Raw genomic sequence first — 142,301 nt, 5'->3', positions numbered from 1 at the left:
TCTTTTACAATTACTAACAAAAAAATAAATAAATCTTCAGTTTACTTTTTATTTTACAGCAAACTGATATGTACCACAACTTGAAGGTGGCTTTATTTTTAAAGAATTATAGTAAAAGACCTTGTACTTGTTAATATATATATATATATATATATATATATATATATATATATATATATATATATATATATATATATATCAGATGACACCAGATGAAAGACCATGCTGAATATTTAGAGGCCTTAAAAATATCATACGTGTTTCCCTCAGCCTGTACTCCATCATATACTGGCTTTACACAGACAACAGCTTTCTCAGGAGGGTCTGTGCTGCTGCCCGGCACCTGTACCGACCCACAGGACAAGCTTCACATAAGCTCATATTTACATATATTCATGTAGACATATAGTTATCAACAAAGGCACATACAAAAATAAATACATAGACACATTCACACGTGTAAACATAACCCTTAAACCCTATTCATTTGTTCTGACTTGTAAACAATCTTTCCATATTGTATATTTCTGTCACAGTCTGTTCCCACTCTTTTTGCTGAAGCAATAGGTGATGGCTTTTTTCACTGCTATTAGTAGAATCCTCAGTAAATATTTAATACTGTTAATCACTAGATCCTATACATCCAAGATATTGAACATAACCTGTATCCTCTATCTCAGTCTCTAAAATCTTCTGTATGTTTGTTTCTTTCCTCTCTTTTTCCCCCTTCATTAGAAAGAAGTGCAAGTACAACATTTTCTAAGCCGAGTCTCAGTGCAGTGATCTCTGTGTTGTTTCCAAAAATAACAGCAGGAGCTGCAGTCATTTACTGCATACACAAAGGTCAGCACACACACATTACATCAGTCCAAAAAATACATTGCCATTAGCATGTTTTAATTGGAAATTAGTGTTTCTTAAGCTCACAGAAAAGCAAGCACAGAGACTGGAGAGATAAATATGGAAAATATTTTTGTAAGTTTCAATTCACATTTAACAAATTAATGTTTTTGGCCAGTTTTTAAGAATCTTTTATAAACTGTCTCTTCACAGGATGATCCCAATTCAACATATTGTACTCTGCAGAAAAAAATATGATGCTGAGAACATGTATGGAATTATTGGGAACATAACAAAGGAACAGTAGAATGTCAGGTGTGTTGTGAAATTTACATTACAAGACCCTGTTTGCCACTCAACATTAAATGACAAATTCACTGTTAAAAAGCATCTTGTAACAAGGAGTCGGAGGCGTTCGGATCCATATGCAGCATTTATTCCACAGAATGGTAATACAGGCAGAGATCAGGAATGGCGTCAGGTGTGTCAGGGATAACCAGAATCGTAACCAAAAACAAGCAGAGATCGGGACAGGCAGCAGAGAATCAGAGTCGGAATACACAGTCCAAAGGTCAAAACACAGGAATAACAAACACAGGGAAAAACGCTCGGAAATGTCAGACTGGCTAAACAAGACTTCGCATTGAGTGAGAGTGAGTGTGCTGCTTTTATGTGTGTGTGTAAATGAGGTTCAGGTGTGGCAAGGAAATTGGCTGATGAATGAGGTGCAGGTGTGGCAGGGTGATTGTGATGCAGTGACTCATGGGTAATGTAGTTCAGGTGTGGTGCAACAGTATGAGAGGTGCTAGTGTCTAAGTGACATCTGGTGGTTGATGGGTGGAATGGTCCTGAGTGGAGTGCCCTCTAATGAAGTTCATGGGCACTCCATCTAATAATCGTGACATAGCCCACCCCCAAAGGAGGGGCTTCCAGACGCTCAAAACAATCTAGGAGGGCGGTGGAGCGGAGGCGGAACAGGGGGAGGGATGGAGGGCCAGGTCCATGAGGAAGTGCGGTGGACTGGGGCAGAGCAGGTGGAACTGGAGCCCTTCCTGGGCTTAACTCAGGAAAACAGGAGCCCCTCCTGGGCCTGGCATAGGAAACAGGGGCCCGCCATGGGCTTAACTCGGGAACGGGAGCCCGCCATGGGCCTAACTCTGGAACAAGGGTCCACCAAGGCAGAGCAGGTGGCGTGGCAGCCCACCAGAGTGGAGCAGGTGGAGCTGGAGCCCACCAGGGAGGAGTAGAGGACCACCACAGCTGAGAAGATGGGACAGAAGCCCACCAGGGCGGAGCAGAGGACCACCACAGTTGAGAAGACGGGACAGAAGCCCACCAGGGCGGTGCAGAGGACCACCACAGCCGAGCAGACGGGACAGAAGCCCACCAGGGCGGTGCAGAGGACCACCACAGCCGAGCAGACGGGACAGAAGCCCACCAGGGCAAAGCAGAGGACCACCACAGTGGAGTCGATGGCACCGGACCGCAAGTCTGCTCAGGTGGGACTGAAACAGAGAACATTGACAGGTTAATAGCGGCCTCCGTGGCCGTGATGAGATGGTAGCTGGCCTCCTTGGCCATTACAGGGCAGGCGGTTAGTTCATGGAGGACCTCCGTGGCCATCACAGGACAGACAGAGAGTTGGTGGATGGTCTCCGTAGCCCAGACCGGAATGAATGAGAGCTCATTGACTGCCTCCCTGGCCGTGACAGGATAGGACGAGAGCTCTGAGATGTGACGAGGCTCTGGGAGTTCGGCTGAGATGTGACGAGGCTCTGGTAGATCTGTGGTGATTTGATTGGGTTCATGAAGATCAGCTGTGACTTGACTGTGCCCATGAAGATCGTTGGTGACTTGACTTGGTTCCTGAGGATCAACTGTGACTTGACTTAGTTCACGGAGGTTAATGGTGACTTGACTTTGCTCATGAAGATCGTTGATGACTTGACTTTGCTCATGAAGATCGTTGATGACTTGACTTTGCTCATGAAGATCGTTGATGACTTGACTTTGCTCATGAAGATCGTTGATGACTTGACTTTGCTCATGAAGATCGTTGATGACTTGACTTTGCTCATGAAGATCGTTGGTGACTTGACTTGGTTCCTGAGGATCAACTGTGACTTGACTTTGCTCATGAAGATCGTTGGTGACTTGACTTTGCTCATGAAGATCGTTGGTGACTTGACTTTGCTCATGAAGATCGTTGGTGACTAGACTTTGCTCATGAAGATCGTCGGTGACTAGACTTTGCTCATGAAGATCGTCGGTGACTTGACTTGGTTCCTGAGGATCAACTGTGATTTGAGTTAGTTCATGGAGGTTAATGGTGACTTGACTTTGCTCATGAAGATCAACGGTGACTTGACTTTGCTCATGAAGATCAACGGTGACTTGACTTGGTTCCTGAGGATCAACTGTGATTTGAGTTAGTTCATGGAGGTTAACGGTGACTTGACTTTGCTCATGAGGATCAACGGTGACTTGACTTGGTTCCTGAGGATCAACTGTGATTTGAGTTAGTTCATGGAGGTTAACGGTGACTTGACTTTGCTCATGAGGATCAACGGTGACTTGACTTGGTTCCTGAGGATCAACGGTGACTTGAGTTAGTTCATGGAGGTTAACGGTGACTTGACTTTGCTCATGAAGATCAACGGTGACTTGACTTGGTTCCTGAGGATCAACAGTGACTTGAGTTAGTTCATGGAGGTTAATGGTGACTTGACTTTGCTCATGAGGATCAACGGTGACTTGACTTTGCTCATGAGGATCAACGGTGACTTGACTTTGCTCATGAGGATCAACGGTGACTTGACTCGGTCCTTGAAGATCAACGGTGACTTGACTCGGTCCTTGAAGATCACCGGTGACTTGACTCGGTCCTTGAAGATCACCGGTGACTTGACTCGGTCCTTGAAGATCAGCGGTGACTTGACTCGGTCCTTGAAGATCAGCGGTGACTTGACTCGGTCCTTGAAGATCAGCGGTGACTTGACTCGGTCCTTGAAGATCAGCGGTGACTTGACTCGGTCCTTGAAGATCAGCGGTGACTTGACTCGGTCCTTGAAGATCAGCGGTGACTTGACTCGGTCCTTGAAGATCAGCGGTGACTTGACTCGGTCCTTGAAGATCAGCGGTGACTTGACTCGGTCCTTGAAGATCAGCGGTGACTTGACTCGGTCCTTGAAGATCAGCGGTGACTTGACTCGGTCCTTGAAGATCAGCGGTGACTTGACTCGGTCCTTGAAGATCAGCGGTGACTTGACTCGGTCCTTGAAGATCAGCGGTGACTTGACTCGGTCCTTGAAGATCAGCGGTGACTTGACTCGGTCCTTGAAGATCAGCGGTGACTTGACTCGGTCCTTGAAGATCACCGGTGACTTGACTCGGTCCTTGAAGATCACCGGTGACTTGACTCGGTCCTTGAAGATCACCGGTGACTTGACTCGGTCCTTGAAGATCACCGGTGACTTGACTCGGTCCTTGAAGATCACCGGTGACTTGACTCGGTCCTTGAAGATCACCGGTGACTTGACTCGGTCCTTGAAGATCACCGGTGACTTGACTCGGTCCTTGAAGATCACCGGTGACTTGACTCGGTCCTTGAAGATCAACGGTGACTTGACTCGGTCCTTGAAGATCACCGGTGACTTGACTCGGTCCTTGAAGATCACCGGTGACTTGACTCGGTCCTTGAAGATCACCGGTGACTTGACTCGGTCCTTGAAGATCAGCGGTGACTTGACTCGGTCCTTGAAGATCAGCGGTGACTTGACTCGGTCCTTGAAGATCAGCGGTGACTTGACTCGGTCCTTGAAGATCAGCGGTGACTTGACTCGGTCCTTGAAGATCAGCGGTGACTTGACTCGGTCCTTGAAGATCAGCGGTGACTTGACTCGGTCCTTGAAGATCAGCGGTGACTTGACTCGGTCCTTGAAGATCAGCGGTGACTTGACTCGGTCCTTGAAGATCAGCGGTGACTTGACTCGGTCCTTGAAGATCAGCGGTGACTTGACTCGGTCCTTGAAGATCAGCGGTGACTTGACTCGGTCCTTGAAGATCAGCGGTGACTTGACTCGGTCCTTGAAGATCAGCGGTGACTTGACTCGGTCCTTGAAGATCAGCGGTGACTTGACTCGGTCCTTGAAGATCAGCGGTGACTTGACTCGGTCCTTGAAGATCAGCGGTGACTTGACTCGGTCCTTGAAGATCAGCGGTGACTTGACTCGGTCCTTGAAGATCAGCGGTGACTTGACTCGGTCCTTGAAGATCAGCGGTGACTTGACTCGGTCCTTGAAGATCACCGGTGACTTGACTCGGTCCTTGAAGATCACCAGTGACTTGACTCGGTCCTTGAAAGTCAACGGTGACTAGCCCTGACTCTGGAGAGTTCACTGGAACCTGACTCGACTCTGGAGAGTTCACTGGAACCTGACTCGACTCTGGAGAGTTCACTGGAACCTGACTCGACTCTGGAGAGTTCACTGGAACCTGACTCGACTCTGGAGAGTTCACTGGAACCTGACTCGACTCTGGAGAGTTCACTGGAACCTGACTCGACTCTGGAGAGTTCACTGGAACCTGACTCGACTCTGAAAATTCAACGGTCAACTGACTCGACTCTGGAAGGCCAACAGGAACTAACCCTGACTCTGGAAGGTCAGCGAAGACTTGACCTGACTCTGGATGGTCAACAGTGACCTGATTAGACTCTGGAAAATCAACAGAGACCGGACTTGACTCATAAGGTTTAACTGTTGTTTCACTTGACTCTTGGGTGTTAATGGTGACCTGACCTTGTTCTGGACGGTCAGTGGAGACTTGACCAGACTCTGGAAAGTCGACGGGGACCTGACTTGACTCTGGAAATTCAACTGAGGCTGCCATCTTGTGCAGCGGCGTTGGGCTGGCGGCCATCTTGTGCAGCGGCGCTGGGCTGGCGGCCATCTTGTGCAGCGGTTTTGGGGCTTTAAAGTCCTCTGCCTCTCCCACCGTGAAATGAGAACCACATAACAAGAGTGCATAGTCCATTGTGTCCCTTAAGCTGCAATTAAACTCCCCTCTAGGCAACCATGATTTTACTGGTTCATTGAGTCCAAAACGGAATAAATCCTTAAACCAGACTTCATCGTCTAGAGGAACTCGATAAACCAATTCACAGAACTGTTGAACATAGTCCTCAATAGATCGATCTCCTTGCTTAAGATCTAACAGCAGGTCAACTGGATCTGTGGTTAGGCTGGATTGGTGATATGCTGACATTGAAACAGGAACCGATACCTCAGTGACAAGGGGATACCGGGCTGCTGGATCCTGGTATGGCGAAGTCTTCTGTAACAAGGAGTCGGAGGCGTTCGAATCCATATGCAGCATTTATTCCACAGAATGGTAATACAGGCAGAGATCAGGAATGGCGTCAGGTGTGTCAGGGATAACCAGAATCGTAACCAAAAACAAGCAGAGATCGGGACAGGCAGCAGAGAATCAGAGTCGGAATACACAGTCCAAAGGTCAAAACACAGGAACAACAAACACAGGGAAAAACGCTCGGAAATGTCAGACTGGCTAAACAAGACTTCGCATTGAGTGAGAGTGAGTGTGCTGCTTTTATGTGTGTGTGTAAATGAGGTGCAGGTGTGGCAAGGAAATTGGCTGATGAATGAGGTGCAGGTGTGGCAGGGTGATTGTGATGCAGTGACTCATGGGTAATGTAGTTCGGGTGTGGTGCAACAGTATGAGAGGTGCTAGTGTTCAAGTGACATCTGGTGGTTGATGGGTGGAATGGTCCTGAGTGGAGTGCCCTCTAATGAAGTTCATGGGCACTCCATCTAATAATCGTGACACATCTACTAAATGAATACAAGTGAATGTAAATCATAGGCATTGTAATTCATATGATATTGTCTTTTTTACATTTATGCATTTATACAATAACAGAACAAAAAGTCAAATGAAAATGTATGTGTTTTTTTAAACCCTCTCTTGGCCTTATTTTAGGCATTACGATATTATCATCTACTAAAACAAAGAAACATTCTTTTTATCACATTCTTCAAGTTCTAGAGTTCACTGAAATATTAATTTTATTTATCTGTTTTAATACTTAATACAAACCAAACAATATGATTAGCCATAATCTCATTTACCTCAGATTGGTCTCTGCAGGCGTGGCAAAACGAAAGAAAGATTTCATGAATGTGTAGACCATTGCTTCCTCTTTTCACAGTGACTAACAGCATCATAACTTGCTTAAAAGTCACAAAATGGCAGAGGCAACTAGACATGTAAAGAGGCAAATCTTGACAACATACTGTATATCTCACATATCAATAACAACCTTATAGCGATCTTGTTATTTGATCTATAATAATGAATTTCAACTCGGTTCTAAATATTTGTTGTAAAAACACTCTGCACTCAGAAATTGCAAGTCAATTTCACCATCATTCCGAAAAATACAGCAAGAAATTAAACATTCCATTCTGAAGTAGAAAAACTGAAATAGTATTTGTAAACAAACAAATAATCTGTTATATTTCAACTTAAAAAACTTATTTACAGTGTAGTCATAAAAGGACAGTGGATGCAAAGACTAGGACAAGTCAAATGAAATAACTTTTAAATGCATATTATAGCTTAATATTTTGCTCGTTTCTCTGTTTTGACATGATTAGTGTTTTGTAATCTTAATCGTTTTTAAATCATTTCTTAATTGTAATTACATGATACATTTTTAATCAAGAATAATTGAAAATTATTATTTTATTTAGCTTTACTTTTTTTCTACTTGTATAAGCTGCTTAAAATTTACTTTTACTTATATTTATGATATAGGGCTGTACGATTATGACAAAAACATAATTTTTTATTATTCCCTTGAAATTGTAATTGTGATTATTAATTACAATTATCACAATTTACATTGAATGATGTTTATACCATTATTTGATGCAACTGAATTTTATATTTTTATATGAAAATTTTATATGAAAATAAACCAGCTGAAAACATTTAATATAAAACATAAAAATATCAATGATATTATAATGTTATACTAAACCTATAATTAAAATAATAGTAAAACCCCTTAAGATAACGTAGATAGAAAATAAAAACATATCTTAAGCACACAGAATAGCATAAGTGGACTTTGAATGATTAATTGTTATAATTGTATTCACTATTAGAAATTCGGTTAATTGTGCAGCCCTAATTTATGATTTAAAATGTAATTGTGTAAGGCTGGTCTACCCAAATAATATGCTCATGTTGATGACTGCTTCCACAAACACTAACTCACTATGTTTCAAGCTCTGTAAAACACACACACACAGTAATATATACACTTACTGTATTCCTAAATAATATACTGAACATCCATATAAACATTTGGAAATTACTTATTTTGCTCTGTCATCACAACATCAAGCAATTTCAATTGAGAGAAGAACACAAAATTGCATAATGTATTATAAAATGACAGTCCACTGGCCAAATAGAAACTGAAAAAACAGAGAGAAAAAAAGTGTACATCAGAGGCAACCTTTGACAAAGCAGCAAGATTAGTGTTTTTGTTTCTCTCGTTCTGAAATAAGTTGACCACATCCTGGGGTATTAAATTATAAATTTACATATGTGATATAAATTATATTAATAGATCTATGAGGTTTGTATAGTCATATATCATATATCATTACAAAGCACTGTGTTTGGTACTTTTCCAGAGGTGCAGAAACCACTCACATGAACAACGGATTTACTCATAAACTCACACTCACATTCACACACACACACACACACACACTCACACACACACACACACACACATACACACACACACACACACACACACACACACACACACACACACACACACACACACACACACACACACACACACCTTATGACTTTCCTTCCTCATCTCCTCCACAGCCTGACTGAGGTGATTAAAGATTCCTTTCCTGCCTCGCTGTCTTCCCGGAGACTAGTCAAAAAAAATTACAAAAGTAAGATCATTGACAAGGCAAGGATTTCATCACATTTCCCCCAAAACAGATTATGTAAGGTGGTGATGAATTAAAATTAACAAACAATATAAAGAGAAGGCTTTTCTAGCAAAGTTTGTCTCCATGCTGGAGAGTCCAGTTAAAATCTTCATACACCATCACACTTCCATACTTTATTTACCACTATTATTACTGCATATTAGTACCTTTTGAAAGAGTTCCATCCCAGTGACAGCTTTTTTTCCTGAACATATACAGTACAAAACAAACTGGTCACAAACACTGCTGAAATACAAATCAGCTCATACCAGCTTAAGGTGCATGTTCAAACTTCTTTTTGGGATATAGTAGCTATATTTTGATATTTGTTGCTGGTCCAAGATTGGCAACCATGTTAGCCAGGTCTCCATCTGCCATCTCATAAACCAGTTGGTCAACCACCTAAACAACCTCAGCTCATGCAATGACCAGCTAGAAACCGGCTACCATCTGCTACCTTCAGTTGACTTTTAGCTGAATTTTCTAACAGGTTAGCCTGGTTAGTTGCATTAGTTTGACCTGAATGTATTTACTGCTCTTGTATTTTATTAAGAGTAATCATACTAAAGGTGATTCACTTTCCAATGACCTTTTATTGTTAAGGTATGATCTGTTATACAAAAGCACAAACATATTTGTTATTGGTAGTTTAGTGTGTGTGTGTGTGTGTGTGTGTGTGTGTGTGTTTTTGTGAGTTCAAAATAAACCTCAGAGTTAATAAGAAAGCTGTTGCACTTGCAGAGAGTTGGGTGTGCTGCCACCTGCTGGAGATAAAACTCCAGTGCCTTTCAATAACTCTACCAATCCTGCCCTAGAGCCAGGAACCCTAAACACATATAAAGAAATTGGATAATGCATAAGAAACAAAATTTCAAACCAAGTGGTGTACTAAAATTATGCAGATATATCTTGTCTAAATTGCATTTGCATATACAAATAATAAATACATTTAATATAAAGTTGTTTGAGTGCTTTGGTCTGTGTGCTTGACTCTGATGGAAGTGCTTTAGATGGAAAAGGTGGAAACTGTGGGAAAATCTCATTTAAATGTCTCCCTCATTCATAGATCTGATACATTTGAAAATTAATAAGCAATGATGTTTAGTTGTTAGTTTAGAGAGTTCACTCACTATACTTTCCTTGAAGTCCAGGAAGATCCTTATATGTTCGAAAAACACAAACCCCAGCACTGCTGTTCAACTGAGAGAAAAATGGAATGATATTTTAACAATTTTAAAAAAAAAATTTAAAACATGCATTTATTAGGCATCTTACTGTCTGGGATGCGATGGCAAATGTCAGAACGTCTCCATCCTGAGTCACGTCAGTGATCCTGATGCTACTCACACTTACACTTATTGCTGCTTCTGCACTTAAACCTTTCTTAAAACACTCACACAGACACATTCATTTACCCACTATGAACGAATTATGTCAAAAATGCTTTCATTTATAAATGCTCAATGGGTTATATATATATATATATATATATATATATATATATATATATATATATATATATATATATATATATATATATTACAATATACATTAGTAATTACATTAGTATATTAGTAATATACAATATATATATATATATTTTTTTTTACAGTTCTTATTTATCTACAGTCTTAGTTATTTACTTACATAAGGCATTATGAAAAAATATTAACAATGAACAGTATATTTGTAAATGATCATATTTAACAAGGTGCATATATTAATGTAATACATAATTATATATAATCAGTGTTGGGGAGTAACTAGTTACATGTAACGGCGTTACGTAATTTAATTACAAAATTATTGTAACTATAATTAGTTACAGTTACTAAGAAAAAATGAGTAATTCAATTACAGTTACTTATGAAATTTTTTACGATTACAAAGGGGATTACATTTGAATATTTACACACATCCACATACAGATTTAACTGATTTCTTTCCCAAATTGCACTGACTATTCTGAGACATACCGCCCTAATAATTTCCGGGATGCGGAAACACAGTCTGGTTCGTAGAATCCAGTCATAAAAACGAAATGCCAAACGCGGACGGAATATGCCACATTTTGGATGACTAAATCAAAAGTAGGTCAGTACACTTGAATCAAAACATGACATCGACTAGTGTCTGTGAATATAAAGCCCCAAAAATGCAATAGATGACTTGCACATTCTGCGTGTCTGTGGAAATCAGGCGCGGACTGGACACCGGGAGAACCGGGACAATTCCCGGTGGCCTGGCAGCCGATTTTGCCCCACTATTTAAAATCATTATTGTATAATTGCCTGCCGAATGTACTAAAGCCATCATTTGTGAATCCGCCATTTGATAATTAAATCTCTAATAAGTCATGAAGTGTTAGTCAAACGGTTTGGATCACACTCAGAGTAATCAATGCGAGAGAGAGAGAGAGAGAGAGAGAGAGAGAGACAGAGAGAGAATAGAGTGGACAGCTGGAGCAGAGAAGCAGAACTACTGTTCAGGGTTTCAGGTCAGTTTCATCTGTAAAGATGCTTTTTTTGTCTTTGTTTTTTTTTATTTAATTAATCAAGCAGCAGCACGTTGCTCATCAGTCATCAGTCAAAATACTATATATAAAAGGGCATCATTATTATCTGTTGTGATGTTACAGTAGTAATTTAGCTAAAAAAAAAATCAGATTTTTTTTATAGGTTTAGGGGGAGCTAGACAACAACACAATCCTTACGAAAATTAACATTTTAATATTTAACTATAAATCCAGAGAAAATGTTTACTATTGTTTAACTGTGATAACCAAAAATGTAAAATTATTTTACAAATGTATTTATTTAAAAATAAATACAAATCCATTTGCAAAAAAAAACAAAACGAGAGAGAGAGATGGATAACAGGGCAAAATAAAGAGACTGAAGAGAAAAATGGAAGTGAAGGTGCAGTTCAGGAGAGAAATTTTAATTATTTTGCATGTCCCCAAATTAAAGATTAAAAAAAAATTTATGTCAGGTCCATACAAAAAATTGTTTTGTCCATGAATTTGTTTGTATGAGTTTTAATTTTCCAGTCTGATTTTTTTCCCAGTCCGCCCCTCCTGTAAATTAATGGCAAAGACATGGTTTCATTTACTACACATAGGCCTACTGAAGCTCGCAGTGTTTTCAACCTCTGCCGCCTCAATATAGGAGTACACAAGCACATAAACATAATTTCTAGAACTGCTCTGTGTCACTTCATGTGCATTTTACTTATTTTAAGAAAACTATCATCATATACAGAGACAGCAGTTTCAAAAAAACACCAATGTTTCAGGAGTTTATTACACAGAATACGTCACATGCTTATTAGATAACTGTATTTAAGTTGATGTATATGCTTTTATTTGTTATTCTTTAATTTTCACAAATTTAGAAAGTAATCAAAAAGTACTCAAAAGTAATTAGTTACATTACTTTAATAAAGTAATTGAAAAGTTACACTACTATTACATTTTAAACAGGGTAACTTGTAATCTGTAACCTATTACGTTTCCAAAGTAACCTTCCCAACACTGTATATAATGCTGTAATACTATATTTCATGATAAAGCATACATTTATATTAACAAATGTAACATTGACTACAAACAGCAGATGGTTGAACAGCATGTTTCTACATGATCATGTGATAATCACATCCAGAAATAGTTGCCTACCATCTTCCTCGCATTCAACTGGTTTCCTACTTTGGTTTAATCTTTCAGAAGAAAAACAAAAAGTCGTGGCCTAATGGTTAGAGAGTCGGACTCCCAATCGAAAGGTTGTGAGTTCGAGTCCCGGGCCGGCAGGAATTGTGGGTGGGGGGAGTGCATGTACAGTTCTCTCTCCACCTTCAATACCATGACTTAGGTGCCCTTGAGCAAGGCATCGAACCCCCAACTGCTCCCCGGGCGCCGCAGCATAAATGGCTGCTCACTGCTCCGGGTGTGTGCTCTCAGTGTGTGTGTGTGTTCACTGCTCTGTGTGTGTGTGCACTTTGGATGGGTTAAATGCAGAGCACAAATTCTGAGTATGGGTCACCATACTTGGCTGAATGTCACGTCACTTTCACTTTTTGTCACTTTCAAAAAACAAAAACAGAAATATGAGAAAACTAAAAGTACAACGGTCTCTCAATCTTCCATATGAAAACTATTTTTATGTCCCCTCTCTTCTTTAGCACAATTTTCTTCTCTATATCCCTTTTTCCTTGCTATCTGGTTGATACAAAGTGCTCATACATACATTCCTGCAGAGATAGGATATCCTTCAGATCAAGGGTCACTCTGGTCCTGTGATTTGGATGTATGCAAAATTGTAACCAATAGTTATTTAATGTCTAGTTTTAAATGACATATGTTATACACATGCACATATTGCATGTGAACTAAGTAACTTGTAAAGCAACTCATTATAGGCTACTGGGTAACTTAGCAGAGTTACACTGCAGTCAGGTGCTACTCACAAACTTTGCCCAGTGTTCATAACATGAATAAACACATTTAAGTTGCCTGCATTTCAAATAATTTGACAAAAAACACAAACCACTTCATTAGAATAGGAAAACTAATGAAGAGAACATTTCAAGTGTCAGCTTTGGTTAAATCATCTATCATGTTCGACTGACATAATTATATAAACAACAGTAACTTCTGTTGTTTACAACCTATTGAAAAAACTGATAGCACAATAAATTAATTAATTATGGTTAAGAAAGCTGTTGACTTTGGAACAATAGATAGTGATGGAATAAAAGATGCACAAAAATCTAACAAAAATCAGGTCATTCTTTATTCTGACTTTGCAATTCAGTTACATTTTGATACAAAATTTTACAGTCCCTGCTGATTAAAAGTGACATGCATCCAGACTAACTGATGCAGTTTTCCACATCCCTTAACTTTCATGTGGAGTGTTTGTAGAATGATAACAGGTCGTCCAGACTCTGTGTTTGAGCAGGTTGTGCATATGTATGTCAGAAGCTGGTCTAGAGGTAGATAGGTTTTCTGTGTCTCCGTTTGTGGATTTTTGGGATTCGGACCACTTGAAGGCAAGGTTTCCTTTGCTCTGCCCTTTGTCTATGGCTCTGTTGTGATTGGTATTTCTGTCATCTGGGTAATAAGTAGGAGGAGGAGCAAACTCAGAGTCCCGCTCCTCTCTACGACGACGGTCCACTGACCCCAGAAAAACTCTGGGAAAGGAGGTAAAGGCTTAAGTTGTGTATCTTCAAAAAGCAAATGTGAACACTAGAGCAAATGGGAAAAAAAGAAATGACATCCATTTATGTGTACAGTCATGTACCTTTGCCTCTGTCCCACTCTCTTACGTGGGGAACGCCAGGTTTGGTGTCTTTTCTCTCTTGAATCTCCACTTCCACTTTCCACACTGTTGCAGGAACTGGAGGTCCAACCAAACCTTCATCATCATCTTCATCATTCTCAGCATTATCAGCAGCAGCTACAACAGAACATTAGACATGATCCAAAAACCACCACATATGCCTTAGAATTCATCACCAAGACACCGATACACATTAAGACCTATTAACTAAATAACTAATGTTCAGCAACACACCATCTTCTTCATCCCCTGACTCCAGCTTGCTTTTCTTCACCCTCCTCATCCTCACTTTAGCAAGTCGAGCTTCAAGCAGAGCTCTTCACTTCTTCTTCAGTTGCTCACGTTTGTGGCGCTGCTCTGTGGTCTGCAGATAGAAAAAGAGAATTGTAAAAACGGTAATTTACACTTTAGTCAGTTGCAGACAAGCTCTAGTGAGCTCACTAATTGTGTATGCAAAATGATCAAACAAATAAATAAAAAAAATACAAATATGTATCAAATAATTGAAATAACTTTAATTATTATTTAATTAATTAATTAAATAAATAATAAATACTCTTTTTTGTGTGTGGGGGGGGGGTATTGAATGCAAAAACAATAATTGACAACATCACTCTGAATTTCTTCAAAGAGCTTTTCAGAAACTGGGAAGCACAAAATATTGGTACAATGTTGGTTATTTTTTATTTCAATTTAGATGGTTATTAACTGATATGGACATGTATTGGATACTGGATAAGCTTTTGGAAAGTTCTTTGCTTTTACAATGCCTTGAAATGCTGTCTATTTAGGTAGCTCATGCTGCTTTGGAAAAGAGTTTGTGACTCTTCATTTAATTCAGTTGTTCTGACCTGGTCTCTCAGCATGTCTAGAGTTTCTCTCTGTTTTCTTCGTTGGTCCTCATCCTGGGCAAAAGCAAAATACCCAACACCTAGCTCTCTGGCCTCTGAAACAGACACAAAAGAATGCATGTGAGAGACTATGAAGATGTAATTCAACATTCTCATAGAAGTACTAATTAGAGACACTTTCTACACTAAAGTTTCAGTGTGTTTAGAGATCAGTTCTCTCAATCACCTTGCTCTTTGATATTTACATAGTGAATGGGTCCAACAGGTTTCTTCATCTGCTCCTCTTCCTCTCTCTCCCACTGCTCTCTCTGCATTTCTCTCCTCATGTCCTCAGACAACAGCGTCCTGTCAACACCAGTTACCCTGAACACAATAAAATATACATAGACTGAGCAGGAAAAATACCCACTTGTTACATAAAATAAAATAAAAAAACATAAGGGTAAGAACAATAAATGTACCTGTTGTTCTTGGTCCATTTTCTGAAAATCTGGCAGGTCTTTCCTCAGACATCTTCGAGAGTGTCCTAATGCATCAACATAGTCCACCCTGCAAAACAGAGAGCAAGAAACCCACAGCTGAGTTTAAATCATACTGCCTCTTCATCATGTGTTTAAAACACATGGTTCCATTCTTCATTTGCATTCTGTGGAGGTGGAACAGGGATGTTCACATCAGAGTCCTCTCTATCACGGTCCCCTGCTACACTTGCAGTGCGTGTCTGTGGTTCATTTCTCTGGTTGATGATCTTCTCAGTGAAGTCCACCAGGAAAAGACTTTCCGTCTATTCATCTAAAGATAAAAAATAAATGCGGTACACTACAATATCTGTTCATTTTTTGTTACACTAAAAACACCCAAAGCAGAATAAAAATGTATCCAAGAAGTGAAATATTTTAATCGGGCAATGTCAGCAAGCATATACCTGGGAAATCTCCTTTTGTCATCTGTTCATAAAGACGTGCCTTTTCATCCAAATTTTGCCTGCATAAGACAAAAATGCATCAGGAAAATATTATTATTATTATATTTTACAGATTGAAGGTGTTTTATAGTATGCTTAGACATATCTTAATCATGTCTTCTTTTTTAACATTATTATATTATTTGGTGTATATTAAATATATCCCAAATAATGTTTTACTAAAAACAATATTTTAATAATATTTGTCAATGTATCACTATATTATTATATTATATTATATTATATTATATTATATTATATTATATTATATTATATTATATTATATTATATTATATTATATAGTCAATACAATATATCAGCACTTGAAACAGTAGGTTGTACAGTATAGTCTCCCATTATTATATAATATTAATAAAAAAAGTGGCCAACATGTATTTAGATGCACATAAAAAAGTGTATTATTATTATTATTATTATTATATAAATCCTCATTAATACAATTTATTTTTCTAATAAGTGAATGTCACTCTGCAGCAAATAAACCAACTCATGAAATATTACTTAAGATAACAGTCTGTTATAAAAAAAACATGCATCATATACAAGTCCTCAAAATATTTGGACACTTAAGCCATGTTTATATGTTAAATTTGTGGTATTACATTATCAAAACTGACAAAGTGTCCTCTGCAAACATGCTAGAACTATCACAGAATATACATTTTAGGGATCATTTAGATTTATGTTTAAATTATCTTGGATTGTATACAGTACAACAACATTCACACATTTTACTTTTTGGTCCAATACATGTCCAGTGAACAAGACAAAAAAAATGAATTGATGAAGAGAATATAAAGCTTGAGGATGATGTAGTACCCGATGAAAGTTCATTCACCTGGATTTATCTAGTGTGTTTTCTTCCTCTGCAGTTTGCTGAACGTCTCTCTGTGCTCGTGCACTGACTCCTTCATGCTGTTTACTCCAGACACTGGGCTTCTGTGAGCACATACACACACATTCAACACACAACAGGCGTATTTATATAAGAATTAAATGATCATATCTAGCTGTCATTAACTGTCCGTGTCTTACTTTGATATTTATCTTAGGCTTCTGTGCGGCTCCTGCATCTTGGCCAAATCGGTCGTGCTTAAATTGTTCCTGTTTCCTATGTAATTCCGCTTTCAAATCAACCAGCTGCAATGCAAATGAAGTAGATGTTAGTCAAGAGATTTAAAAAGATCGGGGCCATCATTTCTCAGTTTCAAAACAGGCACACAATGCAAGTTTGTTGTCAGCTGTCATATAAGCTAACTATAACACACAAACAAAACTAAAATGCTCCTTCTAAACCTCTTATTTAAAAGAGCATTTCAGATGATACTCACCGATGACGCTGTAACATTGTATGGTTTCTTCTTTTTATCCATATTAACTATATAACGTTAGCTGTTTAGGTACTCCAGAGTAACGGGGCAGGGCATTCTGCGAGCAAAACAGTATCTCTGAAAAGGAGTATTGTAGTATTGTATTGTCAAACTTTTTCCAATATGTTATAATTGTCTAAAAATATGATATTACGCTGGTATTGTGTCATAAAATAAACCATGGTAATACTGTGGTACATTTTTTGTTAGTGTAAAATATGAAAACCAAAGGTTTATGCTTCAAACTAACAAGCTCTAAACATGTAACTATGATATTCTGTACAAAATGGCACTTTATGTTACATTATTATTATGGAAAATTAATCAAATGCAAAACAGAACCAATCAAGTGTCAAATAAGTTTTGCACATGGATATTGTTGAACATGCTGCCGACCACGTACAAAAGTAAGTCCTCTTAAAAGTGTGTCCACACCAAATAGGCCCTATGTGTTCCCGTAACAGAGGAATTAGCAGGTCAGTCAAATAAACCTGGCATGGCAATACCTCAGTGGTCTAGTAACACTACTAGAAATTGACTGGCCATATGACTTTGTTATCATCTGTTATCTTCGTATTCACATCACCATAAGGAAAATCACTTTTTTGCACACACACCATAAAAATTAGGGAGTTTTAGTTCTGTTTGTCTTCACAGTTACTGATGCTAATTGTTAACCAAAGGCTATTATAAAAGTGAGAAGCAGATCTCAGAGTGCAGACCGACAGAAGCAGTTTGATCATTACAGAAGGTGGGGTTGACTTATTTTTTTACTATTTCTGTGAACTCTGCATATAGCAGATTAAATACTTTTAAAGTGCAGCCATTAAGAGTGTTGTCATAAAACAGAACTAAAACAAGGTAACCTTCCAGGATGCCACTGCGTTGTTGTGCTAGCCACGTTTCTGCTTTTATGTGCTCTTTCCTTGTGTGTCGAGTCTGTGAGAGGCGGCACCAGCTTCCTCAGTCCTGCTCAGAAACCACAGGTGAGGGTCTGTCTGGTGGATGTGTTAGAGATATGTTTTGGAAATGCATGCATTTTAAGACATGAATGTAAAAAAAATAAAGCATGTCAAGATTACATAAATTAATGCTAGAAGATTGCCATCAAATATGTACATTTTTTTAAGGGTCGAAGGCCATCATGGGTGGGCAGAAGAGATGCTGCAGAGCCAGAGATCCCAATGATTAGAGAGGATGATCAGTTTAAGGTAAAAACTCAGTGCAAGTGCACATTTAACTAGGATTTCACAGAATTATTACTTCTTTCATACTTTGTTCTTGCTATTTATTTAGGTGAGTGCTCCATTTGATCTGTCCGTGTCTCTGAGTAAAGCGGAGAACGAGAAATACGGCCCTGAGCTGCAGAAGGTTCTGGTGAATCTTCTTAGCGATTTCCCACTTGGTGAGTTAAACTCTTATTTTAAGAACAGATCAATACAAGTAACTATGAAAATCAAATGGCAAATGCAATAAAGCATCTATGATTTTTTTTAAAACAAACAAAATTTAGTATTGAAAATGGTTCCTTTTCCAAGTGTCTGAAATTCTTAAACATTAAAACTTAAAAAGTGCTTTCTGGCAGATAATTCCTCGAGATACGGTTTGCTGGTGTCTTTGAATAATTTTAGTGTTCTACAAAATTACTAATATACTAAATGTGTTCTTTTTTAAGAATTCTGATGAGCTTCCAGTTCTACAAGATTAAATTCCTTAAACCAATAAAAAAAAGTTTGTAAATTAAAAATTACAAAATTTTCCAACACCAAGTTTTGACAAAATAAAGGATGACAAAATAAATTTTCTTCCTCTGGTTTCTCTTTTCCTTGCTCAATCACACTTGTTTCACATTTAATGAGGTCTCAAATGGAAAAACAGCCTTCTCAAAAAATTGCATAAACCCACTCATGTTGCATATAAAAGATAATTTATTTAATTTTCCAGTTTAGACAAAAGTTACATTTATATAAAACCAACAACTTGGTAAAAGCTATTTGTTGAGGTTTTTCACAATCGTTTTTAGCATAATTTTTCATGTCATGGTGCATGTCTCACAAGCATACATAACATGTAAGAATGTATGCAGACACATGAAAAATGTATCCTGAGGGCAAAGAACCATTTTAAAACAAGACTGAAGAGATATTAAAATTAATCATTGCTAACTTTTTTTAACATGTGAAAGTACCTACAACAATTACAAAACTTAAGTATCAATGCTAATACACTTATTAGCACATACTACAGTACATGGAAATATACATTTTAACTTTTTTGCAGACATTTTTTTCACACAATGAAAGGGTCAAAGAAATCAAATTCAAGACAAAAAATGCCAAAAATGCAAGACTAAGCTAATAGCAGCTGGACTAAGATCGCAAGGACTTCAGCTGCATTCAGTAAGAAGGAGTTTCCAATCACAGACCGTATATATGTCTAGTGTTCTGCCGGACTGTTTGCAGTACTGTGGTTAGACTCTCTCCCTTCAGCAGACTAATCTCATGCAGTGTGTGTATGCCCATACCAGGGTGAGCAAACCTGCATGTGGACTTAGGCACCTATAGAGAGAGGAAGAGCAGTGTGTGTGTGTGTGAATATTATAGAATGACAAATTAAATAAGGCATGCACATATATGTAAGCGGAATCAAAAAATGTGTGCTAAGACACTGATACCTGTCTAGGTAGGAAATATGGTGCATCTGTCTCCAGTAAGATTCTGTCGAGTGGGATTTTCTTCACGGCTTCTCGAGCCTCCACAGCCTGATGATACGTCACAAGTCCAGTGAAACCCACACACAGGTTAGTGAATTCACTTAGGAACGGCTCAATCACAGAGTAGCTGTTGGTAAAACAGTGTCTTACACACAATGACACATGTTAGTAGTGAAGTTAATACATTATATAAAATCCATAGGTTTTTTCATACATTAATTCATATTTTTTATATATATATATATATATATGAACAGTTTTTGCTGCTGATTATTTCTCTGAAACTTTTGGATGGTAGTTTAAGTAGAATTTAATAAAAGTTAAATAAAAAATAAAAATTGTGCTTTTATTCAGCAAAAGTGACAGGCACTTTTAGTTTTACAAATATATCTCAAATAAATGTTTTTCTTTTGAATTTTTTATTCATCAAAGAATTCTGAAAAAAATATCACTATTTTTTTGTATATATTTTTATTTCAACGCTGAAAATAGCAGAAACCATTATTAATAATTAAGCACCAAATCAACCTACAACAATGAATTCTGAAGTATCATCTGACGCTGAAAATTGAGTAATGGCTGCTGATAGCGTTGCCATCACAAGAATAAATTCCATTTTAAGGTAAATTAAAATAGAAAACGGTTCATGGCCCGAGAGTTTGTTTTATGAGAACTGACCTGTGTATTTTGTAATCTTGTGGGACACACTTCTTCATAATTTTCAGGACATCATCATCAGCATCACGACAATGTATGACAAGAGGCTTCCCGAGAGAGACGGCCAACTGCAACTGACGTTCAAACACCTTGACACACAAAGACAGAAAAGTTGCAAAAAAGAATATATTCTAGCATAATATAAAAATATTTGGAAAGTAATCATCCTGTCTTCCACACCTCTTTCTGCTTCCTTGAGTCTGTAGAATTCTTATAGGAGTAATCCAAACCAATCTCTCCAAATGCAATGGTCTTAGGGTGACGCATAGCACCCATGATGCTTTGCTCATGACCATGGTTATACTCCTTGGCAAAATGCGGGTGGCAACCAAAGGCTCCCCACACTTTCTCCTCTCCCAGTAGACCTTCCCAGATGGCCTCTCTTTCAGTGATTCGTGGGTTGCAGAAATCTGCAATGCAGCCCATAAACTCCATTGGGAAACTACTTGCATACTTGCTCTGAAACTTTTTGAAACTACCCCGGAAACCCAACTTCCCATAAAGCATGTCAAGATGACAGTGCGTGTCAATAAATCCTGCAGAATCTGCTTTTGAGTAGTTCAAATCTGACAGCCAAAGAGGCTCAGAGCCAACAGACATCCCGCGAGTGGCACTATCCGCAGCATGGAGCATATGTGAGGATGCGTAAATATTTGATTCTGAAGTCCTGCGTGTAGTAAGAGGCGAGTAATCAAACGTTCTGAGCCTGGGGATAGACTGTTGTAATTTGAGTGACCGCCGAACTGTCCTACAATGCGAGTAGTTCTTGGGTGGCTCGAGGTCAAAGGCAGTGTTCTGAGGCGGAAGCTCTGACAAGAGCTCCATATCCCTGGCTGGGATTGTTGGAGAAGTGTCACAACAACCTTGTGACTTCAGTTCCCACAGGGCTTGTGGGAATATTGAAGACTTTAAAGCTGGTGATGAAGAGTAAGTCTTGCTTTCCAAAGGTGGAGGAGTGTTACTGAAGTCCACAAGCTTACAATCCCTTTTAAGCTCAGTTGTTTGTCGCCCCTCGGAGTCTTCATCATCGGACCAATCCAGCGATTCTGGATGCTTCAGAATCACACTCTGTGCACAGAGACAAGTCAGTATCAATTATCTTAAAGGAAATTAATATAGTTCAGAATAGCCATGGTTTACATTGACTTCATTTATTACATTTCAAACAGGTCAAGTTTTTGAGTGGTATGATTTTTTTTTCATATTTTGAAAGTCTCTTAAGCTAATTAAGGCTGCATTTATTTGATTATAGTAAAAACAGAAATATATATATATATATATATATATAGTGAAATATGGAAAATACAGAAATTTACATAATGGTTTTAATACATTTTAAAATGCAATTTATTTATGTGATGGCAAAGCTGAATTTCAAACGGCCATTACTCCAATATTCAGTGTCCCATGATCCTTCAGAAATAATTATAATATTCTGAACTATTTCTTATTGTCAGTTGAAAATTGAAAAATTTATTTTTCTGCAAATTATCTTTGTCCATTCAAAATATGTCAGTTTTGATCAATTTAACACATTCTTGCTGAACAAATTTAATTTAAATTAAAAAAATGTTATCCATTACCCTGGTGTCCAGCTTTATTTCTGTCCCATCATCTTGTGTATCTATGAACTCCAGAGAGGGAGGCCTATCCTCTGTATTCGTGATCAGTTGGTCATTCTTCTCTTTGAATGAGCAGCAGTCCAGCTCAGAGGTACTTTCCTCCTCAATTGCCTTTATAAGCTTGTCTGGGGTTTTCTTTGCAGATAGACTTTTAGGCCCACCAACTGATGATTTTTTGTTTGCATACCCCATTGCATCATTCAGTGCTTTGAGGAGAATTACTTTCTGCCCTTCTCCTGGATTTCTGCAATTCTTTCCAGCAGAAGGAGGTGGAGGTCCAACAGAGGATTGTCCTGAAACAGTGTCCTATACGTCACACACAAAACACAAATCCAGTCAAACATATGCAAATTTTGAAATACAGATATTTCTACAATCAAAATAAACAAATATATAATTCTTATTGTTACCTCACCAGGACTCTTTTTTCTTGACACTGCTCTGTGGTGTCTAGTCAGTTTTAACCGTGTTTTGGGTGAACTGCATGGAGTGCTGAGACACATGTTCTCCATGTGGCCCAGTCCAGCTGACCCAGTAGATGTGTTGAGTCCAGGAGAGCTAACCTCACTCATACCACCATCCTGACCATCTCCATCCCCGCATGTTGACTGTACTACACCCACACGGTTCTTCCTGAGCTTTCTTGGGGATTCCACATTCAGCCATGTACTCTTCACCTTTTCCCTTTTGCGGTTCATCGTACTAGGAACTTGAGAAAGAAAGGAAATTTATACAGAAAAATACATAATTAAAAATGAGAAACACAAACCGGTGCAGCCATTTCTAAACTCTATCTGAGTAGGATTCACTTGCAGGTTCCTTTGAGAAAACAGAAAACAAGGCCAAACTCAGATGGACTTCAACAACAAGATAAGCTTATAAAGAACTATGAGACTCACTTAAGTTAAATATGGAGTAATATTCATTCAATATTTGCATGTTTAAAAACTCAATGGTCGGGGATTTACTGTAGGTTAGCTAACATTTAGAAGGACATTGACGTCTCCTTTATTTTTTAAAATAAAGAAAAGGCCTAAACCTGCATGCGACGTAAAACACATTAGCATTTTCATTTCAAGAGCTTTTGTTTAATTACAGATGCTAATAATTAGCAAAACCTTATGTCTGACCTAAACCTGTGACTCCACGCTTCAGAGAACACAACGACGATCACAAGAACGATAAACAGTCTGAAAGTGCGTAATAGTGGTGATTAAACCTGTTTTAAGTTCAAGCAACGACAAGTATTACAAACCTTAAGACCTGCACGGATGAAGAACGTTCAGTTGGATCACGTGCGAATGTAATTAGCGATGCGTTCTCTCTATGAAATTTAACGGTGGCGAACGCTTAGTTTGAGAAGTACGTAACTAAGTATGGCGTGTGAATATATTTAGCACGTATTTGAGAGGATGAACGTTTATAATGTTTTTAGCTGCTGTATATATCAGCGGTTGTACATATCATGTCCCTCCCCCCAAACGTCAATTTCTGTATAGGCCCAGTCAAGACTTAAAAAAAAATAAGTCTACTAAAGGCTCCTCAGGAAACAAAGTTTAACTTTTATATCAACGTGCCCCAATACTAGGTTACATTATCACAATGAAGAATGTAGAGTTCAGAAATTGTAAGCCACAAAATGAATCATAAATACACAGAAACAGCAAACCACTTGCAAACCAACAAATATAGTAATTAATAATGTTTAAATCTTAAAGTTTTTTAAAAAAAATATTGGCCTTAGTACACAGTTTACCATTTTGGTTTAAATCTAATGGTGTTAAAAATAATTCACCCTTACCTGAATGTAGGAGCTTATAGTGTTCACTTGTTTACCCCACAACTATAACAAAAAAATAAAATAAAATAGGGGTTAAGTTTTTAGTTATTCTAATTATTGTCTTGAAGTAGATGTTTGAAACCAAGCAAAACCACTTTTAGATAAAACTACTTATATATACACATACATATAGAATTACATTAATATGCACATTTGAACTACTAAAAAATGCTTGATGCAAAAGTTATTTGTCTTATATATAATTATACACATAGACATAAAAAAAACTTTTTTAATTAGAAAGATATTTCCAAATATGAAGCTGATAAAAGAGTAGAAGTATACAGAGATCTGTAACCTAAAATATTGCAAGGCCTACAACACAAAATCTGCATTTTCTAAAGTTCTTTCTGTGGACTCAGTGCCTGTCACTAAAACTTAAAAATACCTATGTTTAAAGCATTCATTTGCTTAAGAAATATTCCTCCTGATCTGAGGTTTATTAACAACGTGTATTTTATAGTGCCAGACTATATTATTATCCATTTATGGAGCTGGTGCAAGGGTCTGCTCAGTAAATATGCCCTCATTCACAATCACATTAATGTTCATATTTTCATCTGTTTTGCTGTTCTCTGTTCTCCAGTAACTTCTGTTCCACTCGCTGGTTAATGCGTCGTAGATCGGCATGAATGCTGGGTCTCTGAGCAAGGTCATCTTGTAGGCAGCGGCCGACCTCCAGCTGAAAGATATGTTCTCTGCGAACCAACCGCCTCACAACTTGCAGACAGCGATCTCGCAAGGTCAACACTAGTAAACACAAATATAAAGTGGAAAGTACATTTTAGATAAAAAAAAAAAAAATTAAGATTCTGTTTAATGATCCTAATATTGACATGTGATCTGACCAATCATAACGCAGAATCTGCCATTTTTGTCTGACAAACAAACCAGCACGTATTTTGTGCTATAACTAGTAAAGAGGAAGAGATGATTGGTTCACTTGCCACTTAAATCTTTCACGAGACTGTAATTATTGTTTGAATTTCTTTAAAAAAAAATGACAAAATTTGAATGCTGAACCTTTGTTTCATACCTAAAGCATATCCTTACCTAACCTGCTCTTTTTCACTGGGTGAGAACATGATCTCTAGCGTAAAAACGCCATGGATTGTCGGACATAACAACAGTAGTGAAGGGTGGTGGGTCTTTGCGAAGGATCAATTGTGTGTGTGTGTGTGGGCAAGGGGGTGTTCAAAGAAAATGTAATATGCAATGCCTAGAAATACAATTATCACAGCAATCTCAATAGTAGTGTAAGAATTCTAATTTATAAAATGAATGGTCAATTGGTTATCGGTCAATTAAAAAAGTATACCAGGCAATGTGATGTTGGCAACTGAGACTTGTCCATTTTCAAGGTGGGGTGGCAAATACATGTCTTTATTATTGACTACCATTGGATCATCAGTTTCTGCATCCCGAAACATCCATGGATGTCCTGGCAGAAACAGAATCAGCAATCAGTATCAGTTTTGTTCAAATAGATCATTGCACTACTTAACCCATATTCAGTTACATAGACAATATATTTCAGATGGTTCTTTTTGTCTTTTTTTTTTTTAACTAAAACATGAAACTAAGATGTAAATGGATTTAAATCACTGGTTAATTTTTAAGTGACTAAAAAATTCTTTTTTTGGGAACTTTTGGGAAACCACTTCAGCTGTACTCTTTGTTAGTTCATGTTATCAACCCAAACACGCTGGTGTTCTGAACAGTTTGTTTTGCCCATAGACTGTAAAAAAGGGTTGAGCCATTTTGTGCATTGACTGGCATGAAACATGGATCAAATGTAGTAGCAGGCTGAAAGTAGTAGCCCTAAACAAGTCAAACGTATTAGACAGTAACTTTCCCAATTTATTTAGACCATAATGCAACAATAATCGTACGAACCCACATAGGTTTCCATTCTTTTTCCGGTGTACGGCTGAATATCTACGTATGGCTGCGGCTCCCCGCGGAAGTTTATCCAGACGGGCTTTACGACTCGCGGACTGCGGTTACAGAACACCACATGGGCCGGTATCCGACTAACCAGAGATCGGACCAGCGGCAGCGGTTGCTGCCCCTCCGGAGATTCCTGAGGCATCGACAAAGACTGGACAAGACCAATTCAAAGATACGAACACTAGCTACGCTGCATATAAATAAATACACAAAACTAACATTAGAAAAGTTAAAGTTCGCTTCTACAAAGCATGAACTCATAAGCCATAGCCCAAAGCATCAGGGAATTGAGAGAACAGAGTGTGTACGTGACTGTCAATATCTGTCTGTACAGCTTGCAGACAGTCATTTGTTGTGATTGCGTAATCATGTGAGAGCCAGTGAAGAAGACAGCGCAACTGAGCAACACCTCCCTCTGGTGGTTTTTTTCGGGAATTACAACATTGCCCATAAAATGTTTGTGCTAGAAATCAATCATTAAATTATTACAGTATATACTGTTCACTTTACAAAAAAATGGCATTTGAAAAAGTAGAAATTATGCAAAACAGGCGTTTCAAATTGTAGTATTGTGATCAAACTATGGCTATGTTTGGATTAGTAGACTATATTTTTATATAGTCTACTTTATATAGTATTATATACAACACACACACACACACACACACACACATATATATATATATATATATATATATATATACACACACACACACACATATAGTTTATCCATAGGCTTACATTAGCTAACAATGAGCAATACACTTGTAACAGCTTAGTTTTTGTTAAAATTAGTTAATAAAATACTGTTCATTGTTAGTTGATGTCTGCTCAGGTCCAGTAAATATTAACAGATAATTTTATTTTAATAATGTATTAGTAAATGCAGAAATCAACATTAACGAATATGTATAAATTGTTAGTTCATGTTAACTAATGTTAATAAATTGTCCTAGAAATTTCCTTGGAGAACAGATTATACACGCTGTGACTTTTCGAAGCGGTTTATTGATGAGAATTTATCAGTACTGAACAGTATTTAAACTCTTAAACATTACAGATATGCAAGTCAGCATGTATCACGTGTGTGTGAGTTTTCTTATTACATCTATGTAACTGACTGGTGAACAATCAACATGTTCGTGTGCTGATTTTCTGAGTAAAGTGTGTATTTTGCACTCCATTTAATTAACATGTGAATAGAATCATTCTGTTTTAGGAAGTTTCTCAATGCAGACTGTAGATTCTCGGCATGCCACTTTTGTTCTGGATACACGTTTTTGGCTCTCAACTCAACATAGACATCATATCATCATTCAAGTAAATGGTATCCAAATAAAACAATAATAAAGAATGAAGCAAAACAGAGGAACTGAGAAACACAAAATACCTTTTGAGAGTTGTTCTTGATATTGAGTCTAAATGACATACTGGGTAACTCCCTAACATTTTCTTTATTATTGACCGGCTGACAATTTTGGCCAGGAGTTGTGTGCCATATGTACCCAACACAAGCACATGGGACAAGGCATGATGGGAATGATTTAATTCAAGCAGTTTAGATCTTGTCTTGTAGAAGCTTAGACATCCAAGAGCATTTAACTGGTTGAGGTATTCTACATGACTGTTGATTATGTTGCTAAAAGTAGGCATGAAAAGACTTTTTGTCAGACTAATTGAGATGATCACACTTTGGTGTTAGAAATGTGTCCCTATTTTAGCACAATACTCACAAACATCCAAACAAGATGGCATCTTGCTTAACTCTTATCTAGGCAGCAATAATGAAGCAAAGAGTGCTAGATATTAAATTAAGTGCATTACAAAAGACGTGGTATCTTAAATATAACACAATATTATCTGCTATGATATTGCACATATCAGGCTGTTATTTACACAGCAGAAGGTGTGTGAAGGCAACAACTTGCATTCTGTTGTTCTTTCTACTCCTGTATCTTATGCTTCCTGTCCCCTTTTTCTTTCCTCTACCTGTTCATGCACACATCTACACATATAAACTCACAAACACACTTTCTCTCTCTTTCTGGGTGAGGTTTTGGGGTCTCGTGTTTTTGGGGTGATAGAGGAGACCCACAGGGGAGCATATGCTTGTGGGTTAAAGGGGTTAAAGGTCACTAGTAATCCTCAGATCACATTACAGGCACAGCAAGCGTGACCCCTCGACACCCTCCTCGCCCTGTGGGATTGTCGGTAACAGGGCAGAACGAGTCAAACCCCAGAACCGAGGTGGACTCAGATCTTTTTTTACTGCTGAGAACTTCCAGCCCATATGAGAGCCACAGGTCCTGCACTGAGCAATTGTCCACGCATACCTAGGCAAAGAAATACATCAAATAAATGTAATTATACATGAAAATGGCTAATTATTTGGATGGATTCTAAGACATTGTGATCAATAAAATTTCAAATTATCAAATACACGTACAAAAGCATTGAATCTCACCCTGGAAACCAACTATGCAGTGTGGAAGGTCGTCCAATCAGGTTGAGGTTGTTGGCCTTGTAGACTGTAAGCGTCTCGTGAACATAACCATGTGGATTCACATATGCTGCCATTGGCCCATACAGAGATAGACTAAAAACAGGAGTGCTGAATGAATAACTGTTTTCATTTCTGTCTTAAAAGGAAAGCTTTTATATGGTTTCAGAAGACTTGGAATATTAAATATGCGATACAATGGAAGTAACAGCAGAGTATTTGAGTAAAACTGATTATTAAAGAAGAAAAAGTGTAGAGTTAGGACTTGGTTCTGTCATTCTGTCATTATCTACTCACCCTCAACAGTTATTTTTTTCCTGCTGAACACAAAAAAAGATAAGAAAAGACTTCTTTAGTAATTTTTTTTTCCATTCTATGGAAATCAATGAGGACCAACAACTGTTTTGTTACCCACAATCTTTACAACATCTTATTTTGTGTTCAGCAGAAGATAAAAACTCAACTTGAGTTGAGTAAATAATGACAGAATTAGCATTTCTGGGTGAGCTATATTTTAAGCATGACTAAATTGTGACTTAATTCTCAGTGTTTTTTAAAAAAGGTCACTGTCTGACCTGAAGATCTCATTCTTGCTGGTTATCTCTGTATCCTGGCACTGTTTACAGCAGAGAGAGGTGCACTGTAAGGAAACATGAAGTGCATAAATATTTTTTTTAGCATTTTTACCCCCCATATTACAATGCATAAACAATCTCCTGGACAAAAATATACTTAAAGGCAACCTTACACATACACACCCTGTCCATGATGTCCAACTCACAGCGCAGTCTCTGGATGGCACTGCCAATCTTCAGTAGTTGCAGTCGCAGAGCATCATCTATTGGTAGACATGCGGCCACCCTGTATGAGAAATCTGCAGGGAGAGAGACACTCTCTTAATTACTGTAGACAGTGTGTGTGAGCCTAAAGAGCATCTGCGTGCCTGTACCCTCTGTGTACCTGTGGGATTTGTAGGCAGGGACTCATCTTTGAGGTTTTCATCCCATTCATGGAGTTGTTTCTTTACTCTGCTCATGAGAGTTTTCTGGTGAGAAACATACACAACCCTCAGTGCTAAAATGCGGTCACTGATATTATGAAAATATTGATGATTGTACATTTGTTGATGGTTGTACATTTTCAAAAATATTTGTCAAGAGTAATATTCATTTGTAAAAGGGTAAAATTGTGAGAGAAAAAAATCACCCCTTTAATGCTTTCTATGCAAAATAAACATTTGTAAAGTTTATAATGTAAAATGTATAATAACATTTTTAATACAAGATCAAACTCACAGAGTCATATAAGGCATACACCCAGGGAGGCCACGAGGTCATACTAGCACAATGGATCTTCTTCTGTGAAAGAAAGTAAGAGGAACATTACATATTAAGAAATATTTATGTTACCTACGCTTATAAGGATGACTTACCATTTAAAAAGTTAATATGTTTTACAATGCCAAAACAATGATGAAGCAGAATAACCTGTCTAATTCAGTCTAATTAAATCTAAAAAAGTGATTCTCAAACTTTGACTCAAATACCACCACTGTCCAATCCAATATTCAAGGTTATAGTTTTATAACCATTAAATATTGTTAAGAAATACTAGTGTCAATATAGCTACATTAATCACAATTAAGTAAGTCATCCTGCAGCCCCCTTTGAAGTTTGCTAAGGCCTCCTAATAGGCCCCCTGGTTGAGAAATACTGATCTCAAGAAATGTGTGCTTACATCAGTCACCTGTCTATAAATCTGGCTGCACCGATCCTGTGGTGGTGTTGCTTGTGACTGTTTGATCTGTGGTGTGTATATATGCAAGCGGGGCAGGAATTGCAGTGCACATAAAGGGTCTGGAAGAATCCTCTCAGGTAATATCTGTACTTTTGCCTGACGAATCCTAAAAAAATAAAAAAATTAATTTAAAAAAATTGTGCACAGCAGTGTTATCATTTACATTACATTCCTGAATTTATTGAAAAATAGCATTGTGGCTTATTACTACAGTACATTTTGTAGTGAAAGCATGTGTATACCCCTACCCATCTGCTTGTGTGCGTATTTCATGCACTCTGAAGCGCTGCCGTCCAACAGCTTTGATCTTTACTGTCTCTATGCCGTATTCCTGTTCCTCACGAAAGGCATAGATTTCTGCAGTCGTCCCAATTTCTGCCTTTATCTCCGCACCACTCACATCAGGACTGGGAGGGATAGAAACACGTCAAACAACAAAGTACATGTACAAATGTAAGAAATATCAATACACCTGCAAACCCTTCACTGCAATCTGCTTGGATAATGTTCTCGAAGAAAAATCAAAGGTATGTGATCATTAATGTGGAGTAGCTATTATTCTGCACCTTGTGTCTGTTGATACCTGTGTGCAAGCACTGCAAACGTGCGGTCTTGGCTTATGAGGTTGCGGAACATGCTGACCTCCTGTGGTCGGAAAAGCTGCAAGGGTAGCGTCTGACCTGGGATCAGAATGAGAGCAATGTGGGGAAGGACCGGCAGATTCTGCACACTGTCCTCGTCATGCAGGGTACGGCCATGAAACTCCTCCATGTCTGAGCCCAGATACTTTACAACGTACACACAAATGCAGACAAATATGCAAAAAAAAAAATTTTAATAATTATTTTGAGAGATTGAGATTTCACATATAGCAAAACTCTGACCATAAACTATTCGCATATTATGTGCATGCTAATGAATTCAAAATGACTTAAGTTATTATGTTATCTTAAAATGTTTTTAAACTTATTCGCTTCAGTTCAAGTCATATGAGTGGTGTTTAAATGCACTGTTGACAGAGGACACTCACTGCATGTGAAGTTGGTAGACTTGTGTCAAAGTTTATAATACTTGGCTTTTCTGCATCCTCACCGTCTCGATCCTCCGTCTCCATATCATCCTCTTCTTCCTCTTCATTTTCTGTAAAAAAAAAAAAAAACAGAAAGATCGAGATTAGACATAGAATGTAATTTTACTCATCCCAATCAACATCACACCATGTTTATTCATTTAGGCCAGAAGAGAACTGGTTCCCCAAACTGAGCCTCCCATGTTTTTTCCCCACCATTTCTGTCACCTTGTGGATTTTGGGTTCCTTTCAATGCTTAATTGTGGTCTAGTACGACACTTAATATTCAGTAATATTACAGATATGATTCGACAGCACTGACAAAATTTCTACTGAATTGAGCTGAATAATGTTAGTATTGTCTTCGGTGTTATAGTTTAGATTAATTTGTTAATAATTAATGAATTTTACAACATCAACACTGGCATTAACTGTTTAATACTTTTAAGCTGCTGTATAAAACGCTATAAAAATAAAGATGACTTGACTTATTATCTACTGTATTTTGTTTTATTATTTACTTACACTTTCACTTACTTGACTTATTATCTACTGTGTTTTGTGCTATTATTTACTTAGACTTTTACTTTGTCAACAACATCTACATTTACAACCTATTTCAACCTACTTTCGGTTTCAATCATACAGAGGACAACGGGCATGCATAAAGCTACATTCATAACGCAATAAATATAATAACAACAGTCTGCTGACAACACAATAATACAACAGAATGCGTGCACACTTGACTCAAGAATGTTGTTGCAGCGATCTAGGCTACAGCTCCATAAAGTGTCGCAAAATATCTTTACTCAAGTGTTTTAAATAACAAGAGCTCACCATGCTCGTCAGCTGTCATGCACGGCGACAGCTGCGGACCTGGATCTGTCTGTATAAAGATCTTCCTGCATGTTCTGAGGAGGACATTAAGCTGGCACGCTTTTGACACTGCTATAGCTCCGTGTTAATTAGGAAACTAACAGGCATACATACCTGGCTGAAGTTGTAGTTGGTTCCCCATTTGGTCGTTAGCGTTGTTGTCGCCTCCGCCCCTCTCAGCAGCCATAGCCGTGTGTTTACAATCCGCTCTCAACAAACGCAGCACACAGCGCCATCACGCGAGTGGATGTTTAGTGGGATAGTAATTTTTACTCATACAAGTGAATCGAATCTTTTGAATCAGTTCACTAGAAATAGCCATTTTTAGTGTCTCGCAACAGATTAAACAATTACGCCAATAGGTGGCAACATGTTGTGTGTTTGTGTGTGTGTGTGTGTGTGTTAGGTGATAGAATAATTTCAATCAACTAATGCATCACACTGAGTTATGTAAATCAAGGTAATCTTGTAATGCTTTATTACATTTTTGCGTTTTCATAAAATGTATGAAGATCTAGAAAAGGAGTTTCCCCCACAAAGTCAGCTTCTGAACACAAGAATGAAAAGAGATGTTTTATTTCGTTCACGAACGAAATGAACGAGAACGATTCATTCACGTAAAAGACTTAAAAAAGCTCTTAAAAACTTAAAAGCTCGGGGAAAAAAAAGATTTGTTCACTAAACAAACAAGTGAAAGACTCAGTTGAACCGTACACGGAAAAAATGATTCATTGAATTAACTAAAAAGATTTATGGTAAGTGGTTGTAATCAATTTATTTGAGCTATATTTAAATAAACTAATTTAGTTGATTAACTTTCAGCAAAATGTATTTAAATGTAGCTAAAATAAATTGATTGCAACCACTTACCATAATTTTTTTTTGTAAATTCAATGAATCATTTTTTTCAGTGTACCAAGACGTGGGGTCAGCGTAATTATTTGCTTATTTTAATCTCAATAAGGTAAACTTGTTTATTTTGGGAAGTTGATGATGGGTGTATTAGTATCATAACTAGGTATGTCTGCTTATATTTATGAATTTCTTTATGTATTACCTTGTAAAGCCCCAAAGTGCCAAACTTTGCCTTTGAATTGAAATTAAATTTAAACCAAGCATCATTAATATTTTTTTTTATAAAACACACTACAATACTAGCAAAACTACAATAAGTAATAAGTTGTACTTTTTTCTATTTATTAATTACATAAATTCAGATTGTTTTTAAAATGCTGCACATTTATCTTACTGCTGTGTTTGTTGTTTCAAATTAAACAAACAAAAAAAATCTCTGAATTATTGTCATTATTCTGTAGAGAACTGCCCTTTGAGAGCTGACAAATAAAAAGGTTATTTTAACTTTGAATTTTATTTTATATGAAATAATTCTAAGAATTTTCATTTCCAAAAATAGCACCCTTCAGGGATTCACCAGTATGAGACTTAGGTTAAACATTACATTTCATAGATCTTGATGTGTTGGCTTTTAACACAATTAAGCTTTACCTATACTACACATTACTTGTTGCAAATAACTATATGCTAAGACACTAATTTGTTTTCTGAAATTATGAACCATAAAATATTAAAAAGCATAAAATGTTTGTTTACAGGTGATATTTCCTTGTGTCAGTTTCTCAACTTTTCTTAATGATTGGAGTATTTAGAAACATCTCTTAATATTGACAGGTGTGTTGCTTCATTGCTGCTATAAAACAGAATTCTCCAGTCATAGCTGGTGCATTAACTAAGATACAATATTTATAGTAATATCCTGCTTCAACATATATCAATATTGACTGGTAAACGTTCACGTTTGCAGTTAAAATTGAACACACATACTGAAGTATGCTCAAAAGGACTGACGCTCAGATAACACACAATCCTGGATAAACGTTCAACCTACTTTATCTTGCTCAGCATTTCCTGCTTGAACTGGAAAGGGTGGAGTGTTCAGGGTGTTTTTTCCCTTCTTTGTTCAAATGATGAACAGTGATTTTGTGTCAGTGTGTCTGCCTCCACCATTAGTGTGTCTTTGTGTGTACAGTATGTGTATGTGTCCGTACTTAACATTTGTCTACAGCAGGTTTGCTAACTACTCACTTTAACCTGATGACTACAAACCTTGGTGAGTCAGACACTGCAGATTCTCTGTGTGCCAGTGAGATATCACCTGCCATTTATTTATTTTTTTTTGGACTGTGAATGAAGGTACCAGAATTACACATTCAGGTTATGACTGACACTTTCAGAGTGCTGAGCCTATGTGCGGTAATGTGAATCAAGGGTAAAAAAAAAAAAAATGTTGTTATTTTTTTCCGCCTTTGTTAAGTAGCCATTGCATATCCAAAAGTAGTGTCCTGGAGATCGCAATATTATATTTTAGAAGAAATAAAGGTATAAAAAATTGGATGTATAAAGAAGACACCATGCATGACGTGATCCAGTGTATTATGTACACTTTCCTTTTTTTTTTCTTGTTCATCACAAGTTTGTGGCATAGTGATTTGCCAAAATCTGGAAGAAAGAAAGCACTAAAAAGAAACCACTTCTGAATCCCACTCATGCTGCAATAAAGATGCAAATAGGTAAATAATAAAATACAGAAGCTCATCTCACAAAATTCCCATATAAATACACTTTTCAGTGCTCAATACCCAGGATATTACCAAAAAAAATGTCATCTTAGAAATAAGATGGACAACTGTATACAATCTATAGCAAATAACATTACAGTAAATAAAATAATCATTAAGCTAAAGTTAGGTATAAGTCCTAGGTTTGAAGTAGGTTGTTTAACTCTTTCATTGTACTCTTCTCCTGGAAAACTGAATGTTCATTCTAACCCAGACTAAACTCAGGCTAAAGAAATTTGAGGAAGGAAGCACATTTCTGTAGAGTTCTGTAAAAAATGTAAGAATATGTTTAAATGTATTGAAAACACTGTAATTGTAATTTTATAATTGTAAACGCATTGATTTGTGGATTATTTTATATATATGTATGTATGTATGTTTTTTTTTTTGTTTTTTTTTACTTGAACATTGAACACCTGAACACATTTTGACACATTCTGAGTACATTTTAACACCATGCTGGATTTTCAAATAAACTCTTTCAGTGTTTTTATGTCCTCTGTAAGTAATGTACATATTTCACACTTTTGACAGTGGTATTTTAACTCTAAAACGGAGGGAGTCATATATACATTTCAAGAGTGTTAAATTTGACTAAAATTGAGTTCAATGTACACTGGCGTTTTTGCTGTGCTGGGTGCCTCATTTTTCCATCAGACAAGATGAGTCGGCTTGGCGTGAACAAGTTTCTTTGGCAATGAATGTTTGGGGCTTACCCTCGTTGTGAAGGGTGTCAATGATTGTCTTCTGGACAACTGTCAGATCAGCAGTCAACCCCATGATTGTGCACAACCCTTCTTTTTATCTTAGCCTCATTATGTGACCTGCACCCAACTGAAGTTTGGTACCAAAAAAGTATTGATTGCAAGTTTGAGATGATTGTTTATGTATAGCTTGTATTGGGTTAACATTGGTTTTAATAATAAAAAAAAAGTTTTGTACTCAAATTTGTCTGTTTTTATAATTAAGTTAAAACAAGACATTCTTTTAGATCATCTTAACTCGATACCCTCATTCAAAGACATTACTTAATTGAAATTACTAAGTTGAACCCACTAATGGGGATAAGTTAACAGAATGCTCTTTACTGAGTTCACTTTATTTTCAACTTGCATAGCTAAGTTGAAACAACAATAATTGTATAGTCATGTTGACTCACAGAAGGCAATTCACAGCTTAACAAGACTCAAAATAATGAGTTAAAACAATTCATTAATCCATTTTGTTTTTAATTGAAATTTTGAGGCAGCTGCTTAACTTATGATTTTAAGTAGAACCAGGTAGATCTTTTTTACAGTGTAGAGGCTTCCTACTATAAATCATAAATGTAAAAATAACAGTTGCAGATTTTACTCCTGGATTAACTCTTTGGTCACTTCACATGTAAGTGAAGTTAATATCAACAAACTAATGATGCAAGACCTTTCCTCAGTGCTAGCTTCGCTTTACTTAGCCATTTTTGCATTTACAAACAGACAGTGACGTGAACTATATGGTTTTCGGTATATGGTTACTTGACATAAGTATGAGAGATTTTACATGAATTGTTATTCTGTAGTCCTGATGCTGTCTGCATTCACTTCGCTGATCTAATCTGAATGTCAAACTAAAAGCTTTTGTGATTGTGTGTGTGTGTGTACAGGTTTTTCTACAATAGTTTGGACTTGTGTGTGTGCCTTTTTTGGTGCATTATGAATGCTTTGTATTACTGTTTTTTTACAATTCTCGCTAGGGACATGTTCACAGAAAATCGAATATTAGAACACAGAATTTTCTCCATGCCTGCTCTTTGGATGTCTGTTGTTAAGGAAGGTTATGCAGGATAAGAGATTCCCTGTAATGCAAACCTCTGAAGGCCATACTGCCCTGAAATAGCTTTGACCAAAGTCCAGTTTCTGTTTAATAATTATTTTAAATATCTATTATATTCATATTGTGTGATAGATATAGAGTCAATATTTTTTTCTCTCTCTCTCAGTCTCCCTTAGATCAGCGTGCTCTTGAACTAGGAGGCCAAATTAATACACACTCTCTCTCTCTATATATATATACATCGATAAAAAAAAACAAAAAAAAAACTTCGCCTTGATTTAAAAACTCATGTTTTTATTTTGTGTCCTGACGCCCTTTCCTCAGGAAGTCAAGGCGAAGTCTCGTCCGTGAGTGCGTGTGCGTGTGCGCGCGCTCGTGCTCGTGCTGAGCGCCTGATGTCCTGTAGTGCTGTTATATCGCAAGTAAGAGAAGTAGTTGATATACTGTATAATCTCATGTTATAATCTTGTGTAATTCCTGGATTACGACATCGTGTTCAAATGAATTTGGCCCGTCATCGCTTTACGTCTCAAATACTAGATGATCGACAATTTGCGCAGGTGAGCTTTTAACGTGGTAACGTTACTAGTGTAACGACCTAATAGTTAACCTATTTTCAAACACCTTATAATTTGTTTATACAATTGTGAGTTTAGAATTATGTGATGTCCAATGTCCAGTTTTTATTGTAAATTTCATTTTGTTTGTTTGTTTTTTTATATAGGTCTACTATAGGCTACCTATTTTGCGCATAGAAAATCTTAAACGCATAAACCACTCTAAAAAAATGTTCATTCAGAATTTGCTAGTTAATTTCTTGTAAAACAATTACAAAGAAACGGTAAGCAACACTTTGAATAAAACACGTTGAAGTGTGATGACATAAGTAGTTTTTTCAAAGAATCAAAGAAATACTTATTTATTACAGTGCAGATGGAACTATTTTTATGCCCTCAGTTGTTACAATGTTTACAATGCTACTCTCCAGCAAAATCTATTTTTGTAATTACTAATATTTTCTTACTGTGTTTTAGGAGCATGCCCTGGACACCAGATGACACTTCCAGGCTGAGCCTCTTGTAAAGAGGAAACGTAAACCATCTTTTCCTGAATAATTCTATGAAAAGAACCCAAATCAAAAACTGTGTCCAAACCAAGAAAATAACTCCAGCATCATCTCTTTTCAAACATGTATTTCAGAATGCTTCACACTAACAAAAGCCTAAGGCCTCCAAACTCAAGAGAGCATATGACGGAAATGCATAGATATAAAGTACAGGAACAGAAGGGGTCACGAGAGAGGAAGACAGAGAAAACATTACATATGGAAAAGACAATGCAAGTAGAAGAGAGAGAACCAGGTGTTAATGTGGAACAGCGAGATGAGTTAGGATGCGGGGATGAGTTAGCACAGGGAATTGATTTAGATTTTGTGCAGGGTTTGGAAGAAGGTGAGACATTTAAGATATTTAAGGCTGAGGAAGAGTCAATAGACCTTCTCTATGATTCATGCAGTAAGAGAGATGTGGACGATAATATAGAGACCGAGCAGATTGAAGTAGAGGACACTGGAACGATAGCATGGAGACTGACTAAAAACGGTGTATCAACATCACATAAAAGGTCTAATGATGTTCAGTTGGCTTCTAATGCAGTTTATGGATGCACTGCATGCACAGACAGATTCCTGTATGATGAAATTTGCATAAATAAAACTTTCATTGCAGCATTTTTCCCAAATGGTACATTTCCAGGCAGAATGTTTTCAAGTGAAGAAGACATAGATGGGATGTTCCCTGATATCTGTGATGCTGGTGAGGCATTAGCCGACAAAGATGGACTTTCCGAGTGTGACCTTTTTGAACAAACAGAACCTTTCCAAATAACAGAAACAGAGGACAGCGTCAATGGAGATGTTATGATGCTTACTTTGGAGGAGGGATTGAACGGCTCTTATTTGTCTTCAACTTCCACTGAAGAAGAGGATGATGAAATACAGTTAGAAAAAGAGCAAATGGATGATAAAGGAAACCATTATTTATCAGATGACAGTGCATCTCAGGATCCTTCAGCTACTATTAACTCTCCAGACTGTCCTTCATGTAAGAGTGGAAGTGAAACTCTCCTTGAGTCCGATCTGACTTCTTTTTCAAATTCTTCTTCTTCCTCTCAGCCATTTGGCTCTGAAATGGTCTCAGAAGATGATGTAGCAGATGCAAATCACAACTACTGTAGCAAATATGTGGTTAAGCATGATGAAGCCATACCTTCCACCTTAAATATTGCCATCAATGCCCTTTCACTCATTCAGCAGCAACCTGAAAGCCAAGGCCGAAGTTTACAAAAAAATCAAGAAGAAGAGAGTGTTGGGGAAGAACAAGAAGAAGAAGAAGGAGTTGCAAGTGACCACTTGAGTAGATCTGAGGGAAGAGAACTCACAGTAGATCATGTGTATGAAGAAGAGCCAAAAATCCAAGCTAAAGACTTCCTTCAGAACAGGAAGTACTTGATGACTCGCTCTATATCTGTGGAAAGGAAGAGAGTTGACCTAATGAGTAGCCCTGAAACAGGAAATAGGCGGCTTCTGCTACACCCAGGCTCCTTCTATATAGATCAGTGTTTCATTGGAGATAGTAGACCTGCACTGACAGGCTCATTAGGATGTCTTTCACAAGGCACCTCAAAATTAGCTAATGTCACTCGAGTCGATATACCACCCCCTTTTGAACTTGCATCCATCACAAAACGACCAATCAGAAAAAGCTCTCCATCCCTCCCGAACGAAGTCTCCGCTTCTTGCAAGAAGCCTGATTTTGGGTTCAAGCGATACCTTCTGCCATTACGATTCCTTAGGAAATCAGATCGTAAAAGCGTGATGGATAATCGCTCAATCTCCTCCAGGTCCTCGTCTGAGTCAAGTCCGCAAGGGTCCTGCAAACGCTTGGACTTCATCAGGCATAACATTGGCAACCCTGATTTGCAGAGCACTCTAGATTGCAATCCATCTATGTCCCCTTCTTCCTTTGTATTTCAAAAGAATAGACAAAAACAGGGACTAAACTTCACCCTTAATAATGATTTGGCTTCAAGCACCATTTCTATGGAACTAGGCTCCCTCTTTGAGCCCCATCCCCTTTCCAAACCTCGATCTTTTTCCTCTCCTAATACAGACTCTTCAGATTATGAGAATGTTCAAAATGCCGTTTCTCACTATGAGAATGTGCAAATTCGCCTCCTGAATCCAGTCATTCAGAGTCAACGAAATCAGAGTTCTACGAGTGATACTGATGGTTATGTGGATATGAGCAGTCTGCCAGGCTTCCAGGGCAAAAGTCAGCCATCTGAGCAAGAAACCGATAGGTACAATTGTTTATAAATTGATATATTGTTTAATTATATTTATATTATTAATTTGAAGCTCAGAATTAGACCAAATCTAGTTTAGAGAAACTAGACACTATAAACTGCGTAAAAAGGCATAAGCAGATGTGTTATTTAACATATCAAAAGCTTGAAGGGCAATTCTTAGGTAAATCTCAGTCATATGAATGCATTATAGATCTATTTTATTAATCTAATAATATAATGTTCAAACAAACTTAATTAGTTCAAGTGATTTTTAATTAAAAGGTGTTTTGACATTTTACAACCTGAACTTTAGAAAAATTAATTTACATAGACTAATGATAAAATGCAATCCTTGCATTACTTAGATGTGCACATTACTTAGATTAGCCCTTAAAAGCTCAACGTGTTACATTCCTGATAACTAAAGGTCTGTGTAATTTATTTAATTATTTTTTGAATGTCTCATGATTGTACTTCCTCTGTTATTTAGCCTCTACACTTTCTGTTCTCCTAATGTGAGACAAGATGGAACAGTAGGTGTGTCTGTGGGTGTGGCTTGTACACAAGAGAAAAAGACCAAGGCATCTGACAAACTGGTAAGCTTATTATGAGTGTTTCTTTGTGTCTTGCAAAGATTTGTTTTCATTTATTATTCAACTCAGTTGCCATTTTATTTCAGACTGTCAACTGTTCCAGGGCTTTCTATAGTGCCAAAGAGCTTCTGGATAGTGAGGCCCAGTAAGTCATGAAAACAATAGCTATCTATGCTCATCTATGAGCAGATTGGCAGAATTTTATTTCCTCATTGACAAAACAATTATTATTTATTGGGTGCAAGTTTGTGTTTGAAAAATGACTGAATTGAATTTAATAGAAATAGCTATATTATTAAGTCCATGCTTTTTTCCCCTTCATTTTAAGGCATGTTAAGACTTTACAACTTCTCTGTGAGGTGGGTCATTTATATTATTTCTCATTGACATTGTGTGTGGATTTCAGTAGAAAAATAGTGATGAAGTTATTTTCCCTCACTTTCACACAATAGTCAGTTGAAGAGGATGAGAGGATAATGACAGTGTGGACAGAGCTACCTGATATTTATACTCTCCACCAAAGCATCCACACATTACTGGAGACTCGCCTTAAAGAATGGTAAGAGTCTCTCTCCCACAAACATGCATTTGCACATGCTACCTTCAATTGTTTATCATCCACAAATAATGTCCACCTGTCATCATTTCATCTGTTTTCTCCATTTCACTCCACACATCAGGGTTCAGAATGAAAGCATTGCTGAAATCATCCTGGCAAAGAAGAAAGAGTTTTCCATTTTCTCTTCTTACATCAGTCATTATGATGAAAAATTGAATTATCTGGAACACATACAAAGCACAGTAAGGGATTATGATGTTTGTGTTTTCACTGATTGACAACTTTAACTGAACCAAATCTATTCTTATTATTAGGCATATCCATCAACCTGCCGCTATCATTTATTACATGTGCACTAACTGTTCTATGTGATTTGAGTGTGTGTGTGTTTTGTATTGTACGATTACAAGTCACATGTGTGTTTTGTATTGTACGATAACATGTTAATGTGTTTTAGTTGTGTGTTCAGTTACTCAGATGGCATGTATTTAAATATGTATCTATGTTATACACGTAACGTAATGTAGCATGTGTTTTGTATCTCAGCTACCAGATGCAGTGACCCTAAGAAAGCAGTTGCTGCAGGTCATTGTGCGTATCCTGCAGTACCGTATGCTGCTAACAGGTGACTTCTAAATACGTTTTAAAAGACTCATATGATGCTTTTTTAAAGATCATTATTTTGTGTATTTGGTGTAATACAATGTGTTGACATGCTTTAATGTTCAAAAAACAGATTTTTTTTCAAAAATGGTACATTATTGTAGGTCCTCTATGCCCCGCCTCTATCAAAACATACTTACAGTAGCTGATTCACAAGCACCAGATTGTCATAGCAAAGTCAGAATGACCTCTCCTAGGTTCACGAAACAGTTGTCCATAAAATGCGTTGCTATTCTGTTGTAAGTGATCTTAAAGATTCCTAAATGCACCTACTTTCGGAAGGCCAAATAAATTGCTTTTGCTTTCACCTAGATACACACAGCATCTCCCCGACATGGCTGCTTCAACACTAACTGCGGTTACTGAAACCAGACATTCTTTCTTTGCATGAACATTTGGGCGACATTACGCAAATATTTCCACATAGTGACCTAGACATGTGGGGGTGAATTTTAAATGAGCTGTTTTAGGGGGGGCATGGCAGAGTCTTAACTTTGATAAAGAATATCTCTTTCGATTTGAGACTTTAGTCTTTGCAAGTTTACAGATCTTCTTTATGCACTAAGAGCTTGTAACACTCCAAAGAGAAAAGAAAAAATGAAATCGCATCATATGACCTCTTTAACTAATAAGTTGATATCCTTATTAATTATAATACATTTTTATATATTTTTTTTAAATGTAGCTGTTTTTGTTAAAAAAAAAAAGTATCTTGAATTCTTATACCAAGACCTGTAGTATTGCTTAATATTGCTTTATTTTTTGTTGTGCTTTTTTTCTAACAGATTACCTGAACAACCTCTCACCAGACTCCAGAGAGTTTGAAAAAACACAAGGTAAACTGCAGCATTGCTCACAGATGAACTCAACTGAGCTGGATGATGACATAATTGAATTCAATGATGAACTGCCTTTCTGTTTTATTGACACACTATTTTCCTATTTAATGCTGTTCAGTTGCTTTTTTACAATCTATATTGTAAAAAGAGCTATATAAATAAAGGTGACTTGACTTGACAGATAAAAGTATCGTAAAGCTTACACTTTTTTTCTTATCTTGTTTTTAATTTTTCTCTGTCTCTTGGATTTCAGTAAAGGAGGAAGCCATTTTATATCCTAAATTAGTTTTCATCAATTTAAGAAACTGATGTTAGATTCTTATCTTGACATGTTTGCAATTACAAACAAAACCTTTGGTCTTATCTCTCGGTGTGTATAATTGATTTGCTTAGGCAACAGCATATCTCTGATGGTTTCATAAAAGGCAAATGACCTTTGACCCCATCATGGATTTTCAGTCATCTTTTTAAACAAGCCTTTCTGCATCATTTATCTATGAGGATAATTTATTTATGAGGTGCTGCTGTAAGAGAGCATCTGTTTGTAAGAGAGGATGTTCTGGGAAGTTCTGCACTGGGACCTAATATTAATTTATTTGAAACGTTTTTCTAATGATTATGTAATTATAATATCTGAAGTTTTTAATGTTTAATGTTTAATATATGATGTTTTTTATGGAATATTTAATATATTAAATATTTATGTGTGAAAATGTACATGTATTAAATATTACATCTGTCTTCCCCTCAGATGCTTTGGTTGTGGTCTCAGATATTGCGCATCATGTTAATGACAGCCTTAAGGATGGAGTGAGTATGTGTTTGTTGGCCTAATGTGCTTACAGACAGTCTATGCGTATGGAACCAAGGCAGTATGTGTTAATGACACTGCTGTGCCATGTATGGCAATTTTTGCATTCCTTTTCTCACTCTGTCAGGCGGATCTCCTGCGTTTGGTCCTTATTGAACACAGTGTTCTGGGTCTGACAGATCTCCTACAGCCTGGAAGAGTGAGGAATTCAATGGCTTACTGATCACATGCCCTTCACAACTTTCTGAATTTTTCTAAATTATTGGGGTTTTCAAAGCATTAATGATGAGTAAGGTTGTCTGTCTGTGACTGTGCCCTAGGTGTTTGTGAAAGAGGGCACCTTGATGAAAGTCAGCAGAAAGTGCAAGCAGCCACGTCACCTTTTCTTGGTATGTGATTGTATTTTATTAACATACATTTTTCAACTTAATTATCAAACTTTTTAGTTGAGCAGGCAAGAGGCAGAGTTGCTTTCTTTCTATATTGTCTCTAGTGTCTCTCTTTTGTGTTTGTGGGCTATTTTACTTGTTTTTAGAGTTTCCTGACAGGATGTTGGTCAGTGTGTGTTTATGACTACATCTGCTATTGTTCTTGCTATGCTGTTCTCACCCCAGAATAAGTCTGTGGGAACAGGGCAAAGCAGTGTGTTAAGATAACAGAACAGGGAGTGAAAGGATGGACGTTAGATGGGTTGTCATAAATACAGTATACTGTAGACTTTTCAGCCAGACGGACAGTTGTGCGCTGAGACGGGCACGTGGCCGCAAGAGTGCTGAACTCGGATTTCCCTCCTATTTTATTGCTTGAGTCTTTGGCATTTCTTATGCACCATTGATTAACATTTCAGAAGACAAAATATGCTGCCTTATCAGGCAGTGTCTGACAGTAGGAAGGCATGTCTGAATCCAGTGCACAACGTCCTGTCTACAAAGATTCATCTTGGTTGTGTTTAGCTCTATAGATTTATTCTTCACTGAATTTTTGTTGTTTGAACAAATAAACAAATACTGACTGAGCAACTGATGACTATTGATTCAATTTCACAGAGAAATAAGCATCTTAGTCAATTCATATTCTCTTTGTTAAATCACAGCTTAAATGCGCTTTTGAGTTTGTTCTAAATCACTATGTTATCAAACCTTGTTTAAACAACCTGCATTAATACAAACATTGCCTGTGGTCACTGACTGATAGAGTAGTGATGCAGAAAAGCAACTTCTGGTCAAAACCAAAGTGATTGCACCCCCTTGTGGTGAACATTTGTGGCGGTGACCCCCATATGTGTTCGCAAATATAAAAACTGTCAAAGTAATTAATTATGCTTGTATGTTGTCAATGTTATGTATTTCTTTAACTTTTTACATTTTCAGATGAATGACATAATGCTGTACACATATCCTCAGCAAGATGGCAAATACAGACTCATCAACAGATTACCTTTGGCAGGGATGGAGGTAAAGCTGACAGCATTCATGGACACTTCTACTGTTTATTCATTCACAATGGTTATTGGAAACTGTCTTTTCACTAATGCACCATATTTAGTGTTCAAGACACTAATTTAAAGTAATGTGGTTATTTTTAACTAAAACTATTAAAAAACAGTTTTCATGAATTAAAAAATTTGAAATGTTGCTCTGGCAACTAAATGAAATAAAATAAGTTTATGTTGAAGTATTAAAATTTCTACAATAAAACGGAATGGAAAAATAAATTAAAACTAATAAAAACAATATGATGAATGACTAAAGTTACTAAAACTTAAACTGTAATTAAAATGAAAACTGAAAATATAAAAATAAAAGCTTATCCAAAATATTGGGAAATATTATAATAGTATATAAGTAATTCTTAAATAACACAAGTATGCACGTAAAGCATTATTTATTTAGTACATTTTGAAACAGTGTTTACAAAGTGTTTTATAGAACACACATAAATGTCATATATATAGTAAAAACTAAAGTTAACAGTATAAGAAAATAAAATGCATAAAATAAAATGATAAAAAGAACAAAAATAATGAGAAAGGAAAAATGTGAAATACAATAGAAATAAAATAACAAGAAAATAAAATATGGCAGATCATTCTCCACATCTTATTCTAGTTTGCATTTATTATATGTTTGAAAATGTTCAGAAATGTATATTTTATTTGTCTATTACTCATTTTTAAATTCTTCTTTAATTTTCGCCTCTCCTCTTGTAAGTGCAAATTCTTTTGAGCTCATTTCATTATCTGAACCCTAGACGGAGTGAATTATAATTACTAAATCTTTTTCACTTTTTTTGTCTTTCAGGTCAGCAAGCCACCTATAGAGAATGGTCAGACTGCACTGAAGATAGACGTTAAAGATATAAGCATCACTTTGTCTGCCAAGCAAGTGACACACAAACTCAAACACTCACTCATACATATGTAGTGTATTTGTGCAATTTGACTGATGCATGTGTTTCTGTGTGCAGCTCGTGCATCGAACGAGATGGCTGGTTTGTTACACTGAATCGGACATTAGTGAATCTTGGCCCCGTATCAGGAGACCCAGTGGACTGTTTTGGGGTGAGGAAACTTTAAATACATACCTGAAAGAGTTGACATTTTGTTTCCTGTTCTGAAATTATACATTTGTGTACTTGTGTTTTAGTTAGTGGGTGGTCCAGAGATGTGTCTCGGCGAGAACGCTCCTCCTCTGCTGTCTGTTTCCCAGGTGACAGTTTGCATGAACTGTCACTCGCATTTCAGTCTTACAAACAGACGCCATCACTGCCATGCCTGCGGCAAGGTACAAACACACTTAAAGGAATACTTCACCTAAAAATTTTAATTTGCTGAAAATTTACTCACTCTCAGGCTATCCATATTGTATATAAATTTGTCTTCGTCAGAACAGATTTGGGGAAATACTGCATTACATCATTTGCTCACCAATGAATCATATTCAGTGAATGTCGCTTCCTCCAGTAAAAAAAGGTCCATACCCTGTTGTCCTCTCATCAAAATCCGACAGTTTTCTCTTGTAAACGGTGCTTGATCTGTGCATATTTCTATTCTGATCTGGGTTCCTACGGGGTTTGGAAAACTAAGGAATTTGATTGAAGTAATTTCCAGGTCTGGATAAGTATGGAAAAAAGAAAGCAGAGTATGGAAAAAATATTTGCATTTGCAGACTTTTTCACCTATTTTTTTATTTAAGAATTTAATGAAAATGAGTTTATCATACAAGGAGTGGCACCTGTTTAGTGATTCTTTAGTTATTGTCAAACACGACTAGTGCCCTTGGTGCAAGGTGCATGTTTTCATTTTGCATTTTGGGTTTCTTCTCACAATATTCTTAGCACCATATTACAAGGACCTTTGCAAAAATAAAAAATATACAGACTTTTATGTGCGCACAAGAAACCATTACCCTTAGCATAAAGGACAATGCATTCTGAGCCACATATTGTGCCATCAGCCCATTTTGCGGTGCGGTTTTTTGGCCAACAGAATATGCGTTGAAGAGACCTAAGGCCTTGAAATAACATAATGCCCTAAGCCATGTTTTGAACACTTTTTTTTTACAAAACCAGTCTTTTTTTTTATCGACCCTTGTACTTGGTAAAATAGGACAATGCACACAGCCATATTAAGCCATCAGCCCATTTCATGTCATGGTTTTTCCACCGCCGCAGAGGTTAAATTGGACATTAGGCCTTGATATTAGAGGTACTACTATAAGGAAAGCTCAATTTTGAGCAAGTAGATCTATTGTCCATCCATGCTCTTGCTTTATTTATAGCAAGACGGCAGTGATGCACAAAGGAAATGGGTTATATAAAACTAGAAATTGTGTAAGCATGCAAAAGAATTGCCAGTTATATGTGAATAGTTTCTCGAGGACACAAAAAGATTCTTGTGAGCATGAAAAGATAAAATGAAAAAAAAGTAACATTGGCGGCATATTTGTCGATACCAATATATCTGTAACAGGCTAATAACGGCCGATAATATCGGCAAAACAATATTTTGGTGAAGCTCTACAAAAATCTACTGAGAGTAGGGACCTATGATTTTGTGGAATATCACTTGTCAGATTTTGAATGAATTAATCAAAAGTAGGTCATTACACTTAAATCAAATCGTGATATGGACTAGTATCTGTAAATATTAAGCCGGAAAAGTTGATTTAAATATGGATCCTGCATGTTTTGCGTGTCTCTGTTAAGGAATAATCACACAACATTTCTTCTGTTTTAATTTTAATAGTTAATCCCCTCTTTTTACCAAAACATAGAGTTAGCTTAATTTTCAATAATTAAAAGGTAAATTAAATTAATGTTTTATGTCTTCATTTGATAACCAGAATAAAATTTAAATACACAACAGAATTTCTGAGAAAAAAAAAACATTTCATGAGGCTATTTAAACAAAAAAAACAATGGAATAAATTAAGTTGTTTTATGCATTTAAATAATTAGACATGCTAAAACACAAAATTAGGTAACAATAAAATAAAGAAGAAAAAAAAATAGGGCCCTAAACATGTATTTTTTGTTAAACTTTTAATAAATTGATGTGAAAATGTAGAAGTTTTATGAGATTTTAATTAACATGCTTTTTGATTAATAAAATTAAATTTTAATCAAAAATACAGAGTTTAGATGGATTTCATAGGGCCCTATGAGAAATTTGCAAATTTGAGAATTTGAAATGGAAAATGTGTAGGAACCCTGTCTGATTCAGACAAGATGGCTTTTTCACTGGAGAAAGCAATAATATGGAGTCAACAGTTTAAAGTTAAAAACCTCCTAATGGTGGATTTGTTTATTACATGATGCACACAACATAACATTAAAGAATGGACTGGAGTCATACAGATTACTTGTAGATTATTATGATGTTTTTATAAATTCTCATTCTGACGGCACCCATTCACTGCAGATAATCCATTGGTGAGCAAATGATGAAATGTTACATTGCTCCAAATCTGTTCAGATGAGGAAATAAAACAAACACATCTTCTTCCTGGATGACCTGAGGGTGAATACAATACTCCAAATTTTTATTTCGCATAGAGAACCACTCATAAGCTCTATTTATTCAGATTTTCTCATCACATATTACTTATAGGTTGTTTGCAGAGATTGTTGCAGGAACAAATTCCCCCTCAAATACATGAAGAACAGACGTGCCAAAGTGTGTGAGCATTGTTACAGTGAGCTTCGTAAGCATGGTACAACCACAATGTCTTTCATTCATTCAAAGTAATTCTGTTAATTAAACATACTTTTGCTTGAATCTCCTCATAATTGTGTGTACATTTGTTTAAAAGATGCTGCCACACTAACAGAGAGCTGCAGTCGACCTCTCTCTTCTGTCTTCCAAAACATTCATCCATCAAGTCTATGGAAGAGCCGCAAAGGCCAACTGTCATTCAACCAGGTATCCCATAACCTCTTAATTAATATCTTTGGACTAAATATTAGTCCAGTGTATCATGTTTCACTGTGATATCGCTCTGAAATGTTGTTAATAACACACTTTTTTTTTTTGTCTACTGTAGAAATTTCATCATTATGTTGTTCTCAGTAGTCATTTATCTTGTATTAAGTCAAGAGCTAAAAGGTCATAAAAGTGTCTGATAAAGTGTTGCTATTAAAAGAGTCTTATTTTAAGACCATTAAGATTTTTGGCATGGCATTGTTTTCAAATAATTACATCCCTTTCCAATTTTTATTCTTTGAATGTTTTATTTTTTCCTTTGAATTTGGGGTGAAACATCACGTGTTGCATAGGAGACAGTGTCCGAAGGGGTGATGAGTGGAACGCTGCAGAGGTGCAGGAACAGCAAGAGAAGTTGGAGAAGCCTGTGGTTCCTCCTAAAAGATAAAGTTCTCTACACATACCCACAGCCTGAGGTAATGCACAGTGTCACGTTTTTGCTAACATTAACTTGGAACATGCAGCTCCTAATCTCTCCCTATGTCGTCTTCTTTTATATAAGGAGAGGGTTGCATGCGAGACCCTCCCTCTGATGGGTTTCTCTGTAAGGTCAGAGGTTGAAGGGAAGAGCAGCATGTTTCAGCTGTACAACAAAAGCACTCTCTTCTATACTTTCAGAGCCCAGGACAGTCACGTTGCACAAAGGTTAAAACACATATTACATCCACACAATACATTATATTGCCATTTATAATGTGCACATACAGTATTGGGTTTAGTTTTTTTAAAGAAATTATTACTTTTATTCAGCAAGGATTGGTTAAATGTATCTGACAGTAAAGATGATTACATTGTTACAGAAGATTTCAAATACATACTGTTCTTTTGAACTTGCTATTTATCTAAACAACCTGAAAAAATGTATTACCATTTCAAAAATATTAAGCAGAACAAATGTTGATAATAATAAGAAATGTTTCTTGAGCATCAAATCAATACATTAACATGATTTCTGAAGGATCATGTGACATTCAATACTGGAGTAATGACTGATTGAAATCCAGCTTTGAAATCACAAGAATAGATTATATTTTAAAATACATTTAAGAAAATGTGAAATGTAGAGTTATAATAATTCACAATACTACTGTTTTACTTCATTTTGATCAAATAAATACAGCTTTTTGAGCATAAAATATATATTTTTAAATATTAAATAAATATATACTAAATATATGTTCTGCTATTACATAATATGACCAATCTGTTCTGTTCTAGGTGGGTCAATGCCATGGAAGAGGCTACAGTCCTGTAGCATCAGCTGTCCTGCTTTTGTCTTCTCATATGAGCAATTAAATCTGTTATTGATCATTCAAGAGCAATGCAAAAAATGTGATGTGAAAATGTAATGTGAGTGTAATCAACCATCTCTATGCTACCGTGACGCAACAGGCATATTTTTGGAACACCAAGGGAACAAAATGCTCACACTCAGACATTTATTTTGTGCCAAATACTTCTTCTAAAGACACACTTTTAAAGGCACACTGTAGCAAGTACTTCCAGCTGTCATTTAGATAAGAACTTATTAGAACCAGTGAGATGTTGCTTTGCTTAACCATTATACAATGCGATAAAATATTCTGCAATACCCCAGAGCACTAAAATATATTAGTAATATATATATATATATATATATATATATATATATATATATATATATATATATATTTATATGGGAATTGGTGTGAGTTTGAGCTCATTATGTTGAAATTAATGCCATTTGCATGATGTCCTCTGATGTCTGGATTACATTTTCTTGTATACTGCTGTCAGTCATTTGGACAGTGACTTCTACAACTATCAGAAAGAGTAATTTAAGATTGAGTATTTAGCAACTGAGCTGGTATTCTCGTTGCACTTGATGATGTAATGTTAAATTGACTTACCTTTTGTCCAAAATGCCAGTCTGTTCAGTTGCCATGTTATATTTACAATACGAGGGCTTAATGCATATTAAAGATGAAAGTATAAGTAGTTTGTCAGAAGGATTAATTGTCACTATATTATTTGGGTAAACTTCAATTGAGTGTAGTGTCATTGTGTTCATTTTGGGTTTTCAAACCTCATTAGTGCCTCAACTTCCTATTTCATCCTCCATTGTGTGTGAAGAGTTGCTTCTCTAATGTGGTTATGCATATGATACCTGCAGAGTTGACCACTGTTGAAATAACACCATAACAATATGGTAGTCAGAGCTTTGTATAATGGTTCCCTATAAGGTTAATTTCAATTCAGTTCTACGCTATGTGCATTTCATGAGGCAAATGCAGCTTAGGTTTAGATAGAGGAACTTTAGGATAAACCAAGTTTATAATTATCTCTGTAACTCTTCTGAACCTCTTAGTGCGTTTTAAGTTTTATTTTCAATGGCAGCCAGGTTGAGTCCACTGAGAGTGAATTTTAGAAATGTGATTCGGTGATTAAGTATCTTCAACTCAGTAATTAAAGAGTGTATTACAGATTGAGACTGTGTGTGAGAGGGAATTGAAGAAAAGGGGAGGGCTGGCATTGCCCTGCTTCCACATCCCCAGGAGACAATGTGACCCAGAACAGAGTGAGAGAGCAGGGATAAGAGTTTGTTTTCTGGAGTACCTGAAAGTTACGGACACCTTGTCCCAAATAAGAGACATATTCATCATTATAACTCCCTCTATTCCTTTCTCTTCATTTGCTCTACATCGTCCATTCTACCTCCCCATTTTTCTCTTCATATATATATATATATATTAGGGCTGTCAGCGTTAATGCATTAATCGCGATTAGTTAAAAACAATCCATAACGCGTTTTTTTTTTTTTTTATCGCATTTCAGGTAAGCCGTTTTGTCCCTTTGACCAGCCCGTAGTCAGCCCCTTTGGTTTGTGAAGCGGTAAAAGGTGATGGATAGAAAAAGTACGACCGGATTATTAAACAACCTGTTTAACTTTAAAAAAAAATCAGACGGTTCCGTTGACAACACTAAGGTACAATGCAGCATTTGTTTCAAGGAGTTCAGCTACCATCGGAGCACGTCAAGTCTAAGTTACCACCTCCAGGCGAAACACCCCGGTGTTTCACCTGACGCCTCCCCGCCAAGCAAGCCGCAGCCCCGCCAAAGAACTATTCCTGAGTGCGGGCGTCGCAGCAGACCCTTGGATGAAAATAAGTTAACCACAGCAATCGCCAGATGGGTGGCAACTGATTGCAGACCAGTCAACATTGTTGAAGATTCGGGTCTCAGGGATGTAATCAGGTTGGCAAGTTCTGAACCGGCTTACACGTTACCATCGCGGGGAACAATTGTTGCTCGCATAGAGGAGCTTTATGAAGCTGAGAAACAATCTAAAATCAATCTCCTGCGAAATGCAAATGCTGTGGCATTAACCGGGGATCATTGGACGTCAGTAAGCAACCAGAATTATCTTGGAGTTACTGCACACCACATAGACGCTGACTGGAAGTTGCATTCGTTTGCTTTAGCGGTTAAACACTCAGAAGAACGGCACTTTGCAGAAAAATGTGCCGAACAATTTTCTGAAGTTGCAGAGCAGTGGGAAATTGCGGGGAAGGTGACAACAATTGGCACCGACAGTGCCCGTAATATGACAGCAGCAGCAAGACTCCTGCCATATGAGCACATGCCGTGCGTTGCGCACAGTTTACAAAGATCGATCACAATGTCACTCCGTGACAGTGGTCTTGAGAATGTCTTGGCAAAATGCCGCAAATTGGTTGGACATTTTAAGCATAGTCCAGCAAATGCAGCTGAATTGCGAGCACAACAAGAGGAGTTGGGACAGCCACAGGAGCCCCTCGTCCAAGATGTTTCCACAAGGTGGAACTCCACTCTCAGCATGATCACCCGGCTTCTGAGAAACAAGGACGCTGTCAAGGCTACACTTGAACTCCATCAACAAAGAGGCACACCAGCCATGCTGACTAATGCAGAACTGGAGAAGATCGAAAAGCTTGAAACACTCCTTGAACCATGCAGGTAAATATTTTGAATTTGTTTTGTTGAAAATTAAAATGTGACTGATTTATTAGTCTCTCTTTAATCATTTAGTTATTGCTAAAATTAGATGCTGCTGCTTTTGTAGCTTTAAACATTGGTTATATGTATATGAAAAGCACTGTAAGATGAAGAGGAGGAAGGCCTACACACATGCTCTAAAAATTGAGTTTTTAGAATTTTATTTCACTGGAGCTTAACTTCATCCTTTTTTTTTATTTTTTTTTTTTATAACTGGTAATTGATTGAGCTTTATGTTTCTTGGCAGATATGTGACTGAGCTTTTGGGAGGAGAACAGTACATATCCTGCTCCGCGGTCCTGCCTGCACTGTGTCATTTGTTCCGGTTGATGACTGGTTCTGACGATGATCCAGGTTATGTGCTCCGGTTTAAAGCGGCCTTCACATCTGACCTATCAAAGCGAAAACAAAGCACCAATCTCCAGTGGTTGAAAGTGGCAACAGCGCTTGACCCCAGATTTAAGGATCTGAAATGCCTTCCCAGATCTGAAAGGGAGGAAGTCTGGAAGTTGATTAAAGAGGAGAGTGCCCAGCAACCTGAGCCTCGTAGAGAACCTGAGCCAGGTCCACCTAAAAAGAAGATGCACTTTCTGTTAGCTGCTGCATCAGATTCAGATGATGAAGAAGACCCAGCATCTGACACGTCTGTGGATCGGTACAGAGGTGAGCCCAGCATCTCCATTGATGACTGTCCATTGGAATGGTGGTCTGGACACGCAAGGGCCTACCCAACCTTGGCACCTCTAGCACAAAAATATCTGGCTACACCTGCAACAACGGTACCGTGTGAAAGACTGTTCTCACTCTCTGGTCACATTTTGCAAAAAAAGAGAGCAGCACTGTCCACTGCTAATGTCACCAGACTGGTGTGTGTTAGCAATTGGGTTAAAGAAAAGAAATAGGAGAGACAACTTAGAACTCAGATAGTTCTGAATCCCATGTCCAATCATGCACTATTTTTCATTTAATCTTACTGTCATTTGGACTTTTTTTTCATCCATGTTCAGCACAGGTTAATTACAAGGATGACATTCTTCATTTAAAACTAGAAAATGTTACAAATATCCCGCTGTGGCCGTCAATGTTTTAGACTGTTCTGTTTGTCATAAGCGAGTTAGAAATTTCCTACCAGTGTTACATATTACTTGATTGCTGTTATTTCCAGCTAGGAATTGTTTTGCTAATAATGTTATTGTTTATTTTTGAAGTAGCTTAAGAGAGTGGCCTGATAAATGTAATCTCTCAAAGTAAGCACTGCGTTACTTTATTCCTCCTAATATTTGGAAGTTGGTCTACATTGCACTTTTTTTTTTTAATAAAAAAAGTTCAAAAAGGAAATTTTGTGTTCTTTTGATTCCCAATGAAAACGCTGGTAAGATATTCTACATTATGGGCTTAGAACTGCCTTGATATGCAAAATAACAGAATTTTACACGTGCAATTCAAACCGCGATTAATCGCAGTTAACTAAGAAGCTTCAGCGATTAATTGCGATTAAAAAAATTAATCGTTTGACAGCCCTAATATATATATATATATACAGTACAGACCAAAAGTTTGGACATACCTCATTCAAAGACTTTTCTTTATTTTCATGACTATGAAAATGGTAGTCACACTGAAGGCATCAAGGGCTATTTGACCAAGAAGGAGAGGGATGGGGTGCTGCGCCAGATGACCTGGCCTCCACAGTCACCGGACCTGAACCCAATCGAGATGGTTTAGGGGTGAGCTGGAAGGCAAAAGGGCCAACAAGTGCTAAGCATCTCTCGGGGAACTCCTTCAAGACTGTTGGAAGACCATTTCAGGTGACTACCTCTTGAAGCTCATCAAGAGAATGCCAAGAGTGTGCAAAGCAGTAATCAAAGCAAAAGGTGGCTACTTTGAAGAACCTAGAATATGACATATTTTCAGTTGTTTCACACTTTTTTGTTATGTATATAATTCCATATATAGTTCCACATGTGTTAATTCATAGTTTTGATGCCTTCAGTGTGAATCCACAATTTTCATAGTCATGAAAATAAAGAAAACTCTTTGAATGAGAAGGTGTGTCCAAACTTTTGGTCTGTACTGTATATATATATATATATATATATATGTGTGTGTGTGTGTGTGTGTGTGTGTGTGTGAATAAATATGATCCAAATTAACCAGGTTTATGTTGAACAAATGCTAGGCTGTAATCAAGTTCATTACTGAGCTGACGATATGCAGTATAGGCCTACACCCACATGCATCTTCTATCAAGTTATTAATAATCTTTCTTGTTAGATAACATACATTTGCGTATTCAGAAACTCTGAAAAAGAGTATAAAAAAAACGACTGTAGCAACATTGTAAGTTTTGCACCAGCTTGAACTATCAATCCATCATATCATCTGGCAAGGTTTTTGATTACATGGCATATATGAGATGGCTGGACATTGGGAAGCGTGCAGATGCTATCTAAGTTGCTTATTTTGAAGTTTCTTTATTAAAGCGGAAGAAATGTTCTCTTGCGGGGGTGTATGTACTTGATGCCACTGTACACTTCACTTTTCTGGGGGCTTGTGTTTTATATACATATTATATACAAAAAAAGAACATATTTAATTACTTTTGAGTATTTTGTATTTTGCTGGACAAAAAAAATCTTATGTTATGTGTAATTAAACACTTTGAGAAACAGTATTTTGTATCTGAAATAGGCTACTTAAAATACTTAATCCAGTATAGGAAATTTTATTTCTCAGATAATACAATATCTATTTTCACTTGTTTTAATAGTACTGCTAACAACCTATCACAGTTTTTGGCTAGATGCAAGTGAATTATATAACATTATTAATCAATTTTTATTGCCAATGTTTGAACAGTAACAAAACTTTAAAAATGAGAGCCTACACTAATTTTTCTGTGAAGAACTCAGGGCAGTTACGCTGGGAAAATCCAAAGGAAACTATCATAACAGTGTAATTTTAATGAACCTCATCTGTTGACATGATGTCAGTGAGTGAATCACATTGGCAGTCACTTGCTCGCATTACTAAGCGTGTATAAGACCATGAGCAATAACCCAGCTACTGTAGGAATGTTATTGTTCTAAGAATGTTCCGAAAACATTTTATGTTCTGGGAATGTTTACAGCCGCAAGTTTTATTTCAGTTCTCAGAATGTTTTCCTAAAACATTCTAAAAATGTTTATTAATAACATTATTAGAACATTATCCCCTAAAATTCAAGTTAAGATTTAAGCATTGGACATTGGATATGGACTCAAATGTTGCTCAGATGTCAAATTTTGGTTGAAAGGAAAAACCCAACCTTTGTCAACTTCATCAAGTAACTCCAAAAACAGTATTTCAAACTTAATTTATAAACCAGTCATACATTTACAAAAGGTCTTATTGAGATTAACAGAGGTTTAGATGTTGATGTCTTTTTAAAAGTAATAGTTTGGTCTGATGTCACCAGTGGTGATCAGTGTTAGCGTTAGTTGGCAGTTTGACGCTGGACTACATTTTCTCTGCTGCTGTAACTATGTTTGTTATGGCAAAACAACAAGAGAACATGTGGTTAGAGGACACCGGTTTCTTGCTGATCATTAAGATAACATCATGTAGTGGTCTGATTATCTGATTTCATCGAGTGTAATCTAGAGTATGAGTTGCACATTATTTATTAAAGCAACTCAATGGTTCAACAGACTAAGACCCAACAGAGTTTTAATCAGATAATTTCAAGGATTTAAAAAAAAAATAAATAACCCTCCTTTTTGTCACACAAACATCAAGATTCAGTGTATTAATCTCAACAATAGTGACATACTTAAAAAAGCTAATACTACTGTTTCAGCAATTAAAATAGCTCAGTTTTGTATGTAATGGAAAAGTGATTATGTTTCGTTTATTTTTTTTTTATGAAGTTCATTCAGAAAAACGTTTGGAGCATTTTTGTATTATTATAGTATTATTATAATTTTTTAAGCATAATCTTATAAAGCGGCATAATGAATTGGTCATATACAGTATGTTTGACATGGAGGCGCCTGCGAGATTACTTGCATTTTAAGTAACTTGAGTTATATATTTGAAAAAGTGACTCAGATATACTCTTGTAAATTAAAAAGTATTCCGTTACTTTAGGTACTTGAAAACCATAATCTGGTTATGTAACTTGTATTCCTCACCTTTCCGCGAAATTCGCCATTTGAAACCAAAATAGGTGACCTACGTGAAATGTGTAGATTCAATGAGAATATTTTGTATTTTTTTTGTGTGGGGGGGGGGGGGTATTCATATTCAGTGAACTGCGAACAGGTGCACATGCCGGAAGGGAGCACGATTGCATGGAAATATTAACGCGAAGGGCCTTGCATCACTAGTGCAGACCACCATTAGAAGCTGAAAGCATGCCTGGCTTTGGCGATTTACCTGACTGAATTTGGTGAGTGATGGTTTCAATAATTTTTATATTTTCTGGTATATCTAAGTTAAGTTACCCAGAAGCTCTGTTGACAGACTTAGCTAACGTTAGATACAGCTTGATGAATTGAGTCATTGAAGACAGCAGGAGAGAACGCAATGTTAGCCAGCTAGCTAAAGCTCCGGTGGAAAATTATTAACTAACGCTACCGTTTTGAGGAGGTAGATTTTGAGACAAAAGAAAAAAGAGTTCGACCAATCATAGTGCTAGGATCTTCCCCCAAATAGCAAGTGGGGATGATTGACAGATGCGTAAAGCCTATCATTAAAAAGAGACTGAAAATCGACACCAATTAAGATTCCCGCTTGATCCCCCCTCCACTCCCGCCGTTTGACTGATGAACAGTAGGCTACAGTAATCGTAATAATAATAAGTAATAATTTTTGACTCATGGCTTAATTTATCTTTCTCCAGCCCTCCCCAGGTTGGCAAAAAAAGCATCTCAAAATGCATCAGATCGATGCTTTAAAATATGGAATATTGCTCCCCCGGACCCCCCTAGAGGGGTAATATCCTTCTCACCTTTTTCACCCCTGACCCGTTTTCATGCTTGACTCCCCTCAGCATGGTGGCGTGGGTATACCATTCCCCATAGTGACCCCAGAAAATGCAGTTCGAAGTTCCCTTGAAAGGGAACGTCTCAGGTTACTTATGTAACCATGGTTCCCTGAGTAGGGAATGAGACACTGCATCCTCTAGGTTTCTTGCCATGATTCGGATGCAAGCTTCAGACGAAGAAGTTACATAAGTAACCTGAGATGTTATGTCTTAATAAAAAAAACACATTTTATGCAACATATGTATAAGAGAAACAATATATTAAATAAGAAACATGTAAATGAGTCTTATTTTATTTAATTTTTTATTTTATACTTTAAGAATGAAAAGTGGGCGTTCCATAACAGAAATGACAGAAAGCAGGTATTTTAAAGGGTATTTTAATGGGTGTTGGATGGTTCAAGATTGGAATCTACCTGTCTGTTAATAGACTGTCTATATACTCACTTCAATTTGAGTGCATGTGTGCTTTTAAGTTTCAAAGTTGACCTCACTGAATTAATGATAATTTACTGTGCTTTGAGATTATTATTATTATTGATAATTAAAACATCTTTAATTGGACAGCTTGTAGGCCAGCCCACTCCACCTTTCTCGCTGAGACCTACCAAAGAAAGTCAACTTATTTTGCTGCATTAGCCAGTTAATTACTGAACATGACTCTTGTATAGACAAATTATTTATAAATTAATAAATTGTACATTATAAACAGTTTAATCTTTTTAGATCATACAAATAAATTAAAGATTTGATCATAGTTAAGATGTATGTAAAGGTGAGACATATTACAGAATACCTGTTTTAGTCTCACATTTGTAGACCAAGAAGATTTCACTGATGATAGAGAAATTGAAAGAAAATGTAAGAGTGTGATTCTGTGGCAGTCATTTTTGAGTCTTTTAAGTGTCTTATATTCCTCTGCATTGCAGCAGAGAGATGAAGAGAGGGGGAGGAAAGATCTCTCACTTTCCTACAAGATAAAAACATTATCTAATCTTTTCTTGATCTATCTGAGCAAATTACCCAGTCTAACATCAAACATATATATATATGTATATATATATATATATATATATATATATAATATTTCTCATTTTCTAAATGGTGTTAGCCGTCTTGATCTACAATACTGTTAATACACAGGGAATAAACTCATCTCTAAAAAAAAATTCTTGATATTTCCACTTCCCTTTTATTTAGTGCCTTTTATTATTCTTTTATTCCACTTTAAATTTATAAGTACTTATACTCTTTTCATTGGTTTGTGGTAAAAAGAGGAAGAAATGTGGCTTCTACCAAGGCATTACCAGTCTGTCAGACAGCTGTTGTGTGACAGAGTGTGTGTATGTGTGCATCTTTATGTGAACGTGTGTGTCAGACACAAATTTCACTAAAACTAATTAATCTGTGTACTTAGTCGAGCTATTTATATACTGTAATGTTATTTTCATAAACAAAGAAGAAAAAGACAAATGATTAAATATGATTTAATTAGTACTCTGGGTATTTTACATTTAACAACACACCATTTATCTGTGTAGATCTGCTCGATCACAGATAAGGGAAAGCAAATCAGCCCCCTCACCACCTCCAATTCTGCACCAGATATCTACACACACATAGACTGCAACATACTGTTGTTTCTTTGCTTTTTTTTAAATCTCACCCACACACTTAAATCTAGGACATACACTCTACAGCACTGTGGACCAAGAGGAAAGCAGGACAAGACTATAAGCACACACACAGAATGATGCTGATTTTCACATTTTGCGTCCACATTTATGTGACCTTTCAGCATATGTTTTATAGGTAATATTCCATCAAAGCAATATAGAAAAGAGACACGAGGCCTGTTCTTCATCTTAAGGCCTCTTGAGTAAATATAAATCACCCGCCAGCACAATTACTGTTTCTGGTTGCATGTGTGTCCAGCTGAGGACATAACGCTGGCACATGTAGCAAGCTGTGTTAACATTAATCGCTTAATATGGTACTGGTTTTACCAGTATGCCTACTTAGAATTTAGTCATTGTGAATAAATCTGAATATTAAAAAAAAAAAAAAAAACTACAGACATAATTCTGTCCTCTGCCATCTTTTAAGTTTAGCGCCTGTAAGTGGTAATAAAATTATCTAGCTTCCCAGTCATTAATACAATTTGAGGGTCCATTCATGTCCACTTTATGATAATTGACCTATTGGTAAGCCCCTCCCCTTGAACGCAGATGAGCCAGTGGCATTCGAGTATCAGTTGCATGGGGAGCAGAACTTGTCTCAGACATCTGTAGGTTTCGGCGTCACGTTCAATATCTGAAGCTTGCATCATTTTTATGGGGTTTACGCTTCACAAATTTAAAAACTATGTGCCTGGGGAACTTGTAACAGTGATTCCAGCGATCCTGAGATGATAGGCAATGGAATTTATTTTATTCTATTTCCCAAACCCAAACAAAACAGAGCAAAATGTCCCAAAGCATTCACCCCCAATCCCAATAGAGACAAAAACGTTAGTTTTCTGGTTGTCATACTCTCATTAAGTTGCAGTTTTCATCTTCTCAAGCAGAACCTTAATGTCATCTTGTGCTTTAGCAAAGTATCTCTGGCTAAAACTAGCTATCAATAAAGTTAGTGAATCTATAACCTAAATAGTGGACTGTTCTCGCATCTTGTACAGTGTAGGGTTAAAACACATAAACATTTCACTAGGTGCGTTTACATGGACAGTTTTTGCTTCCATCGGATTGAATTCAGTCTGATTGACGAATCCGAACATAGTGTTTACATGAACGCTGAATAAAAAGTGATCGGGTTGATATGCGCGTTTACATGTCACAAGCTTCTGATCGGATTTACTCTTTTTACATGCGCACACTGCATGAATATACAGAGTTTCCCTCTGCTGTCGCATGCTGTTTTAAAAAACACATGTGATATTTATCTACTTCTGGTCCTAATTAGGCGACGACCAGCACATGAACTGTTGTGCAGCTTAACGTTACTTATATATAAATAAAAAGATGTAAAAGTGTCCCTTCCTGCACCCAAAACTAGTCGTCTGTTGATGAAAGTCTTAAACAAGGACTGGTTGAATCTTGTCCTGTTCCACTTCACATACGCTGAGTGAAAAGGGAGTTTTATAATGACAGGACACTTATTTATGACACTTTAGTCACCAGGAAGAACACCTCTTTCGGCGCGTCATACGTCATTAAGCTATTTCTATGTCATTGCGCATGCGCAGTACTTTCCAGTTTCGGTTTTCAATCCGATCAAGTGTTTACATGTCCTCTCGATCGGATTAGAAAAGGGATTATCCACCCTTTACAATCCAATCAAAATTTTAGTCGGATCTGGCCAATTCTGATTGACGTGTTTACATGTGACTTTTTTATTCTGATTGTGCTTCTAGTCCTATTACGATCGGATTAGTAGTGTCCATGTAAACGCAGCTACTGTCTCTTCATAAACTGGTTAAATGTTAATTAATTTAACCATACCCTGCTGCGATACATGAACAGTGTTGGGCTTCTCCCATTTGCACTGTGATCTGTAAACCTTCACTTCCAATAATACCCACAATATTTATTTTAAAATCTTTTATATATACCTCCATGGTATGTTTAAATCACACTTGAATGGTGGCCCTGCTGTGTCAAAAATCTATCAAAAAAATATAGGGACAAGGTTTTCACACTGACAGCTATCATTGTAAGACAGTTAGCAACTCCATTTGCATTTCCAAGTTCGCAACAGTAACTAAGGGGGGCAGGGCTTACAGCTAGGTCAATTCTGACAGCATCATTTCAGTAGTGACTTGTAGCCAATTAGTCACAAGTACTTCTTTATTACCGTATTTTTATTGTATATATATGTTTTTTTCCTCGTCATGACATATTTTTGGACTGATGCGACTTATACTCAGGTGCGACTTATAGTTCGAAAAATACGGTACATATATCGGGCGGCCGATATATCGGGTCGATATTTGTCATTTTTTTTGTATATCGGCATCGGCCGATATCCGTGTTTAGTAGCACTGATTTAAAGTCAGGCACATCCGTGGGCAGCCCCATGTTATTGGTATGGTAGAAAGTGCTGCTGCCACATGTGAAGGACCCCAATCCAAAAAATTTAGAAGATTCAACACCAGGTAAGGTTTTAATTCTGATATTTCAAATTCCTATGGACATATATTTACTATATATTACTAGTAAAATATGAAGTGTTGCTTCACTTAGTGAAAGACAAATCAAATAGCATAGAGCCGTCGAGAACTGACATAATGCTACAACTAGTTAGGTTTGCATACTTGCAGTTAACTTTAAGGAGTGTAGTCGTAAACTATCAGCAGCCTTCTTGCTAACATATTAGACCCAATGTTATAAGTTCTGTTTTATTTTTCCTGTATTGGAGTCAGAGAATTTCACTGTGCGTGGAGAAGGTGGCAGCTCTCACAAACACTATGCAGCATGATTGAGGGCTAAGTTACTCCGCCCCGCTCACAGACTGCACCATGCTCGGAGACACAGAACTGTCCTGGAGCAGCCCAAAATGGTGAATGACATTTGTTCGGAAGCATGTTTTGATGCAGACAATAGCCGGGTTTCCATCAAACTTATTTGCATTTAGGGATGTCAATTTTCGATCATTTCCATGATCGATAGTCGTTAAAATTAACATTCAATTAATCTATAAACTTAATGCTGCAAAATAGGTCTGCAGCAGAATTATTATTATTAAGTGCAAAAGCGACTTGAAAAAAAGCTTTCTCACCTGAATTAAAGGGGTTTTAGTCTAAATGAAATACTAGTAGCAGGACTGTAAAATGAGTAGATGTGATTATGATCATTTAATAAAATGAAGATAAATATTTAAACTGACCAGTGTAACCTTTTATGTTAGGTTGACTGTACTTTTTTACTATTTTAATAATGAACATTCTGCGATGTAAGTTTGAAATTAGAATGCACTTTAGATATTCTGTCATTTATACCAAACACAAATGTTGTTATTTGCTAGTGTGTGTGCAGCATTACTATTATTTATTTTTTATATAGTTTATTTTTTTTCTATTTTTCCGTTTAATTTATTTTTACTTAATAACTCAATAAAATATGTATTTATTTTGTTTAAATGTATATTTAAGTTTACATTTATGTTCCAACAAACTTGAAAAATTCTGCTTGATAAATGCTCTAAAACTGTTATGTAAATGATTGACAAAGTTTTTTTTTTTTTTTTTTTTTTTTTTTTACTTCAAGATGTCGGCCCTAAAAATCGGCAGCACATATCGGCTATCGGCTGAGCCTGACCTCTAAACATCGGCATCGGTTTTAGGCAGCAAAACCCATATAGGTCGACCTCTAAGTATACATTCTATATTTATTTGCTACTAGCCACTACTACAATACTATATAGGCTACTTATAATTATTTGAACAGTAGTTCCAATGAACAGTAGAAAGAAAGAAAGAAAGAAAGAAAGAAAGAAAGAAAGAAAGAAAGAAAAATTTAAATAAGGAATATAGACTATGTTTAAATGGCTTGACATAGGTTGGCTACCTTCGCAAAGAGGTCACTTACATACACACTGGACGGACTCACAAACGCACCTGTGCTCTCTGTTCAGCGCAATGGCTTAATAAAGTGTCATCTGAGCGCACGCGCAAGACAGAAGAGGGATCGCGCGATGAAAGAGAGCACCTGTGCGACGTCACTCCGCCCTACTTAGAACTCTACGAGCGATTTGTACTTCCTCAAACAGCTCAATCACTAAAGCAAGCAGGCGTCTCAGAGAAGAGTCTGCTTCTTCCGGAGGAGAGGTAAGAAGTTAGCAGCGCCTATTTGTTTTTTAGTTGTTTATTTTGTACTATTGCATGGTCGTGACAGAACTTTGGTAATGTTGCGGAGTGTTTCACTTATTCTCTGTTGCTGTTTTTTTCCGACTGATGCGCTGAACGGATTCGAGCGAAGCGGAGGCAGTCTGTGTTTTTAGATACTTAAGACTTCAGTCCTTCTCCTCGATGTTTTATATGGCTTTCTGTTTTCCAAAAAAAAAAAACCTTAAACATATCTTTAGACTACTAAAATGATTTGAAAAGGGCGCAGTTTCACACCACACTCTTGTGTACGCTGCTGTCTTGACCTTGAGAGAATCGGTGTTTTCACACTTTGTCTTACTAGACAACACTTCTCCGTAATTGAAAAGGGAACAGAGATCGCGTCTCAAGACCTAGTGACCTACCTAGATAGCACTTGATACATTACAGACGAGTTCGCAGTCAGCTGGTGCTACTAAAAAAATTGCTGCACGCGCATGTGAAGTGCAAAGTCTAGGTAATTTGTTTCACAGAACTGTAGCTAAAAAAATTTATTAATGAATTTTTAAATGTTGTTCATAGTCCAGAAGTAACAATAGTTTGTGACATTTAGGTTGTCTAAAATATCACGGACACGGTCCTCTGAAAAATATCAATAATTATTGATCTAATACACAAAACCGATGTAGTGCTGTTCTAGTTGAGATGACTAAGTGTTTGTGTGTGTGTGTATTGGGGCATGGTGGAAATGGTTGTGTCACATTTTTACAGTAATTATCTGCTGTTTTAGTTGTTGTCGGTGGTTTCTGGACAGATTTCAGTTAATTTCCTTTAATATTAAATATCCATCACTACACTAGCATGTGACTGACGTGATAACTCTGCAGAGGAGACACACATCCTGCTGTGGTTGAACCGTTTACACCATACTACTCTTTCATTCTTTTCAAGGGTGTCGAAAGTTCCTTCCTGTCCTGCACATTAGATGTTGAGTGTATGACTCTGGACATAAGTGATGAAACCTGCTGCTCCTTTTGACATCAGTGTTAGGCTAACTGTTAACTCACCGAACTGAAAGACCCCAGAATTGTTGTGCAATAGTTGTGTATTTCATGCACTTTAAAGCTTTAAAATTTCAGCAATGCAGTTGCTAAGGACTAACTGATTGTTATATCATTGCTAGGGTGTTCCGGGTGGTTTCTAGGTGGTTGCTTACAAGTCAAATTAAGACACCAGGGGTCTGCAACCTTTTTCGCCATGAGGTGCCATTTTTCATTTTTCTGGTTAACCACTGTGCCAACATCCAACCCCACCCCATCCCCCTTTTTAGTGCATTCTGTATTTATTCAGTAAATACACATTTTTAAATGATATGAGAAAAAAAAACAATAGGCCTATCTGATTTTCTTGTAAGTAGTTGCTGAAGATTTTTTCATAAATTGTTTTTTAAACCTTTCAAAAGTTTCTTGAATAACAGATATATAGTGTGACCATACTGAACACCACTGTTTGTTTGTGTGACCGGGCCAATGCATTTAAACCATTCAGTTTAATCACCATTCTATATTAATGCGCAGCTTTAATGGATGCATGCACGCACACACACAGACACCACTCGCACACAGATATCTGATAAGCTCATAAACTTGTTGTCAGCATTGCCATGTGACCAAATCCACCACAACTTTTTAATCTATACTGAATCGCTACATTATATTTCTCAGCAGGGGGGGGGTAAAACTACTGTTTTAGTAACTAAACTCATCTTCATAGTTTGCAAACAGATGCAAACAATTTGCACACCTCGCTCTCGCTCTCAAAATGGCCACATTTAAGAAAAAAAGTTGTTTGCATCACTGGATATAGTGGTTGGTCATTTAAATTTCGGTCGTAAAACATATCGTTACAAATTGACTAATATTAAATTGCCAGGTCCCAGGTCATCCAAGATGTAGGTGACTTTTGGGGCTTTTCCACTGCATGGCATGGTACGGAACAGTTCAGTATGGTTCACTTTTGGGGGGGTTTTCCACTGGGTACAGTATCTGGTACCTGGTTCTTTATTAGTACCACCTCGGCTGAGGTTCCCGGTGAACTGTACTGTTACCAAAACATGACGTGTAAACTGAGAGAGAATCTTCACTACCTGCGACACTGAATTTACAACACAAACACAACAGAACCCCTAGATTTAAAATCAGCACAGCCAGCGAAGGATCGAACACAACTGTTTTGAACAAGCACCTTTTTAACAACCAAAAAATGGCCGTTTTGTGGTCTGTTGAGGAAGTACAGACGTTCCTCTCGTTGATATCAGAGGAGCGGATCCAGCGAGAGATTGATGGGGGCAATACGGAATAAAAAAGTTTTTCACGAGTTGCGGCAATAGAGGCGGCACAACAATAATGACATAAATAATCCCGCCCACTCTAAAGCGGTACTAAACGGCAGTGGAAATACAAGCCGTGCCATACCGTACTGATCCGTACCGCGCCAAGTCATACCACGCGTTTGAAAAGCGGCATTTGTTTCTTTAGTAGAATACAAAGATTTTTTACACAAACCATTACAGTCTGTTAGTCTTATAATGGAAGTATGGAAGTGAATGGGAATCACGGCTAAAACATACAATAAGACTAAATTACATACACAAACAAAACCAAATTAACCCCTGCGCCTTGTGATGATACATTAATGTGTAAAGGCACCAAATGATTGGTCTGTGCAAGAAACTGAACCGTATTTGTATTGTTTTTTTTTTAACCTCTGATTCACACAATGTCCGTACTGTTAGAATTGTTAGAACTCTCCTGAGCAGTGTTCTCAGCAGCAGGGGCATGAGGCCGCCTCACGGGCCTTCATGCTCTGCTTCTGTGAAAAGTAAACCCCGCCTACTTTGATTTGATTGGCCATCTCAGTCATTTTGACATTGACAAGCGCTGTTAGACTGCTGAGACTTTGATCTGAAGTGCCTAGTATGTGCAGCGGATGCACGAGCATCAGTAGACTAGCGCAAGTTAATTCTCACACTTTCTTACACCCATAACAGGGTGTGTGACTATGAGAAGTTATTACCTCAAAATGTACGACAGTATGCAGTTTTCCCTATTGCTCACGTGCCAGCAATTATCCCTCTGTGTGCCACGTGCCAACATCACTTTGTTGGATTTACTCATCCTCAATCTCCTCTACTCATCCTGTGGAACATAGGAAAAAATATTTTAAAGAATGTTGCACACCAGTTTGTTTCGGTAAGAAATACAAAGTCAATGGAATACAAAACTCTTTGGTAGCAACATACTTCAAAATATCTACTGCTTTAAATAAAGAAAATCATTCAGGTTCGGGACTACATGACGATGAGTAAATTATGACAATTTTCATTTCTGGGTGGACTATTCCTATATAAAACAAACCACTAATCCGAAGTATGTGCAATAGTACTAGTGATGCTTACCTAACAAGGCCATGCACACACAGACACACACTTCCTACACCCTTGTAATTGTGTGTCAGCTTTTATCATGGCTAATGAGTACAAACATTCTCTTAGCACTCATTTTAACTTATTATGTTCAAGAAAGCACATGGAGCCTATTAATCACACCTGCCTACCCAACACCCTTGCAATCTCTCTCCTTCTCTCTATCACTCTTATTTTCATGCTTAAACTAACACCGGTCCACAGGCTCTTCTAGACTTTTTGCTAAATTTGGTTGAACAGGATTCATTAAACATGTGTGATCATCCAGAGAGACTCTTACTGATGTTACATGGATTGTTTTTGAATTCGATTTGTACTGTGCTGCAAGCTTATGTTATTGACACAAACCTCCACAACACAACTGATTTGCTAGCTCTTATACACACACACACACACACTACACACACACATACACATTTTGGGCTTCCATGTTTTATGTGGACATTGGGATAATGGTTTTTATACTGTACAAACTCTATTTTCTATCCCCTTACCCTAAACCTACCCCTCACAAGACACTTTCTGCATTACATTTTGCCAAAAACTTAATTCTGTATTGATTTCTAAGCTTGTTTCCTCATGGGGACCACAAAATGTCCCCACAAGGACAAGGGTATTTTGGATATTGTCCCCATCTTTGTAGGGACATTTTGTACCCATAATGTAAGGTATACCTGAACTGTACACACACACACACACAAGCAGAGATGTAGGTTTTCGAATGAGATGCTGCAATGTGGACATTTCAGACATGTTTCGACAAGTGCGCTTCATAATTGAAGTATAGCAGAAGTGTGTTTCTGTGTATGTATGGGTGTGTTCAAATATCTCTCCCCCTGTCTTTCTTAGTATTACACACTCCATAGTAATACAGTTTAAATACAGTCACTGCAACACAACAAACAAGTTTATGAAGCTTCTGTGCCTCTGTGTCATTGTCTTTCAACAAAGTGGGTGGAGTCTTGATGTTACACAGGACTGATCAATTTCAGCCCCATAACCTATAAACCTCATCTGGGTCATGTTCCAAATGTTCTGATCCACAATTATAAAGTATGATAATGTAATAGAAATAAACACAATGTACCCATAGGGTAATTTTATGGCTAGGGACACTTTTTCTACGTAGTTCTATGCCATGAATGAGAATTAAAACAAGGAACCTTTGCATTGAAATATATTTGTATTTAATCTTAGTCATTGGGTTTGTATTTAAAGAGCTTTTAAGTTACAAACATTGTTCAGTTGACAATAATTTTGATAATTAAGTAAATATTGTGCATAATTTCATTTCAAATTTCTAATTGAATTTCTTTAAAAATGTAGTTGTAGTAACTCAATAAATTTGTCTTGTTAACTTTGGAAATTTCTAGTTCCCAGCATGCTTAGCATAGGACTGGATAAGGAGAGTAAGTGTTGAAATTAAGTGGGTTTTTTTGTGTGTTCATGAGAGTTTCAGTTATGTTGAAGTTTTTCTGGTTTCCATAGTGCTGAAGAGTAGACCACATGAAGGTAAACACTATATTGACTCCATTAGCAACCACTGTGCTAATGCCAGTGACAACCTCTTACTTGTTCATTAAATACACATGCTAAATAAGTAACATTAAGCATGTGCTATGATCGCTGTGGATTTGAATTGAAAAAAGATCATATAAATTGGTTTCAGGCCCACAAATCCATTAAAACGTATATTTTTTGAGTAATTAACTTAAAAATACATGCTCATTATAAATTAAGTCAGTGTTGCTCTAACTCAGTGTAGTTTGTTGGTTGAACTTAATTTCATTAGAAATTGTCATTGTTTTTGTTTTTGTCATTGAAATTTTTTTTTAGGTAATATACATTTTTTTTAGTGTGTAGTTTAACCAGTAACATTTTAGGTTTACCACACTTTTACACACAGATAACTTACATACACTAAATGTGTCACATAATATGGAATTTAATTCTTTGGAAATGGATTTTAATATAGAACATTTTCAAAGTTGCATAACCTTAATCTTCAGAAATCAAAACTTTAACTTCATTCCTAAAACACCTTCTGATGTTCTGACGCCTGCATTTACAAATCATTATCTCTTTGGTACATAACTTGCTCCACCCATTCAGTGTGAGGTGATAAAAAGAAAGTATTATACTTTTAATTCTAAACACTGGTAATGCTAATGAGAAGAGTTCATTTGTGATGGTGCATAGCACCTGCTAGTCTACATACCTTTTTGATGAATCCCAGTGTTAGAAACTGCAGCTCAAGTGTTTTTATTTCAAGGTCACTGGTCATGTCACTCTGATAATTTCAGCAAGACTAAACAATTTCCTCTGCATGTACATGCATTTAATAAAGCAGTTTAATGTTTTTTTCTTTATTGCTGTATGCAGTAATGCTGCTGTACTCAATATATCACAGAAAACATCAGTATAATCATGAGAATTTTGCTTGTCTGTATCTTTTTTTTTAGGCTGTGTTTGAATGTCTGCCATGGCCCCTTTCCTGAGGATTGCATTTAATGCCTATGATCTTGGCACATTCTCGCCAACGGCTGAGGCGCCATTCTGTGCCATCAAAATGAAAGAAGTTCTCAGCACTGGTGAGTAAATGTGTCTACGTGGTTGTGCGTGTCTGTTAGAGCTGAAACAACGAATCGATTTAATCGATTAAAATCGATTATTAAAATAGTTGTCAACTAACTTAGTCATCGATTCGTTGCTAAATAATTTATTTGCCGTAAGCGGCTTATTTCGTGCATATTTCAAATCTGCGGTGACCAAAGTGTGGCAGTAATGAGCCACCGGAGGATTTACTCAGCCAGTACAACAGGAGAAGTAGCGAATAGCCAATAGCTGGCCTCGTTTTATGTCACGTGCTTCCCGAACTGCGTCTGCAGCATTCAGCAGGATGTGGGAGTACTTTATTTTGAGCCTTCAAAAAAGAAGATTAACCTGTAAACTCTGCACTACTGAACTGTTTAAGGGACCGTTCACATATCGCGTCTTTTGCGCGCTCATGTTCGTTATTTCCAATGTAGGCGCGCAGTATGCGCGCTCATAATGGAAGCGACGCGGTCGCGACGCACCCGTTTTTCCAGGCGCGTGCACACCGCATCGAGTTAAAAACATTTCAACTTTTCAGAATGCAGCAAGCGCACCGCGGGTCATGTGACAAGAACTAAATAATCAGCTTCATCCTTTCCCGTAACAACGTTAAAAGCTCAGCCAAGATGAAGGAACAGCTGATCATAGCTGTATATGGATTCCCATTTTGAAATAAATTTAGTAGCAGAGCTACTGCAATCGATTTTTTGAGCTGCAAATCCATTTATCCTTTGCTGAAATTTCCGCGTCTTCTAGGAGAGAGCGCGTCATGGTTGCTTAGCAAAGGCAGACGCCTCAGGGGCGCTTCTGCCCGAGCGTTTTGGAAAGAAGGAGAAAGCGGTGCGCCTAGCGTTTTCCACGCGTTTTTAGGCGCGATATGTGAACGGCCCCTAAGCCTTTTATTTGTGCAGATTCTCCAGTACAATGTTGTTTGCAAATGTTTAGTCGTAAAAGCTGATAACATTGCTTTTTAACAGTTAACATTTAAAGCTTTACAAACATGTTATGTGATCAGTTTGTCGTTTACCAGTTCATAATTCAGTCTTGCAGCCTAATTATGACTGAATGAGAGAGGTAAATGTTTAAAGATATTTGAAATGCACTTTTTTTCTAAGTATTCACTGCTCTTTTTCACACAGCAGGTTTTTTGTGTGTCCGTTTTTTCTGGACAACCTTCTGATGGATTTTACTTTAAATTGTGAGTTCCATTCAGGTTTCATGCCATTGGCACTTTATTCGAAGGATTGTTTACAATTTCACAGCATAAGCTATAAAGCTGTTTCCCAGTAAATAATAAAATACAACGCACTGCAATCTTATTCTGTTTTATCCTTATTCTTCGTGAAAATATGTTCTGAAAGATTCCTTAATAAGCTTTGTTCGGGATGTTAAACTACTTTAGGAGCTCTAAGGACTGCCATGGTGAAAACATTATTTGAAATCTCCTTGTGAAATTTGCTAGAGTATGGGTCAGTGTTCTGATTGCAGAAGAGTTCGACAAAGGATTACTAACACATAATAAAACAACTCCAGGTATATTTGTGATGAGGATATGACAATGCAAAATTATTAAAATCTCTTAAAAATCTATGCTGAATTATAAAGACCCTTTATTAATAATTTACTTTGGGGGAAAAATGGGAAAAACTAAAATATAAGTACATAAACCGATTAATCGATTAATCGTAAAAATAATCGACAGATTAATCGATTATCAAAATAATCGTTAGTTGCAGCCCTAGTGTCTGTGTGTGTAATGGGTTTCAAGTACATGGCTATGTTTGGAATGCCTGCCATGCTTCTTGTGCTGTTTTTGCAGTTTACTGTATGTACACAGAACAACATGCAAATCCTCCATCTGCATAGAACTGGATTATGTGTTTAATTTTGCCAAATGAATAGTTCAGAATGGAGCACGCTGCACAGAATTTTGGTTCCCACAATTCAGTGCACCTTTACTTGACCTTAATTTCAATGTGACTAAAAGCACTATCATTTGTTATGTTTAATATAATTTTTCTATCTGATTAATGTATCAAAGCTGGCAAGACTTAACTTAGTTAAATCAAAAATGTCCACCTTTCCTTTTTTAAGAACGAGGAAAAACATTGATCCAGAAGAAGCCCACCATGTATCCTGCTTGGCGATCCACATTTGATGCACATATTTATGAGGGACGTGTCATACAAATCCTACTCATGAGAACCGCAGAGGAACCTTTAGCTGAAGTGACTGTGGGTGTGTCTGTGTTGGCAGAAAGGTGCAAGAAGGCAAATGGACGTGCAGAGTTTTGGGTTTGTGATGACATGGTTGTGTATACATTTGTATGAGGGTCAGTGTTTGCACTTTTAGAGGTAATATTATAGTTTTGCTTCATTTTCAGGTTGATTTGCAGCCTTCAGGGAAGGTTATGATGTCCATACAGTTCTTTTTGGAAGATTCAAATACAGGTAAGACTCGATCATACTCTCACTTAAACACTCTTTCTCACTGTACTGTGATTTAATGTTCACAGAAAGGGTTTTTCCAAAACCGAGCTAAAAGTCTCATTAACTTGAGACTGGATTGCCACTCTCATAAAAATGTAATTTCCATAAAAACAAGGTAGATTTAAAGACAGATATTCATATTATGCTCAACCAGTTTAGTACATCCACCCTAAGTTAACGTGTTCTTTTTACCTTAGTGCTACCCTTGAGCTCCTTCTCATTAGACATTTCAACCCCTGCTTGAATCTAACCAGTTATCATTAGAAGTGGGAGGGGTCCTTCTTATCTGATCATATGTATGGGCATGTGTGAATTCATTTGGACTCACTTTAAAGTTCTGTGCTCAGGAATGTCTCCGCTGAACATGTTAGAACAGCTTGTCCCTGCATTACACTGTCAAACATTCTGTCTGTCTCTTCTCTTCCGTTTCAGTGTTTTTAGAATACAAAATGTTCAACTGCAGATTTGCAAAATGTGTAAAATTAGATTAGCATTCAAAAGTTTGGGGATTGAAAGGTCTCATGCTCACCAAGCCTGCATTTATTTGATATAAATAAATAAATATTGTGAAATATTATCATTATGATTTAAAATAACTGTTAATAATTGAAACAACTGTAAAATGACTATTTGAATACATTTAAAATTTTAATTTATTCATGTGACAGCAAAGCTTCAGTGTCACATGGTCCTTGAGAAATCATTATGATATGCTGATTTGTTTCTAAAGTAACATTTTTGTTTACTTTCACATTTGTAAACAGTTGAGCTGCTTAATATTTTTACAGAAATATATATTTTTTTAGGATTCTTAAAAGAACAGCATTTATTTGATATTCAAATATTTTTTACAATGTTAAAATCTTTACTTGCACGTTTGATTTAATGCATACTTGCTGAATGAAATAATTCCTTTAAAAAATCTTACTGGCCCCAAACATTTGAACGGTAGTGTAATTAATCAATCAGCTAGTCGGTTAATCAGTTTTAAAGAAACCCTTTATAGTACATTAAGGTTGGTTGTGGATACTTTTGAGCCCAGTCAGGTGTGTTTCTTAGGGGACATGAGATGCTTGTTCAAAACAGCTAGACAAAATGTAATGCAGTGGATTGGTCAAAATTTGGTAAAAATTTAACAGGAAATAAATAATTGCATAATATTTACTATATGTATATAAAAGTATTATTAATTAAATTGTTTTCAGGACATAAAGATTTCATTAAATTATTGTCAAAAGGTTTCCGGTTATGAACTTGATTCTTCTATCCTGTTGAATTTTTTCTCTTTATCTGTCAGACTGTCGTAAGTCAGTAGTGTTTGAAGAGGAGGCACCAACTCTCAATCGCCGTCGTGGAGCAATTAAACAGGCGAAGATTCACTTCATCAAAAACCATGAGTTCATTGCCACCTTCTTCAGACAGCCTACCTTCTGCTCTGTCTGCAGAGAATTTGTTTGGTCAGTCCTGATTGTTCAGTTATAAGATGTAAGTACTTCGTAACTCAGGCATACTTATAATTTTGTCTTTTGCTGCCCAGGGGTCTTAACAAGCAAGGTTACAAGTGTAGACGTAAGTATATTTTGATGTTATCCTAAATATTTCTCCACTTATATCTGCAGTTTGATTAAGTAGGAATGTGCCCTAAATGAGCGAATACATGAATAGACTGCTTCCCATTTTTCAGTGTTTAACTTGAATGAAGCTTTTTAATGTTTTATTCAGAATATAGCAACTCTATGAAAGCTGTCCCAATGCCTGAACCCCCCTTAAATTTATTTTTTTCTCCACCAGAATGCAATGCAGCTATCCACAAGAAGTGTATAGATAAAATTATTGGAAGGTGCACGGGCACTGCAGCCAACAGTAGAGAAACTATGGTATGTTTTGTATTGTATTATTTTATTTTATTTTATTGTGCAGTGGTTATTTAAAGTTTTTGTGTGCCTACAGTTTCAGAAGGAACGTTTTAAGATTGACATGCCACATCGCTTTAAGACCTACAACTACATGAGCCCCACCTTTTGTGACCATTGTGGTAGTCTGCTGTGGGGTCTTGTCAAACAGGGCCTCAAATGTGAAGGTGCGTATACTATGTGTGGATGAGGATGTGTATCAATTTAACTGCTAGCCATCATTTGTTTATATTGAGGTTTCAGACATTTTAATAATTAGAAATACTTAAAAATACTTAAAATGACCAGCCCACTAGTCAGTAACTTTATAAATTAGCTAGTTATATTTTCTTGGAAAAAAGGCACTTTTGTTATTTGGTGCAAGTCTTAATGTTGGACCCTGATTTGCAATCACCTCTTCTCTTTCAGACTGCTCCATGAATGTCCATCATAAGTGCAAGATCAAAGTTGCCAACCTGTGTGGCATCAACCAGAAACTACTGGCAGAGGCTCTTACCCAAGTCTCAATTGTAAATATTAATGTTTGCACAAGGTTGCACAAAGTTACGAGGCACTTAACATACTCCGTTTCAACATATTAATGCTGTTATGTTTTTAAGTTGTGTATGTTTTTGTTGTCACAGAAATCCGCCAAGCGACCTGAAAGCAACTCGCAGAGCAACCCCCAGGATCTTGGTGTTTACCAGGATTTTAATAAAAGTCCTGATGATAAAAGTAAGTATGATTGGTGGTATCAAATTGTGAGAATTAAAAATATGATTCTGATTTGACCTCAATTTAGAAAAAACTAATTTTTATTGTAGATGGGGCTCCTTATGGTCATCTGTGGGAGGGTTCAAGTCCTCGTCCCCCCTCTCGAATCACCCACCAAACACGTATCACTACTGAGCATTTCATTTTCCATAAAGTCCTGGGCAAGGGAAGCTTTGGCAAAGTAACAAACAACTTCTTTCTCCCTCAAACACATATTCATATACACTTGTGCTCAGGGTCACACACACAAACACACGTTCATCTTCCTGTTGTCAGGTGCTGTTGGCTGAACTAAGAGGCACTGGTGAATGGTTTGCTGTGAAGGCACTGAAGAAAGATGTGGTGTTGATGGATGATGATGTAGAGTGCACCATGGTAGAAAAACGAGTGCTGGCTCTCGCCTGGGAAAATCCATTTCTTACACGCACCTACTCCACTTTTCAGACCAAGGTACACCAGACATTTACTCAAAAAAACAGCCAGAAAATAGTAACACACACAGTTGAATGTATGCAGTTCTGCCGGTCACATTTATTAAATTATCATTGCAGCATTTTAAAATGTAAATTATTTTTCTCAATAAAATTCCAATTTTCTACTTCAAACATTCACATTCAAGTAAGGCCCTTTTATACGGCACAGATCAAAAATGTTTTATTATTATTAAGACAGAAGAGATGTAGTTTCAAAGCTAAACTTGACAACATGTTGATCTTATCTCAGTAAAATAGGACAGAACATTAATATTAGATTTTCGAAGAAATTATCAAAGTATCAGAGTGGCTCAGTGGTCTATGCTCAAGATGTATGTAGGTGACCTGAATTCAATTCCTGACTCATGTGAAGTGACGTGTTGCCAAGTGTGGTGACACATTCTCGGAATTTGTGCTCTGCATTTAACTCATCCATGTGCACACACACATAGTAGTGGACAACCACATCCAGAGCAGTAGGCAGCCATAGTGCTGCTGTTTACAGAAAGCATTTGGGGTTTTGTGCTTTGCTCAAGGGTCCCACTTCAGTCATGGTTTTGAGGGTGGAAAAGAGCGCTATTTATTCTCTCCCCCCACAGGTTTCTAAATCTTAGCAACAGTGCCAAACAATATGTTAATGGAGAATGTCATTATTTGTTATAGTTACAAATCAAATTAATTTGTTTATCTTTAACAGGAGCACTTATTCTTTGTGATGGAGTATCTGAATGGAGGAGACTTGATGTTTCATATACAGGAAAAGGGGCGTTTTGATCTGTTCAGAGCCACGTATGTCATCCATATGCAAATAAAATAGTTTCAGTATGTAAAAATAGTTAAACCCTTGATTTAAAGGGAAAGTTCTCCCAAAAATGAAAATTCTGTCATCATTTACTCACCCTCATGTCGTTCCAAGCCTGTATAAGTTGCTTTCTTAATTTTGATTGCTGGTAATCAAACAGTTGGTTGTTCCCATTGACTTCCATAGTATTTATTTTCCTACTATGGAAGTCAGCGGGAACCACCAACTGTTTGATTATTAAAATATCATCTTTTATCTTCAACATAAGAAAGCAACTCATACAGGTTTGGAACGACATGAGGGTGAGTAAATAATGAAAGATTTTTCATTTTTGGGTGAGCTATCCCTTTAATGGGCATTAGTGGCATATAAATGGCACCAAAATAATTGTTCTGAATGGAATTCTTCTGCCAGGTTCTATGCAGCCGAAATAGTGTGTGGCCTGCAGTTTCTTCATTCCAAAGGCATTATTTACAGGTACACAACTGTTTCACCATTGTTTTGATTTATTTAGTAAATACTCCACTCAGAATTCCTAGAAAAGCTTTCTGGATAATTTTAACTATTGCTCTCTCCCTTTTTTGCCAGGGATATCAAGCTGGATAATGTGATGTTAGACGGAGAAGGCCATATAAAAATAGCTGATTTTGGAATGTGTAAGGAGAATGTGTTCGGGGACAATCGGGCCACAACCTTCTGTGGAACTCCAGATTATATCGCTCCTGAGGTATGAAACACACTTTGATGTTGGTTCACTCTCAGGCCGTAATGTCCTGGTATTCACCCGATGTGTTTGTGTGTGGGAAATCACAGATTCTGTTGGGTCAGCAGTACTCATTCTCAGTAGACTGGTGGTCATTTGGCGTGTTGGTGTATGAAATGCTGATTGGTCAGTCTCCTTTCCATGGTGATGATGAGGATGAGCTGTTTGAATCAATCCGAATGGACACACCTCATTATCCCCGCTGGATGACAGTGGATACTAGAGACATGCTTGAAAGGGTACACATGCACAAATACACATTTAAAAACATTACACACATTTAAATGTCTGCAATAACACATATTACATCTGTACACAGCTGTTTGAGCGTGACCCATCACGCCGTTTAGGGATTGTGGGTAATATACGAGGCCACCTATTCTTCAAGACTGTCAACTGGTCTGCTTTAGAAAGGAGAGAAGTTGAGCCCCCCTTCAAACCAAAAGTGGTATGTTTTCCCTCTCACATCCAATTCTCTTCTTTTTTTGTCTTTGTTTCCACATTATTTAAAAAAAAAATATTTAATTGCAGAAAGCTCCAAATGACTGCAGTAACTTTGACCGGGAGTTTTTGAGTGAGAAACCCCGTCTCTCACACTGTGAGAAAGGTCTGATTGATTCCATGGACCAAAGCGCTTTTGCTGGGTTCTCGTTCATTAACCCAAGAATGGAGCAACTTCTACAAAAGTGACACATTTCCATTGTAGTCAAAAGGAAAAAGCTCTATTATGTGCATGTGATTGTAGTATTGAGCCAGATCATTGCTCCAACCAAACCAATCATGAGCACTCTCCCAACTCTTCCTTTTAAATGACTGAACTATAACCTTCTATGACACGATAGGCCCTTTGTAACCCAACATATATTTTGAGCCTTCTCATGGTGCATCAGTGAGATTGCAGTCTTGTTGCATTTTAGGGTGCCCCGATCTCAATGCAATTTTTACCTTGTCCTCTCAAAGTTAGGATGTCTAAAAATAATTTTGCTGGGCTAGTACAAACTTGACTGTTGAATGCAGGGAGTGTGCTGTTAGTTCTGTTTGGGGAAAGAGCAATTCAAAAAAGTGTACAAAAACAAATTAGGTCAGAGATTATATACAAGTATTGTTTAAATCAATATGTGCATGCTACAGTCATAGATTATGTTGTGCATTTCTGCTGTGATGTGGGTAATTATGTTTGAACAAGGGATTGACCTGAATTTGTGTTGAAAGTGTGCTTTGTAAGTGTTGTGTATATATTGTATTTTAAATAGTTTGAAAACAATGTGTATATCTGGTACAGAAACAAAGCTACCTTTAGCTCAGAGAGTCATCTGTTTTTTTAGCGTGTATATTGTTGCATTATAAATGTTTTTATAAAATGTACTTAAGAGACCACATGATCAAATGCTGTACATGACTCTGTCTTAAAATTAGAAACTTCATATGGTCCAATAAACATTTTGATGGTGAAAAAAAATGAATTGGACAGATTTATTTTTACTGTCAGATTTAGTTTTTAGAATGTCACTGGCCTTTTAGGTTTGTAGTAGTATTTATACACCTAAGAGGAAAATCATACAGGTGCTGGTCATATAATTAGAATATCATCAAAAAGTTGATTTATTTCACTAATTCCATTCAAAAAGTGAAACTTGTATATTATATCCATTCATTACACACAGACTGATATATTTCAAATGGTTATTTCTTTTAATTTTGATGATTATAACTGACAACAAAGGAAAATCCCAAATTCAGTATCTCAGAATATTAGAATATAACAAGACCAATACAAAGGCCAACTAAAAAGTATAAAAATGAAAAGTAGGAGCACAGCACTCAGTACTTAGTGGGGCTCCTTTTGCCTGAATTACTGCAGCAAAGCAGCATGGCATGGAGTCGATCAGTCTGTGGCACTGCTCAGGTGTTATGAGAGCCCAGGTTGCTCTCATAGTGGCCTTCAGCTCTTCTGCATTGTTTGGTGTGGCATATTACATCTTCCTCTTCACATTACCCCATAGTTTATCTATGGGGTTAAGGTCAGGGCGAGTTTGGCCAATTAAGAACAGGGATACCATGGTCCTTAAACCAGGTACTGGAAGCTTTGGCACTGTGTGCAGGTGACAAGTCCTGTTGGAAATTAAAATCTGCATCTCCATAAAGTTGGTCAGCAGCAGGAAACATGAAGTGCTCTAAAACTTCCTGGTATATGGCCTTGTTGACCTTGGACCTCAGAAAACACAGTGGACCAACACGAGCAGATGACATAGCACCCCAAACCATCACTGACTGTGGAAACTTTACACTGGACCTCAGGCAACATGGATTGTGTGTCTCTCCTCTTTTCCTCTAGACTCTGGGACCCTGATATTCAAAGGAAATGCAAAATTTACTTTAATCAGAGGACATAACTGTGGACCACTCAGCAGCAGTCCAGTCCTTTTTGAAGCGAGATTCTTCTGACGCTGTCTGTTGGCCAAGAGTGGCTTGACTCAAGGAATGTGACAGCTGAAACCATGTCTTGCATACCTCTGTGCGTAGAGGTTCTTGAAGCACTGACTCCAGCTGCACTCCACTCTTTGTGAATCTCCCCCACATATTTGAATGGGTTTTGTTTCACAATCCTCTACAGGGTTCGGTTATCCCTATTGCTTGTACACTTTTTTCTACCACATCTTTTCCTTCCCTTCGCCTCTCTATTAATGTGCTTGGAAACAGAGCTCTGTGAACAGCCAGCCTATTTTGCAATTACCTTTTGTGTCTTGCCCTCCTTGTGCAAGGTGTCAATGGTCACCTTTGGACAACTGTCAAGTCAGCAGTCTTCCCCATGATTGTTTAGCCTACAGAACTAGACTGAGAGAACATTTAAAGGCCTTTGCAGGTGTTTTGAGTTAATTAGCTGATTAGTGTGGCACCAGGTGTCTTCAATATTGAACCTTTTCACAATATTCAAATTTTCTGAGATACTGAATTTGGGATTTTCCTTAGTTGTCAGTTATAAACATCAAAATTAAAAGAAATAAACATTTGAAATATATCAGTCTGTGTGTAATGAATTAATATAATATACAAGTTTCACTTTTTGAATGGAATTAATGAAATCAACTTTTTGATGATATTCTAATTATTTGACCAGCACCTGTATGTCAGTATAATAATTTTAGAAAAAAGATTAACTGAAAAAAATTATTTCTGACCTTTTGGACAGAGGTTCACATAGTCAGTGTCACACATATGCTTATTTAAATAGTGATCTGGAAATGGGTTTCTTTGTACCTTGATAATTGTCTTTCCTCATATTTATTATAACAGTGTTCATTTAATTATTCGTCTAATATTAATTAAAACTGATGTAATTAAATGTATTTTTTTTCTCAGAAAACTAGTCAATATCCATCTATGATATCCATTCCAGAGGTGATGATTTTAGTTGTGCCGTAGCGCCCTCTACAGAAAACTGGTTCAAACAATCAAACATGTCTCAGTAATTCAAAATAGTATGCATATACATATTGAATATTATGTAGTAATTTCATGTATTTTTTGTACTGTATGTGCTATTAGTACAGTTGCTTAATCTGGTTATAAATCTTGCAGTAATTACACAAACAAAAAGTCTAAATAAATAGCCTATGCGTGCAAAGTCTGAGGCTACACTGAAAACCTAGCATCTATATAAAATTAAACTGAAAATTATAGGATTTCAAACAAACAAAAGACAAAAAACAAGACACACGCTCAATCCACATTTGTGATATTAATATGCTAACTTTTAATTAAATACTGAATGATTAACTTTTTTATTTCATTGTTCAAAATGCATTACTGTTTTGACGTTGTGTGTTGTTTCTGACTTCCTGTCTCAGTATGCTACGACACACACAATCGGTTTGCGGCAGTAGACGAAGAGCTGTGGAAAGGAAGTGGACGACTTCTTTATTGGTGAATTGTGTTTGCTTGTTGAGTTGGTTATCCATGCATTTAAGCTCTTCATAACCAGATATTACACAGCGTTTTAACGGGACGGTCCTGTGATAATTTCCTACAGAAAAACTCCGGAGTAACGGCAGTTTCTGACAGCGAGTAAGTTAGTGGTAACCGGGTTCGAGCGACCCCGAGCACAATGCTGCTCACAGTGTTTTGTGCAACGAGAGACCTCTCGGAAACTACTTTCGCCTTGGAAGTGTCCCCGGAGCTTGAACTCAGGGATTTTGTGGCGCTTTGCGAACTAGAATCAGGAATACCAGCCAGGGAAATTCAGGTAAACATCTCTCAAAAGTGTTGCAATAGTTATTTAGCCTCTATGCTAAGCGACCTGACTAAACAAATTGGTGCCAAACAAGCCAGCACGTCCATTCTATTAATAGCACACTGAGCCTATGTCAACACTTCTGGAAAAACCCCAGATCTCGAAAGATTAACCGGCCATAGCTGCGTTTACCACGCTAATCAATTAAACCTAGTTTGTTTGCTAAATATGAATCATGTCAGGAAACTGTAATACACGGAATTGTTCAGTTAAACATGGAAGCCCATTTCCACCACGTAACAAAAACAAAAATCATGCTTTGGTAAATCAAAATCATGACATATATTGTCGTGATTATGAGATAATACGTCAAAATGGTTATACTGAGCCAAAATATGAGATGAAAATTTCATTATGACCTGTAATATGCCATAATTTACCTTTTTTTGGCAATAATTATTACTTTCTATGTCAATATTACAACTTTTTGTTTAGTAGTTATGATTTAGTATCTCATAATTTCGACTGTGACTTTAAATGTGGTAATTATGTTTTTTTTTTATTCTCATAATTATGATTTACTAAAGCATGTTTTTTTTTTCTAATGTGGTGGAAATGGGCTTTATTTGATATGGGCGTATTGAGGTTGTTGAAAACCGAAAGTGAAACTTTCTTTATGTATGCCCATTTAATGGTGCATGAATAGAAACTGTAACCTGTAATTTATTAACAGAAAAGCTTTGAAGCATTTGTTGTATATTTGAGACCTAAAACACTTAAAATTTCATGGGTGTTTTGAGAAAAAGAGGATATGTTGTATTTTCACATATTGAACAAAATAATGCAACCTTTTCTGTACAGCTCTCATATGCAGAGCAGCCTTTACAAGATCCCACCCGAGCCCTGGGGAACTATGGGCTGAAGGATGGAGATGTGGTAGTGTTACGACAAGCAGTTAGGTTACTAGGGCCACAACCCACAGTTCCTGGTAAACCAGCATATCTTGATCTATTTTAAAATGGATTAACATGAGCTTATCATGGCATTAATCATAACAAATCTTAATATCTTAGGTCTGCCTCGCATCGATTTCAGTTCCATTGCGGTTCCTGGGACCTCCTCAGGCCAAAACAGACAGCAGCAAGCCCAGCGTCCCAGTGCCACCCAGTCACAGCCATCCCCTGCCACCACCACACCAGGCTCAGCCCTTTCTCCTCAGGGATTGGACAACCCCGCCTTGCTACGTGACATGTTGCTGGCAAATCCACATGAGCTGTCATTGCTTAAGGAGAGAAACCCTCCCCTTGCTGAGGCTCTACTGAGTGGAGACCTTGGTAAATGTAGATGATGGTGCTTAAATGCATTTATATATAAGATTGACTGTTTGGTGAAAGAATCATTTTGATTCCTTTGTCAGAGCGCTTCACCAAGGTGCTGTTGGAGCAGCAGCAGGACCGAGCCCGAAGAGAGCAGGAGAGAATCAAACTGCTGACTGCAGATCCTTTTGACTTGGAAGCTCAGGCCAAAATTGAGGAAGAAATCAGGTAACAAATAAGGGGTGAGATTATTTGCACAGCAAAAACATTGTCTGTGGCACAGGGATTGTAAAAACAAAAGAAAAACACAGAATCCGTGACTTTATTAAATTTAATTTTCAGACAGCACAACATTGAGGAGAATATGACCATTGCTATGGAAGAAGCACCTGAGAGTTTTGGTCAGGTGGTCATGCTCTACATTAACTGCATCGTCAATGGACACCCAGTAAAGGCCTTTGTTGACTCAGGTAGAAAATCGTTTTTTTTTTTATTAAGTCTTCTGGAAATTATGTTGTTGAGTGCTTTGTTATATATTGCTCAGCGTAATGTCACATTGAACATTATGCCTTAATAACCAAATGCTAAATATTTTGGGTTAATATACAGCATCCAGGTGATTTATTTTGGTCATACACTTTTTGACACTACTTTTAATAAATTTTTGTCCATGTCATGTACTTTATCCTTTTAACTTTGTTATCCTTCTTTAGGAGCTCAGATGACAATTATGAGCCAAGCATGTGCAGAGCGATGTAATATCATGCGTCTAGTGGACAGACGCTGGGCAGGCATTGCCAAAGGTGTTGGCACCCAGAAAATTATAGGCCGAGTTCATTTGGGTATGGCATTTGAGTCCTGCTCCTTTAATATTCAGTATCCATTTCATCCAACATTTTTTTTCCAAATCTTATTATACTAAATATATATTTTACATCCAGCTCAGGTGCAGATAGAAGGAGATTTTCTGCCTTGCTCTTTCTCCATTTTGGAAGATCAGCCCATGGATATGCTGCTCGGCCTTGACATGCTGAAGAGACACCAGGTCTGCTTGGAAACTTTGGTTCATAGCCAGTCAAATAATCTATTTTCCGTAATGGAATCTGTTTGCCTTGCCATTAATGTTGCTTTAATGGAATAAAACAAAGTTGAGGATGCAGAATTGTTCCATATTCCCTAGACACATAGACATTAGCAAGTGAGATTCCTTTGTCTGCATGTTATTGTCACTGTGTGTGCTCAGAAAAATATTTTATATCTCCTTAATCTTACAAATATCACCCAAATAGTTTATCTTAATGCAGGGGTAGGCAAGTTCGGTCCTAGAGAGCCGCAGTCCTGCAGAGTTCAGCTCCAACCCTGATAAAAACCTTCACCTGCCTGTAGCCTTATTAATCCTGAAGACGTTGATGAGCTTGTTCAGGTGTGTTTGATTAGGGTTGAAGCTGAACTCTTCAGGTTTGTGGCTCTCTAGGACCGAACTTGCCTTCCCCTGGCTTAATGTTATATTATGTCAATTGTATTTTATTGAACAGAAGTTTTATGCCACATTTACACATAGCCGGGTATTTAGAGAAACGAATATTTCCCCCCCTCCGTTTTCAAAAATAACATCGTGCACACAACATCGTTTTCAAAAAAGTTGTCGTTTACATCAACCCGCATAAATACGCCGTCGAGCGCCATTATAACTATGCCAAACCTATGGGCGGCAGTGTAGGGAGAAGGATAAAGCCATGCAAGCCAATCAGAATCCTCAAAATCGAGCAACTTACTGTTCCTTTCAAAACAACATAGCAGTTGTGTTTGCAAATGCAAACAGACCAAAATCGTTTGCACAAACGTAAAATGAGTACCACCTTAACAGCATCCATGATCAAACAGTAACGTTACCCAAACAAACTCTAAAAATAGGGCGCTCGCATGACGTTAAGCATTTTCTGGCGCATAATGTGACGTTTGAGAACCTAAAACCGCATTTCTCCCAGTTGACACGGCAACACATAACCGGCGTTTTCAGAGATCTCCACTTTGGCCAGAGTTTTTAGAAATAATCGTTTTCAGGGATAAAAACGGCGTTTTCGTGTAAATGACAGGCCAAAACGCAGGGAAATATCTGCGTTTTCCCATCGTGTAAACGGGGCCTTAGAGAAGATTACTAGTAGAAGTTTTCATCGTTTTTCATTCATTACTTGAAATCTGAACATGCAAGGTTTGCTATCTTCTACTGATTGTTGTTCTTAACTTCAATTGCTTTCATTTAGTGCTCCATAGACCTAAAGAAAAATGTCCTCCTTATTGGGACAACGGGAACAGAGACACGTTTTCTACCTGAGGCAGAGCTGCCTGAGTGCGCCCGGCTGGCATATGGGCCAGAGGGACGAGAGGATACCCGGCCTGAGGAGATCGCTGATCGAGAACTGGCAGAGGCATTACAAAGATCTGTGCAGGACAGTGGTGAGATGCATGATATGTAGGCCAAGAGATGGCATGGCTAATAGGGCTGGAATAAAGGCTAGAGTTAAAAATTTAACACAAGGAATGAATACTCATTAGTGGTTTGTTGTAGAATTATGAGGCTTTCCTTATTTAGGGATCAGAAAAATATAATGTTTTTAACAGTTTTATGTAGTCTTTTTATCCTGGTTGCAGTGCAGAACAACTCATCTAGTTCACAAGGTGGTGGACAATGTATAAATGAAAAAGACTTCCATTAAAAAGTTTGGGGCCAGTAAGATTATTTGAAAGAAATTAATAGTTTTATTCAGGAGTGCTGCATTAATCAAAAGTGAGAGTAAAGACATTTGTAGTATTTGTTTTTACTGATTATATAAATGCAGCCTTAACGAGCGTAAGAGACTGCTTTTAAAAAGATTACTCATTTTAAAAATCTTACTGACTCCAATCTTTTGAACAGTAGTGTATGCTTGTACATGCCTGACAAAGTAACACTAATGAAACTATCTGAGGAAGCATGGGTTAAAACGTTAGTAGGTAGTTGGCTCTTCAGAATATATTCTTCAGTTTTAACATGTTCACCAAAAACTTATTTCAGTTAAACATCACCTTGTGTATCTAATGTGATTTTTTAGGTGCATGCCTCTTTTCTCTCTTTTTTCTGGATGTGTTTTTGCTAATTTTTTGCCTCTTATTGCATGAAATGTGTGGCGTTTGTGTGCCCTAACTATGAGCAGGACAAAACTGATGTCATATGGACAGACACAGGAGAGGGCTCTACTTACCAGGTATTATGTTGACAGTGGGTATTTTTCATTAGCCTAATGAAGTATTTTACCCAGTAAATATTGGACATATACATTGGTATACACAGGAATGGCTTCCATTTTGTGAGTAATATCCTGCACATGATATTAACTATTTTGCATGGTTTGAAGTGTTTGCTTTTGCTGAATTTGCATGGTTTCACTTATTTCAGTGTAGACTCTCAACTTCATCAGTTACTGTTTCTCTTCTAGATATCGAAGATGGAAAAACTACCTCACCACAATCCCTGCCATTTAAACCCCTAAACCAACCTCAACCAACCCACAACAACTTAAGTCAACCCAACAGTCTCACCCAAGACCATTCTAAGTCTGCCCCAGCCTCTATAAACCAGGGAGTGTCCCCAGCTGAAATTCCCGCAGCAATTGAATCCTCTCTACTTCAACCCTTGAAAGTGGGTGAACCCTCTCCAGATCCCTCTGATGACACCTTCAGATCTCAGTCCCAAGGACTGGCAGATCCGACATCGGCTTACTTGCAAGCAGATGCTCCTATCGCAAGCGCTCTTCCCTCTCAGGAACCATTCTCTAGTACTGTGCCCGAGGACAATGAAGTGAGAGGCAACATTGTTTCAGGAGATTCCGGGAGTCCTATAGATGTGGAGTTGGGGAAGAATATCACTTCCTCTGGGACTGCAGCAGCAGAATCACCCTCTATTCTTTTTAACCCACGGTCTCAGACTCTCACGCTGGATCAGGAAGTGGACATGGACGTTTCTTCCAATGCAAAACCAGAACCTGGCCATGACTTTTCTGATCAGTCCCAGAGAGACCAAGGTAGTATGATGGAGGATGTTTCAGGGGTTCAACCACAACTCATGCCTGTTTCAGATTTAAACATTGATCCCTGTCATGCTGAACCAGCCATTTCTTCTGTCCATTCAGACTCTGTGACTGTAATACCCTGTGAAAGAGAACAGCAAGAGGCAGAGAACACCCCTTCCTTGGCTCAAGCCCTCAAGGAGCTCCATAAACTTCTGATGTCTAACAGTTGTCCAACAGTTTCTGGAAGGATTCCTCTATCTAATACTAATGATACTACACCAAGACAAGATGTTGTTGAGGTGGACCAGGATCCTGCTGCAACAAACCATGTCACTCTGAACCCAACTATTGACGCATCCTCTAATACTGCCACAGTTAATGACATGGAAGAAAGTGATGCCAAAGCTGACCTGAGTTCTCAATCAGTGAGGGATATTCCAGATGTACCAACACCAAGCAATCCAGGGCACACAGAGAACCAACCTTCTCGACAGGTAAATCCCATCGTGGAACAAATGACCGAGTGCCCTTATGTGACTGAAGAAAATCGGGGCTTTTTTGTTGAAGAAGGTTCTGGGACAGTGACTTCTTCCCAGGGAGATCTTGAGCTCCCAGAGGGTCAGCAAGGGCAGGACATTGTGGACAAAAACACCTCAGGCATTGACATCTCTGCTGATCTGTTTCAGCAGCACCCGCTTTCTGTAGCAGCTGGCTCATCAGCCAACTCCAGCCCAGAGCCTGTTGCATCTCCTCAAACTCAAACCACCAAGACAGATCCTCTTTTCCTTGGAGACTCCATCCAACCTGCACCACAGCTCTCAATGGGACAGTTTCCACTAGGGCACATTCAGAGGATCCAGGCATCAGGGTTTTCAGCCCTTGAGGCTGCTGAGGCATTGGAACAGGCTCAAGGCAGCGTGGAGCTTGCCTTATTGGTGCTGCTTGCAAGAAAGATCACTGTGCCCTCATAGACTCAGAATCAACTCTTAGTTGTGGCATCAGTTAAAATATGAGCCTTTTTTATCATATGGTTTTCCTTTAGCAGTCCTTGTGGTTTTGTACTTGATCTTCTTCTGGCTCTTCTTCTTTGCCAACATACAAAATGTTTAAAAATAGATTTGTGAGAAGCTGGCCATATTTCCCTTTCAACAGAACAATGATGTCTGTGCAGACATTTAAAAAAAAAGTTTTTCATTTTGCCTCAATAGTTCGTAATAGATTGTTGATTTTATGGTTTGGTTTGAAAAAAAATTGATAAACTGTCAAACATTTTACAGGATTTTGAATAATTACAGGTGGTGGGGCTCAGTACCTGTTTCCAATCTTAAAACAACTGCATGGTTTTACATCTTAAAACTGATTTACATGCCTGATGTTTATTGATCCTAAATAGAAACTTCTGAAGCATCAAACTAAATTTATTTTGTAGAAATGTGGTTATAGGAGCAGAAAGTAAACTGGTAAAGCACCCATTTCAGAGTCCCCTTTCCTATTTGAATTGGCAATAATGTTCGAGCTGAGGTCATTTTCCCTTTATTTTATTTCATAGTTGCCAATCCTGTATAACTTGACATGTTTTCAATAGGTTGCCTTAGGAAATTATTAAAGAATAGACTTACCATTACCTATGCGTTCATAGCCCATCCTTGAACAATATTGTAAGCCTCTTGGTAATGATATAAAACAAATCTAAAGGGGAAGTTATAACATACTTTTATTGTCAGTAGTATCTCTTTTGATCAGATTCATGATGTTGTGGGTGTGAATGTAGTGTTTTACATTGTGTTTTTGATTTAAATAAAATGGACAGGAAAAAGCTGGTGCTGACAAAGTAATCTACAGGAAGTTTTTTTGTTTTGGCCATCTACCACCAAGTTGTTTTATTCTCTTATTTGTTGTCCCTCGTCTAAACACTTGATTTTGGTGTAAAGTCCTGATGTTCCCTTTCCAGCTGTCTGTGATCTTTTGTCATTTTTATTTTGTAATCTCTGAATCATATATATCAGTTCAATCTTGTATACAGTTTAAAACCAAATAAAAGGAAAAAAGAGATTCTTGTATTTCAAATGTGCAGCTGTTTTTTTTTTTTGTATTGTATATAGTAGACTGCAAAAATGTGACAAGCGCATAAGCACAATGCCTTCTATGTTTTAATTTGTATTATTTGATAAACTGGACAGATTTGTCAGTTTTGGAAAATCTTATAATGCTAAAATGCCTATTTACTCTAGTTAAATTACTTAAAATTAACAATGTCATTCATCTTTCATAATAATATGGTGCATCTCACTGAAAACCAAATACATATATTAATATTTTAGTTATGTATTATTAAGGAAATGAAACATAATTAAGTTTTATTTATATGCACATTCTTTGTTTGTTCTTATTAATACAGAAACTGCAACTAACGTAACGAATTAAAAGTGAAATTTCGAGAGCGTGAAGTTGTATTTTGTAAAACGTATTTAAATACACTTTGTTTCATTTACATCTTACAAGAATCATTTAAACAGTGTGCAATCTGATGACGATTTTGTTATCTGACATCATTCTTCAAATAAAAAATGTTACACGTGATAAGACACAGACATTAGGTTCAGCCAATAATAATCATCGTCAAAGCAACGCCCAATCAATTGCAGTAAAATTGGTTGGGCGAAATTGGACAGGTGAGAACGCTCTTCTGAATCAATTAGACTCTGGTGACTTGCTGTGTAAAAGCAGTACATTGACTGCAATAATTCATAATCAGTTTTTTTTTTATTCAAATTCAGTATTTAACATTAAAACTCTTGAAAGTTAGTAAGCCACGAGAAGGTTTACCGCTTTCGTATGGCTCATGTCATGGAGGATGAGGGGATCTGGTCCGATAGAGATCTTACAGAAGCATTATTTGGTAGTGATGTGCGATACCACTGGTTTCCTATCCGATCCAATACCAAGTAAAATCAAGGCGAGTATCGGCGATACCGATCCGATACCGATACTTTGCCCAAAAATTACTGTTTGGGAAATTAAAGTAACAAGTAACGTTAGTGTACTCAAAAGTGTCACTTCATACTGAATACGAGACATATTATGGGTTCTTCTTGTTTATTGATGAAGAATTATCATTCAAAAAAAGAGCCAACTTACATATTTATTGACAGCATCTGAGCAGCATGTATATCTTAAAACGCCTGCTTGAACATCTTAACATAAAACAATAAACATTCACACTTTATGGTTTAGTGACATGTTAATCCGGTCCCCTTGAAGATTTTTAACCTTCCCTCAAAATTTCTCTCATTCACAGGTTTTTGTTTAGGAACAACAACATATTAACAGTTTTTCCTTTGAGTCTGCTCCTTTTTTTGCTCACAACCTCGCCTGCCTTTGAAAAGATTCACATTTTACTCCAAGCTGAACTATTGCAGACATTTTGGTCATTTAATTATTTCTTTACTTATTTCTTTACTTTATTTTAGTAAAATGTGTCCCTGAGATAATCGCACATCAATTCAGCCGGCCCAGATTTAGTTAGGAAAGGTTATCTGCAGAGTAGATCATTTAAATTACATTGACAAGGCTGCATTGGACTTTACAGTACGTTTGCCAGGAAAAGTATTTGATAGGTAAGAAGACAGATAATATTGTATCAGTAGAATAATACTCAGTTGTATTATTCTTCGTCTCATTTGTTTTGACTGATGGTTAAATAGAAATTTCAAAATGTGGGTTCTGACAATTATGAAGTTATTATGGTACTTCTCTAATTATGTATTGTACTAGCCATTTCAATTTGAGTCACAGCATTTTTTTTATAAAATAGAAACTGTATGTATAACCAAAGTTCTAAAACAAATTTGTTTTAAGAATTCAGGGAACTGCCGTTGTTTTATCATTGTCACTAAAACCCAAGCCCCCAAAATACAGCCACATCGCCTCATTTTCTCCCTAGTCTGTACCTGGATAGGGCCTGCCTGCTGCACCAAAGGACTCTGAAAGCGATGTCTGTCTCGCCCTAGCAGCACCTGTACCTCTCCTTTCCTCCTCCTCTGACCGCCTCGTCATGACGTCGTCATATTCTGTCCTGTGATTAATATGTAGATGTTTGATTAGGTTTGTGGTATTACCACAGTACCTCACTGTTTTGTTACACGTGTCACAAACCGCATCGTTTGAGTTTATGGAAGTGAAGTAGCTCCACACGTAACTTCGCTTGCGTTCAGCCATATCCAATCCGCCGGGCTGACACAGCGTGACTCGTGACTGAACAACAACATGTGCCACAGCGGACTGAGTGTGAGTGGCTGCTAGCGACGCGTGCTCTGCACTGCAGCCAGTTCAGAGCCGTTAACGGCTCTGAGCCAGTTGTACAGTGCCATATTACGCTCATGACTTGGCAGGCGGAAGAACAAGTAGTTCCGACTAAGATGGCATTATTCAGATAAACGAGGGTAATTGTGGTTACTTTCCGCTGTCTTTCTATTTCCAATAAACTACATATTTGCTCCAAATTACTGAAATATCGATATTTTGATAAGATAATCGATTCTAGAACATACAAAGCTGGTATCGGAGATATCGATATTTTAGTATCGATCCGCACATCACTATTATTTGGTGACACTGATCGCCCCGGGCTGGATGAACACACCTCTAAAACTGTAAAAAAAAAATCTTGAGGACTGTGAAGCGTCTGGTGGACTTTACTGGTATGTTATAAAATGAATGATGATAAAATGAATGATAAATGATACATTTGTTCGTTATTCCTATGTTCTAACTTGGCCTGGTATCATAACTGTTCCTATCCTGTTGTTTTACTTCCTTTTAACCGCCTATCTCACAGTAAGGATCAAGACTTGTAATGCATCTTTTAAAAAAGGGTTTAAATAGTGTGTTGAATTTCATCTTGATTTCTCTTTTTGTTAGCACAATTGAAGGGTTGACTAAAGCTCTTGGATCAGTTGCAAGCTTGCAATTATGGAACTTAATGGGCTTTTCTCTGCCTGTGCCATCCCTCTTCACTCGGGAGAGCTCCAGTCTGAAATCTTCTGACATGCACTGTGAGGAGAGTGAGGTGAAAAGGTAATGTTTATGATTCACAAAAAGACATTTCAGGCACCCAGTGTTAACTATTTATTAATGTTCATCAGCCTTTGCACAGAAAATGAAGCAGTTTCTTTTCAACCATTTTCCTTGTTTTAGGGAAGATGCAATGGAAGTCAGTTCTCCGCAAGAAACGTATGTTGCCCAGTTTGAATCGGAGTACATCAACCATTGTAAGTTTACAGATGAATCTTATCAAACGGTCAACCAGATACTGTAGTCTGGTCACATTTCATCCCTCGAAGACTGGGGTGGGGGGAAAGATGCCTTTTAAGGGCTGCTGTGTCATTTTTGTATTGTTTTCTAAGGCCTCTAAATTATTAATATAATCCAAACTTTGCACAAAAAAAAGAACACCATCTATTATGTGCTGCTTCTATTTATTTTTTCATTAAAAATTTATTTTTAGTATAATTCCAAAAACTCACCCCCTCAGGTCTTGGAACACATCTTTTTGCTGTAAGAGCTTTAAAGATTTTTTTTATAAAGTAAACGCACACAAAAAAATATATAAAATGTGTGTGTTCGTGATCTTTTAAGATGAAGACTTACTGGACTGAAGCAGCTTCGGTTTACTTGATTAGTAGTTCTAGTAGCATGGTTCTTTTATTTAATTTTTTATTAAATGTATGACATATATCATGCTTTTAAGGAATGTTAAAATGTATCATTGTATTGCATTGGATTTTATGTTTTCCCCCCTACAATTAAAACCATAGTGCTTTTGATAACAAAACTAAGCATTAAAACTACTAGGACGTATTGTTGGGAGATGTATAAAAGTAGTCTGCCTTTTTTTTTTTTTTTCCCTCTCATTTACATTATTAATTTCATCTTCCATCAGCCGTAAAAGCCTGATATCTGAAATCTCAACTTTGATTTCCTAGCAGTCCCTTTATATCAGGAGTTCTATGAAGAATGATTTACACAGAGTACAGCACACTGGGTTGTCAGAATTTGTGTCCTCCATATGCATTTCTGGTCTGAAAACTCCCCCTGCGTCAAGCCCATCCTCTGTGTTGAGCCCTCCAGGACTACAGGCCAAGTCATACCCTCTATGGCAGGAGCTACCGCAAGTAAAGCGTCATCTGAACTCTCTGAGTGTGCATGAGATCCAGCTTCAAGAGGTGTGTGTATTGCAGAACACCAACAGGTCTTGCATGCAAATTATGACACTGGTCTGTCTACTGTTTTTCCACAATACTTATCCCTTGTTTTTGTTTTTGGTCAAGGCCATGTTTGAGCTGATTGTGTCCGAGGCCTCGTATCAGAAGAGTCTGATCGTAGCACTGAATGTGTTTCAGTGCTCCGCAGAACTCAAAGGGATCCTGCCCCGTGTGCAGCACCATGTTCTGTTCTCCAACCTAAAGGATGTCTGCAGAGTCAGTGAACGGTAAGGATGGATACTTGAATATGCTATTAACTTCTAGATCTTATTTTATACAACATAGAAGTTAGCATGTAGAATGGTATACATGAATTCAAAAGTTATGCTTGGTTAAGTTTCAGCAAGCATTTACTAAACCGATAAAGTGACTGTATAGACATTTTGTAACTTTACAAAAGATTTCTATTTCAAATAAATGCTCAAAGAAGCCTGAAAAAAGGCATCTTGGTTTTCACAATTTTTAACCTTGATAAGTGTTTCTTGAACACCAAGTCCTCATTACTAGAATGAGATTCTGAAGACCGAAATGACCACTGTTGGAACATTTTAAGCTTTGCCATCACTAGAAAAAAATTCATTTTAAACTGGAATCTGTTATTTCAAATGATTTGTATTTCAATATTACTTTTTTTTTTTTTAAGTCTTGATAACTATATTATTATTATTATTATTATTATTATTATATATATATATTTTTTTTTGTTAATTCAGATTTCTGCAGGACATGGAGTCCCATCTTGGGCAGTATGTGGTAATGTCCCAGGTTGGTGATATTGTTTTGAATCAACGGCAATGTTTCCAAAAAGTCTACGTGCCATATATTACCAACATGATGTACCAGGAGGCTCTTGTCGCTCAACTGACGTTTGTTCTGTTTTCATGCATCTTCCATATTGAACATAATTAAATGACATGCTAGCATTCTGATTCCGTCTTGAAAATAAGAAATTTGCACTGATCCTGAAGAAACTAGAGGGAGATCCACAATGCCAGAGACAGACCCTGAAGTCTTTTCTGATTCTTCCCTTCCAGAGGATCACCAGGATGACGCTCTTACTTGAGGTCTGCTTTAATTTACACAAGCCAGAGAGATGTGCAGACTCTTCAGAGAACATCCTGTTGCCATCGTTTAGTGAATGTGAACATTTTATGTTTTGCTCAGAACATCCTCAAACGAGCTGAACGTGTTGGTTCTAATGTCCCTTATCTGATGGAAGCCATTGGAGCTGTACGTAAGGTAGGCTGTATCATGCTTTTGCTTTCAAAATAATAAATGCCTTCCATTTATAATATCAGAATTGGATCCTAATTTATTACTTGCTGATATATATTACGTATTAATTGTTACCATACAAATTAATGCATATAAATGTCTAGATAGTGGAAGAATGTGACAGGAATGTCGAACTAATGAAGAGGACCGAGTTGCTTGTTTGTTTGGACAAGTTAATGGACTTTGGAAGTGTTAAGGTATAAAATCTTATTCCTGTAATTCCCTTTTTGTGTTTTCTGCCGTCATATTTAAAACCACTTTCTTTCTGTTCTCAATCAGTCCGTTCCATTAATCAGCAGAGGGCGTCATTTGATTCAAGAGGGAACTTTCAAGCATCTAATGATTGGCGGCAGTCACAGAGGCTCTACAGCAGTGGTCTCCAACATGGTGCCCGCGGGCACCTGGTAGCCCGCGTGGAGTCTCTGAGTCGCCCGCCGAGCACGTTCTATAAATAGCCTGAATTGTAATCTTTCATTTTTTTTATGATAATGTTATAAAATGAGAAAATAACTATTGGTGACATTTCATATACCATTAAAACATAATAAAATAATTCAATAATTTAAAATATTTAGAATCTGCACGTCTCTCTCTCTCTCTCTGCATCTCGTGCGCGCACCTCTCTCTCTCTCTCTTTCTCTCGCTCGCTCGCTCGCTCTTCGTCTCGCGCGCGTGCACCTCTCTGTCTCTCGCTCGCTCTGCGTCTCGTGCGCGCACCTCTCTTGTTCTCTCTGCGTATCGCGCGGCAGAGGAGCAGCGTTTTAATTTAGTTAAACACAGATATGTTCTGTCGATTTGTGCTGCCTTGTCGAAAAATGCTACCGTAGCTCGAATCGATAGCAGAGTCTGTCGATTTTTGCTGCCTTGTCGAAAAATGCTACCCGAAGCGCGAATCGATCACAGAGAATGTCGATTCATTCTACCCTTGATATAATAAGTAAAAATTATATACAAGTAAAAATGACATAATTGTAAATGTACAATTATAAAATTCAAAGTTATGAGTACCTACTACATACGGCACTGTACTGTTTTTTTTTAAATGGCGTGAAAAGTAAAAATCATCAAATATTCATATTTGACCTGTCAAAGCAAACCTTTCCTTGGTAACTGAACTTTATGAGTAGCATATTCTGATAGACCAACACGCCCTATCAAATAATGCTCCCAGTGCAAATTCACTTTATTTTACATCACTACTCACTCCATATGCACTGTATGAATATGGAGAGCATGTTGACAGATACTTTGTCATCTTTAAGATGTTAGGAGTAGCATATTCTGTAATAGCACCTTTAAGATGTCAGGAGTAGCATATTCTGATAGACCAACACGCCCTATCAAATAATGCTCCCAGTGCAAATTCACTTTATTTTACATCACTACTCACTCCATATGCACTGTATGAATATGGAGAGCATGTTGACAGATACTTTGTCATCTTTAAGATGTCAGGAGTTGCATATTCTGTAATAGCACCTTTAAGATGTCAGGAGTAGCATATTCTGATAGACCAACACGCCCTATCAAATAATGCTCCCAGTGCAAATTCACTTTATTTTACATCACTACTCACTCCATATGCACTGTATGAATATGGAGAGCATGTTGACAGATACTTTGTCATCTTTAAGATGTCAGGAGTTGCATATTCTGACCAACTAGCCCTATCAAATAACTACTCACTCCATATGCACTGTATGAATACTTTATTCAGTTTATTTTACAGAAGCAGAACACTATGCTAGCCCTAGAAACAAAAATTATAAAAGTACTCTGAATCTGGCAAAACAGTAAATTATTATTTATTCATTTAAAGCCTTGTTCCATTTCAAACAACATTAAAGTTAGGACATTCTGATTATGTGTCAAGTACTACCTACTTTGTTCACATTCACACTCTCTGGCACTTTTTGCACATATATGTAGCACAACTATCTTTTTCATATTTGGCACATTCAAAATGTGCCCACCTACTGCACAAATCACACTGCACCTACAAAAAAATAAAAAGCAGCATTAGATACATAAAACTTCACATCGAGGTACAATATATACACAATTTTATTATACTTTACCATTTCAATCATGCTCTGATCTGCATCTTTCTCAAGCAAGGAGCATACCACGCAGTAATCATCTGCATTCCCTAGAAACAGTGGGTTTAGTTTGTAACTGTGGCAACTTCATTCTTTCTGAGTAAATGAATCATGGTACTCTACAAATGTTTAATTTGTGAGTAAGAAAGAAAATGCATTTTACCATGTAAAAAATGCAGAATAATGTGCTCAAAGCAACATGGAGTCACAGTGTGCAGCGCTGCGCTGCACAAGTGCGCATTTAAAACTTCAAGGCACAAAGCGAAGAAATGTCGAGCGCACAAATCACAAATGTATATCTGTCCAACAGTTTATTGATCATTTGTTTCTTCACAGTTTTTAATTCCAGTTATTGTGCGTTTGATGCCGAGTCCTTGTGATGTGTGATTTAACAGACACACGGTAGCGAGTCGTTTAAAACAGCAACAAACGTAAAATACAAATACAGGAAATAACATCATGTTATGCAAATCAAGCAAGCATGTAAATGGTATTGGAGAGTTTTACCGTGCATCCTGCAGTAAACGGACTAGGCGCGCGCGCTGTTACTTAATGGAAAGTGATTGACAGCCGCAGAGGAGGGAAAACGAGTTTCCGTAAACTTTAATTTAATTATGTAAATAGACTTCTGTATCTCACATTAAGCTATGGAATGGCTTCAGATGACTTTGTGAAATTATAATCTGACCCAAGTCATCCTGAAACTGACGTGCAAAAAGCGGGAGGCACCGAAAAGCGCGCCGTTTGCATTCAGAGGACCCCTGAATGCGTGTATCTAGTATTACAAGAAACCCGTCTATGGCGCGTATGCATTTTTTTTTTTGCTGAAAAGAAGGTGTACATGCTAATATTTACACGTTCACAGGTACAATTATGTTATAAAAAAGGATTAAAGATATCGCAATGCTCACCGTCCGTCAACCGAAGTCTGGATGCCTAGATTTATGGGCGTGGCAACGCAGAACACAATTGTGAGTCTGCACATGCGCAGAACCAGTAAGTAGCACATCTCGATGGGTAGCATGAATCGACAGAACACCGGCCCGCGGCATAGGAGGTATAGGCAAATGCTAAGGGCGCCACTCATCCATAGGGGCGCCAGAATGAGTGAACGAGTGAATTTTTTCTTTTCTTTTTTCTTTTCTTTTTTTTTTTTTTTTTACATATTTTTTTAAATAATAGGCTACTATTTAAAAACCATTAATTCGAAATACTACCAAATAAAGCAAAAAAAAAAAAAAAGTCCGGCTCTTCAATCTTCCCCCGCCCATCGAGTGCTTGAAGTGCGTCAGAAACAGAGCGCGCGCACGATCAGTTGTTGGTAATTTGTTGTGTAGCGTGCCCGACGCCGCGTCCAATGTAGACAGCACTGCTTTTGTTAACACACAGCTCGTAGAAACGGGCCTGGCAGCTCGCGCCAGTTCTAGACACGGTGAAAGTTTCCTGATTGTGACGGAAGGCCGAATTTACATGACACATTATAAATGAGCATAGTCTGCGATAGATACAGTGCCAAAAAGAAGAGAAGAGGATAAAGACAGAGGTAAAGATATGTAGTGAAAGAACAATTTATTGCATAGGAGTAAGATAATATAATTTCATGGCAGTTATTTTTACCTTAAACTTAATGTTAGCAGTTGTTCTGAGTTCTGAGTCCCCAGACTGTGATTTTGTACAATCATGTCAGTTTTAAGACGCATTTTTTATTATCACTTTTTTATTAATGTTTTACTCTACAGTTGTGCAGTTTTGGGGGGACACAGTACAGGCCAAAAGTTTGGAAACATTACTATTTTTAATGTTTTTGAAAGAAGTTTCTTCTGCTCATCAAGCCTGCATTTATTTGATCAAAAATACAGAAAAAAATGTAATATTGTGATATATTATTACAATTTAAAATAATTTGTTTTCAATTTATTATACTTTAAATTATCATTTATTTCTGTGATGCAAAGCTGAATTTTCAGCGTCATTACTCCATTCTTCAGTATCACATGTGACATCCGGTCTATCACATGATCCTTTAGAAATCATGGGGCGCCAGGTAAAATCTTGCCTAGGGCAGCAAATTGGTCAGGGCCGGCCCTGAGTATATCATTCAGTCACTATTTCATATTTATGCCGTTCTTTCTCCCTTTCCCCCCGTGATTTTGTCTATATCGCGAATATAAGACGACCCCCCATTTTTTAGGACAAAAACACCTATTTTTAGGACAAAAAAACTTGTCTTATATTCGGGTATATACGGTAATTATATATTCAATGGTCATAATATTTAACAATATTACTGTTTGTTGTTGTATTTTTCAAAACTTGAAACTGTGTGTGTGTGTGTGCCTATATCAAACAAGTAGCCCTCAAGACTATTTTATCCCTTCAGGGAGCCCTCACTCACAAAAAGGTTGGAGACCCCTGCTCTACAGTGTCTCGCAAAGATGTGTACATACACCTTTTCAATGATCTCTTGCTCCTCTCTGTTAAAAGGTATGATATGCTAGAAGATCTCCATTTTATGGACCCTCTAATTTAAGAGTTACCTAGGTTTGGTAACGGATTTTTTATTTTTTCTCCATACTCCACTCAGTGGAAACAGATTTGTTGTGTAGGACCATGCACCATTTCCTGATAAAGTATGTGTAAAGGAGCTCGAAACAAGTTTGGGATTTCCTCCTGAATACTTCCTGCTCCATCTGAACCAGAACTACAACCAATCTTCCAGAGGCCTGATACTGGCTGCATCAACGAGGTAACTTTCAGCTAAACTTTTTGCCTTGTCATGGCAATACAATCTATTGCACAGTGGAAGTGTATTCATCCTTATTTAAAATAATAATAATAAATCCTTATTTAAGGTAACTTCTAAAATGGGGAAACATTGTGTCCTCAGGTTAGAAAAAGAGACCTGGGTGAAAGTTTCTCTTCAAAATAGGAGGCAGAGAACGTGGAAACGCAGCAGAGTTTGTTCTTAAAGAAATGGGCTCCATGAAGTGCTCTAAAAAGGCTAATTTTACTGGATCTTTTCATTTTTAATTTATTTTTAAAGTTTCAATATTGATATGTATATTAAATAAAAGGCTGTACACAACTGTTTAAACATGAGCTTTATTTCAACAAAACGCAGAATGTACAGAGTCTTTACATTTGTAACCATCCAATTGCTGGGATTTATTGTTTAGGGGTGTACAATGCTCTCAAGATTTTTCACCTGTTAAAATATTTTTTTGTGGATTGGGAAATAACGTTACGTGAATGGCTGAGGAGACATCAAGTCAAAGTCTGAAAGATTTCTTGCCACCCAAACACCCGCTGCAAATAAACCCAGGTTTACAAGGAGATTCCTATAACATGAAAACAAAGGAGATGGTCACATGGTGGGAAATATTTAAAACCATAACGTACGTTACATCTGAGCGTCATTTCGAGTAACGTTATGAGTTGCACGTAATTCGTTTGAAACTGTAATAAACTTTCTAAAATCACTTTTGAGCCCTTCTGTTTTTTTCCCCGCTCATTTTATTTGTGACTTTATATTAGTAATACCGAGCAAGCCAGATGCACTTTGACATTGCCTTGAGATTTCTACGTTAAATAACGAGGTTCACGATATCGCGCTACGGACCCTCGACTGGAACAAACCGTATTGAGACACGTGCGGTTTCACTTTATCAGGAATCAATTTTGAAACGCCGTACCACTTTGGCTCTTCACGGCTTACAGATTTTCAGGACCGTGCATTTCTTTTTGCTGTCTGTGAGTGCATGCAGTGAGTCGTGAAACAGACTTTAAACATGCCTGCCACCAGATACCGTCGATTTCTGAAGCTGTGCGAGGAATGGCCAAAGGACGAATCCAAGAAAGGCCGAGATTTAGGAACGTTTTTATATCGCAAGCCGTTTAAGCATTTAAAACCTTTTTTTGACTATCCATAAATATAATATCGGATAGTCACAGTTGTAATTCGGATAGTCATAATTATAATTCGACTAGTCACAATGATAATTAGAGATATCTCTAAATACTTTATGACAATGTAACCCACCCAATTAATTGAGGTTGTGTTCCGATGTATTTTTTATGTATAATTTTTTTTTGTTTTGATTCTAAATTTTCTTGCCTGATGCATGAAATGTTCAGACATATTTTTTTATTATTTTATTTTATTTATTATTTTGTTTTCACTGGTTGAGGAAAATAAATGCGTTGCGTCGATGGGTGCTGACGTCACATATGCGTCAGCTCATTGAAGAGAGAGTTGTGAGCCACATGTGTGGTTATCATTAATCTAAACCATCGTTGTCAATATTTTCCTAAATGGATGTCTGAACTGTTTTATTGCATCAGGTAAGTCAAAATTGTTTCATATTTTGATAAATAATGTTTAAGTTGGTGTTTGTTCATATAAGAAAATGTGGATGGTTAATGCTGTTCGTAATCGAGTGTAAAGTGTGCCATATACCACATGTGAAATGTTATGCTGTAGAAGTATGCTTGTTAAAACTTGTTTGCACATTTGTGTAACGGGAATAGTGTTTTGAGTTGAAAAGTTATAACTAAAAAATTGATGGGTGCTGACGTCACATATGCGTCAGCTCATTGAAGAGAGAGTTGTGAGCCACATGTGTGGTTATCATTAATCTAAACCATCGTTGTCAATATTTTCCTAAATGGATGTCTGAACTGTTTTATTGCATCAGTGTGGATTGTTTCAACGCTCCGTGACTGTGTTGGATTCGCGCAGTGCGGGAGAACCGCGCTGGATTTCACTGTGGAGGAATTGCGTCATCAGGGACTCTGCCTTCACGAGGAAAAAGAAAGATTTGTTCACCGTTCATTCCTGCAAAGAATCGTAGGAGGCATTCATTCACACAAACTGAACTGAGTTAACTTTATTCACACAAACTGAACTGAGTCAACTTTATTCACACAAACTGAACTGAGTCAACTTTATTCACACAAACTGAACTGAGTCAACTTCATTCACACAAACTGAACTGAGTCAACTTCATTCACACAAACGGAACTGAGTCAATTACATTCACACGAACTGATTGATTATTTGTTTATTCCTTTTATTTTATTTCTATTATTTTGTTTTCTTTGATTTATGAATGATATATTTTGTTCTCAAATGGGGATTTGAAAAGGTGAAAAAGTATTCTCAGGGGATGTGTGAATTGAATTGAAAGTGAAAGAAAAGATTACATTGAATACAGTTACTGTTCAGTGAACTTATTGTTTCATTCATTTTATTATTATTCATTAATTGATTCTCTTCCATATTTTATTTTATTTACCGGTATATATACATTTTTTTTATTTTATCCAGTTAGTACTGTAGGCAACTATTTAAACAAGTGCAGACACACATTTAAGATTATTAAAAAAAAAAAAATTGTTTTGTTGTGTTAATGTAACGTGTGAGACCCCGAACCCGGGACTCCAAATATTAATATAAGTTGTGATTTATTTGTATTTGGTGAGCTCAGACCCGGTAGATATTTTTTTTTCCTCCTTTGATTTTTTTTTGTGGTGTTAAGTCCTACTGATGGGTTACATCCAAGACTAGAGAGAGAGAAAAAAATTTTGGCCTCCAACGTGGGGCTGCGCTTGTTTGACAAAATCGTGTTTTAGTCCTAACTGTTCTGAATATTTTATACAGTATTTTTTTTTCTGTAATTTTTTTTATTTTCCTTTCTTTTCTCTGACAATGGACTTGTGCAAGCAGTATAATTTTGATCCTGAAAGATCTGTAATACTTACAAAAGTAGATCCAAATACTACTCTCGTGGAAGTGAGGAGATGTTTCGATCATCTTGATGAGGTGAAGAAAATAGAGTGGTTAGGTGACAGATTCTCAGGAGAGCTTCTTTGTGAATTTCAGGAGGTTACTACCCCTTTAATCGTCGAAGAAGAATATTTGAATGCAGATGGCCAAAATTTATGGGGTGTTTTGCCACTAGAGGGTAGACAGATCGAAGATATGAAGCCTCACTCTAGCTCTCCAACATCAATACAGAGTGAATATTCAGGTCAAATCTTGGCTAATATGGCTGATCAGCTGTTGGTGCAAATAGAGAGTTTAGCACAACTTCACTGTGTAAATGTAAATGATCTAAGCCAGCAGGTTGCGACTAGGCTTGCACACAAAGTTGATGGTGCTGATAGGGGCCCTTCCACTTCAACCCCCGCTCCAAGAAAGTTTGGTAATGTAAAGCCAGTATCAACGCCTACTGTAGTCGCCAGCTCGGTCCCAAAAGTGTCTTTTGCGATTCGAGCTGATTCACCTCCTGTGGAGAGGAACGCAACTGCGCATGAAACTCCTATCACTTTCACTATACCTCAGGACGTACAGCGTGTAGTGGTGGAACATGTGGTGAAACATGACTCCGATTACCAGGGACATGTTCCCTCACCCCCCAAGTTAAGAATGTTTTCCGGACATTGCCCCAAGCATAATGGGGAAGTTGATTTCATCACGTGGAAATTGTATGCTAGGCAGTTACTCTCAGACACTTCTCTGATGGAGAGGCATAAGAGAAGGCATATTTTGGATAATCTCCTTCCCCCTGCTCTTAATGTTGCCCTAGGAGTAGGTACAAATGCGCCACCAGAAACGTATGTGCAGGAGCTAGAAAAAGCTTATGGTAGTGTCACTGGTGGAGATGAGCTATACATCCAGTTTATTGAAACGCACCAAAACCGAGGTGAGAAGCCCTCTGACTATTTGAGGCGACTCCATTCCCTGATGCAGGAGGTGGTTGAAAAGAGAGGAGTGGTTGGCAAACATTCTGACACTTTGCTTCTCAAGCAGTTCATCAGAGGGTGCTGGGATGAAGTCCTGATAACACAGTTGCGTCTTAAAGATTTGCTATCAGATTCTTTACAGCCTGACTTGAGCTATTCCAGCTTGCTTTTCAAACTGAGGTCTTTTGAGCATGAGAAACAGCTTAAAGAGAAACGTATGAATCTCCATTTATGCATGCCTCCTGTAAGAGCGCAGAGCCAGGTGCATATTACTGCCGATCAGGGATTTGCAGCAAACACTGAGGAAGCACAAGCCAATCGGGCATTGTCAGAACGCATTAAAGAGCTTGAAGCTGAGGTGGCTAAAGCAAAGGCACAGAAGCCAGTTTCAGTGAAGAAGCTGCCATATGACCAACACCAGTCAATTGTGCCTAACAAGAAAATGGGCAAAGAAGGGAAATCACGCCCTGTGCCTCAAACTCAAGCTAAGTCACTGGCCATGAGTGGGTTTTGTTATCGCTGTGGGGAGGATTCTCATTATTTGCAACAGTGCACTAATCCAGTGAATGCCGCCTTGGTGCAGAAAAAGTTGGTGCAGAGACATGAGCAAAGGAGTTTTCCAAATAAAGTGACAACACCCACTGCTCATTTAAACATGGAGTAGCCTCTGTTGTGGAATGAACAGAGGCTGGAGTTGTAAAAGGTTCCATAGAAAACATAAACCAGGTTCCTAGGGGCTTAGTTGGAGAACCTTGGGAAAGTAAGGTTTGGGTTGACGGAATTGAGTGTTGCTGTCTAATTGACACTGGGTCCCAGGTGACTTGTGTAGCTGAATCTTTCTACAAGCAGTATTTACAGCGTAGAGGTCTTACCCCCATGGTAGAATTACTCTGGGTTGAGGGGGCTGCAGGGCAATTAGTCCCTTATCTTGGATACATTGAAATAGATGTGCAATTTCCCAAGTCTGCTTGTGGGACAGATGCAGTGGTTGCCGTACTAGCGCTGGTATGTCCAGATCAAACCTACAATGCTCGTTTGCCCTTGTTAGTGGGTACAAATGTTCTCCGTCAGCTTGTACAAGATTGTAATATGCTGCAGGGAAAAGAATGCCTACTGCAAATGCCCATTAGCACAAACTGGATGGCTGCTTATCGTAATTGTGACGCTACTTCGACACCTTGTAAAGAGGCACAGTGCCTCACCCCAGTTAGACTGTCGGGGAAGAAATCTGTAACGATCAGTAAAGGGGAGAAGTGTGAAGTGACTGGGGTGTATCGAGCTAAAGATTGTGGCCAGAGCAAGACGATGATCATTGACGAACCACTGATGCACCACATTCCAGGTGGTTTAGTTGTGGAATGTAAGTTGATACAAGCTGAGGCTAGAGCTCGAAATAAAGTCAAAGTAGTCATTCGAAATGTTTCAGACCACAGTGTAACCTTGCAGCCAAAGGGAGTGCTTGCTGAGTGTTCAGTGGTAGACTGGATAAAGTCTGTGCCTGTTTTCGATTACACTAGCGTTTCACAAAATACCACTTTCCCGATAGCAAGTCTCATGGTAAAGGCAGCCGATCCTGTGGTTCTAAATTTTGAGGGCTCCCCCATTTCAGAGGAGCTCAAAGCTCGCTTAGTTGAAAGAATAAATTGTGAGGCAGCAAGTGCATTTGCCCAGCACGATCTAGATGTGGGACGAGTGTCAGGCGTGGCACATAGAATAGAGCTAATTGAGCATGTTCCTTTCAAAGAGCGTACTCGTCGTGTCTCTCCAGCTGATTTTGAGGATTTAAGAAAACACTTGTTAGATTTGCTTGCTAGTGAGATTATAGAAGAATCTAATAGTCCATACGCTTCACCAGTAGTACTGGTGAGGAAGAAAAACGGTGACTTGAGAATGGTGGTTGATTACCGCAAATTAAATAAGCTGACAAAGGGAGATGCATATCCCCCTCCCAGGATCGAGGAGACCTTTACATTGCTGTCAGGTTCAAAGTGGTTCACGGTGCTAGATTTAAAAAGTGGATATTACCAGTTAGAGGTGGAAGAGAGTGATCGTCCCAAAACTGCGTTCACTACGCCGTTTGGGAACTGGCAATTTCGGCGTTTACCACAAGGGCTGACGAATTCTCCAGCAACTTTTCAGAAAACCATGGAGAAAGTCATGGCTGGTTTGAATTTGCAGGAAGTTATAGCTTTCCTTGATGACTTGATCATTTTCTCTGACACACTTGAACAACATGAGGCTAGGCTCATGAAGGTACTCCAACGAATCTCCGCTTTTGGGCTGAAGTTAGCACCTTCTAAGTGCAAGTTCTTTCAGACTTCTGTGAAGTATCTAGGGCATGTTATTTCCGCTCAGGGTATTCACCCTGACCCAGACAAGATTTCTGCTCTAACAGAATGGCCCATCCCAAAGACTGTTAGAGGTCTGAGGTCATTCCTAGGCTTTGCTGGGTATTACCGGCGATTTGTTGAAAGCTACTCCCAGATAGTTAAGCCTCTGAATGGGTTATTACAGGGTGAATTTTCTACTAGAGGATGGTCAATATCATCTTACCGTGTTAGGAGTAAAGCGCAATCCCTAGCTGGGAAATGGAACGATGAGTGTCAAGTTTCTTTTGACACTATCATTCAAAAGCTTACAACTGCGCCTGTTCTAGGTTTTGCGGACTGGAAGTTACCGTACATTCTACACACTGACGCCAGCGTCACTGGCGTGGGCGCTGCTTTATATCAAGTTCAAGATGGAAAGACAAGAGTGATCGCCTATGCCAGTCGCAGTCTTTCTAAGAGTGAGAAAAACTATCCAGTGCACAAGCTAGAGTACTTAGCCCTTAAATGGGCTGTGTGTGAAAAATTTCACGATTTTTTGTATGGCACAAAGTTTACAGTGTTAACCGACAATAATCCATTAGTGTATGTGCTCACTACGGCTAAATTGGATGCGGCTGGCCATAGGTGGCTCGCGGCTCTGTCTATGTATGATTTTGATATTAAGTACAGAGCGGGCAAAACTAATGTCGATGCAGACGGGCTGTCACGTCGTCCTCAAAAACCACTTGTGGATGATGCGGAGGCCATACAGATCGATGAACGAGTAGCAAACTTGATAAGCAGGGCAGTATGTGCAGCAACTGAGTTTGAAAACATTGAGCATCAAGCAATCAAAACTGTGTGTTTGCGACATTCGGTGTGTTGCAGGACGCATGTCGTACAGCCGTGTGAGGAGGGAGACCTGCTGGAAGGCAGAGTCATCCCAAATCCCGCTGTCGAGATGCTTCTTTGTAATGAGGATGTGGTTCCTGATGATTTGATAGAACCTGAGCACTGGCCTGGACAAACTAGTTTACCAAGTATGACTCCCACCGATTGGTCCAAGTTACAGAGAGAGGATATAGCCATCAGAAGAGTAATTGACATTGTGGTGTCTGGGGAAACTTTAACTCATGCAGATAAGTTCAGAGAATCTAGAGAAGTGAGTCTAATGCTGAGGGAAAGGACCAGACTAATCTTGGAGGATGGGGTGCTGTATCGTGTGGTATCTGATCAGTATGGACAACAATTCAGGCAGCTGGTGGTTCCCCCGAGTTTCAGAGATAGAGCTCTTGAAGGAGTTCATGATGAATCGGGGCACATGGGGTATGAGAGGACTCTGGAGCTTGCAAGAGGCAGATTTTATTGGCCTAAAATGGCAGAATATGTGGAGAGAAAGTGCAGGACATGTGAGAGATGCGTCAAGAGAAAGGCTCGTGCACAAAGAGCTGCAGAACTAGTGAACATCAAAGCGTATTCTCCCTTAGAATTAGTCTGTATTGACTATCTTTCATTAGAGCCGGATTCAAATGACACCCGCAACATATTAGTCATTACGGATTTTTTCACTAAGTTTTCTTGGGCATTTCCCACTAAAGATCAAACAGCCAAAACGGTGGCTTCGGTGTTGTGGGAAAATCTGATTTGCAGTTTTGGTTTTCCTAAGAGAATACATAGTGATCAGGGGGCTAATTTTGAGTCCGAGCTTGTGAAGGAGTTGTGCACACTAGCTGGAGTTAAGTCACGCACTACACCTTATCACCCGCGGGGAAACCCAGTAGAGAGATTTAACTGAACCCTACTGGATTTACTGGGAACCCTGAGTGATAAAAAGAAAGAACATTGGAGAAAATATGTCCGTCCTGTAGTGCATGCGTACAATTGTACTAGGAATGATTCGACTGGTGAGACTCCTTTCTTTTTGATGTTCGGATGCCAACCTCGTCTCCCAATCGACCTTTGTTTCGGGATTAACCCAAAGGGGCATAATTCCAAAACTCATACTAATTATGTCAGCGAGTTGAAACGAAGGCTGAAGTACGCTTATCAATTGGCTGTTCAAAATGCGGAAAAGAGGCAATTGATGAATAAGGCTAGATGGGATAAGAAAGTGACTGCTGCTACAGTAGAAGTTGGCGATCGTGTTCTTGTAAGAAATGTTAACATCCGAAGAAAGCACAAGATCGCAGATCGTTGGGAATCCACCATCTATGTGGTGGTAAAGCAGCCTAATGCAGAGATCCCAGTGTATGTCATTCAACCTGAGAATTGCGAAGGCCCTGAGCGTGTCCTGCACAGAGATCTTTTACTCCCATGTGGGTTTCTTCCTACCAGTCCTGATGAGAATGATGAGGCTCCGGCTCTCGAAGGAGCAGTTACACGCAGGAGGCGTAAACGTGATTTGGAAGGGGACATGGAGGCTGAATGTTGTGATGAGACTGTGGAAACTGAAGGTCCCAATTTGTCTCTGAATCCTTATGCCCCAGAGTTTCAGTCGGGGAGAGCCTTGCGAGAAGTCTCTGAATCTTTTGTGTCTCACAGTTTGTTGAATGAGCATGAAGTTGAAATGCACCAAGGGGATTGGCAAGGCATTGAATCTGTTGAGGACAACGTGGAAGAGGGCCATGAGACTGTAATCCAACAAGATGTTTCGTCCTTAGTGGATGATGTTAATGAGGTGTCAGTACATCCCGATGAGTTGAGTGCTGAAGGGAAACTTGATTCTCATGTTGAGTTAAGGAGGTCCCAAAGAGAGAAAAGACCCCAAGTAAATTGAAAGATTTTGTATGGAAAGCACAATGTGTGATGCAGAGTGTACATGTAGAACCAAAACCTAATTATTTTAGCCAAGTACTTGAAATGATGCAACAACAAATGAGAGTGCAACAAACTCAAAGCGAATTGTTGTTTAGCCTTGTGGGTCATGTACCAACTTGAGTATCTGATGAGGACATCAGAGTTTCAGCAGGGGAGGATGTAACCCACCCAATTAATTGAGGTTGTGTTCCGATGTATTTTTTATGTATAATTTTTTTTTGTTTTGATTCTAAATTTTCTTGCCTGATGCATGAAATGTTCAGACATATTTTTTTATTATTTTATTTTATTTATTATTTTGTTTTCACTGGTTGAGGAAAATAAATGCGTTGCGTCGATGGGTGCTGACGTCACATATGCGTCAGCTCATTGAAGAGAGAGTTGTGAGCCACATGTGTGGTTATCATTAATCTAAACCATCGTTGTCAATATTTTCCTAAATGGATGTCTGAACTGTTTTATTGCATCAGGTAAGTCAAAATTGTTTCATATTTTGATAAATAATGTTTAAGTTGGTGTTTGTTCATATAAGAAAATGTGGATGGTTAATGCTGTTCATAATCGAGTGTAAAGTGTGCCATAGACCACATGTGAAATGTTATGCTGTAGAAGTATGCTTGTTAAAACTTGTTTGCACATTTGTGTAACGGGAATAGTGTTTTGAGTTGAAAAGTTATAACTAAAAAATTGATGGGTGCTGACGTCACATATGCGTCAGCTCATTGAAGAGAGAGTTGTGAGCCACATGTGTGGTTATCATTAATCTAAACCATCGTTGTCAATATTTTCCTAAATGGATGTCTGAACTGTTTTATTGCATCAGTGTGGATTGTTTCAACGCTCCGTGACTGTGTTGGATTCGCGCAGTGCGGGAGAACCGCGCTGGATTTCACTGTGGAGGAATTGCGTCATCAGGGACTCTGCCTTCACGAGGAAAAAGAAAGATTTGTTCACCGTTCATTCCTGCAAAGAATCGTAGGAGGCATTCATTCACACAAACTGAACTGAGTCAACTTTATTCACACAAACTGAACTGAGTCAACTTTATTCACACAAACTGAACTGAGTCAACTTTATTCACACAAACTGAACTGAGTCAACTTTATTCACACAAACTGAACTGAGTCAACTTTATTCACACAAACTGAACTGAGTCAACTTTATTCACACAAACTGAACTGAGTCAACTTTATTCACACAAACTGAACTGAGTCAACTTTATTCACACAAACTGAACTGAGTCAACTTTATTCACACAAACTGAACTGAGTCAACTTTATTCACACAAACTGAACTGAGTCAACTTTATTCACACAAACTGAACTGAGTCAACTTTATTCACACAAACTGAACTGAGTCAACTTTATTCACACAAACTGAACTGAGTCAACTTTATTCACACAAACTGAACTGAGTCAACTTTATTCACACAAACTGAACTGAGTCAACTTTATTCACACAAACTGAACTGAGTCAACTTTATTCACACAAACTGAACTGAGTCAACTTTATTCACACAAACTGAACTGAGTCAACTTTATTCACACAAACTGAACTGAGTCAACTTTATTCACACAAACTGAACTGAGTCAACTTTATTCACACAAACTGAACTGAGTCAACTTCATTCACACAAACTGAACTGAGTCAACTTCATTCACACAAACTGAACTGAGTCAACTTCATTCACACAAACTGAACTGAGTCAACTTCATTCACACAAACTGAACTGAGTCAACTTCATTCACACAAACTGAACTGAGTCAACTTCATTCACACAAACTGAACTGAGTCAACTTCATTCACACAAACTGAACTGAGTCAACTTCATTCACACAAACTGAACTGAGTCAACTTCATTCACACAAACTGAACTGAGTCAACTTCATTCACACAAACTGAACTGAGTCAACTTCATTCACACAAACTGAACTGAGTCAACTTCATTCACACAAACTGAACTGAGTCAACTTCATTCACACAAACTGAACTGAGTCAACTTCATTCACACAAACTGAACTGAGTCAACTTCATTCACACAAACTGAACTGAGTCAACTTCATTCACACAAACTGAACTGAGTCAACTTCATTCACACAAACTGAACTGAGTCAACTTCATTCACACAAACTGAACTGAGTCAACTTCATTCACACAAACTGAACTGAGTCAACTTCATTCACACAAACTGAACTGAGTCAACTTCATTCACACAAACTGAACTGAGTCAACTTCATTCACACAAACTGAACTGAGTCAACTTCATTCACACAAACTGAACTGAGTCAACTTCATTCACACAAACTGAACTGAGTCAACTTCATTCACACAAACTGAACTGAGTCAACTTCATTCACACAAACTGAACTGAGTCAACTTCATTCACACAAACTGAACTGAGTCAACTTCATTCACACAAACTGAACTGAGTCAACTTCATTCACACAAACTGAACTGAGTCAACTTCATTCACACAAACTGAACTGAGTCAACTTCATTCACACAAACTGAACTGAGTCAACTTCATTCACACAAACTGAACTGAGTCAACTTCATTCACACAAACTGAACTGAGTCAACTTCATTCACACAAACTGAACTGAGTCAACTTTATTCACACAAACTGAACTGAGTCAACTTTATTCACACAAACTGAACTGAGTCAACTTCATTCACACAAACTGAACTGAGTCAACTTCATTCACACAAACTGAACTGAGTCAACTTCATTCACACAAACTGAACTACAAACTGAACTGAGTCAACTTCATTCACACAAACTGAACTGAGTCAACTTCATTCACACAAACTGAACTGAGTCAACTTCATTCACACAAACGGAACTGAGTCAACTTCATTCACACAAACGGAACTGAGTCAACTTCATTCACACAAACGGAACTGAGTCAATTACATTCACACAAACTGAACTGAGTCAATTACATTCACACGAACTGATTGATTATTTGTTTATTCCTTTTATTTTATTTCTATTATTTTGTTTTCTTTGATTTATGAATGATATATTTTGTTCTCAAATGGGGATTTGAAAAGGTGAAAAAGTATTCTCAGGGGATGTGTGAATTGAATTGAAAGTGAAAGAAAAGATTACATTGAATACAGTTACTGTTCAGTGAACTTATTGTTTCATTCATTTTATTATTATTCATTAATTGATTCTCTTCCATATTTTATTTTATTTACCGGTATATATACATTTTTTTTTATTTTATCCAGTTAGTACTCTAGGCAACTATTTAAACAAGTGCAGACACACATTTAAGATTATTAAAAAAACATTTTGTTGTGTTAATGCAACGTGTGAGACCCCGAACCCGGGACTCCAAATATTAATATAAGTTGTGATTTATTTGTATTTGGTGAGCTCAGACCCGGTAGATATTTCTTTTTCCTCCTTTGTTTTTTTTTATGGTGTTAAGTCCTACTGATGGGTTACAACTAGTCAAAACTCCATTTAAGATATCTTCAAATACTTTATAGATATCTTCAATAGATGCGTCATACATCCACAAATGTAATTAGAGATATCTCTAATTAGATTTCGACTAGTAACAATTATAGTTTGAGATATCTGAATTGCAATTCCTCCTAGTCGAATTGCTGTTGTGTGACATCAGAATAAATTTACTCAGCTCCTCCCTGCCTACTCTACTAACTGCTTACAACATAATAAAAGTCTGCTTTTGTTGTCATGGAGAGAAAAGCTACTGGATGAAGTGCTTCATGGATTAATGAATATATCTGGATGCAGCCTTGTGTGGTAAAAGGTCTCCATCGTTTTAATTGAATCATGTTGAAAAATAGACCAAATGCAGTGTAATGTTCAATAAAGGCAGAAAATCACAAACTGCTCGTCTGAATTTATCTATTATATATTTAGACAATGAAAAACAATGCTTTTTATTAATTTTTTTAAAGAAAGGTAGGCCTAATTTGCAGATTTTCTTACCATTCATTCTGACTTTTTTTTAAAATCAGGATTGTGATATATAGACGATAAGAGATATAAATTTTATAACTGTGAGATAAAAAGTAGCTTTTTTCTTTATTAATTAATTTCTTTATTTAGTGGTGGAAACGAGCTTCCATAAATAGCCCACAAGGTGGGAGTATTGTATTGTATTATAGCAAGAGATCCATGATGACTATATTCTGCTGTCTTCAGTGATGAGTGCCAATGTATTCTTTTAGGCAGCGGCTATTTAGGTGTAAATTGCATATTTTCTTAGCGATAGATGATATTTACACTAAGTGCAAAGAACTGTAGATTATATTTACACTGTTAAAATAGCAAGATTTTCTGCTATTTATACTACTTATTTCAAATAGTGGCAATTATCTGCATCTCAGTATTGTAGTACATTATAAAACAGTACGCAATAATAGCGTAGTGAGTGTAAATGATCATTTTAATTAGCTAAACATTTTTAATGGATGCCACCTTACTGGGACAAAAAAAGCCCTGCCTACACCTACCCTAACCAATATTTATTTTCAACTTTTTAATTATTTCCTTAATTTTTATTGAAAATAAATGCCTTTCAAATACGATATGAGATTTTGAAAAAGTAGAAAAATGTTTGGCCAAAAACGGACACGAACACGGGTCTAATGTAGCCTACCAACGAGCACTGCTTTTAACCACACTACAAGTGGCCTTAATCCAACATCGTTTATCAGTCTTAACTGATATCATATGTTGGTGGACGACAGTGTAAGTAGTTTCTGACAACAAATCGGGCTTGCACTTAGTACTGATTCTTTTAACATTATATCAAATGTTGCAACGGCTGACATGAGGCTTATGCATGTGTTCATTTGTAAATAAAGGCTAACAAAATGTAATCCACAGCACACACATCCTATCCTAAAGCCTATTTAAGTCCTCTCTCTATAGCCTACCACTTTTACACATGCTCCAGCTACATTTTTATTTCCATACTTTTGAATTACTTCTGTATAAAACAGTTTAAAATCACCCAAAGACGCAGGACTTTTATTATACAACTCTTTGACAAAATTGCAGATGACAACAGTTTCCAAGCTAGGATTGGTTAAATAAAATGTTTAAGGTGGGGCTCAGCAAAGGTGTATTTGCATGCACATTGTAGATATCTATAAACGTATTTTGACTAGTCAAATTGTTAATTCCAGATATCTACATTGCAATTACGCCTAGTAACAAAGCTAAATGCAGATATCTCTAAATCTAGTTCCTCCTAGTCACAAATCTGATTGGGATATCCATAATTAAATTGCAGATATCTTTAAATGAGTTTTGACTAGTCATAATTCCAATTCAAGATATCTTTAAATATGATTTGCCTAGTCAAAATAAAATTTAGATAGAAAAAAGATATCTGCAACTGTAATTTGACTAGTGATAAATGAATTGCAGATATCTACAAATGTATTTTGGATATCTTTAAAATTTTTGAATTAAAGATATCTTAAATTTTATTTTGACTAGGCAAATCATATTTAAAGATATCTTGAATTGGAATTACGACTAGTCAAAACTCAATTGAAGATATCTCTAATTGAATTTTTACTAGTCAAATTGCAATTTGAGATATCTCTAATTAGAATTTTGACTAGGCAAATCATATTTAAAGATATCTTGAATTGGAATTACGACTAGTCGAAACTCATGGCAATAAAGCGCTTTCTGATTCTGAAGGTTTATTTCCTCTTCAGTGTCTAATATCGTTAATGTTATGCCAAAATGATTTAAGAAGCTGTTCAAATATCTTGCCTTGCCTATGTTGTCTTTGTGTTTTACACTTTAGATTTCAGATCCAGAGAAATGTGATCAGATGTATGAAAGTCTGCCTCGCATCATCAATATAGTGTACAAAGAAAAGGTGCGTCGTCTTTTCTATGTTTCTAGATCTAAACCTTTCTGCGTTTATTGGAATTTTTTTTTTTTTTTTACATCTTTAGATTTATTTCAACATACGTTCTTTAGGAATATTATATTTTAGTGTCTTTGAAAGATGCGTATCTTATTCTTTAGGGACTTTGGAGTAGATCAAGACTGTTACAGTATGTGCGTATACTGGATTTATTGTCAAAAGACCTTTCATCACATTTGTTTTTATTATTAGTGTGGGTTTATATATATATATATATATATATATATATATATATATATATATATATATATATATATAATTTTGTTGGTTTAATTTACCCAAGCCTCTTTAAATAAACGTGACCGAATCATAATGTTTGTTTTTCAGTTTCCGAGGGCAAAAGATACAAGTTTTACAGGTGTAACGGTGGAGGAGTGCCGAATACTTTTGGCAACAGGTGAGGATTTCTTAAGCTCAGCTGTTAGACATTTTCAATTTAACTACATTAATTGGTTGATTTAATTCTTATGCTCACCGGTGCTGCTTTGTTTTTTGTTTTTTTTTCCTTTTAAACTGTAATAGTGATTTCAAATAACTTTTCTAATTTGAGATGAATAGCAGCCATTACTCCAATCTTGAGTTTCACACCATGACATGAAGTGATTCTAAATATGCTTGAGTAACATTTCCTGTGGAAACAGTGATACAAATCATTATTATTATTATTATTATTATTTTTAAATCAATAGAAAGTAAAAAACAGCGTTTTTACTTCTAATTTCTTGGTTTTGCAGGAAACGCGGATGAAGAGAAAAAAGGATTGCGGAAGACACTAATGGAGCGCTTCTCCTCCAAACCTGAAGATGGAACCCCTGAAAAAGCTGAAAAATAATCATCATATTGGCACAGATCTTATTTATTCCCCTTTGCACTTTTTCAAATAAAAGGATTAAGGCATGTATGTAAAAATTCTCACAGCTGCAGCTCTCTTCATGTTGATCTTTCATGTTGAACCGAGACTTCCAAGATGTAAAACTGATTGTTTTATTTGGAATTCTGTGTTAAAGTTGGAGAAATGTGACTAATTCTGGAAAAAATATTGTTATACAATGTTAATCTTCGGTTTTATTGCATATTCTTTCTCTTGAATCCATAATAAAAATATTTTTTTGTATTTCCCATGTAACAGTCCAGTATCTCTCATTTTGATTTCACTGGATAAATGCCATGCTGAATTATGTACACTCTTTATGGTTTTTGCTTCTATATTTGTTTATGCCCTTCATGTTCATGTTTTTTTTTTTCCCTAGATGGTGTGTTTTGAAGAATTATTTACAAATGGTCAATAATAAAAAAAAAAGACTTTCATTGAGGGTTATACACAGGTGTTTTATTCCTAATATATTAATGTGAACTTTTTATTGGCTCAGTGCATGCCCCATACAAGAGTTATGCTGACTTTTTTATATTTATATAATTTGATGTTTGTAAATTTTCATATAATTTATGAAGGAATAACCGAAAGTGCAGTTCAGCTGTAGTACATAAAGCTGATGCACATTGGGGAATTTTAAGAAGATAGCTAGATGATAAAATCTTTGCCGAACCACCACCCTTGCACAGCCACAAAGGTTTATGACGAGATCTTGGTGTTTGGAAAAAAAAAGAAGTGTGGTGTTTTAACTAAATTTCCTTCCAAAAAACCAAGAGTCATGAAAACATTTTTATTCATAAAAAATTGTCAAGAACCAAGCAAAACATGTTAAAGAGCCTATAAAGTGATTTGTGTGAAATGCTGAACTCAAGTGAATTGATGGAACAAGTTTATATAATTCATGGATGCATTAGAACAATTTCATTTTATTGCCTTTCCTTCTCTTATAATTAAGATGCATTGTTCATTTTCTGATATTACATAACGTTTATAAAATATATAATAATTCTTCAGAATTAAAAGGTAACTTCAAAATGACCAAAAAGCAAAATAAAAAAAGCATGATTGCATTTGTGCTCTATTCAGTGTTAGTTAAAATACTGTTTATTTTTATTTGCCTCTTTAGTCATCTTTTTTGGGGTCTGGATTGTCCCTCAAAATGCAGTAGTTGAGGCTGGTAGCGAGGCAGAGCCAGGCCAAGTATGGTACCATGAGAAGTGTTGCAGTGCGGTTGATGGGATACCATCTACCACTAAGTTGTTTTATTCTCTTATTTGTTGTCCCTCGTCTAAACACTTGATTTTGGTGTAAAGTCCTGATGTTCCCTTTCCAGCTGTCTGTGATATTTTGTCATTTTTATTTTATAATCTCTGAATCATATATATCAGTTCAATCTTCTATACAGTTTAAAACCAAATAAAAGGAAAAAAAGAGATTCTTGTATTTCAAATGTGCAGCTGTTTTTTTTTTTTGTATTAATTGTATATAGTAGACTGCAAAAATGTGACAATGTCACAATGCCTTCTATGTTTTAAATTGTATTATTTGATAAACTGGATAGATTTGTCAGTTTTGGAAAATCTTATAATGCTAAAATGCCTATTTACTCTAGTTAAATTACTTAAAATTAACAATGTCATTCATCTTTCATAATATGGTGCATCTCACACTGAAAACCAAATACATATATTAATACATATTTTAATTATTTATTATTAAGGAAATGAAACATAATTAAGTTTTATTTATATGCACATTCTTCGTTTGTTCTTATTAATACAGAAACTGCAACTAACGTAACGAATTAAAAGTGAAATTTCGAGAGCGTGAAGTATTTAAATACACTTTGTTTCATTTACATCTTACAAGAATCATTTAAACAGTGTGCAATGTGATGACGATTTTGTTATCTGACATCATTCTTCAAATAAAAAATGTTACACGTGATAAGACACAGACATTAGGTTCAGCCAATAATAAAGTAATCATCGTCAAAGCAACGCCCAATCAATTGCAGTAAAATTGGTTGGGCGAAATTGGACAGGTGAGAACGCTCTTCTGAATCAATTAGACTCTGGTGACTTGCTGTGTAAAAGCAGTACGTTGACTGCAATAATTCATAATCAGTTTTTTTTTATTCAAATTTAGTATTTAACATTAAAACTCTTGAAAGTAAGTAAGCCACGAGAAGGTTTACCGCTTTCGTATGGCTCATGTCATGGAGGATGAGGGGATCTGGTCCGATAGAGATCTTACAGAAGCATTATTTGGTGACACTGATCGCCCCGGGCTGGATGAACACACCTCTAAAACAAATGTAGAGGACTGTGAAGCGTCTGGTGGACTTTACTGGTATGTTATAAAATGAATGATAAATGTTACATTTGTTCGTTATTCCTATGTTCTAACTTGGCCTGGTATCATAACTGTTCCTATCCTGTTGTTTTACTTCCTTTTAACCGCCTATCTCACAGTAAGGATCAAGACTTGTAATGCATCTTTTAAAAAAGGGTTTAAATAGTGTGAATTTCATCTTGATTTCTCTTTTTGTTAGCACAATTGAAGGGTTGACTAAAGCTCTTGGATCAGTTGCAAGCTTGCAATTATGGGACTTAATGGGCTTTTCTCTGCCTGTGCCATCCCTCTTCACTTGGGAGAGCTCCAGTCTGAAATCTTCTGACATGCACTGTGAGGAGAGTGAGGTGAAAAGGTAATGTTTATGATTCACAAAAAGACATTTCAGGCACCCAGTGTTAACTATTTATTAATGTTCATCAGCCTTTGCACAGAAAATGAAGCAGTTTCTTTTCAACCATTTTCCTTGTTTTAGGGAAGATGCAATGGAAGTCAGTTCTCCGCAAGAAACGTATGTTGCCCAGTTTGAATCGGAGTACATCAACCATTGTAAGTTTACAGATGAATCTTATCAAACGGTCAACCAGATACTGTAGTCTGGTCACATTTCATCCCTCGAAGACTGGGGGGAAAAAAAGATGCCTTTTAAGGGCTGCTGTGTAATATTTGTATTGTTTTCTAAGGCCTCTAAATTATTAATATAATCCAAACTTTGCAACAACAAAAAAGAACACCATCTATTATGTGCTGCTTCTATTTATTTTTTCATTTTATTTTTAGTATAATTCCAAAAACCCACCCCCTCAGGTCTTGGAACACATCTTTTTGCTGTAAGAGCTTTAAAGATTTTTTTTATAAAGTAAACGCACACAAAAAAATATATAAAATGTGTGTGTTCGTGATCTTTTAAGATGAAGACTTACTGGACTGAAGCAGCTTGGGTTTACTTGATTAGTAGTTCTAGTAGCAATGTGGTTTTTTGTTTTTTTAATTAAATGTATGACATATATCATGCTTTTAAGGAATGTTAAAATGTATCATTGTATTGCATTGGATTTTATGTTTTCCCCCCTACAATTAAAACCATAGTGCTTTTGATAACAAAACTAAGCATTAAAACTACTAGGACGTATTGTTGGGAGATGTATAAAAGTAGTCTTTTTTTTTTTTTTTTTTTTCTCTCATTTACATTATTAATTTCATCTTCCATCAGCCGTAAAAGCCTGATATCTGAAATCTCAACTTTGATTTCCTAGCGGTCCCTTTATATCAGGAGTTTTGGATGAGTTCTATGAAGAATGATTTACACAGAGTACAGCACACTGGGTTGTCAGAATTTGTGTCCTCCATATGCATTTCTGGTCTGAAAACTCCCCCTGCGTCAAGCCCATCCTCTGTGTTGAGCCCTCCAGGACTACAGGCCAAGTCATACCCTCTATGGCAGGAGCTACCGCAAGTAAAGCGTCATCTGAACTCTCTGAGTGTGCATGAGATCCAGCTTCAAGAGGTGTGTGTATTGCAGAACACCAACAGGTCTTGCATGCAAATTATGACACTGGTCTGTCTACTGTTTTTCCACAATACTTATCCCTTGTTTTTTGTTTTTGGTCTAGGCCATGTTTGAGCTGATTGTGTCCGAGGCCTCGTATCAGAAGAGTCTGATCGTAGCACTGAATGTGTTTCAGTGCTCCGCAGAACTCAAAGGGATCCTGCCCCGTGTGCAGCACCGTGTTTTGTTCTCCAACCTAAAGGATGTCTGCAGAGTCAGTGAACGGTAAGGATGGATACTTGAATATGCTATTAACTTCTAGATCTTATTTTATACAACCTAGAAGTTGGCATGTAGAATGGTATACATGAATTCAAAAGTTATGCTTGGTTAAGTTTCAGCAAGCATTTACTAAACCGATAAAGTGACTGTATAGACATTTTGTAACTTTACAAAAGATTTCTATTTCAAATAAATGCTCAAAGAAGCCTGAAAAAATGCATCTTGGTTTTCACAATTTTTAACTTTTAAGTGTTTCTTGAACACCAAGTCCTCATTACTAGAATGAGATTCTGAAGACCGAAATGACCACTGTTGGAACATTTTAAGCTTTGCCATCACTAGAAGAAAATTCATTTTAAACTGGAATCTGTTATTTCAAATGATTTGTATTTCAATATTAATTTTTTTTTTTTTAAATTCTTTAACTTTATTATTATATATATATTTTTTTTTGGTTAATTCAGATTTCTGCAGGACATGGAGTCCCATCTTAGGCAGTATGTGGTAATGTCCCGGGTTGGTGATATTGTTTTGAATCAACGGCAATGTTTCCAAAAAGTCTACGTGCCATATATTACCAACATGATGTACCAGGAGGCTCTTGTCGCTCAACTGACGTTTGTTCTGTTTTCATGCATCTTCCATATTGAACATAATTAAATGACATGCTAGCATTCTGATTCCGTCTTGCTCCCCCCACCAGGCAGGAAAATAAGAAATTTGCACTGATCCTGAAGAAACTAGAGGGAGATCCACAATGCCAGAGACAGACCCTGAAGTCTTTTCTGATTCTTCCCTTCCAGAGGATCACCAGGATGACGCTCTTACTTGAGGTCTGCTTTAATTTACACAAGCCAGAGAGATGTGCAGACTCTTCAGAGAACATCCTGTTGCCATCGTTTAGTGAATGTGAACATTTTATGTTTTGCTCAGAACATCCTCAAACGAGCTGAACGTGTTGGTTCTAATGTCCCTTATCTGATGGAAGCCATTGGAGCTGTACGTAAGGTAGGCTGTATCATGCTTTTGCTTTCAAAATAATAAATGCCTTCCATTTATAATATCAGAATTGGATCCTAATTTATTACTTGCTGATAAATATTACGTATTAATTGTTACCATACAAATTAATGCATATAAATGTCTAGATAGTGGAAGAGTCTGACAGGAATGTCGAACTAATGAAGAGGACCGAGTTGCTTATTTGTTTGGACAAGTTAATGGACTTTGGAAGTGTTAAGGTATAAAATCTTATTCCTGTAATTCCCTTTTTGTGTTTTCTGCCGTCATATTTAAAACCACTTTCTTTCTGTTCTCAATCAGTCCGTTCCATTAATCAGCAGAGGGCGTCATTTGATTCAAGAGGGAACTTTCAAGCATCTAATGATTGGCGGCAGTCACAGAGGCTCTACAGTGTCTTGCAAAGATGTGTACATACACCTTTTCAATGATCTCTTGCTCCTCTCTGTTAAAAGGTATGATATGCTAGAAGATCTCCATTTTATGGACCTTCTAATTTAAGAGTTACCTAGGTTTGGTAACGGATTTTTTATTTTTTCTCCATACTCCACTCAGTGGAAACAGATTTGTTGTGCAGGACCATGCACCATTTCCTGATAAAGTACGTGTAAAGGAGCTCGAAACAAGTTTGGGATTTCCTCCTGAATCCTTCCGGCTCCATCTGAACCAGAACTACAACCAATCTTCCAGAGGCCTGATACTGGCTGCATCAACGAGGTAATTTTCAGCTCAACTTTTTTGCCTTGTCTTGGCAATACAATCTATTGCACAGTGGAAGTGTATTCATCCTTATTTAAAATAATAATAATAAATCCTTATTTAAGGTAACTTCTAAAATGGGGAATCATTGTGTCCTCAGGTTAGAAAAAGAGACCTGGATGAAAGTTTTCTCTTCAAAATAGGAGGCAGAGAACGTGGAAACGCAGCAGAGTTTGTTCTTAAAGAAATGGGCACCATGAAGGGCTCTAAAAAGGCTAATTTTACTGGATCTTTTCATTTTAATTTATTTTTAAAGTTTCAATATTGATATGTATATTAAATAAAAGGCTGTACGCAACTGTTTAAACATGAGCTTTATTTCAACAAAACGCAGAATGTACAGAGTCTTTACATTTGTAACCATCCAATTGCTGGGATTTATTGTTTAGGGGTGTACAATGCTCTCAAGATTTTTCACCTGTTAAAATTTTTTTTTGTGGATTGGGAAATAACGTTACGTGAATGGCTGAGGAGACATCAAGTCAAAGTCTGAAAGGTTTCTTGCCACCCAAACACCCGCTGCAAATAAACCCAGGTTTACAAGGAGATTCCTATAACATGAAAACAAAGGAGATGGTCACATGGTGGCAAGTATTTAAAACCATAACGTACGTTACATCTGAGCGTCATTTCGAGTTATGAGTTGCACGTAATTCGTTTGAAACTGTAGCCTAATAAACTTTCTAAAATCACTTCTGTCCGCCGCGAAATGGCAAGCTGAGCTTCTCCATCACTTGAGACCACCTGATCATGGCCCTTCTGTTTTCTTTCCGCTCATTTTATTTGTTACTTTATAATAGTAATACCGAGCAAGCCAGAAGCACTTTGACATTACCTTGAGATTTCTACGTTAAATAACGAGGTTCACGATATCGCGCTACTGACCCTCGACTGGAACAAACCGTATTGAGACACGTGCGGTTTCACTTCATAGACATCATATAGGTAGACGCCCCATCGAACGCTACTGCCTTTTGGCACGAACGAGCCGTGGAGCCGCCATCTTGGACCGGTCGCCAGCTCCACTCAGTGTAACTTGTTTGCCAGGTGCAATGAGCTGTCAGCGCATTAAATTAATCCTATCTCACTGAATACCTAACCAGAACTACATTTGTGTGTGTGTCGCCTTACGTTTTTTTGCAACTGGATCAATGCAAAATGTAATCGGCGATTGCATACAGATCTACAGTATGTAGAGTGATCCGCAGGGTGTCACTAGCCTTGTGTCGCCACATGAATAACTACGTGTGTTGCATTTATTTTGTTTGTTATGTCCTGCCAAATCTCACCTTTTTTCCGGTTTGTGACCGATGAGTTTAATTTACTTTCAAGGACGGTTTTCTTTGTATCCATTAAAATAAGAATTTCTTCCGGTTTCTTTTTCTCCATGTGTGGGATAGATATTTTCAAAGTGTAATGTTTTGAGTTCGATAACGTGTGCTTTAATGTCTTTTTTTTTTTACTTTCAGTTTAGGCCAGTCAAGAATGAGTTTCAAATTACGCGCTGTTCAGACTATTTCCTATTTGCCTATTAGAAGGCTTGTGATTGGGTTAAGAAAAATAGACGTCATTCTATGCGACAACGCATTACTTTACGGAGAGCTTACGACCTACTAGCTACGTTCTGCCTTAAGAATAAATGGTGCAACCGAATAAAGTACAGAGTTAGTTATAAACTAGCTAGTTGTTACTAAGCCTCTAGTTTGGACTTTACGTTCCAGTTTAAGTAGAACTTACGAACGGCTGGTGCAACCCTACCCAGACGCCCAAAATCTAAATATGTGAGGTAGAACATTTATAAATCACACACTATAAATATGATGAAGCAGAAACAGATAGTTGCAGTAAAATAAGATATTTTAATAAGTTGAAGAGACGATTAATTATAATTTGTGACTCACTCACACACACACACACTCACACTCACACTCTCACACTCACACTCTCTCTTCTCCCTCCCTCCCTCCCGCTCTCCATCTCACACTCACACTCACACTCTCTCTTCTCCCTCCCTCCCTCCCGCTCTCCATCTCACACTCACACTCACACTCTCTCTTCTCCCTCCCTCCCTCCCGCTCTCCATCTCACACACACACACACACTCTCTTCTGTGACTTGACACCTTGGAGCTTGTATTGCTGAAGCCTGGCGGATCAACCTCTCTGCAGCTCTCAGCACCTTATAATAAGAATACAAATAATACATATTTATATAGCGTTTACACCGTACTCAAATACACTTTACAGAACAGAGAAAATATGAACAAAGCAACCTTAATATACATTACTTCCTGATATCACGTGCGCAAACACAAATAACAGTTATTAAGTTCTGTCGAACAATGTATGTATTAACTTCAGATTGGATTGTGTTGGTATAGGCACTTAACGTTACCCAGATAGCACACGTACATCGCGGAGACGTCTTTGAAAGATCGTAGCGTCTGGTAAACATCGCATTCGAACGACCGTTTTTTAATATTAATGAGCCGTCTTCCTTACCTCTATACGATTAATCTTAAATAGTTTAAATTGTATGCTGCCACGCGGATCGAGCAGATCAGACGCGGCCGGGTGTCTCTGGCTTGCATTGTGCCACTCGCATCCAAAACACGGAATATATATATTTTTAAATAATTATACATACATGGCTCATTATTCGTCGTTGATTAGCATACAATTCGACAAGCATTAAAAACATTGTTGCATTTTTCCCTTACCAGTACATGTGAAAACAAAACATGTTTGCGCTGCCTAATGCAGTTTCACCATTTTGTCTTACTACATATATTTACGAGGGAACCTTAACTTTTTTTGTTTCAGTACAGAATAATAAAATACAAGCATTACACGCATGGATTTATTTAAATAATGCTTTCAATGAGTTGTTAAGGGCAACTTTATCCTTACTGGATACAAATCTGAATGTATTTTGCAGAAAGCATAAATTAGACCCTACAACCATGCCTGGCTGCTGCTGCTTAGAATGTAAAATGTAGCATAACAAGCTTGATAATTTGAGTAACAATTTAATTTATTCCATGATCCATGGCTTTGTGTCAGGTGGTTCTTTTACTATGCCATGCATGGAAATAGTTAAACACACCAATCCATTTTCATATTTTGTACCAAATAATGATGCTTACAAACTCCCAATGAGCAAGGCAAAGCTGGCAATGGTAAAGAAAACCCTTGTAGATAAATGAGGAAGAAGCCTTAAGAGTAAACAATATGCAAATGTTAATTTGATTCATATTACCTCATATATTTAATATTTAATGACATTTACTTTCCAGAGAATTGATTCAACTTTAAATATATCTAAAAAATTAAGGACACAATGTAATGTAGTAACTGCTGAGAGCATAAAGGTGAATATAGTCTCAAAGTCTGGCTTCTGCTGATGAGCTGGTGCTGATTGGAGGATCTTGGAGCGATATGACCATAGAGGATATGACCCACAACTTACTCCTGCTGGACGAGTTCTGCCAGAACACCTACACGAAAGATCCCTTCCCTAGGAAGTGTTGCAGCTACCATAATACCATTCTCAAAGATTATAATGAGCTTTAATAGAACAATCTAAAACATTTGCAATGAACAAGGAACAGATCGTGCATGGCAGACACTGGCTATGGACTGCATATTTATTATTTTATTGCATATTTATTATTTAATGAAACATTAATGGCCAGGTGGTTGTGGGAATGAAGGTGGACTAGAGGTAGATCTGCATCTGAGGATGAACTCTCTCCTAAGCTGTTTGGTAGAGAAAAGAAAATGAAAAATATGTTAGAGCATTCTATAAGGAAAGTTACTGTGGGTTATAATACTTATTTCTTACAAACAACATTGGTAGAAAAATGAACACAATACTGCCAACAACCTTCTTAATAGATACTTTAACAGCTGTGGAATTGAAATCAGATTGAACATGATTCTCACAGTATTTAATTTAAAGATGAAAGGTGCTCTAAGCGATGTCACATTTTTTAGGCCAAAACATTTGTCACATACAGCAATATATATATATACACACACACACACACATATAATTACATTATCTGTTCAATCAATAGTGCAAACCTTTTCTGTCCTGAGACCTTCAGGGAACCACCAAGGAAGAGAGGAGAGTATGTTTCCGACAAATTATATTTTTACATATATTGTGTTATGCTGTTATGAAAATCATCATCAGCATTTAAGTTTTTACTTACCAAAATCCAGTCTTGAGTATTGTACCATGCAAGTCATTTATCGATTTAAATGATCTTCTGTATTGCAGCAAGGGCAATTCTGGAAACACTAGAAAAAATGGACATGAAGATCAACCACCTGACTTCACTTGTCCAGTCTCTAGTGGGAAAGAGACGCATTCTACCACAGATGCAGAATGACGAAGAGGATGACGTCTTTCCACTTGCATCTATTGAAGAGCTAGACCGGCTGGAACAAAGTTTAGTTGACAGAGGGTTTATGCAGAGAATGGTAAGAATCAACTGAATTTTCAACCTACAACTAATAATGAAATACTGTGCATGTTTACACGCTTGTCAAAAGTCTGAGATTATCAAGATTGTAAAAAAAAAAATAATAATAATTAAAGAAGTTTCTTCTGCTCAGCAAGGCTACACTTTATTTCAGAAATGCAGTGAAAACAGTAACAGTTAAATATGATTAAACCTTCCCATTTTAATATATTGTCAATGTCAAATGTATTTTTTCTGATCAAAACTAAATTTTCAGCATCATTACTCCAGTCTTCAGTGTTATATTAGATTCTAATATTCTGTTTTTCTGATTGGTTAACAGCAATTATTATTGGTGCTCAATTATTGATAATGGTTATTATCAATGTTAAAATAATTTTTGCTGCTTCATATATTTGAAGAAACGGTTATCCTGTTTTTAGGATTATTTGATGAACAGTTCATTATTTAATGAACAGAAAGTTCAAATGAAAGTTCAAATGAACAATTTATTTGAAATGTGAATCTTCTGAAATGTAATAAATGTGTTTGTCATTTTTTAACATTGCTGATTAAAATGGTTACTTACCTAAACTTTTGAATGGTAGTTCACAGTTTCCACAAAACTATGAAGCAGCACAACTGTTTTCAATATTGATAATAATCAGAAAGGTTTATTGAGCAGCAAATCAGCATAATGATTTCTGAAGGATCAAGTGCTGCTGAAAATTCAGCTTTGCAAAGCAGGAATTGCTTTTCAAAATAGAAAACAGTTCTTATAGTTAATGAACAGACTTTCAAAAACATTACAAAATAAGAATTATTCCAAACTTTTGACGGATACTAAGAAAAGTACAGAAGAGGTACATCTATATGCTCAAATATTACTTAAAATTTACCTGTTAAAGGTGAGGAGATTATCCATCAGTGGCGGGCCAACAATGAAGAAGACCGTGTGGAGAACCACGAACGTCGCCAGGGAACTGAACTGGTGCGGGAGAGGAGACAAGCGGGGAATAAAGGCATCGAACGTCGGCTCACTCTTAATAGGCAAGTTCAAATGTTGTACAGATATGCATTAGATTTGATGGCGGGAAGTTAGCCAGTCAGGTACGTTAAGTACTTGCTAACATGTTCATATGAGGTAATAATCAAACATGTGGTAATACTAACAGCAACGTGTCGTTTTCAAAAATAGTTAGCAATTATAATAGTTTGTTAAGAACTTAAAATGAGGTTTAAACGTTCAGTTAAATAAGTATTGACCAACCACAGAAACGTGCACGAAACAACGTGCTCACTACCTAACAGGTGATTTTCAATTTAACATTAGGCCTACGTAATTTCAAAGTTATTACATAACCGATCACAAACGCAATTACCGGTAGTATAAAAAATATTTGATTTATTTGATATATTTGATATTTGATTTATAAGCCAATCTTTCCTTACAATTTGATTTATAAGCCAATCTTTCCTTACGCATTCTCCACGCAGCTTCAGTAGTTTTACGTAAACTCACTCAGGAAGAGCTTGACGCATGAACTCTCTGCACGTTTGATATCTTTTGACCAATGTACTCGGATAAAAAAAAAATTAAAGTGTCTTTTTTCTTTTTTTTTAATGCAGCTTCAGCCATGAGGAATCCCGTCCTGTTGTCACCAACGGAAGCAGAGGCAGAGAAATACATCAAAGATTTCCTACGCTTGGCCCCAGGGAGGGTGTAATTTATGTTATTAGTGTATTGTAGGAATATAGAGTGTTTTGTTTTGTTTTATGAATAGCCTATGATAATATAGCGTTCTGTTAATGTGGCCTTTTATAATTAATTAAAAATGAATATAAATGATTAATTATAAATATATTGCCTATAATAAATGTATTTCTAAAAACGACAGCAAATGCGTGTTTTATTCTAGGTTCAAGAAAGCGTGGTTACTTCACCTGCACAACAACTTCTATAACTAGCTGATTATTATATCTAACCCAATCAACATAACGTAATTTTAAAGATATAACCGATCACAAACGTCACAATTAGTATTCAAAATATATTTGTTTTATACCTCAAGCACATATGTTTCCTCACAACTCGTCAACACGTCTTCTCCACGCACTCAGCATTGCAGCATCAGCAGCACGTGGTTTAATGTAGACTAGACTCACGCAGGAAGAGTATGTCCAAAGCCAGGTAAAAGTAGGCTACATCAGTGCCGGCCCGAGCCTCTTGGGGGCCCTAAGCAGAATTTGATTTGGGGGCCCCCCTCCCACCACACAGAGTCACCTGTGCTAGATTATTGACACAAATGCCACGCTATAATGTTATAGCGAATATTATAAACGTATACAGTGAGGTTATAATACAAAATAAATAAAAAAAACGATACTTAAAATATTTCACTCTTTTATTAAAACTTCTCAATACAATCTGTCACAAAACATTAAATAAACTATTTACAAATGTGCATTAAATGTGCAATCTTTTAAATAAAACCAAAATAGACATCAATATAATAAAAAATAGAATGTTACAAAAAAAAAGATCCTTAAATAATGAAAGCAAACATAAGAACAGCAAGGGTTCAACAATGACACCTCACAACTGTACAACAATGACCTCAAAATCGTTCCTTTCTTGCTTTTCTGGAGGCAAAGTCACTGATGACATCATTGTATGGTATTGCTTGGCCAACTTTGTTATTAATACTAATGACTGCAAGTCCACTTAGTCTTTCCTGGGCCATTGATGATCTCAAGTATGTTTTTATCAATTTGAGCTTGGAAAAGCTCCTCTCTGCTGAGGCAACTGACACAGGCAGAGTGCAGGCTATCCTGAGAGCTACCCAAAGATTTGGGTAAAGCTCACACATCTCATTTTGTGAGAGGTATGTGAGAAGCTCAAAGGCAGTCATCATAGTTTGGGGAAGTTCAGGAAGACTCTCTATCTCTACTGCCAGTGCGCTACCATCAATATCAGCCTCCTCTCCACAAGAGAGTTTTTCCCCAAGAAGCTCACATTGCTCCCTCTGGACCTTTCGATCTAGCTCCCTAAAATTGAGCAGCACTCCAAAGTTCTCTTTAACCTCACTCAGAGACTTAAATCTATCCTCCAATGACAGAATGCTACAGTCCACTACAGCATTAAAAAATGACACTTCCAGCCTCTTCATAGCATCCACTATTGGCTCATCTGCAGCCTCATAGCCAAAGTGCCTTTTTGTAGAACGCAATCGCTTCTCTTTCAGCACTGCTTCTGTGTTCATCCGCTCACAAATTTCTTTAGCAGATGTCTGCATCACAGAAGCCTGTTTTTCGGTAACTGATCAGTTCGCCTTTGTTCTTTTTTACAAGGTTAACCGCTACATCAAGCTGCATGTTGGTTGATTGTAGAAGCTTGCTCGTGATGTTAATTTTAGACAAAATGTCACACCAGACAACACAACAAATCTGAAACCTAAATGAACCTATCTCTTCTGCGAGGGAATTGGCTTCAACAGCCACTACAGGGTCAGTCGCTTTACTTCTCACTTCTAGCAGGGCTTCCCTCACCTTCTCTGACTGGTAGCGCAAAGCTTCAATACTTTTTATCCGGCTTTCCCAGCGTGTCTCACTCCAGGACTTGAGGGTGATGTCAACAAACTTCCGTAAGATGGCCCACCTTTGAGTGGACCCAGCAAACAAATTGTACACCTTCTCCACATTTCCAAAAAAACAAGAAGCATCCATTGATGCTTTAGCCGCATCTGAAACTGTCAGATTTAGTGTATGAGAACTGCAAGGCACGTAAAAAGCCCTTGGATTCTTAGCCAATAGCCTAGCCTGCACACCTTTGTTTTTTCCCTTCATATTAGCCCCATTGTCATAGGACTGCCCCCGACAATCCTGAAAAGGGATGTTCAATTCCTCAAGCCTGTTAAGGATTAGATTGGACAAACCCAGGCCAGTGGATTCTGGAGCTATCAGAAATCCTAAAAAGTGCTCTTTTATTTCTGGTGTTTTGCCCAGAGTGACTGTGCGCACCACAACAGACATTTGTTCATGGTGACTAACATCAGGTGTACAGTCTAAAATAATTGAATAATATTTGCAGTCCTTGATTTCTGCCACCATTACCTCAATTATTTTGTCACTGACACACTCTATCAGCTCATTCTGGATAGTCTTACCCAGGTACGTGTTGTGCTGCATTCCACTATCAATTCGTCTGATGTGATCTTTTAACACCGGGTCAAATTTTGCCATCAGTTCCACCTCTTTAAGGAAGTTCCCATTGTTGGCCTGGTGCAAAGTATCGACAGACCCCCTGAATGCAAGATTCCTCTCTGCCAAAGACTGAATTATACTAATCAAACGGATGAGAACATCTCTCCAACGATTTCTTTCTGCCTCCAAAAGGGCCATTTCTGTTGCATCAATAGTCTTCTGCTTAGAAAGACGGAGGGCAAAGTCTTTCCACTTCACCATATTATTGCAATGATCTTGACTATTCTCATGCTGTTTCAGCAAAGCACCTACATTTACCCAATCACGCTGTCCCTCTGTTGATAGTTTTGTGGACTTTCTTCAGAATATTTTGCAACAGAAGCAGTAAACCGCATCTTTTTTTTTTGAATAAATCAGCCAGCTTCGCTTGATTTTTTCCCCATTAACTAACTGTCTGTATGTGTAGTGGTAGTGAAAGCTTCGTCCATCTGATTTCTTGGGGAAGGTAAAGGTGTCACTTATTGGCACTGGCCCTCTTCTTACCAGATCAGTCCTTTCTGAGTCTGACAGGAATGCTGACCATTCAACTGGGTCAACTGGAGGAGCTGTTGATAGCCGATCTTGATAGCTGGAGCTTGTTGAGGGAGTAGATGGGAAATCTATTGCAGTGGTTGCAGATGTAGAAGGACCTGTAGGGACATTAGATTAAAAAAAAATAGAATTATAAAATAACATAACACAGAATATTTTATAGTAAAGCCAACACAAAACAAAAACTTTTAGATTAACTGACCTGTCATGCCGGCTGAAGTTGAAACCGATGTACCAGTGAATGTAAGTGCTTGTAACTGCTCCTCGCTTTCAGTCGCTTGTAACTGCTCCTCGCTTTCAGTCGCTTGTAACTGCTCCTCGCTTTCAGTCGCTTGTAACTGCTCCTCGCTTTCAGTCGCTTGTAACTGCTCCTCGCTTTCAGTCGCATGTAACTCTGCAGTGGATGAACCAGCAATGATAAAATAAACAAACAAACAAACAAATAAATAAAAAAAAGCTAAATGTGTCATGTCATATTAAAGGACAATTCCAGTGAAAAATGAACCTAGGGGTAATTAACACATGGTCAAATGTAAAGAGTTTTATCTCTAAAAACAGATTAGCTTATAACGCTAGTATATGGGGCACATAGTAAGTATAAAGTATCGTTTAAAGTCTTTATAAAGTATCTTCTTATTAAACTGTCTGTACACTTACAAAGTTCTCAATACTTCGGTTTGCATGTAGGGACCCTCATTATGCTACCGTGTTAGTGTGAGGCTATTTTGAGCTTTGTTAGTGGTATTAACTAGCGATTTACTTTTACTTACTCTGTACCCCATATACTAGCGTTATAAGATCATCTGTTTTTAGAGATAAAAATCTTTACATTCGATTATCATGAAAACGCATTCCAGGGAATGATCGACTCAGTAACCATGTGTTAATTACCCCGTAATTGTCCTTTAACAGGCTATGTAACCATTTGCCATCAAGAAAAACCTCACCTGCTGTATCATCACCTGAGGAGGCTCTGACACTTGATGAAACATTAGGGGCAGGTAGGGTTGGTTGTGCTCCAAAATACTTCAACAGTGTTCCTGGGGAAAAAATAGCATTTCATAAATGCATAGTTGATCGAGCAGAATGAGTTTATTTTGCCATCATTACTTACACAACAAGCAATTCCACAACACACCTAACATTTCATATGCTATTTGCCAAATGAGGCATAATTGCAGTATGGTGAAAACTTAACATGGTGATCTACTACACTGCAGCCTATAATTATAAGGATAGCACTGCTAACGTTACATCAATCGCCACCATATTAATTGAAGTCTCCCTCCCCACCCACCAATATGGTTTTGGTATATTTTTTTCATAAAGATAAATACCGCATCTCTCACAAAGATCTTAGAGCAGAGAGCGCACGTGCATTGCCTATGAAGCTGGAACATTCACTCATGCCAAGCTGGTTAAGCTGGCATCGGTGTTTTCTCCAACTTAAACAGATATCTATCAATGTGAAATATACACCTAGCTGCTACCTAGATAGATAAATGTATATTAATAACATTTCACTGTTGATGGCGGGGATTTAGCTCTGGTGATGGCTTATAAATATCATGAGTCATGACTAGCTAGCTGCTAACGTTACCTCAAGTAACGTGAGCACAATTTGTGCTGCTGCTGCACAAAACATACTGTAAATAATCATGCAAACATACCTTTATCTCGCTCTTTTTTCTCCTCCTCGGTCCTTTTCTTTTTTCTTTTTTCGGCACCTGAGGGATACGTCCTTTTTTGTGACATGGCAGGTGGCTAGATTCGTGACAAGTGACGTGCAATTCCGCGTGTGCGCCCGCGCCTGCGCGAGTTGTCGTGACAGCCGTCGCGAGGTGTCTAGTGTGTATGCGCATGACTCAAACGCAGGCACAGCAGCAGTTGTCGACAAATTTTTATTTTCTTGAATTATTCCTTCATTCATTCATATTCATTAATTTATATCACTTGTTTAAGTTATTTAATTGTAAAAAAAAAAAAAAAAAAAAAAAAAAAAAACGATTAGGGGGCACGATTAGCAGCCGCTTAGTTCGCTTATGCCTCGGGCCGGCCCTGGGCTACATATTTACCTTTGCAAGTAATTTTTAGAAGAAGCAGTCGAGCAACAGAAGAGAACAGCAGATTGTAAGTGTTATGTTTTCTCATTAGATTTTAGCGCGGTTTGCCGTTGCTATGAAACATTGTTTTGTTTGCTGTGTTTAACGTGGTACACGCCTGCTGAAGTTGCGTTAGTTCTCGTACAGCGTGACAAGCGGCTGCATTTTATGGGAATTAATTTTGTTAATGGAAGGAATTATATATTAAAACGATGTCTGGGCTACATAAATCAGATGTCTTGGAGATGTATGAACATCTGCTGAACATCTTTAAAAGAGCGGATTGCCGACGTTCTAAATTATTTACGTCTTATTTACATAGCCTAGACGTCGTTCTAACAGCTGGCAATGATGTCTCGGCGACGTAAACCATATGAGCACACGCCCTAATATAAACGTCTTCCAGATGAAAACGACGACGTCACACAGATGTCTGCGCGACGTGCGTGTGCTATCTGGGTACCTAACGCTAAAAGTGAGTTTCGTGCATCTAACAAGTGCTTTTTCGAACTTCTTTCTGATCTGAATAGTAATAGTAAGTTATGTGGGAAACACTTGAGTTGAGGGAGGTAACGTTACATAGTCTAACTAACGTTAGCTAGCTACGATTTCAGTACAGTACTATCAAAGATCCTTGCTCCTTCTCAATTATCTGGATTTAAGGACAAACTACAACCAATAGTAGTAATGTTAAATCTTACTTGTGAAAAGTAATCCCGAGCCGTACTTGCGATGGTCCGCCGATTAGAACAGGAAAATGCTGCACAGTGCTCTGGTATCTTAACTGCTGCTACGCAACGAAACTAGGAGTACGACCGGTGTTGTACCGAAATCTGACTCCCCGGACAAATCGCACTCCCCTTCGCGAGCACGCGCGTCACACATTTGAACGCAGCGCTTGCAGTTAAACCTTCAGCGGTTTATTATAAGCCTTTTATTGATCGTTTTTTTCCACAGTTGGCACCAAGAACGAACATAGAAGCGTTGTCTGATTAACAAACAGCTAACGGTTGCAAAAACGCCGACTGGAGAAGGTCGTCAACGGAATTAAACCGCAATTTCCAAAGTAAAAGTGCAAGTTTTACACTTAAATTATTAACTGCGCCAACTTTATCATCTCGCAATGCTCTTCCTATAAAACCTGCTTTTCATTTAAACTGATATTTAATCACATTTTAGTTTGTTAAACTAGGATGAATTTAGTTAGAATTTAGTTCTCGTAAAATATGTATTAATAATATCTAAGGTATTATTATCACGCAATATTTATTGTACGATCAGTATTTATTATTTGACCGTGCCTTTGCATCTTGCCCTATAGACTGTGTGTGCAAAAAACATTTGACTGTAGCTCCAACAGGACAGGTTTAATGTGGGGAGGGATTTTCACAGCACTAATATTGCACCTGTGGAAATTATACTCCCCCCACTAATACAGGTTAAAAAGGTCACAGTGAAACCAAATTTATGCTGATGTCACATCTTGCCCTACAGACTGTGTGTGCAAAAACATTTGACTGTAGCTTCAACAGGACAGGTTTGGTGGGGGGAGTGTGATTTTTCACAGCACTAATATTGCACCTGTGGAAATTATACCCCCCCCCCCACTAATACAGGTTAAAAAGGTCACAGTGAAACCAAATTTATGCTGATGTCAAATCTTGCCCTACAGACTGTGCAAAAACACTTGACTGTAGATTCAACAGGACAGGTTTAATGGGGGGAGTGTGATTTTTCACAGCACTAATATTGCACCTGATACTGATGATTCTTCTGCACAATCTGACTTTGCTGCAGCCTGGAATTGAACTACTGGTTTCGTCTGGTCAGAGGAGAACTGGCCCCCCGACTGAGCCTGGTTTCTCCCAAGGTTTTTTCTCCATTCTGTCACCGATGGAGTTGTGGTTCCTTGCCGCTGTCACCTCTGGCTTGCTTAGTTGGGGACGCTTCATTTACAGCGATATCATTGACTTGATTGCAAATAAATGCACAGACACCATTTAACTGAACAGAGAGGACATCACTGAATTCAATGAACTGCCTTTCCTAGCGTTAATTCCACAAACGTTTTCCTAGTTAATGTTGTTTAGTTGCTTTGACACAATCTTTTTTTGTTGAATGCGCTATATAAATAAAGGTGACTTGACTTGACAGAGAAACCAAATTTATACTCATTTTGAGACTAGACAAATACAATCAGCAAGGCTGATAAACCCCATGTTTATTTAGTAGTTTCTGTAAATAGCTGTGGGGTAGCAGGCAGATGCATGTGCAAAAGAGAACTCATTCAGGTGTATGTGCACTTACTGAGAGGCTGCTCTTTTTTTTGTACAATTGAGGCTCTCAAGACTCTCTGTTCATGTGATACATAACGACTCTTTTCAGGGATACTGGTCAACACAAGTATTTTGACATTATTTTCTGTGCATGTGTCCCATAAAATGTAAAATTGACTCTATTTTGCGTTCACACTGTGAGGCACAGCAGAGTGCTTGTAGTGAGCACACAAAACCGTGCAAGAGTTAACTGAGTTCATTCTTCTTTTGCTTAATTTTTTAATGTAGCTTTGCTGTTACATTTAACAAGGTATTTGTCCCTTCAAGCTGGAGAAGGAGCAAAAGAGAAATCAATTAGTTGTTGGTGGGCTGCCTGGTTCTCTGCTTGTCCATGTGAGGCTCTCTCTTAATGTGACATGTTCATGTTCTATTTTATTTTATAAATTTGGTTTCACTGTGACCTTTTTAACCTGTATTAGTGGGGGGGGGGGGGGGTATAATTGCTCTGAAAATCACACTCCCCCCACCAAACCTGTCCTGTTGGAGCTACAGTCAAATGTTTTTGCACACACTTTAGGGCAAGATGTGACATCAGCATAAATTTGGTTTCACTGTGACCTTGTTAACCTGTATTGGGAGTGTACTGTGGAATGTATGTACTAATGCCACGTAGCTTTGAAAAATGAACAGTCTACAAAAATGTTTTAGTAAATCGCTAGTTATTCTATATTATCATCAAATACCTCAATCTCTTTGTTCACTTGTTTTTATTAAATTAATACTGGTTTTGTATTTATACGTTTTTTTGTGAATAAGTTTATCAATATTTAACATCATAATAGTGTTCTTTAAAGTTTTACCAGGACATTTGTTTTGAAATTTTGAACTTTTCATTTGTGGTGTTCCCGGTCAAAAAAATGTCTGGCCTACAGAAATTGCTTAATAATCTCCCATTATGCTACATTATCATCAATTATTGGATTCTATCTTTTTGTCAACTTGTTTGCTTTCATTTAGGACTGGTTTTGTATTTATTTTTTGGTCATGTTGTTCGAATGCCCCATTAATCATAAAGGAAATATGAACATTTTCCAGAAAATGAGACATAATGTGTGAGCCAAGTCAGTAGGTGTCAGTCCAGTGTAATAAAATTAAATAGTATTTTCAGGGGAAAAAAATCCTTTTGACCCGAACACAAGAGATAATTTATAATAAAAATATTAATTTTATATTTATTATTTTCAGTATTCAAGAATGACGGCAATGGTATTGTATTTTTTTTAAATCAGCAGTAGGGTCATCAAATTATTTAAATAGAAAATAAAGGTTTTGTTTGGGTCATACTAAATGGTACTTTTGTCAAAGTAATTTTAAAAATCATTTCAACCATAAACAGTGTGTACAGTACAGTACTCGGTGAACTCAAACAACGTTCTTCGCAACAAAACAAACAAAATTAAACAAAGTAATAGGAGATAAGACAAAATGTACTAGATCATAAGAGGACTATACGATACAACAACATTTATGAGACCAGTACACAAATACAAAGGCACTGTCAAATAAATACTGATCATACAATAAATATTGCATGATAATAATACCTTAGATATTATTAAATTCAAGGCATTGATGTTTGCCTTCAAAAATACCACTGGCTCTTCACCCCTTTACCTAAAATAATTACTTCAGACTTATGTGCCCTCTAGAAGCTTGCGTTCTGCAAGTGAACGTCGCTTGATTGTGTCATCCCAAAGAAGCACAAAGTCACTTTTACGGACTTTTAAATTAAATGTTCCCTCCTGGTGGAATGACCTGCCCAACTCAATCCGAGCAGCAGTCCTGAGCCATCTTAAAGAATCGTCTTAAAACACATCTCTTCCATCTTTATTTGACCCTCTAACTTTAGCACTCACTATTCTAATTCTATTCTTAAAAAAAAAAATCTAACTACCTTTCTAATCTTGTTGTATTCTATCTTTTTTCTTTTCATATATATATATATATATATATATATATATATATATATATATATATATATATATATATATATATATATAAAACTCTAATAGCGTGCTCTATTCTTTTTCTATATGTTTTCTTTTTATTTATTATATTATTTAAAAGCCCTTGCGACGTGTACTGTTTAACCTAACTGAGACTTGTTTTAGCACTTATATATCATTGTTTTTTTGTTGATTTTGATTGCTTCAATGTCCTCATTTGTAAGTCGCTTTTGATAAAATCGTCTGCTAAATGACTAAATGTAAATGTAGCCTAATACATATTATTTTATGAGAACTAAATTCTAACTAAATTCATCCTAGTTTAACAAACTAAATGTGATTAAATATCAATTTAAATGACAATGAAAAGCAGGTTTTATAGGAAGAGCATTGCGAGATGATAAAGTTGGTGCAGTTAATAATTTAAGTGTAAAACTTGCACTTTTACTTTGGAAATTGCGGTTTAATTCCGTTGACGACCTTCTCCAGTCGGCGTTTTTGCATCCGTTAGCTGTTTGTTAATCAGACAACGCTTCTATGTTCGTTCTTGGTGCCAACTGTGGAAAAAAACGATCAATAAAAGGCTTATAATCTCCGCAAATCTCATCGCCCAGCGGCCAATAGGGCGTCTACCTATATGATGTCTATGGTTCCCTTTCATAGGTCACTTCGATGCTGCGGTGACGTCACCACGTATGGGAACACCTTCGGTGTGACGAATGTCTGAAGCCCTATACCATCCCGCCAATATTATTGGCCAAATAGCGCGTGGCACCGCCCATCATGCGTAAGCATATATATACCTGGTGCCGCGCGCCATTTACCTCAGATTTCATTCCTTCAGTACGAAGCGAATCTTCTGTGTCCTATTATCTCGCGTTCTCAGCGATAGTCTACGAGCAGTATACTCCTCTCCGCGGACGCGATGAGTCAACGAAAGGTAGGAGCCGTATGATGGGTTATCACGAGGAGGCACTTATGAGAGGTTCATTGCAGCCTCTCTACAGGTTCTCTCCTTGATAGCCTATGGCTACAGTAAAATATGCATACACTTCCCCTGTGCACTAACGCCAATAGGAAGTATCCGCGCTCTGGAGTGTATTTCTTAAGTCGCCTCGCGTCTAAAGCCTGGTTTATACTCGACGCGTCCACAGGAGCGCGAAGGTGCGCGCGGCAAAAATGACGTCATTGCGGTGTGGGCGGTCCTGCGCGTTGGGTTCGCAAGACCCAATTTCGCCTGGCGGTGTGCATTTGGGGGTGCCTTGATTAGGACGTGTTTCCCATCCACACACCCCAAACAGTTGGGAAAGTTCCACACTCTCCAAAATTCATTCTTGATGTCAAGCCACTCGTTGCCTTTTGGTAGCGAGACAAAATCACCTTTTAAAGCAGTCCAGATTGCTTGGCAGACCTCACTCACTATCACTGAGACTGTGGTCGATCCCAATTTGTAGCTGGAGGCAACAGATTTTTGGGAACTTCCAGATGAAAGTATGCGAAGCGTGACAGCCAGTCTCTCTTGCATACTTACTGGGCTACTGTGGGTTCTTTTATGGTCCAAATAAGGTTTGATACGGTGTAGCAAATCGTCGAACCTCTAAGCAGACATTCGAAAGTAGCCAAAGTGCATTTGCTCGTCCACTGCACGCATTTCTTTGATAAGAGCACTGTACTCTCCATCTCTTTGCCGAGTGGTGTTTAAAGGGCGGACATACCATCTTCTTCTCCTCCTTTGTCTTTTAGTTAACATCAACAAACACAACAACTCTTCTTCAGCATTCATGTTCTTCAGCATGTTGGTTAGGGGCGATATGTGCGGCTTGACTATGAATACAGTGATGCACTGGAGTTCCATGTGCTCGCTCTCCCCCAGTCGAGCGCGTTAATCAACAGTTTTGCTCTTCAAATGGTGGATTACGGCTCACACAGCCGCCGCGTTTTCGCTAGCGGCTTGGCCCGATGTTATCTTGTTGGATTGAATTCTGCCGTGGATACGCTTCAGGATTATATACAACGAAACGCAGCGAATGTGACGCATGCGTTTTTCCCTCATGTTTGCCTAGGACTGTGCCCGCCTCCAGAGAGCGCTGTTGGACTGCTTATGCACATCTAAGCCTCTCACTGCAGTTTCCACACTCTAACATTTGACTGTCTCGCAGCAAGGGCACCTCGAGCGTCATTTAACTGAGCTATCATTTGAGCACCCCCTCAGACACTCCGCACAATCCAGCCTTCAGAGTTTGAGGGACGGCGTGGAGGCTGGCAAAGATGGCCAGCGGATGACGGTTCACACAGCCGCCGCGTTCTCGCTAGCGGCGTGGCCCGATGTTTATCTTGTTGGATTATATCCTGCCGTGGATACGCTTCAGGATTATACACAACGAAACGCAGCGAGTTTGATGCATGCGTTTTCCTTCATGTTCTCTAACATTGACTGTCTCGCAGCAAAGGCACCTCGAGCGTCATTGAACTGAGCTCTCATTCGCGCGCCCCCCTCAGACACTCTGCACAATTCAGCCTTCAGAGTTTGAGGGACGGCGCGGAGGCTGGCAAAGATGGCCAGTGTATGACTGCTCACACAGCTGCCGCGTTCTCGCTAGCAGCGTGGCCCAATGTTTATCTTGTTGGATTAAATCCTGCCGTGGATACGCTTCAGGAAAATACACAACGAAACGCAGCGAGTTTGACGCTTGCGTTTTCCTTAATGTTTGCCAGGGACTGTGCCCTCCACCAGAGAGTGCTGTTGGATTGCTATGCACATCTAACCCTCTCACTGCAGTCCCCACACTCTACATTGTCTGCCTCGCAGCAGACGGTGCTTCGAGCAGCATTGGATTGAGCTGTAATGCCAAACGTTCCCTCAGACACTCTGCGCAATCCAGCTTTCAGAATTCGAGGGGCGATTCAAGGGTCTGAACGGATACACCATTCAGTTTCAATAAGGCCCGCCTCCTTCCCGCAGAATTCTTTCCACGGTGGCGAAGCCGATGGAAATAGCGGTGCTGCGACAGGAGATGTCAACTCTGCTGAGCAAAGGGGCTATAGAGGAAGTACACCCCTCTCAGATGGAGGCGGGGGTTTTTTACAGCCGTCATTTTGTGGTTAAAAAAATAAATAAATAAATAAAAATACACTGCAGATTACGACCCATTCTGGATTTACACCATCTGAATCTTGCACTCAGGCTGAGGAAATTCAAGATTTTAATGATCATCAGGAGACTCAGGAAGTTCCTCAGACTCGCTTTAGAGAGCAAAGCGTATCAGTACTTCTCAAAGTGCATGGATGGATCTCTGGCCCCGTTGCGGCCCCAGGGCGTTCGTGTTTGAACTATTTTAGGCGATTGGCTGGTGTTTAGCGCAATCGCAGACTCAAGCACACTCTCATGGGGATCTTGTGCTGAATCATTTAACAGCCTGGGCTTACGCATGGAATGTTTCACCCCGTTGTCTCCGCATCGGACGATTCCAGTGACACGGCGATGTGTGATGTCGCTAAAACTATGTATGTCAACCGAATTCTCCTGACCGGAGTCCGGCTGGGGATTTGCGCTTCCCGAGAGACTGTCACGACGGATGCGTCTTTGACCGACTGGGGAGCTGTTTGTCAAGGGAGTTGGCACATAAACAGGTTGGAACTACTGGCTGTTTTTCTGGCTCTCCAGTATTTCTCGAATCTGCTGATCGGCCGTCATGTGCTGCTCAGATCAGACAACACAGCGGTTGTGTCATACCTGAATCATCAGAGAGGATTATGCTCTCGCCCCCTGTGCAGGCTGGCGAAACATGTTCTTTGATTTCAGAACTAAATTCTATCGATCCGAGCTGTTCACGTCCCCGGACGTTGGACTTTGGAGCGAATTTGCTATCCAGGCAGACTCTGGAGCAAGCGGAGTGGGGATTGCACCCCCAAACGGTGAGTCTCCTATGGCAGATTTTCGGGGAAGCGAAGTGGAATTGTTTGCGTCAAACACGACTACGCATTACCCGCTTTGGTTCTCCCTATGCCCTCCAGCACCCCTGGGCTTGGATGCATTAGCCCACAACTGGCCCAGGACCAGTTTGTATGCGTTTTTCCCCAATCTGTCTGATTTCGGCGGTATTATGCAGAATACGGGTGGACAGGGTGGAACAGCTGCTGCTGGTGGCTCCGCGGTGGCAAACACACAGCCGTGGTTTGTGGATCTGATCAATCTGTTAGCGGGCTCTCCATGGGAGATTCCCCTCAGACAGGATTTATTATCACAAGCACAGGGACTGATTTGGCACCCGAGGCCAGATCTATGGAATCTGTGGGCGTGGCCTCTGAGCGGAGTGAGTTCATATGTCCCGGTCTTTCTGCTGAAACTACCGATACTATACTGAATTCTAGAGCAGCTTCTACGAGAAGCTTATATGCTTTCAAGTGGAGACTGTTTACGGCCTGGTGTGAAACTCATAATATGGATCCAGTTTACTGCCCAGTGGCGTCAGTACTGGAGTTCCTTCAGGAACGTTTTTCGGATGGAGTGACACCAGCTACCCTAAGGTTTACGTGGCAGCTATTCAGCTTACCACGAATATATAAATGGTGCCTCAGTGGGCCGTCATCCACTGTTTCTCGTTCATACAGGGTGCGCGACGGCTGAGGCCTTTCCGCCCCGTGCGGGTTCCTTCATGGTTTTTCCATTGTGTTGCATGGTTTATCAGGGCATCTGTTGAGCCCTTGGAATTTGTTCCGGATAAATCCTGACTTTTATAGCACAGATTCTGTGGAAGTGTTGTTGCGACCAAGGCCTAATTATGTCCCTAGGTCGCATCTATCCCTTTCGCTTTCAGCAGGTGGTCCTGGAGGCTTTTTCTCCTGCTGCGGCGGAGTCTGGGGATCTAAGTCTTTGCCCTGTGAGAGCGTTAAAGACTTATGTGGATCGTACTGCCCCATGGCGTGAGTCTGACCAGCTGTTTGTCTGTTTTGGACATAAGAATAAGGCCATGCAGTTACGAAACAGCGCATGCCCCATTGGCTGGTGGAGGCTATTTCCTTGGCCTATGAGGCGCGCGGGCTCGCTTCGCCCTTAGGAGTAAAAGGTCATTCCACGAGAGCAGTGGCTTCTTCGCAAGCCTTTCTCAGTGGATCTTCTATGGATGATATCTGTGCTGCGGCAGGCTGGTCCTCACCGAGCACTTTTATCAGGTCTTACAGTCTGGATGTGAGGATGGCTCCTGGCTCCCGGGTTCTCTCCGCTTGAGCAGATGCTTCCTTGGATCCAAGCTATCAGGTACGTCAGGCGTGATGGTATAGCGTTCCCATACGTGGTGACGTCACCGCAGCATCGAACTGCGGCGTAACTTCAAATAATCAGCCATGAGTGCAAAAATGTGTTTTAATAATTTATTGACCTAGCTGCAAGAATATACCAATAGTTTGTTCAGAACTGCAATTTACTAATATTCTTTGTTCAA

At 37.7% G+C, this 142,301-nt stretch overlaps 12 protein-coding genes, 3 long non-coding RNA genes and 1 pseudogene across 22 annotated transcripts; 10 read left to right on the top strand and 6 right to left on the bottom strand.

The window, feature by feature from the left end:
• Positions 1 to 8,239: 8,239 nt before the first annotated feature.
• LOC132152285 (uncharacterized) lies at positions 8,240 to 10,295 on the bottom strand. The gene is given in 7 exon segments (XM_059561087.1): positions 8,240 to 8,279; positions 8,376 to 8,449; positions 8,744 to 8,827; positions 9,596 to 9,718; positions 9,849 to 9,939; positions 10,015 to 10,088; positions 10,164 to 10,295. Coding segments are annotated over 7 exon segments (618 nt in total).
• A 3,495-nt stretch (positions 10,296 to 13,790) lies between these two features.
• On the bottom strand, positions 13,791 to 17,436 carry LOC132151272 (coiled-coil domain-containing protein 174-like; annotated as a pseudogene).
• Positions 17,437 to 17,818: 382 nt separating this feature from the next.
• LOC132152284 (ghrelin-like) lies at positions 17,819 to 19,116 on the top strand. Its single transcript, XM_059561086.1, has 5 exons — positions 17,819 to 17,840; positions 18,283 to 18,419; positions 18,564 to 18,644; positions 18,730 to 18,838; positions 19,109 to 19,116. The coding sequence occupies exons 1-5, from the start codon at positions 17,819 to 17,821 to the stop codon at positions 19,114 to 19,116; spliced, it is 357 nt and encodes a 118-aa protein (XP_059417069.1).
• Positions 19,117 to 19,485: 369 nt separating this feature from the next.
• On the bottom strand, positions 19,486 to 23,546 carry LOC132151730 (putative deoxyribonuclease TATDN2). The gene is made up of 7 exons (XM_059560057.1): positions 23,525 to 23,546; positions 22,896 to 23,194; positions 22,447 to 22,791; positions 21,044 to 21,931; positions 20,825 to 20,952; positions 20,108 to 20,291; positions 19,486 to 19,991 (listed from the first exon to the last, which is right to left on the bottom strand). The coding sequence occupies exons 1-7, from the start codon at positions 23,544 to 23,546 to the stop codon at positions 19,851 to 19,853; spliced, it is 2,007 nt and encodes a 668-aa protein (XP_059416040.1). The 3' UTR covers positions 19,486 to 19,850.
• Positions 23,547 to 24,608: 1,062 nt separating this feature from the next.
• On the bottom strand, positions 24,609 to 28,110 carry LOC132151729 (von Hippel-Lindau disease tumor suppressor-like). The gene is made up of 4 exons (XM_059560056.1): positions 27,210 to 28,110; positions 26,222 to 26,861; positions 25,644 to 25,766; positions 24,609 to 25,075 (listed from the first exon to the last, which is right to left on the bottom strand). The coding sequence occupies exons 2-4, from the start codon at positions 26,415 to 26,417 to the stop codon at positions 24,882 to 24,884; spliced, it is 513 nt and encodes a 170-aa protein (XP_059416039.1). The 5' UTR covers positions 26,418 to 26,861; positions 27,210 to 28,110; the 3' UTR covers positions 24,609 to 24,881.
• Positions 28,111 to 28,229: 119 nt separating this feature from the next.
• On the bottom strand, positions 28,230 to 32,817 carry LOC132151728 (protein cereblon). Of its 6 annotated transcripts, none has more exons than XM_059560049.1 (11): positions 32,635 to 32,817; positions 31,603 to 31,712; positions 31,156 to 31,358; positions 30,821 to 30,979; positions 30,513 to 30,678; positions 30,071 to 30,130; positions 29,736 to 29,820; positions 29,534 to 29,649; positions 29,351 to 29,415; positions 28,740 to 28,871; positions 28,230 to 28,608 (listed from the first exon to the last, which is right to left on the bottom strand). In XM_059560049.1, the coding sequence occupies exons 1-11, from the start codon at positions 32,705 to 32,707 to the stop codon at positions 28,431 to 28,433; spliced, it is 1,347 nt and encodes a 448-aa protein (XP_059416032.1). In that variant the 5' UTR covers positions 32,708 to 32,817; the 3' UTR covers positions 28,230 to 28,430. The 6 variants fall into 6 exon arrangements, with proteins under 6 accessions (XP_059416032.1, XP_059416033.1, XP_059416034.1 ...); XM_059560050.1 differs by having other exon boundaries at positions 30,071 to 30,133; positions 30,522 to 30,678; XM_059560051.1 differs by having other exon boundaries at positions 30,522 to 30,678.
• Positions 32,818 to 37,368: 4,551 nt separating this feature from the next.
• LOC132151726 (FYVE, RhoGEF and PH domain-containing protein 5-like) lies at positions 37,369 to 50,589 on the top strand. Of its 2 annotated transcripts, XM_059560048.1 has the most exons (22): positions 37,369 to 37,528; positions 38,003 to 38,060; positions 38,723 to 40,328; positions 40,807 to 40,912; positions 40,996 to 41,054; positions 41,238 to 41,268; positions 41,362 to 41,468; positions 41,590 to 41,710; positions 42,015 to 42,093; positions 42,917 to 42,967; positions 43,722 to 43,780; positions 43,909 to 43,980; positions 44,102 to 44,170; positions 45,152 to 45,235; positions 46,082 to 46,161; positions 46,248 to 46,341; positions 46,427 to 46,564; positions 48,892 to 48,994; positions 49,094 to 49,203; positions 49,557 to 49,679; positions 49,766 to 49,908; positions 50,482 to 50,589. In XM_059560048.1, the coding sequence occupies exons 3-22, from the start codon at positions 38,728 to 38,730 to the stop codon at positions 50,516 to 50,518; spliced, it is 3,267 nt and encodes a 1,088-aa protein (XP_059416031.1). In that variant the 5' UTR covers positions 37,369 to 37,528; positions 38,003 to 38,060; positions 38,723 to 38,727; the 3' UTR covers positions 50,519 to 50,589. The 2 variants fall into 2 exon arrangements, with proteins under 2 accessions (XP_059416031.1, XP_059416030.1); XM_059560047.1 differs by having other exon boundaries at positions 38,003 to 40,328.
• Positions 50,590 to 63,970: 13,381 nt separating this feature from the next.
• Positions 63,971 to 78,855, top strand: LOC132151725 (protein kinase C delta type-like). Its single transcript, XM_059560046.1, has 18 exons — positions 63,971 to 64,127; positions 70,071 to 70,199; positions 72,298 to 72,497; positions 72,587 to 72,653; positions 73,990 to 74,149; positions 74,230 to 74,261; positions 74,484 to 74,569; positions 74,643 to 74,772; positions 75,014 to 75,114; positions 75,229 to 75,319; positions 75,409 to 75,539; positions 75,635 to 75,808; positions 76,529 to 76,620; positions 77,048 to 77,110; positions 77,222 to 77,360; positions 77,447 to 77,635; positions 77,716 to 77,844; positions 77,928 to 78,855. The coding sequence occupies exons 2-18, from the start codon at positions 70,082 to 70,084 to the stop codon at positions 78,084 to 78,086; spliced, it is 2,061 nt and encodes a 686-aa protein (XP_059416029.1). The 5' UTR covers positions 63,971 to 64,127; positions 70,071 to 70,081; the 3' UTR covers positions 78,087 to 78,855.
• Positions 78,856 to 81,195: 2,340 nt separating this feature from the next.
• On the top strand, positions 81,196 to 89,059 carry LOC132151724 (protein DDI1 homolog 2-like). 2 transcript variants are annotated; one of them, XM_059560044.1, is made up of 10 exons: positions 81,196 to 81,320; positions 81,427 to 81,639; positions 82,489 to 82,615; positions 82,701 to 82,961; positions 83,045 to 83,171; positions 83,286 to 83,413; positions 83,657 to 83,785; positions 83,885 to 83,988; positions 85,208 to 85,400; positions 86,420 to 89,059. In XM_059560044.1, exons 2-10 carry the CDS (start codon positions 81,502 to 81,504, stop codon positions 87,961 to 87,963), a joined length of 2,751 nt encoding a protein of 916 aa, XP_059416027.1. In that variant the 5' UTR covers positions 81,196 to 81,320; positions 81,427 to 81,501; the 3' UTR covers positions 87,964 to 89,059. The 2 variants fall into 2 exon arrangements, with proteins under 2 accessions (XP_059416027.1, XP_059416028.1); XM_059560045.1 differs by lacking the exon at positions 81,196 to 81,320 and adding an exon at positions 86,138 to 86,188 and having other exon boundaries at positions 81,327 to 81,639; positions 86,420 to 86,517.
• Positions 89,060 to 91,598: 2,539 nt separating this feature from the next.
• LOC132151271 (uncharacterized) lies at positions 91,599 to 92,263 on the top strand. Its single transcript, XR_009436358.1, has 3 exons — positions 91,599 to 91,692; positions 91,913 to 92,068; positions 92,189 to 92,263. It is a non-coding gene; the product is annotated as an uncharacterized LOC132151271 (long non-coding RNA).
• A 725-nt stretch (positions 92,264 to 92,988) lies between these two features.
• On the top strand, positions 92,989 to 94,164 carry LOC132152283 (ephexin-1-like). The gene is made up of 3 exons (XM_059561085.1): positions 92,989 to 93,216; positions 93,322 to 93,482; positions 93,969 to 94,164. Exons 1-3 carry the CDS (start codon positions 93,001 to 93,003, stop codon positions 94,162 to 94,164), a joined length of 573 nt encoding a protein of 190 aa, XP_059417068.1. The 5' UTR covers positions 92,989 to 93,000.
• Positions 94,165 to 94,192: 28 nt separating this feature from the next.
• LOC132151270 (uncharacterized) lies at positions 94,193 to 94,903 on the top strand. Its single transcript, XR_009436357.1, has 4 exons — positions 94,193 to 94,319; positions 94,420 to 94,494; positions 94,635 to 94,727; positions 94,810 to 94,903. It is a non-coding gene; the product is annotated as an uncharacterized LOC132151270 (long non-coding RNA).
• Positions 94,904 to 99,040: 4,137 nt separating this feature from the next.
• LOC132151269 (uncharacterized) lies at positions 99,041 to 99,627 on the top strand. Its single transcript, XR_009436356.1, has 3 exons — positions 99,041 to 99,113; positions 99,214 to 99,375; positions 99,517 to 99,627. It is a non-coding gene; the product is annotated as an uncharacterized LOC132151269 (long non-coding RNA).
• A 762-nt stretch (positions 99,628 to 100,389) lies between these two features.
• On the top strand, positions 100,390 to 115,638 carry LOC132151723 (ubiquinol-cytochrome-c reductase complex assembly factor 2-like). Its single transcript, XM_059560043.1, has 6 exons — positions 100,390 to 100,503; positions 103,732 to 103,764; positions 104,615 to 104,633; positions 114,310 to 114,384; positions 114,763 to 114,832; positions 115,170 to 115,638. Exons 1-6 carry the CDS (start codon positions 100,418 to 100,420, stop codon positions 115,265 to 115,267), a joined length of 381 nt encoding a protein of 126 aa, XP_059416026.1. The 5' UTR covers positions 100,390 to 100,417; the 3' UTR covers positions 115,268 to 115,638.
• A 1,832-nt stretch (positions 115,639 to 117,470) lies between these two features.
• LOC132151268 (rho guanine nucleotide exchange factor 5-like) lies at positions 117,471 to 121,439 on the top strand. Its single transcript, XM_059559382.1, has 12 exons — positions 117,471 to 117,661; positions 117,864 to 118,019; positions 118,140 to 118,213; positions 118,921 to 119,171; positions 119,278 to 119,438; positions 119,900 to 120,052; positions 120,139 to 120,268; positions 120,369 to 120,443; positions 120,584 to 120,676; positions 120,759 to 120,910; positions 121,011 to 121,172; positions 121,315 to 121,439. The coding sequence occupies exons 1-12, from the start codon at positions 117,516 to 117,518 to the stop codon at positions 121,355 to 121,357; spliced, it is 1,596 nt and encodes a 531-aa protein (XP_059415365.1). The 5' UTR covers positions 117,471 to 117,515; the 3' UTR covers positions 121,358 to 121,439.
• A 192-nt stretch (positions 121,440 to 121,631) lies between these two features.
• On the bottom strand, positions 121,632 to 122,007 carry LOC132151267 (mitochondrial import receptor subunit TOM6 homolog). The gene is given in 2 exon segments (XM_059559381.1): positions 121,632 to 121,765; positions 121,895 to 122,007. Coding segments are annotated over 2 exon segments (195 nt in total). The 5' UTR covers positions 121,993 to 122,007; the 3' UTR covers positions 121,632 to 121,668.
• Between the last annotated feature and the right edge of the window lie 20,294 nt (positions 122,008 to 142,301).

The sequence above is a fragment of the Carassius carassius genome, chromosome 10 (assembly GCF_963082965.1).
Source record: "Carassius carassius chromosome 10, fCarCar2.1, whole genome shotgun sequence".
In the NCBI taxonomy this organism is placed as follows: Eukaryota; Metazoa; Chordata; class Actinopteri; order Cypriniformes; family Cyprinidae; genus Carassius; species Carassius carassius.
The sequence above is the reverse complement of the archived record's forward strand: the minus strand, read 5'-3'. Positions and strand labels throughout refer to the sequence as shown.

Bases quoted from the DNA above. Each gene is read 5' to 3' on its own strand.
- LOC132151729 (XM_059560056.1), bottom strand. From the start codon at position 26,417: ATGCCTCAGGAATCTCCGGAGGGGCAGCAACCGCTGCCGCTGGTCCGA. The intron at 25,767-26,221 runs GTTCGTACGATT...TGTTTCTGCCAG, and splicing joins AAGAATGGAAACCTATGTGG to GACATCCATGGATGTTTCGG. The intron at 25,076-25,643 runs GTATACTTTTTT...TGTGTTTACTAG, and splicing joins TGCCAACATCACATTGCCTG to TGTTGACCTTGCGAGATCGC.
- LOC132152284 (XM_059561086.1), top strand. From the start codon at position 17,819: ATGCTGCCGACCACGTACAAAA. The intron at 17,841-18,282 runs GTAAGTCCTCTT...GTCATAAAACAG, and splicing joins GCTGCCGACCACGTACAAAA to AACTAAAACAAGGTAACCTT. The intron at 18,420-18,563 runs GTGAGGGTCTGT...CATTTTTTTAAG, and splicing joins GTCCTGCTCAGAAACCACAG to GGTCGAAGGCCATCATGGGT.
- LOC132151728 (XM_059560049.1), bottom strand. From the start codon at position 32,707: ATGGCTGCTGAGAGGGGCGGAGGCGACAACAACGCTAACGACCAAATG. The intron at 30,131-30,512 runs GTAAGCACACAT...CTTTCACAGAAG, and splicing joins TTTATAGACAGGTGACTGAT to AAGATCCATTGTGCTAGTAT. The intron at 29,416-29,533 runs GTGTGTATGTGT...GTTTCCTTACAG, and splicing joins AGTTGGACATCATGGACAGG to TGCACCTCTCTCTGCTGTAA.
- LOC132151724 (XM_059560044.1), top strand. From the start codon at position 81,502: ATGCTGCTCACAGTGTTTTGTGCAACGAGAGACCTCTCGGAAACTACT. The intron at 82,962-83,044 runs GTAAATGTAGAT...TTCCTTTGTCAG, and splicing joins TCTACTGAGTGGAGACCTTG to AGCGCTTCACCAAGGTGCTG. The intron at 83,414-83,656 runs GTAGAAAATCGT...ATCCTTCTTTAG, and splicing joins AAAGGCCTTTGTTGACTCAG to GAGCTCAGATGACAATTATG.
- LOC132151730 (XM_059560057.1), bottom strand. From the start codon at position 23,546: ATGTGTTTTACGTCGCATGCAG. The intron at 20,953-21,043 runs GTGTGGAAGACA...TTGTGTGTCAAG, and splicing joins ACTCAAGGAAGCAGAAAGAG to GTGTTTGAACGTCAGTTGCA. The intron at 20,292-20,824 runs GTCAGTTCTCAT...ATTGTGTGTAAG, and splicing joins CAAGATTACAAAATACACAG to ACACTGTTTTACCAACAGCT.
- LOC132151726 (XM_059560047.1), top strand. From the start codon at position 38,158: ATGTATTTCAGAATGCTTCACACTAACAAAAGCCTAAGGCCTCCAAAC. The intron at 41,269-41,361 runs GTGGGTCATTTA...TTCACACAATAG, and splicing joins CTTTACAACTTCTCTGTGAG to TCAGTTGAAGAGGATGAGAG. The intron at 49,909-50,481 runs GTTAAAACACAT...GTTCTGTTCTAG, and splicing joins GACAGTCACGTTGCACAAAG to GTGGGTCAATGCCATGGAAG.
- LOC132151725 (XM_059560046.1), top strand. From the start codon at position 70,082: ATGTCTGCCATGGCCCCTTTCCTGAGGATTGCATTTAATGCCTATGAT. The intron at 72,654-73,989 runs GTAAGACTCGAT...TTTATCTGTCAG, and splicing joins TTTGGAAGATTCAAATACAG to ACTGTCGTAAGTCAGTAGTG. The intron at 74,773-75,013 runs GTGCGTATACTA...CTTCTCTTTCAG, and splicing joins ACAGGGCCTCAAATGTGAAG to ACTGCTCCATGAATGTCCAT.
- LOC132151268 (XM_059559382.1), top strand. From the start codon at position 117,516: ATGGCTCATGTCATGGAGGATGAGGGGATCTGGTCCGATAGAGATCTT. The intron at 120,269-120,368 runs GTCTGCTTTAAT...TGTTTTGCTCAG, and splicing joins GGATGACGCTCTTACTTGAG to AACATCCTCAAACGAGCTGA. The intron at 120,444-120,583 runs GTAGGCTGTATC...ATAAATGTCTAG, and splicing joins CCATTGGAGCTGTACGTAAG to ATAGTGGAAGAGTCTGACAG.
- LOC132151723 (XM_059560043.1), top strand. From the start codon at position 100,418: ATGCCTGCCACCAGATACCGTCGATTTCTGAAGCTGTGCGAGGAATGG. The intron at 100,504-103,731 runs GTTTTTATATCG...CTTGAAGCTGAG, and splicing joins AAAGGCCGAGATTTAGGAAC to GTGGCTAAAGCAAAGGCACA. The intron at 114,833-115,169 runs GTGAGGATTTCT...TTGGTTTTGCAG, and splicing joins CCGAATACTTTTGGCAACAG to GAAACGCGGATGAAGAGAAA.
- LOC132152283 (XM_059561085.1), top strand. From the start codon at position 93,001: ATGAAGAATGATTTACACAGAGTACAGCACACTGGGTTGTCAGAATTT. The intron at 93,217-93,321 runs GTGTGTGTATTG...TTTTTGGTCAAG, and splicing joins ATGAGATCCAGCTTCAAGAG to GCCATGTTTGAGCTGATTGT. The intron at 93,483-93,968 runs GTAAGGATGGAT...TTGTTAATTCAG, and splicing joins GTCTGCAGAGTCAGTGAACG to ATTTCTGCAGGACATGGAGT.